The following is a 144179-nucleotide window of genomic DNA, read 5'->3' on the forward strand; positions in this document are numbered from 1 at the left end:
GAGAAAGATAGGGGGGTCTGTGCAAGCCCAGCTAGTGTCCCATGCTTACTTGGGTGTAATGACCCATCAATGGTGACATCTTGTTTCATCAACTTCTGCTTCCCTTCACTTGTCTGTCTGGGCCTGGTCTCTCCCTTTCTCTTGCCCTTCTCCCCTCCTGCCTCCTGAAATCCATCTTCATCTCTCCTGTTCTTCATGTAACTGCCCGAGAGCCTCTGCTCGATGTAAAGGACAATCCTGGAACGTCTCCTAGAGGACATTTAGATTCAGATTTTTGTGTGAGACAGTGTTCTGTTAGGGCTAAGTGTAATGTTCAAAATCAATATCATATGTCAGTAGATATCCTAGAATATTGCAAAAGTATGTACAAAGTTATATCTGAACTAATCAAACTGATGTTTCCACAACAATTTCTATTGCTTACATGGATAAAAAATTTAGAAAAAATGAAGTATTCCTGGAATCATAATTAACAGAATTGTATGTCCTGATAACAATATAATCGTATTGTCTCAATACAATCCCCTTTAAAGTATATGCAAGATCATATATAATGTAATGCTCGAATGTTAGTTGAGTAATCAATTCAAAAATAGGAAATTAGCAACAATAAAACAAAAGATAAGTTCCAACTAAAGTAAAAGTTTAATGGATTGTGAAAAACAATAAATTACCTGGGAAAATTGTTAAAATAAAAATATAATGTTAACAGCAGCCCTATGCCATGCCATCATCAATTGTTTATTCCCTATATTTCACATTTAAATACTATATATGGCTTTGTTTAATGTCCAGCAAGAGGAAAAATTAAAAAAATAATAATTGTATGTTAGGGACCTATTGATAGTATATCAAGTGGTGCTGTCCAAAAACACCATAACAGCATAAATTGCATTCTAACATTCTCTGTCAAAATGGAGTGTATGTATGTGCATGTGTGCGTGCCAGTGTGTGTGTGTATGTATGTGTGTGTGTGTGTGTGTGTGTGTGTGTGTGTGTGTGTGTGTGTGTGTGTGTGTGTGTGTGTGTGTGTGTGTATGTGTGTGTGTGTGTGTGTGTGTGTGTGTGTGTGTGTGTGAAGAGGCAGGGGGCCCAGCTGACGAGGCCTCTCACTGGGACACTGGCAGGCCTAACTCGCCACGGGCCCAGCCCTCGGCTCTACCTCTGACAGGCTTCATACTTATTGTTCAATGACATTCGATGTTTTCCTTCAGTTTGCTGTAAGATTGATTTCCCAGATATGTTTGAAATATCTCCAGAGCCCTAAAGCAGGGTGACTGGCACAGTGGCATCAAGAGAGAGAGATAGAGAGGGAGAAAGAGATAGAGAGAGAGAGAGAGAGAGAGAGAGAGAGAGAGAGAGAGAGAGAGAGAGAGAGAGAGAGAGAGAGAGAGAGAGAGAGAGAGGGGGAAGCAAATATCAAAAGCAAACTTAAAAATCAACAGATGTGTCTGTTATCTGCTGATACTCAGCTCACTGGTTTTATAGTTGATTCTTGATATCTTTTGGTTTAATTCATTCATTTAATCATAATCCCTTAGCCCAAGATAAAGGTGCACTTTTGAGTTTTTTGTAAACAAACAAATATGTAAATGCATTTCCTTTCGCATAAACATTAGCCGATTAAAAAAAAATAAAAAATTTACTTTAATGTTTGCTAGCGTGCAGTTTATTGCCTTTGTTGGTGCATTGTTACTCTGCCTCGGCTGTTACCACCCCGACTGTTAATAAAGTGTGAGGCAGTTGCTTTGAGCGCCAGATAAATTAGTCGTTTCACTATCAGAAGTTGATCAGATAAAATTTGGAAAATCTAGAGCAGGATTGAATTATTTGATCCCAATTCAAGTTTGCATCGGGCTGAACCCAGCTCAGCCGAGCGAAGTCTCTGGTGCACAGGGCCTGTTTAATCTAGAAGTACTACTATAGTATATCAACCCTCACACAGGGTTCAGCAGACACAGCGTTCTAGAGCAGAGAATGCTCTTCAAGATTTTGAAACCCAATTTTATATACTTCCAATTACTCAAACTCAGAAAACATTTTATTTTTTTGACTTTACCTCTACTTTACTTTATATTCATATAAAATATAGTAACAGAGAAAATGATCACACTTAATAAGCCAAAACCTGTTTAAATGTGTATTTGTTGACTTTATTGACTTTTGACTTTAATGAAAAATTGCCACTGATGAATTTTCTCTTTCTCAATAAATCAATTAAATGACTAATAATTTCATGTTATGGTATTTCTGTCTTATGTTGATCACCACTTTGCTCTGATATACAGTTGGGACATCGAGTGCATCTCCCTCTCCTTGTTGTGTATCATGATTGGAGGGGCCTCATGATTAAATTGTCCCGCTTGTGAAAATGCACCCTCGGTGCACATTACACTGTGTCACGCCTCATCGCTGAGCATTTGAGCACATTCACTGCTTTGTTTTCTTGGGAACGTGGAGCGAGGGAGGGGGATGCACATATCTACTGTTTTAAACTCTTTAATGCAATTTAACAATGCCACATATTCTTTTCACGTTTCATTGGGGTCCCTTACGTGTGAAATTGCAGAGGCTTGCCCAGCCTGAGCGACACGGCACAGCAGAGGCAGGGTCACACCGAAGCGCCAGATGTGGGAGGGAGAGCGAAATTAATTGCTACACATTGTTCAGTGGGTGTGTACGCACCTTCAGTGAATTAACCGCTCTCAGGGTGTGACTGTTTGAATAACGGGAATTAGGTATGAGGCCTCTCACTCACAGCTGAAGCCAACTGCAGGCATTGTATCCAATTAGCTTATATGGCCCCAAATTCACATGCTTAACTTGTCATTTGTTATTGCGTGTAGAAGGAAAACACTTGTCGTGAACAACCCATTGCACATAGTTGTTCTCGGGTTATCTGTACAGTTTTCATGCATGCAACCCAACCACCTTTTCACATCTTTCAAGAGAAGTAACTCCTTCTTTTAAAGGTAATTTCAAATTACATATATGATAAGAATAATTAAGGGCCATCCACTTAATACAAGTGACATATTCAGATTGACAGTTTTAATAGAGATGACCTGAAAGCTACGCATTAGGTGAAAATGGCAAACCAATTAGCAGGGCCGTCAGTCTGATTCCACTAATGTGAATCTTAATGTTGTCTGATCAGTCTTGTATTGCTATCAGATTAGACTTCATAACGTGGCTGAGTGCAGAGGTAATGCACATTAATGGCAGTTGGATGGCCGACATCAGGAGCATATGGCGCTCTCCTATGACCATTAACAAGTTCATACTATCGCATCACCCTATTTGAGGGTGACAAGACTGTTCAGACAGAATACCTTCTATAATAATAACTTTTTATTTAGTTTGATTAAATAAACGTGGGTGTCGCTGCATTGTGCGTCATGATTGTGTGACAATCGTTTTCCTTGCGGTCCACACCATTACCTGTTGACTTCCGGTATCTAGAGTACATCATCAGAGGCAGTACATCATCAGTGTCCCTCTGAGGTCTACAATTACCATCTCCGCACTGACCCTCACCCACGCTGCCAGCATCATTCGTATCAGGGGGATTAGCAGTGGCGTGCCCACCTAATCGTGACCCTGGCAGAGTCTCCGGTGTGGAGAGCTTCTTGTAGCCTAGCCCAGCTCAGTAGAGCACCTCTTCCCTCCACCTGCCCCCCTCCTGTCTCTCTATTTTCCCGGGCGTAAGGAGAGTGGAGGGTGGAGGGATGGAGGGTGGGTTTGGGGGATTTGATGGAGAGGTGGTGGTGGGGGGGCACTCTACTTCCCCTGGGGCTGCCTGCTAGAGCGAGGTGACCCAGCTTGTCGCTCGGTGACCTGTGAGAGGGACATTATGAAGTGTGAGTGGCTGTCACCCTAACCGCTTGTGACAGCACGGCTCCCGGCACAGCTGTGCCAGCCTGCCCCAGCCAGAGACCCAGAGCCCATGGAGAAGGGGGCGGGAGAGAGGCCGCTTTGGAAAAGGCGTGGGCCAGGGTGGGGTGTTCGGCGAGTGTCTGTTATAGGGCAGGAGGGTAGAAGTAGAAGGAAAAAGGAGGTTAGGGTGTTCAGGGCCTTTGGTCATAGTGGTGTAGTGACTTCTGCATTGATTCTGGGGCTTACGGGATGGCTTTGCAGCTCTGGAAAGTCAAAGGTATGACAGTTGGGCCTTGAGCTAAAGCATGACATAGGGATGAGACGGTAGAGGTGTAAGCGACCAGCTGTTAACTTTTAAGCCAGCAGGGCTATGTGTATTTGGCATCAATATGTTGTGCCAAAAATAACTTAATAACTATTAATGTTCCTTGTTGTGTTTCCTCCTCATCCAACATGGGTGAAACATGTTTATTCCATATTTAGAAATGTTTTGGTACTTTCCGTTGGTCTGAAAAGAAGGGCATCAGCCTGGTTCTGTCTGTTGGGTGATGCTCAATCTCAGATGGATTTTTTTGCTGTTGTTTGTCACCTTGATAACCTGATTAGTTTGTAGACTGACCAGAGGGACTTGAGTGTTGGTGTCCAGATCAGGATCTTTAACCTGCACCCTCCAGGTCAGTTTCTTTTTACATCGTCCTTTGATAGTTAATTGCAAACTTGACCATGTTTAAGATCAATTTTTAAGTTTAGTTTATGTAGTGACCTTTGAAACATCATGCTTGGATATGAGATGAAGCCTGTGTGCCTGTTGTTGAAGGTAGTTTAGCAGTAAATAAAATATCATAAGTTGGATAATTTATGAGGTGGAACATCAATTATATGAGACTTTACTTGCAAGTAAAGTCTACCGAAGGGACCCATATATGGAGCCAGTACAGTCTCAATAATGGTAAATACGCAGAGAAAAATTCACAAGTGCGCAGAGAAAAATTCACAAATATCACTCCAACCTTAACCAAAGTTCATATCTAAATGTAAAACATGTGAAACGATCAGTTTAAGTTATATTGTCTTTAATCTGATATTCATGTAAATCTGAGTAATTTGCTTTTTCAAAACGTTGGTTGTGGCTATATTGGATACATTTTCAATGTGCACCTCGAGGCAAATATTGGCTGTGAGGAACCACTCATGATTTAAAAAGACATTGAGTTAAGAAGACCATGATGTTTAGGCATGCGTTGCTGAGCTAAGCGGGAAATTACAAAAACATCACAAGATCTGAGAATGAAGTGCACACAATCCTGGAAGTGGTTGATGCTTGGTTACTCTACTCATAACAGGGTTTGTTTTACTTCGTTCACAAACAGATAGAGCTTCACTCGCTTCCTTTTACAAAAGTGCACACGCAAGATGTAAGTATGAAAGTAAGATATAAGTTGGCATTTTAAGATGAGTTTTAAGATAATAATTACAAAGTTAGCTTAAGTAGTTATGTTAATAACTAATGTGAAAAGCCACACTGCCTTAAATTGTAGATTGCAGACACTGTACTTCCTGGTGGATGAGTGCATACTGTGATTTTCTTATGCAGGTCTCTAATTCCTATAATCACTGTACATTGCAAAACATGTTATTCACACATAGATGAGCAACCCGAGAAACACAGAGCCCGACTCCTCTTGAGGTGTTCCCTAGCATCAAATGAGCTCATGTGTCTGACATTACCACCTGTTTTGTCCTTTGAAAATATCAGATTGGAGCAATAAGATGCATATTTTTTTTATATACACAATATAAATAAAACTATTAATCTTTGGCAACCACCATGTGTTCTTTACAAATAATTTAAATCAGCCGCTATAAGGATGAACCCTCATTTGTCCTCCTCTCACCTCACAAGACTGCAAGGAGGCCACAAATATGCAACTGGTAGAGGCGACATGAAATTGGCCTAATTGAATATAATATAACTACAATAAACCTGTTAATTGGAACAGCCTATTTTCCCACAGGACATATTCACCGTAAATGCTCAAATACACAACCTGCCAGGCTAACTACTATATCCAACTGCATTGAGCAATCTATCCATAACACAATAAAGTTTTATATTCTTTCATTCTATTTACAGTATATTTTATGCATCCAGTGTGTACTATCTACAATAGGTTCGCCCCAAACAGCAGCAGGTGCACATTTTATTAAATGAACTAATTTGGAAAACTGGATGGATGACACATGTTAGATGTTTTGTAAAAAGTAATACAAATCATTCTCACACCTCAACTTAAAGCAAACACTATAGATTCAGTGATGTATATATTCCACTATTTGCATATTGGTGAAATAGGAGCTGAAAAGTAGAAATGTTAGACTTGAACCTGAGTTTTTTTCTGTGAAAGATTATCGTCCAAGAAAAGTGTAAAACATGTGACTTATTTTATGGGGATGTCTTGCAACTGCAGCCATTTACGCCCCCAGTATGTTTATATTTATGCTCTGTGTCAAAACCGTACCATTAACACAGTCTCTCTCTTTCTCTCTCTCTCTCTCTCTCTATCTCTCTCTCTCTCTCTCTCTCTCTCTCTCTCTCTCTCTCTCTCTCTCTGTATCCCTCTTAACAGCTGACCTGTGTCCTCTCTCTGCAGGGCCTCTCCTGGTAGCGCCCAGCTGGCGCACTGCGATTCGGCTGGGCAGAGGCAGGAGGTAGTGCCAGCTCTACTGGTGCAGAAAGGCCCACACCAGGCAGACAGGCCCAGTGTCAGCAGCAGCAGCATGCTATCCCCCGGCTGCCACATTCACAACACACACACACACACACACACACACACACACACACACATGCCCACATATATAGGCGATTGCTGCAACCCAAGCACACCAGCATCAGCGGACCAATGCCAAATAGGTTTGGTCCGACTGGGACCAAGTTAACTGGGACAGAATATTTGTTTACCCACTAGACTAGTGCAAACAGGCACACAGACACATTGAGCCACACACACACACACGTTGAAATAGCAGTAGATGTGGGGATATTCACCCGAACAGAAGCTTATCTTTGGTGCTGTTAGCAGAGTCCGAAGTGATTAGTTGGACAATCCTGATGTCAGCCCAAGGCCTGTTATTCCCTGAAGGACTCTGAGCACCACGACACATGTAATAGAGCACATATTGAACGGCACGCATGTTATTGGCTTGCGTTTGTCCTCAGGGTCAACACTTGAGGCTCCTTGTAATTAAGAAGAAGAAGACTGGGCCTTCTGCCTGTACTTAGCCCCATCATGTCTTCAGCCCTGAGTATTGCTATCAGTTATCTGCCTACCAATTTATCTTGACCTTCCTTTAGCAGCAACTTTATGAACCCAAGTAAAGCACTGTTGCCCTGAGATCAGACCTCCAGTGATTAAGATCACTAGGGAGAGGAAAGAGCATGCTGTAAAAACTATCCAACACTATTCAACAATATTGTACAACACAGTTGTATCATTTTAATAGCATTCATTGCTGATTTGCATACTGTTTGATAATCAGAGTATTGAGTATTCAGCCAAACTTCCTATTTATGTGGTTCTGTGTGTGTGTCTGTGTGTGCTTGTGTGTGTGTGTGTGTGTGTGTGTGTGTGTGTGTGTGTGTGTGTGTGTGTGTGTGTGTGTGTGTGTGTGTGTGTGTATGTGTATGTCTGTGTGTCTGTGTGTTTTGTGTTTTGACCTCTTTCACACAGAGAGACCCCTAATTGTGCTCCAGTAGCCAGCAGAGCTCAGTGAAGCAGAGCCTATATGCTCACTGGCATTTCACACACCCAAACGTGTGCATGTAAACACACATGAATCTAATTTATCCAGCTGGGGTCCCATGCGACACATACACACACACACGCACACACACACACACACACACACACATGCACACTCACACACACAGATGCACACGGACATTGGCTTGGATATGGAAATAATGGTTTGGGTCTTATCCCCTAATACACGCCTCCAGAGCACCTCATTGCAGCAGGAACCCCCTCAGCCTTATCTCCACTGTTATCGGTCCAACTCCTGCTTGACTCGGCAGGTCAGCCCACTCTCTGCCATCCCCAGCATTTGAGGCAGACTTCCGCCTTAAAAGTTGTACGCCACTACCTTTGATAATCAAGATAGGACCTAATTGAGCTCACCCAAGCAGAAGATGCTCTCGCCTTTTTACGCACACACTTTTTGAGGAGACGGGGGCCTATACTGTTTCAGCTCATCCAACTGTGAGATTCTCCTCTCCCTCTCTAGTCCTGCCATCATCTCACTAATGGTGTTTCTATCTCTTCTCCATAGGAGGTAAATGAAGCTTTTAAGCAGGGTGGAAGGAGGAGGGGGGGGGGTCCGCTGCAAAGATTAATTGACTTTCTGCAGAGCTTCACTTATCCTCCACTGGCACCTTTGACTTGTGAGTGTATTTGTGTTTGGATTACATGATTATATCACCATTATTGCAGCAATTTGTGGTTTGTTCAAAACTGTGCCAGGAAATGTCCAACTGTGTCCCATCAACCATTTTGTCCACAGTGGCTACTTGGTAACTTTATGCAATTAGTAATGCCAATCTTGGTGGCATTCTTGGTTCGCTATTTTGTGATTATAGATTATTAACATAATAAAGACAATTCTGAACTCACCCATTCTTTGTCTATTTAGAAAATTGCAATTACATGAAAATGGCTAAAAACACAGTAAAAAAGATTATAGTTAGTAAACAACAATGACCATAAACGTGGATAAATATGTTGTGGTTCTCGTACGATGGCTAAGAGAGTTCAGTGCACAGCAACTCAGGAGAAATCACACGCATATAGAAAACAACTTCAATATTTTGACAATATTTATAAACTAAATCACACACACACACAAACAACACATAATTGTGTCATATGCTGCATGTCATACACAAAATGTATTGTGCAATTTGTTGAAGTTGACCCCTGAGCTAAAATGTTTATTTTAATTTCAACATTGTGATTGCTTGAGTCTGATATGGTAACAACACTTTTGCATTTTAGTTTTTGTCGTGTATTTGCAGAGTGTTTCTTAATGCCATGTATATGCTTTCAAATTGATGAATGCATACTTATACTATGTAATGCACTAGTACACTGTTAGTGTTAAAACATTGCAGTATTTGCTCTACAAAGCCTTTCTGACGTGTTGTTGGCAGCAGGAAATGTTACAGAAGAGTTTGCTAATGAGCAGTGCATCATCGTGGGCAGAGCACGGGCAGCTACACTGCCTCATTGTAAAGTGGTCGTTGGATATATTTGGCTGATGATGGTGATGTGTGACATAACTGTGTCTTCCGAGAGGACCTGAGATGCTATTTTTTTAGGGAGGTTTATTTACAAAACTTTCTGTATAAATTGGGCTTGAATGTCTCTTTGCGCAACTTAAATAAATGGCATGACAAGACAAGAAGCACCGCATGTTTTATGTGGATGGTTGAAATACTTTTCACTGACTATTACATTACATTACATTACATGTCATTTAGCTGACGCTTTTATCCAAAGCGACTTACAATAAGCGCATTCAACCATAAGTACGAAGTAGGAACAACAAGAATCAAGACAGAACAATTTCTCAAATAAAGTCAAACTACAAAGTGCTATCAGTAAGAGCCATGCAAGTGCTGCCTAAGTGCTGCTGTCATTGTCTTTATTCAAGGTGTAGTCGAAGAGATGAGTTTTTAGTTTGCGGCGGAAGATGTAGACTCTTTCTGCTGTCCTGCTGTCAATGGGGAGCTCATTCCACCATCGAGGAGCCAGGACTGCAAACAGTCATGATTTAGTCTATAATAGACTGTACTGAGCACCAATACAATAATAAACAAACATTAGACTACTAAATAAAAGTAGTCTTGGACTGACATACAGCAGAAGCTCAAATAAAAGATCTGTCTGATCCAGAAAAAAGCTTTATTGGTATTGGTTTATATGTATCAGTGGGTATGAAAGTGAGCGGCAAAGCTCAAGTAAACTGCTGCATGTTTAAAATGTCGTACTTTGATCTCACAGCATTCGCCAGTTTCCGTCAATCACATTGTTTTAATCTCCATCACTTTACAGTCTTGTCGAGTCCAGTTTTGTAGAGTAAATCATCTTTTGGCCTGACACACAGTTAAATAACGCTATATTGATGTTTGCTTCACGTCTGTGTTTCTTTTTCCACTCTAAGACACATCAGATGGACAATTAGTACGTATCTTATAAACCCTGAAGTAAGTTTGATTTGAATATGAAAACTGGCATAGCGAGACCGATGAGCCGAATGTGTGAAAGCACAAAGAGTTTGCTCCCCACCCCCATCGCTCCTCTGTAAACTCCACCACCCACAGCTGCACACACTTCTCCTGTCACGGTGATAATCTCTTTGTCAGGAGCCGTCTGTTAGAGATTTGTCCGTCTGATTCGGTGAACGTCCGAGTGGCAGGTCTAGCTGTAGTGCCACAGGGTGTCCGTGGGTCTGTGTGTGTGTGTGTGTGTGTGTGTGTGTGTGTGTGTGCACACCCATGTCCATAGGTGGTGGGATCTCCGTCCCTGTCAGAGTGTGTATGTCGCTTGTCTTCAGAACTCTGTTTTCTGTCAGAAGAGGAATGTCGAGCAGAAAAGGGACAGATACAGATACTCAAGGGAGTGTTTGCATTTCTCATTTAAAGAATGATTCAATATCATCTCCTCTTCATGGATCCATCTTTATCTTTACTTATTTTGTAACCTTTTAAACCTGAAGATACATTAGCGCTCTGTGTCATCCACAAATATATGGAATAAGAACCTTTCATGCTCTTCAAGAGAAAATGTTTAATTGGAGATGACGTTCCACTCGCACTGCTTTGTGCATAAAAATACATCTAACCAGTCTGCTTAAAGACTATACTGATGATCGTCCAGTAATATTTTTTTCAACAGTAGTCAAGTGATAGATATTGTTTTATTTCCATTTATCGTCACTTGCAAATCCTGCAAAATATAACGTGACGCAGGCCATCTTTGTAATAAGCTGAAGTGGTGTCTTCGTCTTGAATATTGAGCTACACATGCTCTCCAGAAAGGTCACGGGTCAAGTTACGCTACAAAACAAAACTTCCAGAATGATCCAGTAACTTGCTCAAGGACACTTTGTCACGGTATGACTGGTTGTTTGGGGTGCCAGTTAGGTCCGTGTCTAACAATACTTTACTCAGGGTGTAAGTCAATAGTTGTCATTACTAGATCACTACAACTTTGGGTGATTGCTATTAGAGGACATGAACACAATTGTGGTCAAAAGACAGCCAGTTGCTGGATTTAATTTATTTCAGTTGCATGTGCTTATTTCTAAGAAATACTAAAGACCAAACCTGAAACGGATTGAAGGTCAAAGAAGGATTAAATGATTTGTTGAAGCTACAAGTATGGCAGTCTGAACTTGCAACAGAATATAAATGACCTTATACTGAGTTTGAATAACATGAGGAAATACACTTTGAAATTCTTCCATTATGAAAGCTAATATAAATTCTGACAAAGCTGTAATTGCTGGGTTGAGTTATTGTTTCTCAAAGCTCTTTTTCTTTCTTTTGCCTTTCATCTCTCCCCTCCCGACACCTTCTCCTTCCTCTATCTGTTGTTTGGTCTCCTCTTGTCACTCCACTGCAATCATCTTCACAGGGGGGCTTGTCATCTGTATCTACTCATATCCTCCAATCCCTTTTGCTCCTAGCACTACTGCACTTAAATGTCAGGGCTGATGAGCCTGCCACACCCACCTGACACATCAGCTCAGCGCCTGCTAAAAGCTTTCATGGAACAGAGAGTCAACCTGGTGGTTGATATAAATTAAAGTGTTCCTTGTTTCTTTTTGGGGGGGGGATTAAGGCTCTAAAGGGACAACTTCTGGGAAGAAAAAGAAAGAAAAGAGAGAGAGAGCACAGGTTATGATTGGTTGCCATCTAGTGGCTTGCTGGCACATTTTCATTAATAGAGAAAGTTACAGGAACTGAACTGCATTTATCTATTTTACATTTCACAAAAGCGAAAGACAAAGCAAAAATAATTTGCATTTCTTCCACCTTTCATAATTGTTAGTCACACTCCTATATGCATTTTAATGCAAACAATTTGACAGACTGTTAATGTACTTGCACAGTTAAGAATTGATTGATTTGTTCTACGTAAATGCATTCGACTACTAATTAGTGCCTGGCTGCCTCCCTACTAACTTGAACTTTTCCTGCTTTATATCTGCCCTCATATGAATCTTTCACTCCGCTCAAACAGCCTTTAATACATCTTGTAAGCTCAGTTTTTAGTTTTGAGATGTAATGAAAGTGAAGCAAAAATTGTGCAATAGTGTTTCTCCTTTTGAAGGTCTCGAGATGTAATGTTAAATATTGCACTGTACTAATTTTTCATAGACAACATTTTTGACATGTTAGAGTAGGAAATGTACAGGTAAATAATTAAGATGATAGACAGCTGGATGCATTTACACATGCAGGAACATAAAATATGATTTAAAGAAAACTCTTGACAAATGTCAGTGTCATTTCAATTGTTTTCCTTTATTTGTAAAACTTTGGCATTCTAGCCAATAATTGCAGTGATTGGACAGGTATAGACAGTATGTACACTCTGAGCAATGGATAGCAATGGGCAAAATAATATGTACAATCTCTATCTGCAAACCTAATATACAAAGTCTTGCTGATAGTTGTACACCACTATATGTACAATCTAAATTAGTAAACACTATTTACAGCTTTACCTTGAACAACACAATATATACAACCTTATCTGCATCCTATTTGCATCAGTCCCAGTTCCACCACTCACAGTTGTGCAATGTGTCACAACACATACAGCCTTAGGATCAGCAAACATAATATGTACATCATTTGTTTCTCTGCTACAGTGCTTCTTGGTTACACGTTGCAATATGTTTTCCATTACCAGTAAGGATGTGTATTAATTTTGGAGCATTATAATCTACATTCCTACTGGTAAATTGTACAACACTGCAATTGTACAACAGAAAGTGTGCTACTCAGGTCTGCAAAACGCCCTGTTCAGTCCTACCTCGTATTTGCAATTGTACAACTTATTAGATACAATCGGGGCGGCAGCAATAGACAGTAGACCTATTTACAATCCTCTGACACAGTGGTTCTCAAACATTTTGTCTTTCAGACACAAACAGTGGTGTACTGGCAGATACTTGACACACTCAAGCACACACAGAAAGATGATCTATCACACTGATTGCTGACTTAATATTTCAAAGTAGCCTGCAGAGTTTTGCTATGAGCGTGACATTTACCAAAGAGCGATATGATGCTCTCCCGGTTTTCCTGCCTTTATGACTTCTTTTTTTAGCAAAATACCATTTTGAATATGTTATGAAAAAACACCACAAACTAGGTTCAACATAAATACTTTCATAGCTCACTGTTTCATCTGATCTGGTGCAGTAGTGATACATTTAACAATACATTTTACAATAGTCAAAGGCTGTATTCATGGAAGACAACAATACATACAGTACAATTATTAAACACATTATTAACAATAAGACTTCGATGGCATTGTTAACTTAATGATTCCCTTTGGTAGGATAATTACATTTTTAACATGCATAACTCTGTTGAATTCAGAGGATTGATTGTAGGACACGTTCTAATCAGAGTGAGAGTACCCCACTCCAATACATGTTACTCTAATTTATATCTATTGTTCGATGATGATGATCGAACACATCTATAGTTGGATATATGTTAGAGCAATAACTGTGGAAGACTGTATTATGTATGGCATGAACTCCTGGGACATACATGTGCTAAATATGAAATCTAAAGTAAGTCAGAAACTTGGCATGTTGTTTGTGGCACTGAATATGCTTTTGTCTGAATATGATGAGCAGACTCATTTCTTCCACTTTTAGCTGTCATGAGCTTCTGTAGATATGGATTTGTCTGTGTATATTGCATTAAAATGCTAATTGTATTCTAAAATATATGACCAAAAAGAAGTAAATGTCAATGTCAATGTTTTCGCTTTGATTTATGAGCTGATGATTTTTGTTTGACGTATTAATAACCATCACCAAACTATGAGAAATGTTGTCTGGGAGCTAGGCTTTAAATGTAAATAAGAAAATAAAATCTAGATAAATGTTTTTTCAACCAATTAAAAGAAAGGGCAACTGTCAAACAGAGCCTGAGGGACAACTGAGGGATTGGACAAGGCTTCTGCTTGAATGAACGAAACCCTCTCTGCTCAGGATTTAGATGATTTTAGGTTAATAATAGTCAACTTCTTCAAGGCTTTTTGAGGAGGTTTGATAAAATAAGAGTCACAGGTGTGCATGATCAATTATACATCGCAATTGTGCACTTATTTCAAAGTGTACACTTTAAAATAAGTGAACTGAAGTTGTCATGTGGACTGCTTTGAGTAGTGTCTTCTTTAATTATGTGGGTCTACGTCAAATTTCTGTTGATTTTCATTCAGATTGTTGAGGCTTTTCCTTTTCTTTGGGGTCCGATTTAACTTTGGGACTCTCCAGTTTCTTCATTCCTCGCCGTTGAGCCAGACTGGAGGACTGAACAGGCTCCAGCACTGGAGCAGGAGCACAGCGCTTCAGAGCAGAGTAGGTGGCCGACAGTGCCCCCTGGTTGAAGAAAAGGACACTACGTCATATTATATGAAGACTGGTCAAAACTGTCATGCAACTAAAGAAGTGGCAGACAGCACAACCTGCTGGAAAGACAGACATTGACAGCATTTTGCGTTGAACATGTTGCTGACGTTAACATGAACTCATGTAATAACAACATTTTCTTTAAGAGCTCAGTCATTAAAGGCAAAAGAAATACTGACAAATACACATTTCCAATGTTACACACTCAGTGAAGTATTTGACAGATAAATCTTGAAATGGCACATTTTTGTCTTAACTGCATCACTCCTTACAACGAGGATGTAACATATCTACACACAGAAACATAATATTAAGTATTTGATCTGATATTCTGAAGATATTTACTGTATGCACTGACCTTCACAGTAAGAGCATCTCGTCTGGAGAGAGTTCTGTCAGAGAGCTGGTCTCTGTCTACAATCCAGGTATGACGAAGAACCTAATGGGCATTTAAAATGATTTTCTGATGCATTTTTTAAGAATTGAATTGGCACACAGGATTTGGTAACATAGTTGCAGATTGCATCTAACTGACTACCCCTGTGCACACTACGCCCTTTCAAAGCATGTCTGGGAACAACGGTGGCCTTCAGGGAACCTAAAACCTTCTCTCGAGCCAGGGTTTGTCCATTCTGGGCTACTGTAGAAACATAACAGTGCAACGCGGCAGACTCAGTGAAGAGGACCTGCTGCCTATGTAGAAATAAACAGCTCATTCTAAGCTAATGAAAACACAATGATTCTTACTGTCAAGTGATTATACACTAATAAAAAGATATGACGGTTATATTATATTTCTGCTAATAAACTCCCTTGAGTCCTATATGCTGTTCCTTCAAGGGTTGGTATACAAACAATACATAAAGCAGTATACTGTAACATGTAATGTATTTAATAATGTTTCCTGTCAAGAGATTGTAACTAATCGATACTCGAGTAAAAACTATTCAGTGTCAATCAGATTTAAAGTAGCATCTATCTTAAATTGCCTAATAAAGCACACTAATATGAGGGACTAATAGTACCTGTGGGGCAGTCAGGCGCTGGTGAGGGTCCACATGGAGCATCTTCATCACAATTTCCTTTTAAACATATATACATGATATCAGTTTATTTAGACAGCAACAATACCATTGTATGTGTATATTATTCCCAAAAAATAAAAGAAATAGAACCTTGGCAGCGTCTGATACCAGGTCCCAGTTCCCTCCTTTGATAATGAATTTCCCGCTGCCGATTTGAGCCAGAATTTCCTCTGCTGTGTCCTCAGAGCTGCTGGCAAATGGACTGAAGCTGGGCCAATAAGAATACAAGTTTAAGTTTAATAGCTGGGTGAAGTCAATCCAACGGCATTTCAAAATCTACAAGTGGTGTGAAAAAACATCCTGACATTATTCAACCTAGAGACAGTAAAAGCCCAATGTAGAGATGTTAAAAGACCTGAACTCACTTTCCAGGAGAGTTTATAAAAAAGACGTTCGAATGACGTTAGAAAAGAATGTTATTTACAGCAGCAGGAGGACGTTGCATGTGTTTTAAACTTAAACTGACCCAGCTATTATGGTGTAGAGCAGGATCCCCAGGCTCCAGATGTCACAGGCTGCATCATACCCCTGCTTCTTCAGAACCTGCATAGACGCAAACACATTTATTATTTATCATCAATTTATTATGTCCTGGTGGGATTGTTTTCTGTGAACAATTATTTTTCACTTCATTTCGGATAACCGTTTTGTGATTTGATTTGTTTCATAAGTGTTGGTGAGAAATTAGAGATTTCCTATTATGATTACTGATATACGGTACCTCAGGAGCCATGAACGTAGCAGTGTAACAGGGAGTCATCAACAAGCCATTCTCAGCCCTGAGCTGTTTGGCAAAACCAAAATCACATATCCTGATGCATTCTGGGAGTCCACTGTCATCAGAATAGCGAATGTTACTCGGCTTCAGGTCTCGATGCACGACCTGAAAAAACAAGAAAGACAAAAACGCAAAAAATGATTTGCAACAAAGTTAATAAATGATTCATTGGTTGCTCCAAACCATAAATCATTTTGTAAGTAAGTGAAAAGAGGACAAACAAGTCATATTTTACCCCCTGCGAGTGTAAATATTCCACAGTCTTGGTCAGTGTGCAGAGGATGTCTGATGCATCTCTCTCTGTAAAGTTTGGCACTGTCAGCGCTCGATCCAGCAGCTCGTCTCCTCTCAGTAAATCCTGTACCATGTACACACTTTGGCCGTCGTCATACACCTGATGGTAAAAGCACACACTCGGGGAGTTGGAATCACCTGAAGCCACACAATACAATATAATAGCAATACTTGTGTAACAATGCAATCTTATTGCAAATTATGCAGTTTGTCAACATCAGTTTTATCTAATAAGATATAGTTTTCACTCTGTTCATCTCACAGCAAAATGGGTTTGCCAGTCAAGCAGACAGACGGAAGTAGATTGAAAAAAATCAAAAGCTTTAATTTTTAATTGTAATATTATTAGACTACTTAATGAAAGATCGATACTTGATGTCATCTATCAATACAAAATTGCCATACAAAATATTACTAATCCTATGCTGTATTAACTTTTCCCCCACCTCTATTATATACTGTTGTAAAGATGCTGAATAAGCTCTTCGAACATGGCTGTTAAAGAAAAACACGTGTCAGGAGTGAGTGTGTTCCACTTACATCCTTTAGGGTAATGATATTTGGATGCTGTCCGTATCTTAACAGGATCTCAATCTCCTCTGATGGATCTTTCCTAGTTCTGTCAATGATCTGACACAAAAACATAAACGACACGATATGCTTAGAAAGACATACAATCACAAACGTCTAAATAACCAGGATGCAAAAAGCATTTTGTTTGGATGGTTTGATGTAATAATCACCTTATACAAACTATATATTTTGCTCTTTGGATTCAGATGTGTATTTGAGGTCAAACTGTGCTAAGAAATGCTTTGCTTTTGATGTGTGTTAAAAAATACTTTGAAGATAACATAATGTCGATATTGTAATGTTGTACATCTAAATAAGTTAGAGTAAAGGTTTAGTGTCCATTACCTTCACTGAATATTCCACAGCAGTAACTCTGTGCAGGCAACTTCTACAGACAGAAGTTGCTGTCTGTCCAACTTCCTCCTTGAGCTCATAAACATCACTGAAGGCCTTGTCTCCTTGGAGGTGCTGCAGGGAACACAAACAATCAGACAGATACACACACTTCTATTATATTTCATATATGTGTCAGTCACATGTTAGGTGTGAGAAGAATGGCATCACTGCAGCAGTCAGTTGCTGTAGTAATAGCTGAGCAGGATTTATGAGGGTCAGCATAATTATATAGCCACTTGCTTAATCATCCAGTGTGTCAGTTAACTCATAAAGCAATGAGCAATTTAGTGATTTATTTACATGGCTCATTTATTATCCAATCAATGTGCTAGTGTGTCATTCAATTAGATGTGTGGTTAGGGCGTAACCTGCTTTCTTAAAGACACGTACCTTTGCTATGGGATTGATGTTGTTCACTTCCTGACGAGAAGGTGCTACCGCAGCAACGCTCGGCTCCTGACTTTGATTCGTTGCAACAAAGCTGAAGCCACGAAACAGCTGGTGTGTGTTTGCGCTGGGAGGGAGGCCGGGAGAATCTGGACAGGCAAAGACAGAAAGATACACAATTAGCTCACGGTACTTGAACTAGATGTTGCTATTACAAATGTACATCCAATTAGGAAAAATTTTGAAATACATATATAATGTATTAAAAAACAAATGCACTTTTTTGGTTTATAATAGCCAAATAGACCCACACATTTATTTGATCGATTTATAAACATATAAGTGTATGTTTTGTGTGTGTCTCAGTTACCAGTAGGTGTTCTGGAGGTAAACTCAGGGTCAAAATGGAAAGTGTCTTCAGGTCTTCCAACTGTAGGTTTGAATGGAGGCCTCATTTCCTTCCTGTACAACTTCTACAGACAACAACAATAACATCAGTATCAGCAGTTATCATAAACCACAAGTTTGAATACAAAATAAGACATGATCTCGTGCAAACTCACAATAACAATTCATATAAAAGGGATGTTGCCATTCGTGTGTGTAGTGAAATGTCGTTATATTATATTATTGTGTTTAATAGTCACTGGATCTAGTATGAACAATTAAATCTAGGTTGGGTTCCACAGCAGTTAAGTTAAATATTCTTGTCCCACTCAAGTTTGTCTGACATCTCAAAGGAAAATAATCATTGAGTGATGCAATTGTTCATGTGAATACGTACTGAGAAAGACATGACACAGCCTGATCTGGAGCACAAAGAATAGAACAAATGTTTTAAGAAGACAAAAAATTAAGATTGGATTGGAAAATCTTTGGATCTAATGGCACCAATTAGAAGTTTTCCAGGCACGTCCAACTGGGATTTCCAGGTTGGCCATTTTAAAATTCCAGGTTTTCCAGGCACTACCCGGATGAAGACCCAGGCTGGAGTGAATAAATCTCCCGGTTTGCCTGGAAACGCCTCAATATCCCCCAGAATGAGATGGAAAATGTCGCGGGTGAGAAGGAAGCCTGGGTCAGCAGGCTGGGCCTGCTGCCACCGCAACCCGACACCAGATGAGCGGATGAAAATTAATAGATGGAATAACTTTCCATGATATACGAGTACACAGAGTATGCACATTCAGTATTATTATTTACTCAAGTGCATTACAGAAGATTGGCCTGCAGGTGTCACCATTGCAAGTCAACAACAGTCTCATTGAGTAATAACTTTACATTAAATACCTAACAGAGGACACCAGCATTAGAAAAAGCATCTATGGTGAGACTAATACACACTCATACCTGCTATTTGATTTGTAATTGACATTCTCTGTGTATGTAAGGTTGCAGAATTTAGTTTTTATCAAAGATGGAAACATGTATATAAGACTGGAGGTTCTCAAAGAAAGAGCCAATCAATATTCTGATGCCCGATAGTGCACATGGTTTTAATTAGCGTAGTGTGTACAAAGAAGTAAGGCTCTTACTGGTAGCTTTTTACATTAAGCCAACAACACCATCTGTAAATGGGAAAATGTGGTGTTTGGCAAAGGCCTAGTAGGTATTTATGTAGCAAGGAGTACAGTGAGAGCCAGTGGAGAGGGCAGAGATTAATGGACATCTAAAGCTGATAATAGTGGATTTTGTTAGAAATGAGAGCATCACTATTTGCAACAGCGGAAAAACAAGAGTCACAAGCCTTGTGAACATCTCTTATAAAGAGGAATGTATGCAACAGTGTGCAACATTGTGCAACAAGGCCCACACATTAAACGAATGCCATGTGTGAGCCACTTCTTGTGTGTGTTGACTAAAAGCAGCTGAAAGTAGCCTGCATAGGATGTACAGTAGTTTAATTAGTGCTTTGTTTTTCTTCTGAAGTTGCTTTAGACTGCTCTTGTTAGGGTATGCATCAGCAGACTTCTGCAGCATGAATGTTACTCACATATAACCTCTGTACTGTAAACCAAAGCTTTGGGTAAGACTGTATACAGTTGAATTAATTTTAAGCAGCACACATCCAAGGAGTATATGTCAAGGATAGATTGTGAGAGCACAGGTAATGTCTGCAGCTAGAACATGTGCGCATGAGCAACCTTTCTGTGAGAAAGGCTATTATAGATAAGAGGATTAGTTACAATGAAGTTGGGCAAGACAGGCAGACAGGAAGTTCGAGACTTTGCTATAAAGCCATAAAGTTACTCATGAATCATGACTCATGGTTGTGGGTAAGTTTTGAGGAAGTAGGTGAACAGCTGTATAGTTTCCATGTAAGGATACAACAACTACAATTACCACAATGTGATTTAGATGTGTTGTTCTTATAATACATGTTTTTTAATTTAACACAGGCTGCTAATCTAAGCAGTGCATCTCAGGAGTGGAAGTTTCAAGAAACCAGCACATTTAAAGTTACTCAAATAACTTTTTCCCAACACCCTTACATGAAGCAACTGTACCCATAAAATCAATAGCCAGGAAGAGCAACCAGGTGTAGTTGTTGGTAGTGATAGGGTATTCATTTACAGACCTTTAGCACAGCTGTGGCTGCCATACTTGCATACGATGCAGACCTAGATCTGTTCTCACAGTTTTGTCAACAAACCATCTTTGTTTCACTTCCAGCTAAGTCTGTGATCATGCATTAGGTGTATAATGTGTAATGTGAGTATGTACTGTCCTTGCTTACAAAAACAACAATACTGGACTGCTTATAATCATGAAGACATTAGAACATCCTTCATGAATTGTACTTACAATCCAGTGTATCGATGCAAAGAAGCGATGTCTTTTTATTTCTTCCAATCCATCTGGTCCTGCACCTATCAATCACAAAGATTCAGACAAGTTCATAAATTATGTTATTGTTTACATCTAAACATGCATTCATTAAAAAGTAAAAACTAAATAATTCAAAGAACATGAATACAGTCTAGTCTTTTACGTATGCCGCAAATTTCCAATGAATGGTAATGTTTAACATTATTAGCATAATATAGATTTAGAAAATGTGATAATTCAAATACTGCTTGCTCTGAACAGAATTGATTTTTAGAATATTATATTTGTATTTTGGGTTGCTGCTATTAACAGCAACCTTGTCATCCCTGATATGTTGCCATTATTCTGAAAACATATTTGCTTGTCAGTTTTTAAGTTTTATGTGTACAGTACCGAGTCGATTAGCAGGGTTCCTCTTGAAGAGTGCTCTTAATAAACTCTGCACTTCAGGACTGAGGAACTGTGGCATTCCCAGCTTAGCCCTTGACAGAAAAGACAAGAAACAGGTGTAAAAATACGCAGATGTTTGCTAGTGCTGTTGATTTGTAACAAATTTTGAATAAACCATAACTGAGAATTTCTAGATTCCTATTTGAAAAAGTAGACTACTTTGAACATGGAAATACATTTGAAAAGGCAAAGAGGAAGCTGATAGAAACTTTGAGGAAAGAACAGAAGTATTAACCGAATGCAATAACTTCATCTACATACTGTATATCAACAAAACAACGAGTACATAGAAACTAAGAGACGATATGGTCATGAATAAAAGACGCTTTAACAATAACATTATAACAGTTCAAATTGGTCTTACTTAAGAATAAGTGCCATTGTTTCCTTCCGATCTTTTCCTTGGAATGGTAATGATCCTGTCAACATCTCAAACTGGAAAACAGATGATAAAAATTGTCAAAGCACAAAGCACCTTAATCAGTCTTGTCAAAACTAAAACTAAGGACGAGTTGTCTGCACCTACAAACCCCCCACTCGACCAATGTTTCAACTTATAAACAGTAATATTTTTACAAGTCGATCCAGTAGAGATAATCGTAGATCAAAGTGCATGTAAGAATAATCGAACAACAGCCTGTTTGTACGAACTGTTTACAAATTTGTGAATTCTATAGCGTTTGTTGGAGCCAAAATGGTGTATTATTGTTGGAGGGAAACACTGGGTGAAGTTGATGTAGTTCCCTCATTTGGACACAGGGTGGCACATTACATTTAAAAGGGCATAAAAGGAAGTGGCAGGTGAAGGGAACAGGCGTGTGTGGGTGGGAAATGAAATAGTTTTAGACCGTGCTCGTCAGCTTCTCGTGCGTTTAAGCCCAGATCAAGTGTTGTATCCTGTGATGTGCTGCAACATGTAAGAATAACTTAATTCAAGTGTATTGGACATTGCGGATTTATGCTGGTATCACGGATTAAATGTTACAGTGTTTTGAATGAAATGCAATCATAATTTTCCCACAAATGTTGTTTTAATTTATCAAATAGCCTCCTCCCACTACTGTGTCTGGGTTCCAAAAAGCTGTATCGTCCAAAGGGAGTATTTTGAAATGTTCTATTTGTCAGCTGTCAGTGAATGTTAACCTCCTTTTCAGTATTAGTAAAAAATAAGCCACCAGGCAAACAAAACAAGCAAAATCCAACAGATGCACGATTACTGAAAGTAATGGGACCCAATCTGCCAGAAACGGTAATTAAGCAGCTTTACTGCCAGAAGAAAGGCAGCAAACTGGCACATTATGTAAGAGCTGAGTATTTGGCTCATATGATCGAGTAAATGGATGGTTCACTTCTGCTGTGTTTGATAGCACGATCAGAAAAACCTTGCAAGTCAGTAGAAAAAGTGTCACATTAAAAATGATAAAAACAATAAATAGGCTGCTAAAGTAACAGATTGTTTTAAGATGAAACAATTCTTACCATAAGTACCCCAAATGACCACCAGTCAGCACTTTGTGTGTGTCCTCTCCTGTTTACGACCTCTGGAGCCATGTACTCAATTGTTCCACAGAACGAATATGCTCTTTTATCATGGTCAATGGCCTCCTTACTCAATCCAAAGTCTAAAACACAGAGAGACAAAGATATGGGGGAACAAGTTAAGATTGACATGATTGAAGATGAAAAGAAAGACAGATGAATGTTTTTAGCTAGATGCACTGACCAGTTATCTTAATGTGTCCCTCCTCATCCAAAAGAATACTGTTCAGAAAAAGAAAAAAAACATTGAACACTGCTTTCAAATTATTTTGAAAAAGATAAATAGATTAAAAAAAAGGAAGCCTTTATAAGATAGTACTTTTCAGGTTTCAGGTCCCTGTAGATTATCCCCAGACTGTGTAGATGGTCCAAAGCCAGGGCCAACTCTGCAAGGTAGAACTTCACGTCCTCTTCAGTAAACATTACCTAGAACAAATATAGAAATGTAGATACTAGTAAAAACAAACAAAAATATATTAAAACAGGAAGAATATATATATGTTTTTTTTCAATGTTTCACATGTGTAACATTAAAGAAACATTGTAACAAACAAATATGAAGCAATATTACGGCGGGAACAAATCCATATATATATATATATATATATATATATATATATATATATATATATATATATATATATATATATAATTGTTATTATATTATATTGTTATTGGAAAGACTTTACTGATAATGCATTAGCATAACAGCAATAGAGTCCATGCAGCCATGCATGGCCACATCAACAAAGTGTTCACAAGGAAAATGAAGTCTATTCTGAAGTATAGTCATCACTTCTGGTGATGCTGCACAAGTGTTAACCAGCCGACAATATATCTTAAAAAGTAAAGCCTTCTAATTATTTTAGTGTTGTTGGGGGAAGAGGCAGGGAGCATATCAGGAGGAAACCTACCTCCTTTGACAGTCGAGTGAAAAGGTCTCCTCCTCGGAGGAAGTCTAGGATCAGATAGAGCTTCCCTTCAGTCTGGAAGGCTACACACACACACACACACACACACACACACACACACACAATAAATACAATTAATATGAGGCTATATTGCTGCACTATGGGCGTCTGTTGGGGGGATGTGTCGAGAGGCCTCTCACTCTCTCCGGCCAATCACAGGGAAGCAGCGTGCTTGTTGGCAGGGTTGTGGCCTGTGATTGGTGTAGCCGTGGGGCAGGCGGGTGGTTCGGAGAAAGTGTTGTTGTATTGTGATTGTGGGGGATGCTACGTGAGCTTGTTAGCTGTGTCCGCATGAGCTACTGTTAGCGAAGAGCCCCATTACAAGACTGTAAACATTGGTGCAATAAACCTGCAAGTTAAGGAAACAAACATCTTCGAGTCATTATTGCGGACGTTACAGTATTATCTTACTTTAAGAAAGCATTTGAAGAAGAAAATATTTCTATGAAATTAAATAAAATTAATTGAGGAACTTCCCTCCAAAAAGGTATTTCAATTAGCATATGCGTAAAGGCTGGTTACATGTATCCTGTTATCTCTTGTAAAAGAACAGGATCTTGTTATTTCTGAGAATATGTAGTGATTATGCGGTGATTAATGAATAACATCAGACAGTCAGACTTACCATAGTGCAGTTTAACTATAAATGGATGGTTCACTTCTGCCAGAATATCTCTTTCCATCTTAGACCGCACGCGATCCCGAACTGTGGAAGAGACGTGCTTTACATTAAACCATTAAAAGCATCATAATGCAGAAGAAAACCAGATTTAAAAACAATTAGGAACATTTAGTAAAACATTTTTTAAAACTAATACCATCTGCATGTTTTATTAAACTGCATTAAGTTAATTTAAACATATTAAATTAAACTCTTCAATGGTGCTGCTGATCCCATAATGCTTTAGTCTATAACCACAGTAAAAGTGTTATTGCAGCATCTGCTTCCTTGGATAAGACCATAACTTTTTGAGATTTAGAGGATTAAAGCTTGTACAAAGACACTAAATCATGCAGCACATGGCATTTCAACTTGCTTTACAGTACATCCTAGTTTACAATAATCCCATTCAGTTCATCTTTATCAAAAGTACAAACTAACCTATTTTACCCCAAATCCTCTCAAAAGTAGGGCACTCTGAGAACCATAGAATCATATCTCCCGTATAATTTGTGGGAATAACCCATATTAATCTGAACAAATTACCTCTTTGCTCCCAATAAAGAGCAATGTTGTTATGTTCACATAATGTGTCAAGATTTAGTAATTTATTCCATTATCAAACGCTTCAGACACACAAATAAGTTAACAACACAACAAGTAATAGCAAATACCACTTGAAAATGACAAGATAAGCATGGTTTCAGGACTTTAGTTTTTTTGTTGCTTTCAAATACTTTTTTTCCTTTACCTTTCAGTGTGGCTTTCTTCAGGACCTTCATGGCATAGAGCTGCCCTCTGTCCACTCCTCTGATCTTTCTCACCAGAAACACCTGGAATCATCATCACCACCATCATCAGTATTAGTAAAACACTGGCACGGGGTAAAGTAATTACGTTATTCAAATGTTGCTAACAGAAGAACCTGTTTGTGTAATGCACAAGCACACTACAAGCACATGCATGTACACACGCACCTTTTTTTTGAGTGCCACGCCCATCCACTGTGGCTGCTGCTTATTGAGACGCTAACGTCCATGGATGTAGCTAACATTATCTATCACCCTCACACTAAATGTGCAGGCGACCGAGCGGCAGAAGTAAGGTAGGTGCATGTTAGAGCCCTTTGCAAAAAACATTCACAAACACACAGTTCCAGTGGTACATGTGGTTGACGCCTGTTTATAAGCTAGCTATGCTAACGTGACCTCGTGAGCCTCCGACAGGGAAAGCGCATCGACCCGCCAACACCGGTTTCATGTCTGCAGCATGTGCGGACGTCTGATCTTGTAACGCTCGACGGTCACTTTGCATTTACTAACTTAAATAAACTTAGTGAACTGTGGCACGAGCTGTCAAACTGCGATTCTGGACATAATCTAGCATGGACTTCTCATTTCACGTACTGTAAGAGCCAAAATAGACTGTATTAAGGTGTGTCTTAGTGAGTCATAAAAATGTATTGAAATGCTCCTTTAAGTTACGTTGCTGACTACGTCATTAACTATTTCGCTCAGTTGAGGTTATCAGTCGGTGGAGCAAGACCGTTTTTGGACCGTTGTGCAAAGTTGAGCATTGAATGACTCTTGTAACTTTGTTTTTTGTAAACTTTTTGAAACGGAGTTATTGCTTCTGAAGACTCCCATACACGGGCAGTAGTGGTAATGAGGTTTACCGGAAGGAGACAAGATTGCTGCTACACATACTTTTGTGTAATTTACTTCTGAGACTGTTTTTCAGAGTTTTGGCTGAACCCATTGCTTCCACTTACGGACAACAGCGTACTATTCAGACAATAGTGCCATTTTGATTTTGTGGCTGCAGTTTGGTTAACATTCTTCAGATGATAATGGCTTCATGCACAAAACAAGGCTCATCATTTTTTTTCACAATTTGGGTGTGGTATAAATTAATTGTCCCAAACAAAGCCCTGATAAACCCCATCCAATCCGTTAGAATTGATTACAACTCTGACTGCAAGTCCTTATCATCCAGCATCAGTGTCTTAATTGGAGAAAATCCCTCCATTCTGTTTCCAGACTCTCCTTGAAAGAGTGAAGGCTATGATAGCAGCATGTTGATGCCCAAAGCTTTTGAGTGAGATGTTCAGCAATCACACAATGCAAATACTTAAGCACACACTTTATTCATACACATATGCACATGTGCACAAGCTTTTGGCCATTTAGTTTATGTTTAAAGTCTAGATATTCTAGTGAAACTGTTAGTCTTTGCAGATGATCCAAACTACTATAAACATGTAGTACAGCTGAAGAAGTGCTTCTTCACTGCAGCACCTGACCTAAGTCATGATCTCCTGGGTCAGACAGACAGACGTGTTGTAGGATATCTTTTAGCATGCTGCATCAACACACTGATATCTGTCATTATCTAAGCCTAAACTCTGATCAAATTCAATTGGGGAAAATCTGCTTTCTCTTGAATGTCCTTAACATGAGTAAATTGTTTAAGATATTCAGGTCTCAGTGTGGTGATAGATAAAATGCGTATCTTGTACCTTCCCATAGGAGCCTTGTCCCAGCACTTTGAGTAGCTGGAACTGAGAGGGGTCTGCTTTCTCACAACCCTCCTTAACATGGTGGCTGATGTCAATCTCCTTAAGTATACTATCATCCTGAGAAAAAAAAGACAGGTATTAGCTATTAGTATGTTATTTACACATTTACAAACACAGTGGGAAAAAAAAAAAACTAAAGTTAAAAGAAAAACTGAGATAGAGTAACATCTGTCTCAAAAGTGAAACATGAACAAGATCAGATGAATGATGATGCAACACCCATATTGATAAGACGACCCCTCCAAACATAAACGTAATCACTGGAAAGGTAGGGGCAGAGGTCATCGGCAGTGATGCACAATGTAAGCTGCCTTTTTCAGCCTATTCAGTCTGCTCAGTGAAGCAAATGATGAACTGCCAACCTGAGGCACGACTGAGATTGGTCAGTGTAACGATGTACTGTATCTCCGTTAAGTTATAGTTTAGAAGTTGAGCTTTACCTTCAATCAAGTATGAAATGCTAACAGGAGGTAGATAGTGCAGAAAGGTAATGGTTGTAAATTCACATATATCAAATCTGTATTAATTTGTTGTGATCCTGCCTTTGCTGGGGTTTCCATTTATTTTTAAGACCATCACGTACACATCAGCATTTTCATTTTTGAAATATGGTATAGCTAAAGCTTTATTTATTGTACAACTGTTTTATGAATTACTAGATATTTTATTTCTGTGAATTTAAGTTCATAGAAAACCTTTGTAGAATTGTTCCCTGATAATTAAATTAGCACACACACACACACTATTTTCTATGGAATAGTCAAAGTCTATATACAGTTAAAAACAATCAAACTTATATGTGTTTCTGCAAAGACACATTATTTGAGGCCATCGCTATAGTTAGAGTTGTGTTGTCTGTCAGTAACACAGCACATGTGTATGCTGAAAAGCAAGCGATTAGGTCTCAAATTCAGCAATAATGGAAAATATTTGATCGACAAGACCAAAACAACCAGAGAAAGATAATTCTCTGGTTGTTTTGTTCCAGGCAGTATGGCGATACAGATCATTTCATATCTCAATAACAATTTCATATTACAATGATGCATGTTTTGTGATCATTTAATACCTTCATGTTTTATATGATATATCACATGGTTTTGTATACTCTTGTGTAGATGAAATACTTGACAAAGGAAAAGTACAAAGTATTTTCTTCAGTAATTAGGAACTTTAGTGCAATATAATCAAATATCCTGAGAAATATGAAGTGATATGTGCTTGTTATTATCAATTTAGACAACGTAATTGTATATCACAATATTTCAACATATGATTCAATCACAATATGATTCTATTAAAAGATGATAATAATAATAATCATATTCAATTATCACCCAGCACTAGATTGTGGTTTCCCATCAAGAATGCTGTTAAAATTAAAAGTCAGAATCTCTAGATTAATGTACTTAGAAAATGACATATGGTTCTAGAAATGGCATTAAATATAAAACATATTCATATTGGATACAGGCAAAAAGATGGATGGACTACATTTTCACATAGATTGTGCAAATGCAAAAATGCTATACTTCTAATCTGAGGCCCAAATGTTTGTGAAACTGTATTAAATTATTATTGTAATTGCTTTTTTATCATTTAAACAGACAACAGCAGTGAGGCCACAGGATGTATTGCTGACCCTGAACTCTGACCTTCCCATCAAGGAGAAGGAAAGGAAATACTTCTTCTTCACATGGAGCATCAAAGCTTCATGTTACAGATGTGGATAGTCAGTCAAACAGGTAAACAAACACAAGCAGACAGTCACCAGCCAGAAAGACTAACAATCACACAAACAGGTACATAGACGTCAAGATGATTCGTCAGCGCTCCGTCACAACAACAAAGATCAGAGGAGGGAAGGAGATCTATTTATATCTCAAACAATCAGGTAGATGTGCTACAAACAGCATTCTCTCTCTCTCTCTCTCTCTCTCTCTCTCTCTCTCTCTCTCTCTCTCTCTCTCTCTCTCTCTCTCTCTCTCTCTCTCTCTCTCCTCTCACATTGTGTGCCGGCAGACCTCACTCTCTCTCTCTCTCTCTCTCTCTCTCTCTCTCTCTCTCTCTCTCTCTCTCTCTCTCTCTCTCTCTCTCTCTCTCTCTCTCTCTCTCTCTCTCTCTCTCTCTCTCTCTCTCTCTCTCTCTCTCTCTCTCTCTCTCTCTCTCTCTCTCTCTCTCTCTCTCTCTCTCGGTTTGTTTGGGCTATAAATAGAACTCAACTGCTGTGGCTGGCCACTGAATCAATCTGTCTCTATCCATTAATCTATCAACCTGCCTCCCTGGCTGCTTGTTGGCCTGTTAGCGTTTTTGTCTCTCCGACTGTTTTGTCATGTAGCTTGTCTCTCTCTCTTAGTCAAAACACAATATCTGTCTGTCCTCCTGTTTTCTGAATTCTTGTCAGACAGGCAGAGGAGCAGCTGTAACAATGCTGCAATGGCTCCACAACAAACCAAATAACACGCATTCTTCCCACACCCATTCCCATATGCACACAGACTTTTCACACTCGTCCTCATCGACTGTTGAAATGAGAAGGCTGCTGTTATGGCCTCAATATTCAAACAAAAACACACATAATGCAACTGTGATGCAATGCCCCGTGCAGCATGCGCAGATTCACATACATGTACTGATCCCTATCTGATAGAAGTTTGTGCTGCTCCTGGAGGACCGGCAAAACAGCTTGACTCACCTCTAGTTGACAGAAGCCGGTGTTGTTCTTGTTCCTTGCCGCTTTGTTCTTCAGATAGATAGAAAACCATCTCCGTACTGTAAATTTTCGTGTGCTGGTATCCATGGCAATGGGCAGACCTGTGCATCTATCCCATAATGATTAACATCTCCCTGCAGGGGGGTCCCAAGGTAGAGCTGCAGGAACAGAGTTTTTTGGGGAGGTTATCTATTTGTCCCGCAGTTCATCCATTGGCGCATCCTCAATGCAGTCGTCGCTTTTTAGTTTCCCCATTATTAACATTCGCTGCTCGTCTCTCTGGATGTCGTGTCTCCCCTCCGTCCCTCAAACGCAGTAGACACCAGTAAGCACGCAGCCAGAGTCGTAACAGAGCCGTTAATCGGCGCAGACAGACAGATGGGTTGACGGACGGGGCAGGTGTTGCTGCGTTCGGGATTGTCTGTCTTGTGCTTTGCAGCCGGCTCGCTGCGTGCGGCTGCCGAGAGAGGTGACGAATAAATCTGTTCCGCTGAATCAGGAGAGGTGTGTGTGAGCTCACTCTTCACATCCCTGCCTGTGCATGTGTGTGTTCATCCCCTGCTGCCTCCCTCTCTCCGCAGAAGGGATTGTCACCAGTCACATTGTGTGCCGGCAAGCTCCCGACCCCTCCCTCTCTCCCTCATTCTCCCCCGTTTCTGCCTTTCACCTCCCTCTCGGTTTCTCCTACAAGCATAAAGCAACAGCTGGCGAGGTCACATGGTGCAACCCAGCTACATCTCTCTGTCTCCCTTTTCCTCTGTTCCTTCTCTTTAGCTCCCTCCTGACATCCAATAACACAAAGACTGAATAAAAAATGATGACAAATAGCAGTGTCAATGTAGATTGTAGGCAGCATACCAGAAGACACAGTGCCTCCGATTCAGTGACATTACATCAGAATTTCATTTCAGTACAGCAATCAATGTTACAGTCAATAATTATGACAGAAGCAAGGACAGCAATCTCAGAGTGTACGTTGTGATCTGGTTGCTCACTGGGCATGAGTGTGCGTATATGTAGGTACATGGATCTGTCACATCAGCAGCTTTGCAGAACTGCAGTGTTGCATAACCAGAGAGAGAGAGGGGGATAGAGGGGGAATTAGAGACCAAGGGAAGTGGGGGTGATGGGAGAAGGGCTTTATTAGGTGGAAGCAAGAGGTAAAGTCAGAACTGCTCCTCTAGTTGTGTCAAGTGTCTATAGCTCATGTGGAATTTAATTTATTTCTAAAATAAGATCCTATTTATTCAGTCAAGGTAATTCGCCTCAACCTATGATCCTCAAACTTGTAATGTCACTCAAAACAGAGCTCATAGTGCTGTTGTCATGTGTTTGACAGGGTTTGGACTACATTTAGATTATAGCTGGCACATAGTTTCAAGGCATTTTAGCACTATTGAAAACATAATCAGATGTGTCCAGTCAATCTGCTGTGATGTGTTGTGGGAGGAGATTCAGGATTATGGCCTGGTGTCTTTGTCCCGACAGGATTAAGGCTCTGTAAGGAGATCACAACATTAATATTCATACCCACTCAGTAGATGTGGAGAGCCGGTCATAGGACTATACTATTCTACATTTTACTGAATGCATAGAAAGACAGATATTTTAACAGAGGTTAAGCTGCACCTTAAAACCATCCTTACTCCACCACCTTTCTATATTACTTCACCAAACTCTATTCATAGGTGGCCTTCACTTCCTATTAAATATATAAATTATGCACATAGACACACCTTAAATCTGTTTTGAATGTTACATAATAACTCACCAACGACTTGATGGTAGATTGATTGATATCCAATGTTTTATTGACATTTAAAAAATGACAGTACAAATGCCAATTTCAGTCATTTCAAATTACAGCATTTGCTCACTGCTGTAATTACAATTATAGTTTCACCTTTCAGCTGATAGAAAATGTATTTATCTATGCACAGAAACAGTAATTGACAAACATCGTTAACAGAAAGAAGTAATTGTACAAATCTGCTGCGGATTGAGTAGTGTTTACGAGATCATTTGTTACATCCCTAAAAATAAAATATTTTGCCTGTACGGTGCAGATCCAGAGCCTATGTGACAGAAATGATGTTTAATCAAACTCCTGTGACATATTGTGCACCGTTTCCATGACAAAGTACTTAGGTTTTTGGACTTGTTTACTAAAGCAGAACAAGCATTTAATCACTAAACCATATACTATGATATCATATAGTCTATATACATTGTTTTGATGTTCACAAATGCACTGTCTACAGCACTACATAATAGCCCATGTACATACTCATCAGAAGGTAGCTAACGATAACTCTCACTAGTTCATAATGCCTGAAAGCTGTGAATGTTATTGCGAAGCAGCAGTGTTTGTTTTAAAATCATGGAAATGTGCATATCACCGAATATGATTCATGCAGTGATTTAACAAAGAAGAACACCAACTATTTTTAATTTAATTCATTATATTCAATCATTATGACATAAGAGATGGCACCTAATTGATGGCACATAAGGACACAAATGTTATTTTGTTATTATTAAATACAGATGTTACAAGATATGCACCTTTGACGGTTCTACACAGCCAAAAACATGAAGGAAGAGTCACCAGTACATGTGATGCAAGGCTCCACTCATTGTCCAACAAGGTACAGTACATAAACTGTCCACCTGCCCGACCTGAACTCACGATGCCCCCTTTTTGAGCAATGGTAAAAAAACATGCACTCAATTCATGTAGTAGCAAAGGTCAGGATGGGACATAATTCCCTTAAAGCCCCACGTAGTAGTGCAGTGTGTGTCCTGGTATTTGTATTTAAATGAAAATAGCAATGCACTTGAAGGAGATTTTTTTTTTAATAACTGTAACAGCCAGAATGTTCACACGGTTCAAAATGTTTCTCGACTGCACTGAATGTGTGGTATCTAAGTTATGATTAGTGTTAAGTCTGGGGAAAATATAATTATAGTTACGTCAGTGTGTGTGCACATGCTTAATCACAGTGCAGTTTTAGTTTTTATGTCTTCGGGTTTGTTAATGTCGGGATGTAGGGTGCTGTTGCATTTCAGTTTGCACATATTTATGGAAGAGATGGGTAGTAAACTGGCATGTCTTGGTCACACACACTGAACCCAGATACCTTCTCATCAGCAATGGGATTGCCCAGAGATATCTTTTCCGTCTTAGAATATTTCTCACAGTCCATGAGGGAAAAGTCAGGGTTGAAACAGATTTCAATCTGCCCCAAAATCTGGACATCAGCATTCTGTGTAACATAAAAACACACATTTTAACAATCTAACAGACTGTCGGCTGCATTTGAAACAGAGCTTCAATACACTGAAAACTGACAAAAAAATGTATTTTTCAAAAGAAGCACAGCACCAACTGCAAATCATAATTTCATTAAACGAATGAAATGAGGTGTTCATACCTTTGATGGATGGACACATTGGATCTTAGGTTTGACGTTGTAGAAGTTCTCAATGACTCCTTCAATTTGTGAAAGCTAAACCCAGACACAATAGGAGAAAAGAAATTAGCTAAATTTACGAGGCAATATTATTATTAGACCCTATTATTAAGAGGCACTTTATTCCTCACATTACACAAATATGGAATATTTTAATATACAATACAATTATGTGTATTAATAAACGTTCAAATATAAAAAGACCTACTTTGTAGTACGTTTCAGAAGGCGTGATGTTGAACTTCTTCAGGATGCTGCAATAACAGAAACTCATCTTTATCTGAGGTGTTTATGCTTTCATACAAAGAACTAGAAAATTAAACATTGTTTCAGAAGAAAGAATGTGTGCACGTGTGAGTGTGTGAGTGTGTACACGTGCAGTACCTGTCTAAATCCAACTTGTGGTATAGTTCCAGTGCCTTGCCAAAGTATTTATGTTGAGTATCCAAAGAAGCTGCTTTGGCTGCACATGTGCCATGTTTATGCCACTCATACTTCCTGTTCAAACAAACAAGTAGCAATAGGTTTTACAATAATTGTGTACAAAGTAATGCCAGAAATACAGTACATGATACAGTACACGAGCATAGTTTATGAATGCATGAAGCAACATTTTAAAGTGTATTCCTAGATTTACAGAGGGATTGGATATACTTTATAATAATTCTGCTGTAGAGTATTAAGAAGACAGGTAGGCTGCATATTGATGTCACAGAAACAAAAACAGAAGTAAATGCTTGTAGCCCTTAGGAGGCCAAGGGAAATGTGTGGCTGTGTAGTACACACAATAATTTAGATAACCAACGAGAATATTTGCTTCCTTTTAAATTGTTGGTCTGAAAATAAGGTAATTGTACACATTCAATAGTGTTCACAGCATGGCATGGTGGACTAAAGTACATCATTGCCCATTACTACATGAAGTAGTATTATACAATAATGGCTTTATTATCACTGTCAATTACTTGCATATCCAAATACACAACAGATACAATGCAGCTGCAGTAAGATACATGCAAGATATTAATAATGTGGTCGTAGCACAGTAATAGTGTATAGAACTAGAATGACACGGACTAAAGAAAGTATCAGATGGATTGACAAACAAAATTAAATTAAATGATTCGTTGATATAATACCAGAATGAAGAAGATGAGGGGTTAAGCAAGTCAGGCCAACTCTTCTTCATGTCTGGAAGCAGGTCCTGAGAACACACCCAAAAACAGATTTGTTTTATTTATCTGTATACCACCTATAGAAAAGGAGGGTAACATCATTATTTACCTTCCCAAATTGGCAATGCCTAATTTGACTGTCTCCGTATGGTGTGCTTTAGATTAAAAGCACACCAAACGAAGACTTCATAGTCTTCATGTAACTTTCTGAAGACTATGAAGTATTTCCCCTTTTCTTCCCCTTTCTTCTTTGTCCTGTCATCTGTCACCATTGTAACTGTTGTCTGTTTTTCTTGATGAATTAAAGTTACGACTGTTTACAGAAATACTATATTAATTAAACGTATTATACACTCAATTATAAAGACACACTGAGCCTGAACAGTGTTGTACCTCTATTAGAGAAGAGTTGAAATGCCACGATGAATTGCAGTCAATCCCTTTGTCTGGCCTGGAAAACAGTTATAATTCACAATATTAGATATCTCACGCTCTCTTTGTTACAAATTCATGCTGATAATGAAAACTTGTATCTGATAAAAAAAAGGAGAGAAAGAAACACACTGACCAAAGTCCATGTAGTGTCCAGTAGCTAATGTTGGGATGACAAGCTGGCTGTTCCATCTGTAGTATGTACACATTTGTAGTGTTATTTCATCTGGACGCATGGACCTAACACTTAATTAGTTGGAATGCTGCAAGCATTCCAACTATTGTTCTTCAAATCTTTATTAAACTTATTATTATTATTATTATTATTATTATTCTATTTCTTCCATCCGTATTTTGGACCTCTTCAACTCTTTCATATTTTCAGCTACAGAAAAAAGTTCAATTATTAAAATATTCAGTTACCTAAGGACACGATGGCTGAGACCTTTCATATTTCTGACTTTTCAAATCTTTGAATTATTAAGCTTTTTATGATTTTTTTTATAATGGGACCCAATGGGGAAATTTTCAAATCATCTTCAACTTCAAACGTTTACAGTTTCTTCATACGTTGAGCTTGAGACAATATTTGAAATTTCACATGTTGACAAAACCTTTAGCTATTAATCTACGCTTTTACATTTTTCATATTTTCTCAATTTTCAAAATTATTCAGCTTTCTATAAAAAAAAAATGAATGGTTTCCAATGAAGAACATCTTCAAATCCGCTTTCAACTCTTCAACTTCAAAAGGTAAAGGCTCTGTCATGCCTTCAACTAGAGACACCATTCCACCTTTAAAATGTTGACAAAACGTTTAGCTGTTATTGTATTACTCATCTTTTTTGATATCTCCTATAGTGTTTTAACTGTCGGCGTTTTCGTTTTATAGTTTTTCCGCACCTTTTCTGCCTTTCTCATTATTGTGTGTTGGGCAGCTCAGAGCAGTGACGTAATACTCCAGAGCGAGGGCACTTGGCGATACACATATTTAGTTGGAATGCTGCAAGCATTCCAACTATTGTTCTTCAAATCTTTATTAAACTTTTTATTAGTTGGAATGCTGCAAGCATTCCAACTATTGTTCTTCAAATCTTTATTAAACTTATTATTAGTTGGAATGCTGCAAGCATTCCAACTATTGTTCTTCAAATCTTTATTAAACTTATTATTATTATTCTATTTCTTCCATCCGTATTTTGGACCTCTTCAACTCTTTCATATTTTCAGCTACAGAAAAAAGTTCAATTATAAAAATATTCAGTTACCTAAGGACACGATGGCTAAGACCTTTCATATTTCTGACTTTTCAAATCTTTGAATTATTAAGCTTTTTATGATTTTTTTTATAATGGGACCCAATGGGGAAATCTTCAAATCATCTTCAACTTCAAACGTTTACAGTTTCTTCATACATTGAGCTTGAGACAATATTTAAAATTCCAAATGTTGACAAAACCTTTAGCTATTAATCTACGCTTTTACATTTTTCATATTTTCTCAAATTTTAAAATTATTCAGCTTTTTATCAAAAAAAAATGAATGGTTTCCAATGAAGAGCATCTTCAAATCCGCTTTCAACTCTTCAACTTCAAAAGGGAAAGGCTCTGTCATGCCTCCAGCTAGAGACACCATTCCACCTTTAAAATGTTGACAAAACGTTTTTGCTGTTATTGTATTACTCATCTTTTCGATATATCCTATATTGTTTTAACTGTCGGCGTTTTCGTTTTATAGTTTTTCCGCACCTTTTCTGCCTTTCTCATTATTGTGTGTTGGGCAGCTCAGAGCAGTGACGTAATACTCCAGAGCGAGGGCACTTGGCGATACACATATTTTAAACTTGCTCTCTACTCCAAACCGTATACTCTTTGGACATAATTTATAGCTCAAAACGTTGGAAATCTTGTCTTCTGCCGTAAACTGCGGTCGATAGGAATCCAACAGATAAGACGTGTTGAGGTCCGACTGAATGGGAGAGCCGGTCCGTCCCCAGCAGCAGCCCTTTGGTCTGTGCATCTACAGGCAGCAGGCACGTAAGCGGCCGCACACGCGAACGGGTGGCGCACATGAACGGCCGTGCTCGCGCGTGAACGTGTTATTATGGTCGCGTGCACGTTCGTGTGTGTGTGTGCGCGCGCGTGTGTGCAGGTCACTTTGGTTATAAACGTCAGGATTAACAGCGTCACTGACGTTCACGTTGAGGTTTGACGGATGGTTTTGTAGACACTCAGTAATATCAGGTCTCTCACCAACTGCACCTGTAGATCAGTGGTTAGCAACTCCGCCTTAGGAGCAAAGGGTCAGTGGTTCAAACCCCACCTATGGCAGATTTTAATTTTTCAAAAAAACTTTATTTTTTCTTCTGTTGGACTGGACACTGTGGCGGGCCGGGTCGTATGTTTGACACCCCTGATTTAGATGATGCAGTTTTCCTTTCAACTTTTCCAATTATAAATTTAAACGACAAGAATTTTCAACAGTTCAATTAAATGACTTTGAACTGTAAAATGTTTCAGTAGGTATTTTGCCTTTTCTATATTTTCAATAATGATTTGCTATTTATTTATATATTCATCTATTCCGCTATTTTCAGCTATATTAATAAATTCAGCTATTTTTACATATATTCAGCTATTCTTTCATTTTCAAATATATTTAGCTATATTTAGCTAATTTAAGCTATATTCCACTATGTTCCGCTATATTCAGCTATTTCTTTCAAATATTTCAGCTATAAGCTTCAGCTTTTTGCATTCCAACGCATTTTCAGCAGGAAATGCTCTTTCTAGTTATTATTCTATTTCTTCCATCCGTATTTTGGACCTCTTCAACTCTTTCATATTTTCAGCTACAGAAAAAAGTTCAATTATAAAAATATTCAGTTACCTAAGGACACGATGGCTAAGACTTTTCATATTTCAGACTTTTCAAATCTTTGAATTATTAAGCTTTTTATGATTTTTTTTATAATGGGACCCAATGGGGAAATTTTCAAATCATCTTCAACTTCAAACGTTTACAGTTTCTTCATACGTTGAGCTTGAGACAATATTTAAAATTTCACATGTTGACAAAACCTTTAGCTATTAATCTACGCTTTTACATTTTTCATATTTACTCAAATTTTAAAATTATTCAGCTTTTTATAAAAAAAAAATGAATGGTTTCCAATGAAGAACATCTTCAAATCCGCTTTCAACTCTTCAACTTCAAAAGGTAAAGGCTCTGTCATGCCTCCAGCTAGAGACACCATTCCACCTTTAAAATGTTGACAAAACGTTTAGCTGTTATTGTATTACTCATCTTTTTTGATATATCCTATATTGTTTTAACTGTCGGCGTTTTCGTTTTATAGTTTTTCCGCACCTTTTCTGCCTTTCTCATTATTGTGTGTTGGGCAGCTCACAGCGGTGACGTCAGACTCCAGAGCGAGGGCACTTGGCGATACACATATTTTAAACTTGCTCTCTACTCCAAACCGTATACTCTTTGGACATAATTTATAGCTCAAAACGTTGGAAATCTTGTCTTCTGCCGTAAACTGCGGTCGATAGGAATCCAACAGATAAGACGTGTTGAGGTCCGACTGAATGGGAGAGCCGGTCCGTCCCCAGCAGCAGCCCTTTGGTCTGTGCATCTACAGGCAGCAGGCACGTAAGCGGCCGCACACGCGAACGGGTCGCGCACATGAACGGCCGTGCTCGCGCGTGAACGGCAGCACACGTAAACGCCCACTAACGTGAAACGGCCGCGCGTGTAAACGCTCGCCAACGGGTGCGCCCGCGCCTCAACGGCCGCGCGCGTGCACGGCCGTGTGCGCGCGAACGGCCGCGTTAACGTGTTATTATGGTCGCGTGCACGTTCGTGTGTGTGCGCGCGTGTGTGCAGGTCACTTTGGTTATAGACGTCAGGATTAACAGCGTCACTGACGTTCACGTTCTGAGGTTTGACAGATGGTTTTGTAGACACTCAATAATATCAGGTCTCTCACCAACTGCGCCTGTGGATCAGTGGTTAGCATCTCTGTCTTAGAAGCAAAAGGTCAGTGGTTCAAACCCCACTTATGGCAGACTTCAATATTAAAAAAAACAACTTTTTTTTTTCTTCTGTTGGACTGGACACTGTGGCGGGCCGGGTCGTATGTTTGACACCTCTGATTTAGATGATGCAGTTTTCCTTTCAACTTTTCCAATGATACATTTAAACGACAAGGATTTTCAACAGTTCAATTAAATGATGTTGAACTGTAACATTTTTCAGCAGGTATTTTGCCTTTTCTATATTTTCAGTAATGATTTGCTATTTATTTATATATTCATCTATTCCGCAATTTTCAGCTGCATTAATATATTCAGCTGTTTTTACATATATTCAGCTATTCTTTCATTTTCAAATATATTTAGCTATATTTAGCTAATTTAAGCTATATTCCACTATGTTCAGCTATATTCAGCTATTTCCTTCAAATATTTCAGCTATAAGCTTCAGCCTTTTGCATTCCAACGCATTTTCAGCAGGAAATGCTCTTTCTAGTTTAAACTTGCTCTCTACTCCAAACCGTATACTCTTTGGACATAATTTATAGCTCAAAACGTTGGAAATCTTGTCTTCTGCCGTAAACTGCGGTCGATAGGAATCCAACAGATAAGACGTGTTGAGGTCCGACTGAATGGGAGAGCCGGTCCGTCCCCAGCAGCAGCCCTTTGGTCTGTGCATCTACAGGCAGCAGGCACGTAAGCGGCCGCACACGCGAACGGGTGGCGCACATGAACGGCCGTGCTCGCGCGTGAACGGCAGCACACGTAAACGCCCACTAACGTGAAACGGCCGCGCGTGTAAACGCTCGCCAACGGGTGCGCCCGCGCCTCAACGGCCGCGCGCGTGCACGGCCGTGCGCGCGCGAACGGCCGCGTTAACATGTTATTATGGTCGCGTGCACGTTCGTGTGTGTGTGCGCGCGCGTGTGTGCAGGTCACTTTGGTTATAGACGTCAGGATTAACAGCGTCACTGACGTTCACGTTCTGAGGTTTGACAGATGGTTTTGAAGACACTCAATAATATCAGCTGTCTCACTAACTGCGCCTGTGGATCAGTGGTTTAGAAACTCCGTCTTAGAAGCAAAGGGTCAGTGGTTCAAACCCCACTTATGGCAGACTTCAATATTAAAAAAAACAACTTTTTTTTTCTTCTGTTGGACTGGACACTGTGGCGGGCCGGGTCGTATGTTTGACACCTCTGATTTAGATGATGCAGTTTTCCTTTCAACTTTTCCAATGATACATTTAAACGACAAGGATTTTCAACAGTTCAATTAAATGATGTTGAACTGTAACATTTTTCAGCAGGTATTTTGCCTTTTCTATATTTTCAGTAATGATTTGCTATTTATTTATATATTCATCTATTCTGCAATTTTCAGCTGTATTAATATATTCAGCTGTTTTTACATATATTCAGCTATTCTTTCATTTTCAAATATATTTAGCTATATTTAGCTAATTTAAGCTATATTCCACTATGTTCAGCTATATTCAGCTATTTCCTTCAAATATTTCAGCTCTAAGCTTCAGCCTTTTGCATTCCAACGCATTTTCAGCAGGAAATGCTCTTTCTAGTTATGTTATTAACAATATTTAAATGAGCACAAAGCAAATATTTAAAAGTAGCTACAAGGGCTGCAATTAATGTTTTTTATATCAGTGATTCATTTGTATTATTCTTAGATGAACCGTTTAATTTTAAGAAATGAACAATCACTTTAAACAGAAATAAAATGAAGCTCTACTTTTTCCCACCAAGGAAAGTCGCACTGTTGAGTGGAAGCAGCAACTTTGCAGTTAAGAATCTACTGTACATGTACAAACATCTCCTCAGTTGTAAAATGTCTTGAAATTTCCTTCATAGAATCTCCTATGATCATTTTAATTTGTCAATCATTAAGCAAAATGAGACCCAGATAAAATAAATAGCAAATAAACACAAACTTTTCGGAGCAAAACCACAATCTTGCCAAAATTTCTGACACACAAGGCATATGATACAAAACCACATGTCACTCCAAGGAGTGAACCATCAGAGGTTCTCCAGAAAGCATAAAAAGCAACAAATGTGTGGTCAAAAGCACAAGACAAAGGGTGTGTGTTTTGTATCGAGACGTGTTTAAAACTGCATCTTCCTGTGTTGAGCAAACTCTTGCCTAATCAAACCAGATTGCTGACACACAGTCAGTCTCATGATTCAAACATAGAACTCACATGATATTCAAAGATTAAACGTTTACTCGGTGATACAATGTATATGTCGCATTCTTGGTCAATATAAAAGGGAAACATTGTTTTAAGAAATTGTCTGGGAAACCATGTGTGACCATGTTATCTACTAGTTGAACATAATTGTTGGATAAATATCTGTACATACTTAATTGTTGGATAAATATTATCCATCTATACTATCCTCAATTGTTTACAACAGGGTTCATCTTTCTGTTGCACAAATTAATCTAATTATCCACAGATATAGTACTTTGGCTGGGCCCACAGATAAAGGTATCACTGGACTGTGATTGCTGCATGTTGTTACAATTTGTAGGGGTATCCACGTTAATATCCTAGAGAGGCAAGCTTTACGATTATTTTAATGTCAAATGAATTGGCATTTTATGTTCATTCTCTACACATCTATTGGATTTCTGTTCATCCTGATAGAGCATCCTCCTCTGCTGCTCTCCTGAACTTTTCTTTTTTCTTTCTTTGTGATTTTGTGCTCTAAAAAAAATGTTTAACTGCATAAATTAGCCAAGTGGCTAAACATACTTCTCCTTCCTCATTGCTCTTCTACTCTCTGGTTTAAGTTGCCACATTTCCTGACGAAACATCACTGTTGAATTTCAGGCTGCATGTGTGTTTTTGCAGCCTTGGATAGTTTAAACAGAAAAGCTAATATATTGACAGGCAAAGCAGCAAGTTATCAGAAAACAATGGTATCGGCTATATTGAGCAACAATTTGCAAACACCTCACATCATAAACAACAACAAAACGCAGTAGATTTATGTTAATGACCTAATTTAAGTGCACTTGTTTTGTTTCATATCAGTGTGTTTTAATGTAATTTATGGTACATTTCATGGTGGAGAGCCGACGACAACTACACCCACAAAGCCAATACAAGAGCTGTGAGCAAACACAGCCCAAAAGAGTAATTTATAAACCGTGGAAGAGTTACGTAGTCAACAAAAACCAGCTTCGACGCAAAGTCATGTTCATCCTTGACACAATGTAGAGATGTTAGATTATCAACCACATACATTTTAGTAACTTAACTGTATGTTCCTTGATGTGTGCACTCAACAGATGTATTATCGAGACAAACAGAAACTGTATTGGGACGCTTTTGGCAGATATTCTATGTTAAATGACTAGCATTGGGGGCAAATTAACTTGTTTGGGACATCCCGCGTCAACATGTTAAGCCTAAATAAATAAAGGAATTAGTAACGGCAGAAAAAAACTCACACTACAAAATGTGGTTGGCCAGTGGTGGGTCAGGATTAGTTTCGTCCACATGTGTCTGAAATACATACACACTTTAATTAATTTAAATTATAGCAGTTAATTAGAGGTTCAACCATCATATTTATCTACACGTACAGTTTATTATTTTGTTGTACTTACTGAGGTGAAATCCCAAAGGCAAAGGGCAGAGCCGCCGCCAGGCAGAGCAGAAGAGTGGAGCAGAACTTCATGTCCGATCTAAAAGAAGATAATGGATTTGTCAACAGCTGCTTTTATGGAGGACTCAATATTGAACACGAGGACATCTCCAGGGCCCGGTTCCTCGTACGTGCTTCAACAAAGTTGATCAAATGTCCTATTATCCAGCTTAGCCTAACGAGATGATTGGCTATAGGATATGTCAGTTCCACGAAGGTGGATCCTCCCTGAAATGGTCTCGTTCGTTCTAACCAGACGTCAGTCCTCAGGATAATTGCGCGTGGCCGCTCCTCTTCAGACTGCTTCACATATCTCTGAGTCTACATTTCATCAGACCTCACCTGATCCAAAAACATTTCCCATCAGGTGGGGAAGGCCCAGCAGAGGCTCTACTTCCTCAGGAAGCTGAAGCAGGCTCCCCTTCTTCAACACCTGCTGATAAACTTCTATTAAGCAACCTAGTGCTGCACTGTGTGGTTTGCTAGCTGCACAGTGGAGGACAGGAGGAACCTGCAGCGGGTGGTGAAGATGGCAGAAAGAGTGATTGGGACCACATTACCCCCCTCAGTGACCTATACGCTGGCCAGCTCTGTAAGAAAGCCAGCTGTATCTCCAAAGATCCCACCCACTCTGGGCATGCACTGTTTGCTCCCCTTCCATCTGGAAGGAGATACAGGACAATTAAAACACGCACAAACAGACTATGAAACAGCTTTTACCCACAGGCTGGCAAATGTATAGAACCCTCCCCCCAAAAGGTTGAGGACACTAGCACTAACTGCTGAACAATATTTAATGGCAGATGCACTTTATGATGATCCACTTATTTATCTGTCTACTTGTGATGTGAATGTTTCTATGGTTGTTTTCAATGTTTGTCTTTACTGCAAGAGCTGCTAAACTGTTTTTCGTCGTTTTCGTGACAATGACAATTAAGTATTCTATTAAGGAAGAAAAGTCGAACGGCAAATTCATGATGTTCTCTTTTTAAAATAGCAAATAAACTCAGATAAAGAGCGTCTGTTTTCTCTGCTGACGAGCAGAATATGATATGTATGTTACCATAAAACTAGGAGTTTGAATATGTGTATGGGCGGCTCAGTGTGTATGTATTATTCATATTCAGAAATTCAGTCAAGCAGTGATAAGTATTATCATGAATCCATCGTAGTCATGTTATACAATAATGATATGTATAGTGTATTGTAAAACTGTCATATAATTATGAGTGCCTTAAACACATCCATAAGTTTCTTAAGCGCTAATTAAACGTTATGAACAGCACGCAGCAGCTTTCACAATGTTCAACACATCACGGACACTGTACAAACAGTACCAATAGCGCTCGTACAGAAAGTGATCATGATGTGAGAACAGATCTTGGCGATCTGGAAGAACTCTCTCTCTGTAAAACTAACTATAATATAATTATTATTGCTCCTATGTCAATAAGGAAGGAAGCTGCTTTTTGTCCGGTGGGAGTGGCCAACTTATCACTGCGGTCAAGTGAGCCCACATCCGCCGAGTGAGCCTCAATTGCAATTCTGAATGCACCTCTATTCAAGGTGTTACGGTACGGGGGTGGTAGACAGCACAGAGAAGCCAGAGAAGCCGAGCTCAAAAGCTTAAATAAATGATGATATTCATATTCAAATGGAAGATCCTTAAACTTGTAAATTAAAAGTACAACGCAGTCTTGTTCAAACTGATCCCTGCTATGTCCATGTGTATGGTTGTGCATGAGATTTTACTGTACAGTTTTAAAGAAAAGTGACTTCAAAGTCAGCTTCAATGACATAATGATATTCATAATGTCACAATTTCCAATATTCAAAGGGCTATACAAATAGATTCTTAAACCTTGAAGTCACTTTTCTCCAAAACTGTACAGTAAAATCTCAAGGCCATACACATGACATAGAAGAGCTCAGTCTGAACAAGACTGCGTTGTAATTACTTTACAAATGTAAGGATCTGTTTTTATAGCAGTTTGAATATTGGAAAGTGTGACAAATGTGAATATCATGTCATTGAAGCTGACTGGACCCAGGTTCCTCCAACATCCACATCATAACAACAACAACAACAATGTTCAAATTAGAATTGGTTAAATAAAACATTTGTGACTGGAGAGTTCATGCATTATTCTATAATAATAGATTTTGATGAAACCATGCGTTATAGAACATGTAGATGTTAGACAGGATTACAAAACCAGACAAAGGCTGGCAGTCAGAATGACAGTCAGAGGAAAATTTACCTCATGTGACCACATTAATTAGGCAATAAAGAGACTTTTAACACAGCAACCTCTAACTCAAATACACAAGAGCTTACATTTAAAACCTTATCCACACACATAACCAGCACCCGTGTAGCTAGCAGTACCATCAATCCGGCGACAAATGACGTATCTAAAGATACTAATTCTGAAACTGACAACAGCTATTACCACAACTCAGGCGGAAGTTCCCACGATCGTAATGAAATGGTTAAGTTGTGTCAGTACACCAGGAATGAACAGTCAGAAACGACGCAAAAGCTACTTTCTAGAAACATTGCAGTGCTTCAAAACTGCAATGAAATACAATTGAGACGTTATGGCGATGAGTAACTTTGAAGTAACCTAAACAGACTTCATACTGAAAATACTATTGGAAGTTAGGCAGCGAAATTAATGAATCTTTAAACGTGAACAATAGACATCGTCAAACTAACTTCATGTTTCAACCAAACAACCTTAAATTCAAATAAATATAATATTTACTTATGCCTCACTTTGTGCCGGAAATGTTTGCAGCTGAATACGTGGTGGTTACTAGAGTGCCGCGCGGATCGTCATGTAGAAAAACTACATGGGACAGTGTTGTTGATGTCCCGCAACCGGATCGCTGTGTCTGTCTGCTCAGCCAATCGCGTGCGGCGCTGAAGTCCTTGCGTCGTCACGTGGTAAGAAGGGTTGGCTTCATTTACTGTCTGGCACGCGCCGGCTAATCCTCAACTTTTTTTTAATTTTTTTTTTTAACGAATTAAAGAAAGTATTACAGCGTCAAAATCTATTGAAAGTAGCTCTGAGATATTGATCTACATTGAAGACAAATAATAAATAGTCTGATTTTTTTTTCAATTTAAACTCATATTTGACAGAATTGTCAGTTCTCTAACATGACTACATTCTGATTAAGACGATTTTACAGATTTCTAAGAGAATATACTAGATTAAAAGTCTGAAAAGTCTTTGGTAACAGCATTCGTGAAATTTTAAAGCTGTATTCATGAAGAATGGACAATGGCAGTTTCACAATATAGGCAGTATCAGGGTGTACATATACAGTACACACACACACCAGGGCAGGCCTTCTGATCCTTCTCTGAATATATATATATATATATATATATATATATATATATATATATATATATATATATATATATATATATATATATATATATATGTGTGTGTGTATATTGTATAATGTAATTGTATTTCATAAATACAAAACATATATTATAATTTTTTATTCAATCAAATTTCACTTCTCTTTATCTATGAGCCTGGTTAAAATACATGAAACAGCCTTCTCGAGACCCTGGGCGTGTGATTGGTCACAGGGCCCGTATGACCATTAACATGCGCTACCAATAACCTAGAATCTCAGGACTTAAGGCTGATTTATACTCGGGTTTTACACAGAGACGCAGGCACGCAAGACACGCATGGCCGACCTTGCGTGGACAAATCGGCCATTTTGCGTGCGTCACCCCAAATTTCTGACTACCCGTCAAAGCTACGCGAGCCGTACGCAGCCCGGAAGGCTGTGATTGGTCCGCTAACCACATCCTTTCCGAGTCTCGTATTTCCGGTTTCATAGCATAAAACCGCCATTTTTAAAAGCCGCAGCAGAAACACGAACGATGGATTCCGTCGAAGAACGTTTGGCAGAAGAGGTCCGAAAATATGAGCACAATATCAGCTCCAGCTCCACCAACTCGTTTTGACTCCTGGTCGCTATTGTTTAGTGTGTCTAGTGAAAAAAGACACCAAGCAAAACTATAAAAATGTAATTGCTTCTCTAAATGTTTCAACAACCTTACTCCTTCCTTCCTACTGTGTTCAGCTCGCTTGTTTTCTGGTAGACAAAAGTCACGGTGCCCCACTGACCAATCACAGCGCATGTTAAAGGTCACGCGGGCCCTGTGACCAATCACACGTCCAGGGTTTCGAGAAGGCTCTTCCATGTATTTTAACCAGGCTACTCTTACATAGAGGAAGACAGGTGAAATTTGACTGGATAATAAATGCTGTGACACAGGTCCCAAAAAGCCATACAAGAGGTCTGAAGGAGCAGAGGAACACATGAAGGAAGCTGTATAATGAAAATAAGCTAATAGGGACAAATCATTATCATACATGTAGTGTGTTTGTAAAAAAAACAAGTACATTATAAAAAGCTATAACTTTGATTATAAAACAATTTTAAAAATGTATTCCTTTTTTATTTATTTTTTAATTTAAAAAAAATAAAAAAAATAGTTATAACTTTGTGATTCTGTTAAGGCCTTAAGGCTTTGAAGGCCCTGACAGCCGCCACTACCACTAGTATATCTATCTATCTATCTATCTATCTATCTATCTATCTATCTATCTATCTATCTATCTATCTAGATAGATAGATAGATAGATATAGATATATATGTATATCAATAGATAGATAGATAGATATGTATATCAATATATTTATATATATATATATATATATATATATATATATATATATATATAGAGAGAGAGAGAGAGAGAGAGAGAGAGAGAGAGAGAGAGAGAGAGAGAGAGACATTGTATTAGAGAGAGAGATATTATTATATCTTCCTCGTCCAACTGTGGAAATATATTACCACCTCATTAGTCTGGAGCCATGGCTCACCGGCAGCCAACAACATAATGCTCTAAAATGATCACTAGGCTGTGGTTACAGAGTACATGCACATGACCAACAGAGGGCTCTTTTGACCGCAGACAGACGCCATTCCTGTTTTTAACTCACACACACACACACACACACACACACACACACACACACACACACACACACACACACACACAAATAGAGAGACCAAGTTTACTGTAGTGCACAGAAGTACAACAAATCTTATGTGGACTGACTGAAATATAATGTTTTTGCCAATGTGAATTAAGGCACAACAAACAATTAAAGTGCTTCATGTTTCTGTAAAGTTTTCAATGCAAGATCCCATTGACACACATTGTCCAGTTCAAACTTGATTTGTATGTATTTTTATAAATCCTACATATTTAGCATTCATTGAAATTTAATCTCTCATTAAAAAAAGTAAATTTTTGTCTGTATTCTGGGGAATTTTTATGTATCAATTTAAGGATGACATGTCTTCATTAGGTTGATGGAAAACACAAAATTCAAGGCCCAGATGACACATTCCAATGTGTTCTCTACTTTTGAATATGAATTCTCCTGTAGATCAACTATTTTCATTTAATGTTATTTCTGCTGAGTCAAAACACATGTAAGAATGATATACTCCTCTTTCTTTTTTTGTGTCATGTTCAAAATGTTCTGCACGATCAAAATATGTCTATGTTCTGTCACTGTGAGATGTTGAGAATAAAGTTGTAATATTTTGAGGAAAAATTCCTAAGAAAAAGTCGTAATATTACCAGAATATAATAACATTTCAAGAAAAAGTGCACCTGCTCTATAGTCTGATGTGCATTACGTTTTTCCTCTGCTCACATGATGGTATCCCGTTCAGCCAATCTGACGGACACAAATTCCTATTTGGGCCTCTAGACAAGACTAAGTTTAGAGAAAGTGCCTAGTTGCTGCTCTTTATTGGCGGTGGCAAACCTAAATTAAGTGAAAACATTTCTGATTGGGCATAAAGCCACCATTCTGTGGCTTATTGTCATTTGTATCGGCAATAAGCCACAGAATGGTGATATTGATAACATCACCATATCAGGTGAGGTGCACCTCACAGCCGCTTCCCTCAGCTTTTCCCTGGGAAGCATTTTGGAGTCTGCTCAAAAAAAGCAAAGGCGTCTATGTGCAAGGGGATCCAGAGCTTCGAGGTCTCCTAATTTTATAATATTATTAATGAATTCTCAAAATCTTTAATTATTATTTATTTCTAATAGTGACCCTAAAACTCCACAGTAATTGAGAGACTAGAAGCCGGTCTTTTTGGTTTATCTTATTCCCTCTCTAATTTCATCAGTCATAGGGCAGCCTGTTTGATCAACATTATTTAGTTATTTATATATTGATTAGATCCTATAAAATTCACACCTCACACATGACCCAAGCCGCCATCCTGCCACTCTCTATCTTTCCCTTTCTCTCGTGTAACGCCATGTTCCCATCATTTGATTTTGCCTCAGATGTGAAATGTCTTTTAGAGTTCCTCCACTGTGTCAGGGATAGTCACGCTGTAACTGTAGCTAGTTTTATAAATAGGCCCTGGTTAAAGTTCAGCATGTGACAGAGTCTCAAGATGTTTCAGAGGAGAAAGATCTTACAGAGGGACTAAAACACAGGTTAAAGTTTAGCTAGAATGATTTAAATGTATGTGGGAAGCGGTTATATATTGTGGATATATGTTGCAACATTGAAATATACATTGAATTTCAGACTTTTAAGGTGCATGCTCTATAAGCTCTAAAATGCTGTCAAATGTATGTTTTATAATTCAACAATGAAGCCATTATGGTACGGAAGACATGGGAGTGACCAGCATTGTTGCAATGTGCTACTTCAATAAGCACACTAACTTGCTGCCTATTCTATAAATGCTGCTTGAAAATGTGGCAGTGCCCCCATAACAGATGCTCTGCATTGTCTAGATCAGGTGGTATAACCAGTTGAATAACCAGTTGATGAGCATCAGTTGAGCGCTAGAAACCAGCATTTGAGCTAACTACTAAAATCAAACAGTCGACTGGTTCTGGTGGCCCTAAGTCTTGAAGGATACTGGTTATATATAGGCAAGCTCTCTTTCCTAATAAGGCCTCGGGGAAAGGCAGGTGGGGATCGCTTGGAGACGGGTGGTGGTTTTGTTGGCCTGGTGCTTGGTTTAGGCTGACTCCCGGTGGATTCAGGCTGACAACCGAAGTCACTGCAAAGGAAATCTCAAGGGGTAAGAAAGCTATATTTCATTCTCTTTTTGTTTCTATCACCTTTTGTATCTCTTCTTTCAAGTACTAAGGATGGGCTAAAAATTCAATCTGAATAAAGTGAACCATTGTAGAATTATAATAATTGCCTGTTTGAGGCAAAACAGCAATTATCTTTGTGTTTATAGTAATACTCTTAATTGGTTAAAATGGACTCCAACTGGAAAATACAACCTGGCGGGGACTATTGCTTCAGTGCACAAATTGCTGGTGTGTAAATGTGGAACTCATACCGTGTTGACTTTGGTTTAATTAAAATGAATTAACTTGTATCACAAAGGAGTCATTATTATTCAATTGCATTACAATTGTCGCGAGTAAGCACATGCCAAAGGTTTGTATCTAAATAGCAACTGTTCAGAGGTTTTTACAAGTATGGTTGAAACTCTTAGTGGTTTACAGTTGCAGGCGGTGTGGCTCGGGTGTCATTTGGCAGACATTTGTGCTGTTGCAGTTTGGGCTGGACTGACAGAGACAGAGGACAGCCACTCGGGTGTAGGACAGATGGGACTGGAATATGACATGCCTCCAGTGAAACTTGCCTGAGGGCAGTTGAGTTTAATGTTGATTTTCTTTAGAGGATCTCTGTAGCTTTGATTTAGATTATGTGAAACTTCTCGAGAGGGTGTTACATAAATAAACTGTATTAACTCAAAAGAAAAAATAGAGATGTAAGCTGATTTGTCATTCCTTGAGTGGGGTAAAGAACATTTTCTGTTAGAAATTTGAATTTTGCGGCTTTTCTTACTGCACAAACACATGATTCAACCAGGATTGTAACTTGTTGACTTTAGTTTTTTGGGGGGTTATTTGGACATTTGTGGCATTATGAGACCATATAGCTGATGGTCTGGCTGCTTAATTTGCATTTGTAAGGTATTAGAAGTGAGTAAAACATGCTGAGGTGTGTTTCAGAAATGTGGAGACAGTATTGCTTTTGCCATTGGCGCATGTCTCAATAGCTTTCCGGGTAAGGTGGGCCAGGGACGATTACTTCATGTTTCATCTGTCCTTATTTCTGGTCTCTGAGGACTTGGGTGATGTAAGGGAATCCCGTTTCAATGTCGCAATTACTGCATGATGTAAGACAACGTTATGCCCTCGTTCTGGTGTGTGTATGTACACAACTTCTTATGTCGAACACACAACAACTTAACTGCCAGTGATACATGTGTAGCAGTGGTTCACTGTCTTTCTTTTTTTTGTATCAGTGGCAATATCATCAGTGTTTACTGATGCCATGTAATGTATCAGTCTAGTTGCTAATACAGAATATAATGTGATTAATATATACTTGTTATAAGTGTTTTATTCACTTGACTTTAAAGTTGGAAATAACTATTCACAGGCCACCTATGTGTATAATACTGTAATGAATATACAACTACTCATGCTGAATTTAGAGCAGCTGTACTCAGCCAGTTACTGTTCATATACATCACCGGTCCAACAATAGACTGCATCCAGACTTTTTGTTTGTGTATGTACATGTGTGTCTGTGTTAATGGTGTCTTTAAATCAATATAATGTCACCTTGCCATTCCTGAAGCTGACAGTAAGACTGCTGTGTTTGTGTGTGGCAGTGTTGGCAACTCCATGTGTCCAAATTCCAGGAGGGCCTTTCTTTTAGCAGGGGACGAGGCCCTTAACTAAAATATATTTTTCACTGATCTGACATATTGTAATAATGCACAAAGACAGGACTTTATTTCTCAAAGCTTCCAAATGTCTTGTTTGTCTGCAACTTTGTGTTGTATCGGTGTTGGGTCTTAACCAGGTCACCTGTATAATTATAGGTTATAAAAATACACGCTCCTCAAAATAATCACACACTCTTATATTGTGTTCATTCAGCATCATTGACTGCGTCAACTTACCGTTGACAGTGCATTAGGGTTGGTAGCCCTTGTGTTTGTGTATGTTCGCTTCACTGTGTTGCTGCTCTGACTTGTAGGCGAGGATCTACTGTACTTTGTTACCATGTCAGTCTGTGTGTGTGTTTGTTGCTGGTCCAACAGGTCAATATCTTCAGTGTCACTATGTCAGTGAGGATGAAACGTGGGAATTACAACCATGAATACTACCACAAACAAAGCAAATATGTGGTTAAAGAATACAGCAGGTACATGTTACACTCTAATGCTAAATATAACTAAAACATTAAGCTAACAGTAGTATTATAACATTAGTCATTTGAATATGTTAAATTACAAGGCTAATCTGGTTAACTAACTAACATCAAGACCAAACTAATCCTGAGCTGGCTATGCTAAACTTGATTGTTTTATCACAATGAATGTCCCACTGTCATATTCAAAATCCATATCAGGGCTGATTAATAATTTTTTCTTTTATTATTGATCGTTTTTGGCAATATTAAGGCTAATTTACATATGTTAGTATATCTCATAAAAAAAACCCTTAAGCATAAAGTCTGATCCTGATGCATTTTCCACACTACAAAACACCACAGGAAAAGTTTGTTTCCGAGTGTGTTGTAAGATTTCAAGTATATCTTAAATTTGATTGACTTGAATAATTGTTACTTTACTTTTGTAAGTTGTATTATGTAAAGTAGTCAAACTGGCATGGACAACAACCATGAGAGGTATATATAATGTTGACACATTTTTCTCTCATTCTGTGTTTGGTATGTGTTTGTTTTTGTGTGCTGTGATTCATGTCTATACTTACCACTTTATCTTGTTATTTCTGCACACTTCTAATTGCTTCTTTTTAATTTTTTTTGCTTATAAGCAGCTAACCAGGACGCAAGTCTTCCTTTGTTAAACCGAAAGTTCTCTTTTAACAAAGTGTTCATTGACAAATGTTTATTCTTTTTACTCATGCTTTTATCGAGCCTATTTTCTGACCTGATTTCCTCCTCTTTTATTTCAAACTCAAGTATGCAGCTTTTAAATGTGTAACATGCCCTAAATACTGGTGCCAATGAATTATATGTTATCAAATTCATGTTCAAAATAATTATTCCTGCACAGACCAGACATTTAAACCAGAAAGATCTGTTTTCTGTTCTTCTTCCGTTCTAGTTGTGTAGGGAACAAAGCATATGGAGATTGTTCTTTGTATCGAGGTTATCCACTCTCCCTTACAGAGCTGCCCCCTTAAATGTATCTTATTTTGCCAATTTGGACAAACCTGAATAAATCCACAGGCAGCGTGAATTGTCTTCGTGCTCCAACCTGGCATCCACTTGCAACACAAGACATGACTTTCGGTCATCCTCCTCTCGTAATATGCAACATGGCCCCTCCAGCCTCGGTCTCATCACAGTGAGGCCCAAACCCACTGCTCTGTCTCTTGCTGCCAGCTATCAGGATCCCCCTGATTCTCTGGACTGGAGAGTACTCCCCTGCATTTTGTGGCGGTAGTGGTGAAATGACATCAGGGCGGAAGGCTTTGTGGACACAGTGATGAAAGACTTATAGCTTCCCACTGCTGGCTGGATCTCCCCTGCTGACAATCCCCTGCTCTCAGGCAACAGGCCTGTTGCCAGCTCTGGGGCAGGCATAGTCTGCTGAATATAAGGCTATGCGCAAAAGGATCGTGTATAGCAGCAAAAAACAGGGAGGATGTTGGAATACATCATTGTCCTTCTCTTAAACAGCTGTGTAGACATGAATGGCAATTCAACAGTTATTGTTGTTGTCCAGGAGGCTCTGCTTACAAATGATGACAATAGGCACTTGTCAGTTAAATATTTATTTGAGATTCTGAAGACCCGATCATATTTTATGTGCCCAATGGTGCGAGGGCAGACAAAAATAAGCACATTAAAAACTAATGACTCTCTGAAGCTCAGACTGCCTTGTCTTGAACAAAGATCTAAACTGTCATCCTGTAATGTACCATCTTAAAAAAAGAAGCCTGTCTTTTGGGTGCTCACGGCTCCCTGATGCCAGCCACATGAGCCTTCCTATGACATTTTCGTTAAGTTGGTATCTCTTCCTCCCTCACAGAAGAGTCATACTGAAGGTGAGTGTATGTTGATAGGCGGCTGTGTACATCAGGGAGGCTTTACCTCTCTGTCTCTACCAAGGCCATGGAAGGTGTCCAGTCAGATTGGTGGATCCAAACCATTTGACTTTACTAATCATTTTAAATTCCAGTGCATGTTCAAAATGACATATTTTAACAAATTTTCTAAATTCTCGACAGACAACATTGATTATTAGCTAAACTAGTTCCCTGTTTGTCTTTAGTTCTGAGGCGATGGAGGAAAGATATGAGCACAAAACACAAGCTCGCATCCAGGAAGTGGTAAGAATCTATGAACTTTCCCTGTCCAGTGTTGTGTGTGTAAATATGTACCTGAGACAATAGTATTTAAACCACATTCATTGTTTATACATGGAGGTTATTCTTATGTATTTATTAGAATATAATTTAGTATAGTAATAGGACAATATAGTAATGTGTGAGTAAGAGTTGTGTACCGGTACATTATTTATTTGCTTCATGGTATTGTTGTTTTTCTGTCTAGGTGAGGACAAAGATGATGGACAAATATGTACGTGAGGAGCCGATGATCAGGGGACCAAAGTTCACGACCAGACTTAGATCCCACACTGTGTTTGAAAAAACTCCAATCAAACTCTTCTGTACTGTTGAGGGCTTCCCCATGCCTATTGTAAAATGGTGAGTAAGGACAAAAATGTCTCTTTCTTTGATTAATTAATTATTATCTTTGACAGTTACTTGACCAAAGACTTTCCTGAGGATAGGATGGCTTTGCTATCATCTCTCTTTTTTCTCCTTAATTATTGTATATCTATGACAAAAGTCAAAGGTTTTCTATTATGGTTCCACATGTCTTTATGCTAATGAACAGTAATCATTTCTCTATTTCAGGTATAAAGATGGTGTGATCCTGTGCTTGTCCTCTGGACCGTACCTGGTTGAAGTTAGAGGTGGAATCCATACTCTTGAGATCCCAAGGTGCAAAAAGTGAAAATAGGACCATTTTATTTTTTTTAAAGGTCTCCTCCTGCGTTTTTGACCACTTTATAAGCTGTTTTAATATTAAAAAGGGCACTCGCCAATTTTATTCATGAAGGTCAGTCAACTTTTAGTACTCCTCGGTTTAGGATAACAGTTGTCAGACGTCTTCTGTAGCTCCAGGGAGAGCTTCATAGTGTTAAAATAAAATAAAAAAATTAAGAGAAAACCGCAGAGATGAAGATTGAAAGAGGAGGGCATCAGGTTAAAAAGGTTGAATGAAAAGATGCTATTGAGGTGCATTATATGTAAATCTGGAGGATCTATAATTTTTGACCAGCTTACCACCTATCCCAAGTCAAAATATTGAATGTCAGAAACTTTTCTGGTCGGTCCCATCAGGGTCGGTGCACAGATTCAGACTAAAGTAATGACGTCTGAGTCAGCTGACTGACTGCTCTCCTTCCAGTCTTAGGAAGCTCAGCTGTTGCGATTGCTGACCTCAGTGTTACGTGATCCTCAAAGATCCTTTCAGTCATCACTCTCTCCTTGGATCACCTTTAGCTCAATCTGTCTGTTACTCACACACAGCCCACACTCTTTCATCCCAGCACCCACCTAAGTGGTCTTAAATTCACAGAGTATATTACCATTTACACTGAATACTTCAGTGTTTAGGATGAAAGACATTAAAGGATACATCCTTTTTGAAGGACAATTTACCACCAGCTCATGACAGACAGAAAGAGAAAATGCAGAATCCTTACCCGCAACTTCTCAGTCCTAGATCTTTACAATATGGCATTCCAGTACAGCCCTCCCCCACCCCCAACAACCACACACACACACATACATTTACATGCATTTGAAGGTTTTACTGAATACTGCTTTAAGAACAAGTTTGCTCTCCCTCAGCTCCCGGCCACGACTTAAAGTAGTCCCTGCTGCCAATAATGTCAGTCATCGTCTTATGACCGCACCAGCCTGCGTATTCTGCATGGGTTGAAATTCCCATGTTAACTGATACTGGGGTACTATAAAGTTGTGGAAAAATTGGTGAGGAGAGCCATCAGGAAGAGCAAGGGGTACTAAGAGGGTAAGAAAGAGGAAGAGACTTCAGGATAAAACAGATAATGAAAGAGATTGAACTCAGAGGTTGGTCCTTAAATAATAATTCATGGCATTTAATGACAGTGAGACCAAAAACATGACGTTGACCCTCTTGTGCTTCTTTCTCTCTACAAAAAGCCTGTAAAAGCAGTTTTTAGTGCTTTTGAGAAAAGAACCTCGGAACGATCGGAAGCTTCTGTAATTTGCTTGGAGCTTGCAAAGCTTGTCAAACATCTGTGGCCATATGGCTCTAGAGAGGGAACAAAAGCAGCCACATTTCATTCAAATAGGATTCAGAGGATGTATGCAAATCACAAGAGACATATAACATGAAATGCTACTTCTTGCAAGGATTTGCAGCTTGTAAAATTAGCATTTTTGTGAGAATGTCACAGAAATTTACCCAGTTCTGACTGAAAAGTGCTGTCATCTATTCACAAAGAAGACATGCTTATGTCACAGCTGTGTGGCACTGTCTCCAAGTAGTATGACTAATGCCATGTCTTGTTCAAGCATCTATCCCTCTGCCAATATTGTAGTTCCTACCAGGGCTATACTCAGTTCATACTGTGCTTTCTCAGCTGCTGATCATCCCTGGAAACATAATGCATCGATGTGGGAAATGATTGCTTATTTAATGCATTGTTTCTTCAGTGGTTTACAGTTGGTCCTGCTGAAGCAGATCCTTTTGGATATACAAATCATCCAATACTTAAGCATTTTCCATAATTTGATAGACGGCTGTAAATATTACTAAATGGTCTCTTAAACAGTAGGGCTTGAAATACGGTGACTAAGATCTTGCCACAAGAAAACCCTGATACATAGTGTCATCTGTAGGCTGTTTTAAGCAATCTTTGAATCAGAGTAACACATTGAATCTATGAGAATCTGATCACCTGGAAACTTATGTTTTATGTGTTATTGTTTTTTTTTTATAGATGCTCAACTGATGACACTGCCCAGTACACCGCTGTGGCTAGTAACAGCCATGGACAGGCCTCTAGTCAAGCCTCTGTCATTGTTAAGAGTAAGTCCTGATTACCCAGCGTCTGGTTTGGTAGTGTGATGTTCATCAAACAGTCCCATTAGAACAAGGCTTGAAGAAAGTTTGGTTCTGTCCAATCACATACAGTTATTGGAGGTCACCTTTTTTCCTACACAATGGCAGCTCAACAATACATGTTAGTTAAAGATTAGTCTTTAACTTACATGTATTTATTTACATTTAATGGTTAACACACAGAGCTGAGCGTAAGTATAAAAAGGTGCAGTGTGTAAGATTTGGCAGCATCTAGCAGTGAATTTGCAGATATCAACCAACTGATATTTATCTACCAGAGAACTATTGGCCAACGTAAATGCACAAATGGGCCTATCTAGAGTGTTAGATGTGGTTGGTTCGCTCTGTCCGTTCTGGTCTACTGTTGAAACATGGTGGGCGGCTACGTGAAGAGGATGTCAATATGAAATGCTGAAGGTGACAAAAGCGCAACAATTATTTTAAAGTAATTTTACAATAATGGTGTACTTTTTGTATGTTTCTTTTTTTAATCATCTAGGGTACAAGCAGGAGGATGAGTCCTGTTCATATGCATGGTTGCCTTTCACAGGTAATCATCATAATTACAGCTCCCCCTAAATATGTTCAGAAATGACAACATCAGTACCTCTACTAAGCTATAACATATATTTCTCTTTTTAAAGTAGTATGTGAAGCAACAGGCCATTACCACCAGCCCTATTCCAACTCTTTCTCACTCTCTCTTTCTTCCTTTCTCCAATCTCTTAGCTGCCATGCTTCCCCAGATCCATTACACCAAAATCAACATTACTTTTCTGGATAAGTTCGGACCAGTGTTTGCCACTGAGGGAGAATCTGCCAGGCTGACTGCGAGCATGACCCTGACCCCCAACCTGGCCAACCTGCAGCCTGAGGCACAGTGGTATAGAGACGGTAATTGTTGTAAAGTAGTATTTCATGACAAAGTGGTTACACTGTAAATGATGGTAATACATTCTGCCTGCCACACCGATTACCAGACCCAATCTAGTCGACATGCAGCCAGAGGCAGAGCAGAGGAAAAATGGGAATATGTTACGGACATTATTCCTTGCTAATTAATTATAGTGTAAGAAGTTAAATAGACTCCAGCAATATTGCCTTAATTCATGAGTAGCTTAATTTGCCATGTGTGTCTGTAGACTTTAAATAAAAGAAAAGGTACCTCGTGGGATAAAAGCTCATTTTCGTAGGTTCATCTTTTATGTTGAACATCATGCAGTCAAAATTTCATGTATAATTTATGGGAACATAGTCTTACATCAATAAAGAAGGGTGATTTCTAAGAATTATACCGGAAGAGACACTGAATACATGATGCTGTTTCATTCTCAGACACGCGTCTGTTTGACTCTAAATGGGTGAAGATCGACACTGGCAGAGGAGTCACCACTTTGACTATTCCCAACCTCTTCAAAGATGACGAAGGCCTTTACACAATACGCATGGTCACTAAAGGAGGCACCGCCGAACACAGCGCATTCATCTCTGTCTCAGGTAATCATACTGGCTCTTTATTTCATTGTTATTTATTCGATGTTAACATGATGGAACAGATTTTACAGAATTGTCTTACTATACGTTATAAATGTGGATAACTGACCATATGATTATCAAAATGCCACTGTGTTACTTCCTGTGAAGATGGACCCCCCCCAGTCACCGGTGCGCCTGGTGCTCCGATGGACATCAAGATCCACGATGCCAATAGGGACTATGTCATTGTGTCATGGAAGCCTCCAAACACCACCACAGAGGGACCAATCCTGGGATACTTTGTGGACAAGTAGGAGTTACTGACAGAAACTGCATAACTAGATAGCCTGACCAACATTAAGACTGCAAGTCATTACATAGAGTTTGCTTGACTATCTGTGGAACTGAATGAGTTATTGTCTTTAGGTACAGTTCAGGGACTGCTCCCTTTTTCTCTACACTGATATATCGTACTGCACTTCTCCTTTCATTCTCTGGTCTGATCCTTTTTTTTTGTAGATGTGAGGTTGGAACTGAAAACTGGACTCAGTGCAATGATCACCCCATAAAGATTTGTAAATACCCAGTGTCAGGGCTGTTTGAGGGACACGCCTACTACTTCAGAGTCAGAGCCGTCAACTCACACGGAATCAGCAAAGCCTCTCGCATGTCTGATCCCATCGCCGCACTGGACCCCACTGAGTTTGAGAGGCTCCATGGTGGGTGACTAACTAAAAAAATAATTATGTTTTGGTAATCATTGATCAAAAATAATGGGATGAACACTCATGTTTGCTTTCCAGGGTGCTGATTTAATAAATGTTTAGGTGAAGCACTGTAACTTCAACATGACAGTAAAGCAGACTCTTTTTTCCTACAGCCAAAAAACTCGGTGGAAAACTGGATGTTGTCTCTTACCATGATGAAGTTGAAGGTGAGTTTTGACTGAAATTGATACATAATTACATGTTATGTATTATTACAGTGGGTGATAGTAGGTGCCTCATACTGCTAGTGTGTGTGTGTGTGTGTGTGTGTGTGTGTGTGTGTGTGTGTGTGTGTGTGTGAACTTCATTTTCTTTGTGTCTTTCTCTTTAGCTGAGGGAAAGCCCCCAGGTGCACCATCAGGAATTCATGCCTCAGAAGTAGACAGAACATATGTGGTCCTGAGCTGGAAAGCACCTGCATATTCCAGCAAGGCTCCGATGTGGTACTTCATAGAAAAGGTAACAAAACATGTCACACTGTCACCAATGCTGCTTGTAATAGGCCCACCCTTTTTACTGGAGGTCTAAGGTGGATGAACAGAAAAGGATAACACTATTGCACACAAATATGCACACTTTTGAAGCCGAAAAAAATACTTACACAAACACACAACACCGGAACTGCTAAAATGACGATCAGAAGAATATATTTGTTGTTGCATCACAACCTTTGGAAATGTCCTCCTCCCCTTATTCATTTCTGTTTATTTATCTGTGTTTCATTCCTGTTTCTCTGTTGTTGTAAATACAAAAACACATTTAAAAAGAATAGGACCCAACCAACTTCATCAAAGGAAAATTAGAATAGTTTTATTACGTTCATTCAATGTTGATGACCTACTTTTCTGTACACTGATATATTTGATAGAATAATATTAACTTTAGTATAGTTCAAAAGCTGACTTTACTCTTGAACAACGTGGTGCCAAAGAACCAACCAAATAGCCGATTCTGTACATTAGTATTCTTTTCTGTAGATACATTGTTTTTTTATGCAATGAATATAGCAGCTTGTTGATCAACTGCAACAAATCAGACTGTTTACCAGATTAATCTGAACTTTTACTGAAGATTTGCAATAATCCCGGTCTGAAATGTCACACAGAGTATCAGCATGTGTGAATGTATCATGACAGCCAGCTTGTTTTCGCTGTCTCTCTCTCTCACCACAGTGCATGGTGGACGGTGGCGCGTGGCAGCGTGTCAACACTCAGGTTCCTATTCGATCTCCCCGTTATGCTGTCTTTGACCTGTCAGAGGGCAAAGAATATAAATTCAGAGTTTTATCTGCTAATATCCATGGAGCCAGTGAGCCATCAGAGCCGACCAGAGCTATTGAAACCCTCCAACTCAAAGGTCTGTTCTGTCCATGTGTTTTCTTTATTACACAGATTTGCACAGAAATTAAATTAATCCAAACTTAAGCTGCTGTTTGGTTTCTTATTATCAATTGTAGTTTTTATTTTTTCTTGATACATTTTTGGATTTCTTGTACACTTTTTTGCATTCTTCAGGTGTGCCATCTGCTCCCGGTCAGGTGATTTCTACCAGAGAAACAAACACCTCTGTTCTCATCCAGTGGGCTCCTCCGAAGGAACCCAACAATTTGATTGGCTACTACATCGACCAGTGTGTGAAGGGCTCCAAGGACTGGACCTCGGCCAATCACAAGCCTCACAAGAACACCAAGTATGTTTTCAACCTGTTTGTTTGAAAACTACTGTTGTTGGTTGTAGGTACGAAAGTGACACTCACGTGTGGGATTACGTTTCTGCAGGTTTGTGGTTAGTGGTCTCACCGCCGGAGAAACCTACGTGTTCCGTGTACAGGCGATCAATGAGCTGGGTCTCAGTGATGAATCCCAGGAGTCTGCGCCTCTGACTGTTAAGGCCGCCCTCAGTCAGTATTGGCATATTGTTGATCATTATTATTCATAATGATGGTTGTAAAAGTGTTATTTTTGTAATTATTAGTATTCAAATTCAGTGCTGCTTTTTCAGCCACACCCTCCGCTCCTTACGACATTGCATTGCTGAACTGTGATGGCCACTCAATGGTTCTGAACTGGAAGAAGCCTCTTCAATCTGGAGGAGCGAACATCAAGGAGTACTACGTGGACAAAAGACGCAGTGGAACAACCATGTGGAGGGAGGTTCACATCCCATCAGTCTCAGAAAGACTTTATAAGGTACAATAATGGCAGTTGGTTGTTCCTGACACGACAACAAAGTTTAAGTCACATATGTGCCTTCTATTTAAACTATGGTTTGGTTTTCCACATGGTAAGAAACATCTCTGGGTTTGTTTGGATAACATAATCAAGCACTCAATCACTATGACTATCCACTATTTCACACTGCATCGACCTGTGAGAGTTTTGAGAAAGTTTTGTTTAAGAATCTGATGATTGGTATGTTAGTAACCATGATAACATCGTATTGCCAGGTGGAGGGCTTGACAGAGGGTGCAGTCTATCAATTCCAGGTGTATGCAGCCAACATGGCTGGTCTCGGACCAGCTGCCAAACCTTCAGCCGATTTCAACTGTGAGGCCTGGACTATGCCGGAGCCTGGTTAGTAAATGTCATCTCTTGACTGACTTGGTCACCTTTACATTCAAACTTGAAAAGTTTATGCCATCAGGCTCATGTCTACCAAATAGCCTCTAGAACCAGGAGGCTGAGAGTATTTGTTTTCATTGAAACGTCCTCATAAATACAAATGTAAATGTGGTTTTGTGTATCCTCTCATCCGATGTGTCCTTTAGGCCCAGCCTATGACCTGACCTTCGCTGAAGTTAGAGATAATTCATTGCTGGTCGAGTGGCAAAAGCCTGTCTATGCTGGTTCTGGACCAATCACAGGTTATCATGTTGAGTACGCTAAGAAGGGCACTTCTGACTGGGCCACTGCCAATGAGAGCGCTGTTAGTCACCGCTTCCTCAAGGTGAGAGCATCTTTAATATGCTTTATGGTACATTTATGAAGATTATCCGATTACCATGATTATTTCTCTGAAATCCTGCAGTATAATAAAATCTTAATACACTGCAATCTGACATAACAATTAGGTACAGCTGAAATTATGAAATCATTAGTTGATGATTAGATGACAAATGTTTAACTGTTGATACATTGTTTTTCTTTTCTTTTGAAAGGTTTAAAAAACAGTGGAAAAAAATACATATATATATATATATATATATATATATATATATATATATATATATATATATATTACACAAACAAACATTATATATATATATATATATATATATATATATATATATATATATATATATATATATATATATATATATATATATATATATTACACAAACAATATACTATTATTGTTAAGAAAGTGGATAGTGGTATTAATAATGTCAGCACTGTTGACATCATTGCATATTGCTTATTTTAATAAGCACTCCTCTATACTCTAATATGACCCTGCAAAGTTTTCTATTTGCTCTCTGTACTAGCATATAGTGTGTAAAACGCCCTTTTGTGTGACGCAGTGATGCGATGCAGTTTTATAAAACTGTGTGACAATGACATCTAGTGGATGAAGTAAACAGTTACTGACTTAGCTAAAATAAGAAAATAGATGAAAATGTTCGTTTTAGAATAAAAGGTTCTGACTTAGATCATATGTGACATGGGGAAGTCATTCAACTTATCAACTCTATATGTGTTTAAATACAATGTAAGGCAAAAAAAAAAGTCTTGCAAAATAAAGGGTTGCAAAACAGGATGGATTCATTATTAGGGCCCGAGCACTGACGTAGTTCAAGCGGAGGGCCTGTTATTATTCTATTGTTTGTTTTTATTCTTCTTATTTGAATCCTTTGCGTGGGGAAAATAGGTGCTTGGGCTAAACCTTGATTATTAAAAATGTCCACACCAATCTGACTCGTTATATATATATATTATTAACAACAATGATGTTGATTAATTTCTTTACCAAAAAACAATTGGCTTGTTGCTAATATATTATATTAAGTTACTAAAATATCTGCGGCAGTATCTGCCGGATCTCATAATTTAGTAATTCTGTCTGCCAAATAAATTACCTCAACAACACTATTTTTTTTTCCTTGTCTGTTTGTTGCTACAGGTAACCGGCCTGGAGGCTGGCGCGAGCTACACGTTCAGAGTGCGTGCGGTCAACGCTGCAGGAGTGGGTATGGCCTCTATGGCCTCTGACCCTGTGACTGCCAAGGCTTTGGAAGGTAACTTTTATTCACAAACAGTAAAAGATGATCAAATTTGTCATAGTCAACACATGGAATGATGCCGTCTTTGTCGAAGTACTGGAGGCTGTGTGGAAGTAAGCAGTGGAGCTGGCAGTTAGAATAAAAGCCCACTGAAATATAAAATTTGCAGACAACTTCGCCTTTCTTGGAGACTGAAATGTTCGTAATGTTCAAAATTCCATTTTTTGTCATTTTCTTTTTGCTTTCAAGGCTCTCAGGAGGTATCCTGTGTTGTCGATGAGAAATCAGGTGACATCGTTCTGTCATTTGAGTCCTGCCAAATAACCGAGGGCTCTCAGTTCCTCTGGAAGAAAGATTACAAAGAAATTACGGATTTCTCCAAAGGAGTGGTGATTAAGACTGAAGGCAGCAAGTAAGACCACACACACACACAGAAATAGTTGTGTGTCACGTGAACAGTTGGACACACGCTAGATAAAATGTGCATCACTTGTCTGTGTCTCTCTTATCGTGCATTTTAGTTCTAAGCTGATCTTTAAGAATGCGGATAAAGAGGACTTTGGGACATACTCTGTTTCAGTCACCAACACAGAAGGAGTGTCATCCAGCTATACAATCTCTGCTGAAGGTAGGATTCACCAATCACTGCAGGAGTGTTGCTCTGATGCTAAACGACCAAGCCCAACTCTGGCTTTCAAAATATACAGAAAACCAATACTAAACTATTACTACTTCTCTCCCTCGGTTGCTTTGTCTCAGCCTGCAGAGAAGTTTAGAAACGCTCCGTGCCAGTGCACATGCACGTATGTGTGTGTGTGTGTTTGTGTCCATGTGTGTGTAGTTGGAGGAAAATAGCCCAACAGAGAGGGGAGATCTAATGTGCACTGCAGCGTGATAACACATTATATCAAATCATTAAAAAAGCGTCACTAACGTCAGGGCTTATGAATACTACGATATTTAGTTATTTAACACCAGGTCCTACTTATTATCGGGTTTCAGAAAGCATTCCTATCTTCAGATAACCGAAAATGAGAAAGCTCTTTAGAGTGTTCGTTCTGGGTTATAGAAACACGGCAGTTTCTCTCGAGGAAGAGTTGAATGGCTTTTTCTAAGCTAATGAAAACATCATAATTCTTAGTTTCATGTGAATAGACACTGATTAAAACATAGTTATGAATATCATATTCAATATCTGCCAATAAACGCCCCCAAATATGACACACTGTGGAGTAATGTCTACCTGAAAAGAGAATGAAGTCACTCACTTGGTCTTGACGGAGGAGTTGCTGGTGCGATTCAAATGAAGCTCTCATGGGCCGATGCTTCAAAATGAATAGAATATGAAGAAATGTGAGGCTTTGCAGAACAAAGATAGGATTTAACTACATACTAAATGAACAGTGCAGTATATATATCGTGCGTGCAAGAGCACACACAATATACACACTTAGTGTTACAGAGATATCCTTATCCAACAGATGGCAGTGTGGCCACATTGTGCAGAATGTATTACTTCTGAATTTTAGTAATACGTCCATTTTATATCATACGATTGTCAACGTGAAGTCAATTTAAAAATGTACTCTCAGATTTATAACTTGCAGCTATCTTAGATCCTGTTTTGGAGCTAAGTAGGAAAAGAAAGAAGGGGGTTGCATGCGTTTGTGACAGAGATGGAGAAGAAGAGTGTTCGGTCTCTTCTCATGACTTGATCTCCAGCTATACTATTGCAAGAGATATCTCATCAGAGTGGAGCGTTTTGGTGCCTTCTCTGGCGAGTGTTGGATTGGTACTGTTTACACACTGTTTTTTCAGAAGAAAAAAAAAAAACTAACCATAGTGGAAGAAATTAAACATTAGTTTTGGGATTTGGAACGTCTAAGGCACTCACCCCAATGTCTGCTGGTTGTCCAGTAGAATTCAAAATGAAAACACGGTTGTTATCACAATACCTTCATTATTTTGTAGGAATAACATCAAATGATATTGAATATTTGTTTGCCCTCTCTGTTAAAGTAGCGCGTGCAAATATCTTTCAGCTGCACTGCAAAATTGACATCAAAAAGTACACTATTTTCAGGAGAACGGAAGCGAAGTGTAGGATGAAACTAAAATGAAAGCAATGAGACTATAAAAACATCCACACTGGCATGTAGGCAACCAACAATTTTATTACACATCTGATGAATACTAGCAGAGCACATTTCTCCAAGCTTGGGGCAGTGGGTATTTTAGACTCACGTCTTAATAGCAAAGGGCTTTCTGTCAGGAAATTTCACAAAATCTTCCTGCTATTGCACCACTACGCTACAAGGCTTTAGTATTATTATTCAGGGCGCCTTACACTGATTGCTTCCCATTTTTCAGACTAACTCACAATAATTTACAAACACCTAATATACAAGATTTGATTTATTTCATTTATATCAGAGGTGCTTAAGAAGGCTCCAACAAACAAGTCATAATAATAACCATTAATAATACCCATATTGTCTTTTCTATGGCTGTATTTGCTTCAGTTTTTCAGTGTTTGTTCCTTAATCTGTCTCTTCCTATTATACACAATTACAGCAATGACTTCTCTAACTCCGAACTTGGTACTTGAAGCACTCACATGATACAATGGCATCTATGTAGGAAGTGTAAGATGCATTTTAATTGCTTGTTTGTGCTCATGCTTGCATGAAATGACTAAACTGTCGCTTTATGTTTCAGAGTTGACAAAGATGCTGGCACTCAGCTACGATATCAGACACCCAAGTAAGTACCTCTGGCTGACTCTTTCGATCCCTCTTAATCTCTCTCTCTTTGTCCATTTTAATCTCTCCTCTCTTGCATTTTTTCTCTGCTGTGTCTAATCTGTTTTACCCACTATTTCTATTTATCAGTTTTTCCCTTTTACACCTTTATTTTTGCTTTGTTCTGACTCGCTTTGAACCTTTCCGATTTCTTTCTTCTTTTCGGAGCACATTTATCTTCTTTTTTTTATCCAAAAGGTCTTACCTGTTTTTACATCACTTGCTTAACCACTATTCACCTCACCTGCTCTTTTGCCTCCTGTTCTCTTCACTCACTAATAAAGTAACAACTGTTTGTTTAAAATATTGGTACATAAGTGCAGTAATGTTTTTTAACTTATAAAGTTTGTTCATCTTCTTCTCTTCTCTAGTCATCCCACTGAAATCAGAGTTGGCCTATAAGATTTTGGAAAGAGGCAGAATGAGGTTCTGGCTGCAGGCTGAGGAGATTTCTCCCAATGTCACCTACAAATTCTTTGCCAACAACAAGGAACTGTCTGGAGCTGATGTAAGATGTGACAGGGTAGTTTAAGGCATTGACATTACATTACATTACATGTAATTTAGCTGACGCTTTTATCCAAAGCGACTTACAATAAGTGCATTCAACCGTAAGCACGAACTAGGACCAACAAGAATCAAGACGGAACAATTTCTCAAATAAAGTCAAACCACAAAGTGCTATCAGTACATTGACAAACACTGGGGGGATATACTTCAAACTGAAAGAATTGTCTTTCTTCCCTCGATGAACGCAAAACTAAAATCAATCAGCTGCATGTGGCAACCAGTAGTCACTGTAAAAATGTTTTATCCAAGTCTATTCTCGAGTGTGCTATGGCCTTAACAGCCAACTTACATTTCTTTCCACAGCCCAACAAGATGGGTCATGACGTTTCTGCAGGTACCATTGAGTTCATCATGGACCATTTCACTGAAGAAAATGAGGGGACATTTACCTGCCAGATCACAGATGGGGGAGGCAAAGGACAGAGCTCACTGGTACTGATTGGAGATGGTAAGAGAGGCCCGGTCGTTCTAAACATTACAACCCTGCTAGAACTGACTCCGATCCAGTGTTTCTCACGTATTACTACCTAATAATGGGTTCATAATACAATTGTTTACTACAAGAGCACACAGTTCTTGATAGGTGTAGCCTCTTTATTTTGCTCTGTAAGTGCCCCCTCAGAGGGTCTGAGGATCGATCTCTCAGTCCAACAAAATAATCAACACTGTGATCTAAAACTAAGGTTTTACAGTGGTATTAAACCACAATTGTAACTGTGGCAAAACATGTAGTATATATGTGTTTGATTTAGTCCATCTCTACCACAAGAGTTTACAATATGCAAATGTATTAAGTTGATGTATGTAAAGGTGGTTTGAAGCTGTTCTGTATGAAGGACACTCAGAGATTGAAATAATGAAGCTTGATTTCAGAAATTATGATTCTGCTCTGATACAGTGCAATCCACTGACAGAATATATAGCAACTACTGGCAACACTTTGATCTTTTAATTATCCTGTATTTATGTGTATCTGTGTGTGCATACAGCTTTCAAAGCAGCACTGGCCGAGGCTGACTACCAGAGGAGAGAGTACATCAGAGTCAAGGAGGGTAAGAAATACAAAATATCATCCACTCTTAAGCATGTACTGAGACCAGCTCACCACTATGTTGCCTGGGAGACAACTAATCTATTGATGAGTGTACAGGGAAGAAACAGCCCTAAAGTGTGATTTGGAACATTAAGACATAAAATGGACCCATTTGAAATGGCTCGCTTCATACAAAATACGTCCCGAATGTAGAAATGTATGGAACAGCTAACATCGGTGCAAATGTTGATTCTTCAGTGTTATTTTACATTCCAAATCAACCCACATGACTCGCATATGCACAATGCAGGTAATATGCCTCATACAATCGTGGTCCACATTTCATGTTTTCCCTGAGCTTTTTGCTCCTGCCGTCATCCACCACAGGTCCCCACTTCAGTGAGTTCCTGTCCCTTCAGGTTGGAGATGACTGCTCTGTCACTTTGATCTGCAAGGTAAACACAGCCTCAATAATTATTGAATATTTACACTCCAAACACATTTTAGTCTGTCTTACCGATAGCTGATTAACCAATCTAGGAGGCTGAGTACGGGATGGAAAAATGCTGTGTTATTTAAAAATAATGAATTGGTTTGGGCTTTGTTAGCATGAAGCTCATTATAAGGACCATTTTGAAATTAAAGTATTGCTCATTTCCTTTGAGGAAATCTGACGCCAACATCTGTTTCATCTGTTTGTCTCTTAAACTCAAACAAAGACATTTTTAATAATGTAGAAACAGTAGACACGGACAGTAAATTAAGTTGAGTGATTGTCGTGACTATACATAACAGCTATTGTCTTTTGAAGCATCAACCTGCAGGAATATACTTCATTTGTGGGTTATAAGTTAGGGTACAATATATTGGTTAAATATTCCTACAGGTGAAAGTTATTTTAGGAGATTTTATATCCGTGATATTTGGTGAGAGTAATTGCCCAAAGTGCACATGTTGAGATATCTCAATACATCAAATGAACTTTCCACACATCACTGACTTGTTGGATTTGCATCTGGTAATGAGTTATAAATCTGAGGTATGCTGCATTATTGCCATTGCTAACAGGTTTCTTGAAGGTAGAACTATATACACAGAACATTTCTAATGGCCTTATAGTTACACTTCAAGTGTTGAACAGCCCAGCTGCCATTAACAGATGAGGTGCAACACATCTAAATTATATAAAGTGACTTTTAACGGGAGAGGCCAATCTAAGACTTCATTTGTGGAATTGGATGATCTGCTATATAAAAAGCAAAACCCTCTTTAATTTGTAACCTAGGTATGTATTGGTAATATGTGTGATTCTGTCTTTCTTTGCAGGTTGCTAACTTGAAAAAGGAATCAGAGTTCCACTGGTTTAAAGAAGACACTGAGATCATCCCCGATGTGAAGCCTGACCTGGGATCAGGACTGTGCAAACTGCCAATTAAACTGGTATTATTACTTTGCTACTGTTCATCTTCTGAATGCTATGAAACCATCTACAATAATAATATATGCATGGTTATATATGCATATACCAGGATGTAGTGTCATCCAAAAATAGACACACAGACCTCACAATGTGTTCAGATTTTCAATTCAACACAGTCTGTGTTTCTTATCCTCTACACACGATGTGATGCATTTTTTTGTGTGTCATCTCCAGTTTTCACTGAAGACAGCGGGAGTTTATAAAGCCACCATCAGTGATGACAGAGGAAAAGACATGAGTCAAATTGACATCTCCGGAAAAGGTAAACATATCTGTCCTACTTCATTTATCTTGCTGATTAATTAGGGAATTAATTCACCTGCTTGCCGGCTGCATGGTTTTCTAACTGAGCATCAACTGAAAACAAGCTTGATGCTCATTAAAAAGTGGGAGACAGGGAAAATAAATATGATCCAGATGTATTCACTATATCTGTGGTAAACTAATGAATTTTTAAAACCCCAACTTTATTTTTCCAACTACCTTCTTTATACAAATAGTTCTTGCCGTGCGACGTTTCCCTGCTGGCTGTGTTTATTCCTGAGAAAATCTATTTGAATGTTCCAGTAAAAGTTTGTTGAAAATAAACTAAAGCTAGTATTCTGTAGTACTTCGAGCTTGTACGTCTGTATGCATTTTGATGGAAGAACTAAATATTAGTCCTTTTTCAGAATCTCTTCTATCCTTTCAATATTAGAAGTTAGTAAATTTGTTATGATTAGCTGACAGATGAAGCTCTTCACACCCTTTTGCCATTTTAAATAAGTAGTGACACCACGAAAAAACAGAATTATTCAGTTAATTGGTAAATAATGGCAACCGCACCACAGGATATGGAGTCAAAGAAACGCACATTTTATTTGATTCTTTCTTTGCTGAATTTTAAATGCAGCCACCAGAGGGCAGCATTGTAACTTTCCTTGTCCTACATTAGCTCTTTTCCTGACCCCATGTATTTCTGCCTCTCTTCTAGTCTTTGACGATGCCATAAACAAGATCAGCCAACTGGCTGGTGGGTATATATGCCTTTTACACACTCACACGCCCACACAAATGCACAGGGGTGAATACACAGACATCAATTATCTCACTAACACACATCCATATTAGAAACAGTACTAAATATCACCATCCTCCTCCTCTTCCCACTGAAGGGATCAAGTGCACATTCTGTACACACAGCAGATTGAGTAGATCCATCACCAGGCTGATACATTTCTGTTTTTAAAATCCCACTGCAACACACATACACACTTATCAGCATGTGGCAGAAGTTGTCGTGCTGGAAGCATTTGGCCATCATGTCATCATGTGGTGAAATCACTTTAAAATTCCACTGCGCTGTCACAGTGACATGTGGAGGAGCATCTTACTCCCATTTTAAGAGACAGTCAGTTGACTGCTCTGCAGAAACTGTTACAGCAGTGGTTGCAGAGGAGAAGAGGGTTTCATTACTGTGATAATGGGAAACCATGGTGACGTGACCAGGTGGATGACACACTTGTACACTTGTTATGTGCAGTGAGCAAAGTCCCACACAGATATACTGTAGTACACAACTCCCTTCATAAAAAAACAAGTTATCAAAGCCTCTGATGTTTGAATTTTGAATGCAGCACACAAACAGTCTTCACTCTGCACTCGGCTTCCTTAGTACAATTCTGCTCTCCAAGCTTGATAAAGGTAACATAAAAGGGAAGTCTTATGGCTGCAGATGAAAGTTAGATTTGATTTGATTAATTCTGAGCAATGAAGTGCATCGTGTAGCAGCTGTAGAGATGCCAGGTTACCCAGAAGCAGACAGGAAATATGTATCTGATTCTCATGTCAAATGTGCCACTCCACAACCTCTATCACCTTTATCACCTCCTCTAGGAGCCAGTGCAGCCGAGCTGGTGATTAACTGCACAGCAACAGGCATTCAGCTGCAGTGTCACATGAAGTATTACACCTCGGAGATGAACATCAGCTGGTGTCATCGGTAAGAATTTATATTTATCAAACTAAAAACATCACTGCCAATGCCACGACAACACCAGCAACAAGTAGGCTTAAGAAGAGTAAGAGAATAGTGGCAATAACTACATGTTTTTGTAGGACTTGTTATCTGTGTTTTTCAAAGGTAAAAGAGTGATCTGTCTACCTAGACAGGAAAAACGGGGTAGTAATTTTTCTAGTTACTATTACTTTCCTCTAAAAGAGTAATATTTCATTATTTTAGAGCATAATTACTAGCCGTAGCTGGTAGAGTAGGAGCAAACATTCAGGATAAAATCTATTGCGGTAAAACAGCGTGACCACGCCCAACACGGTCCCTTAAGATCTGTTGCTGCTACAAATGAAACTTCTCGCTACACTGCAACGAGCTGACTATTGTTTATGGGATGGAAGACAGCTGAAGGGAGTTGAATCCAATTATTTATATATATATATATATATATATATATATATATATATATATATATATATATATATATATATATATATATATTGTTCTATATAGAGTTTAATCCAGTTCTAGTAAATATATCATCATGTAGCGTTTAATATGAACAAAAAGTAAAAAATACTCTTGGGCAGGAGTAACTTTTACTCCATTTATAGACTGGGACAAAATGTTATATATGTTTTTCATTTGAGTAAAATTTACTTTTACAAATTTACTGTGTATAAACATGCTGACCTCACACATTATTTTGCTTTTCTCTCATGTGAAACTGCTGGGAGTGGCAAAAACAATAACCAACATAATAAAACTTGTGATGGCTGTTGGCAAGTATTTTCGTTATCCTGGTTCTTGCAGTAGAATCCCCCTGTTATGTGACAAAAAGGTTACCACGCAGCTTATTATGTGGTGTGAGGGGAAATATAGTAAGAGGGAGTCCGGAAAAAAAAAAAGATGCAACAAAAAGAAAAAGGGACCATGGGGCAGTGAAAGCATTTATGTTAATCTATTATTTAAAGAACAAACATTATGGAGATTAGAATTTTAACCTCTCCCGACTCCTTATGTGAATGTGTGGAGAGAGAAAGAGAGAGCGAGAGAGCGAGAGATAGCAAGAGAGGGAGACAAATTGGTATCCCTCTGTGTAACATCAGGCAGGCATGTAAAGATGATTTTCCATTACCTCCACAACAGGCTTCACCTTCACACAAACAAACAGTACATGTACACCCGCTAACCTCTCCTCTCTTCTCCTCAGTGATGCTAAACTCTCCCACAGTGACAAGATTGTGATTGGAGGAACCCCTGCTATGGCAACCATTGAGGTATTATCGAATCCTGTATGACGCTGACATAAATAATATAAACCTCTACGTCAAATCATACATGGATCATTTTATGACAGAGACCCTGAGGTGGTGGAGCAGTTGCTTAAAAGTCCTCAGAGTGCCTTTGTGGAGTTGACACCAGGGAAACAAATTAGATAATCTCACTGTTAGAAGAAGTAGTTAATGAATAAAAACCTCATACATTTCAAAATTCATGAACTTAATTAATTGAACAGTATTAATTCCTTTTGCTTTTTGTGTTGAAGCTTTAAATTTTTAATGACCTGGTTTTCAACCATGAATTAAAGTAAAAATAAACAGCCAGACAATAATTATTTGATGGGTTTGTTGATTAATTGATTCACAGGTGATTGAGCCAACGGAGAAGGATAAAGGAACGTACTCCATTGTGATCACCGACTCTGAAAACTCAAATAAACGCACACTGGATCTCAGTGGTGATGGTCAGTACCGTCTCTCTCTCATTTGCTTTGTCACCCACTCTTTTTATTGATAATACTGTAAAAATGGGTCTGGAAACTACGCAGCCACTTGAGTTTATGAACCTCTTGGCTTCAGTCTCTTGTTTAAGACTTTTAAGTGAAACTCCAACCGAAGTCTATCTTTCGTGAATCAAACACTTGTCCCTGTAGGCTTGAGAACTGGTTGTTAAAGGTTTCCTCACATTATGCTCAGTAGAGTTAAAAATATTAGATTGGGTGTGGCATAATTCCTCAACTCAAATTCTAAAGCTTATTTAAAATTAGTGTATGTTTATTTTTACCGAAATTTGTTTGTGTAACCAGCATTTATACAAGACGATCACTGCTACTACTCTAAAATACAGTTAGGAGACAAGTCCAGGTTGTGATCAGTAAAACTCTGTGTTTGTCTTTTACAGTGTATGAGAAGGCCTTCGCTGAGTTCCAGAAACTTAAGTATGACGACACTTTCAGATCTGTTTCGTTACTTTCTGTGTATGTTTTGGTCGGACTAACTCTGTTGAAGATGAATCACTGGTTCCTTCACATTTGAACTTACACTGATTCATCACTGCAAGTTTGACATGTGGTAATGACAAGTAATGTATAATGATCAGCCAGGATGCTGAGAGCAGTTCTGCTATTGATAGAAATATTCTGTTGAATCACTGTCTCTCTCAGCTATTAGATTTGTTTGTTTTTTGTCTACTTTTATATGCAGGATAGCATACACTGTTGTATTGATATTTTTGTGAACACTGTATAGCTCTATGCAAACAGAGCTGTATTTCAATTTCTGAATTTCTAAAAAGAAAAAAAAAGAATAAAGCCCATAATATTGTAATTTGAGCAAAAGAAAATCAATGTTTAATAATAAGATGAAGTCAGGTAGCAGAGATCCTCTTGGGTCATTTGGCCAATTGAGCCCAAACAAAAACCCTACGTCCTGAATTTTGCAAATCCATTTGAAAAAAAATCAATTGAAACTCTAAACACTAAACACTGCATGCCGAGAGGAAACTGTCCAACTCCCTTTTCTAATTTACATTCAAAGAGAGACATTTAAGCAAACTATTTTACAAACACATTGAAACAAGTGCCATCCTGTTGCCCTTCTGATTGAGCATCAATATGCCGAGAGGAGAGCAGAGTTCCCCCCAGCCATCTGGTCCTGTGGCTGACCTCTGGTCCTCCCATGCTGCTCCGACAGCCCTCACCCACTGGTTACAAAGCAGTTTCATCTTTTGTCACAGACAAGATTCTGTTAAGTCTCTGGATAAACTGCAGTATAATATGGTTTGGCTCTGAACCCAGAATGCCTTGTAACAAACCATCTGACCACTGCTACTAACCCAATAGTGGAAAAGATACTAAGTGTGTAGTTATGGTCTGTTTCCACTATCTGGCTCTGATCACTTACCAAACTTGGTTGTACAATATGCTATGTGTACTGCTGGTTTTCTAAATGAGAGAGCAAGATACAGATCTCTAACTTTATCTTCTGTGTGTTTCAGGGCTGAGGCCTACGCTGAGAAGAGTGAGTTAATTAATCCATTCTTCTTGTTTCTACGTGTATTACAGTTACTTTATACAGTTATTGTTTCTGATTCTTTAGCTAGCTTATTAAGTTAATCATCAATGTAATAGCCAATATGAATGATTATTAATATTATCAATGGGTTCTTTCAGACCGTGGTCAAGTGGTGGGAGGACTGCCTGATGTGGTCACCATTATGGAAAAGAAGGCAAGTGTATATGTGATTTAAGTCTCTTTAAATTTGTGCATGTTTTTCTAAAAAGTCCTCTTTGTTTTTATAGACCCTGAGTTTAACATGTACAGTGCGTGGCGACCCCAAGCCTCAAGTCTCATGGTTGAAGAATGGATCAGATGTGGAAGCTGATGATCAGGTAAATGCTTCAACCACACCTAACAGGCCTGCCTCCTTTCCTTGCTTCCTGCCTGCTACACACTACATGCTATTGCTGGATCTTGATGCTGTCTTCTCCCTGTCTTACACATTATTCATTAACACAATGGAAATGTCCTATTTAAATAAGAGACTCTGAAGAATGTACAAGGTAATACACAAAGTACATTCTTAATAGTGTTTCAAGTTTGAATTAATAAACTAAAATTGATAAAGTAGACAAGATTCCCAATGATACACTTTAGCTCCTGTGACTGATTACATTGCTGGAAGTCTCTATACAGCTTCGATATGGACAGCTGAAGTGATTAAAGAATTAAAATAACTTTTGCACATTTGTAAAGTGTAAGTATATTTTAAAAAACAATATACTTGAATGAATGACACATTTTTGAGAGACCTTAACTTATTGTATAAAAAATAAAACAATCTCCTTCAAGAATTAGGCAAAAAGAAATGAGAAAAAGTTTAAGAGAAACAAAGAGCCTCTAACTGCTTTTAGGGTGGACTTCAGCACCATTTATGGAGGGATCTGCATATTTCAGCTGAGGTCAGCATTATCAGCACACATCTGCATAGATAATGAAACAAATCTACCTTTCATAACTCATTGACCTACTTGCCTTCCATCGTCAGTCTACAGCCTATAACCAGTCAGTGGAGGCTCTTTCAACAACATCAGCATCCTGCGGCTCCTAATGGATTTGGAGATTTAAGTTTGAAAAGTTAATTCCCTCACCTGCTAATAATCTAAAACGAGAACTGACGACCTCGGTGATGTTTTTGCCAAACCTCAGGAGTGCATTTCCCCTACTTTGTTACCACGGAGTATACTAGTAACAGAAAAACAAACAGACATATATACAGATTCAGACACTAAAGCACTGAACCTCAGTGAGTGAATATGAGAAATACAAAAAAAAAAGGTTTTACAAAACTACCATCATTATGTAATTAACATTTTGTATACAGCTGTTACCTTAAATAAGTCAAACATAACTAAATTAGCAACCCACAGATTAACCTACATGGGTCTAATACATTAATGAACTTATACAAGACCATATAACAGGTTAATTAGAAAAAGACCATCAATTGCACACAAAACAGTAAGGTATATTTAATTTTTTGGCCAACGAGCTGTTGATTTCCCAAAATTATGTTTCAAAAAAGTGTTTGTCTTATGTTCACATGGTATAAATTTGAATACAATACCTCTTCATCGTCTTAGGTGAACGAGAACATCTACACAAGTGTTCTTCTTCTCTGAAGGATTTGAACATTTATGACTTTGTTTGTGTGGGCTCAAGAAGTACGCATATGTGTTTATTGCCAATCAATTCCATAATAAGATTGAGCCAACAGAGCTCAGCACATAAGACTAATGTAAAGATGAGAGGAAATGATTCGTCCTCGTGTCCACAAAGCCCATCTTGCACTGCTCAGGGTTTGCTTCAGCAATATAGTAATCAAACTTCATGCTGCTGTTTTGACTAAAATATTAATCTGTTTTTAAATTAAATTCAAAGTGACAGGCGTTTTAAATGTTAAATCATGCCAAACTCCCTGTGTTGTTCTCACTTCTCTAACTTTTGATTTTGTATTTCAGTACACGGTCTCTCTGGATCAGGGCTTTGCCAGTCTGACGATCAAAGGTGTTTCCATGGAGAATTCTGGCAGATATACCATGATTGTCCAGAATAAATACGGAGGGGAGTCTGTGGATATAGTGGTGAGTGTCGCTGCTGTGTTCCACAAATGACTGGATTTACTGAAAGCCGTAGAATGTTTCTGACCATCTGTGGCACAAATCTTGTTTTGTTCATTGGGGCCAAGCACGAATATACTTTTATGATCGCACTCAGAGCGGTTACAGAGCTGATATTTGACCTTGTGATTTTTGTATGACCCTGATTTGATAGTTATGTCAGGAAAAAAGCAATGCAAAATCGTGACCTATAATATTCTTTACCTAAGTTTAAATGTTGTACGATGTTTGCATGCAAGCCCTTCAAACTCTCTACGACAGTGCACGAAAGAATGTTTGCATCATACTATCATTATTCTGTTGTCTCTCCCACTCCAGGTCAGTGTGTATCGTCACGGAGAGAAAATCCCAGAGGCTAAACCAACTATGACCCCTAAAACAATGATCCCTCCTAAACTCCCCATTGAAATCCCACAGCCCAAGACCCAGTCTGCTCCAAGCCCCGCCCCATCTTCTCCTAGTCCCGCCCCTCCTAAAGCAGCTGCAGGAAGAGGAATGAAGAGCCCCACTCCTACAAGGAGGAAGTAGAAAGCATGGCAATAATAAGTGAGGAAGAAACATATTCACACACGGGTCATGTTAACCACACAAGCTTTCATTGAGTTTCTCAGTATCTGGACAATTATTAAAAACATCCAATTAAATGGAGCTAACACACTTGGCATTAAATTAGAGCGTCAAGAGAACCGTGATAGCGAAATTAATAACTGTTGTAGTAAGTCAACTAAATTGGGAAGATGTACCGCTGTGATGTCCCTGTATAAAAACAGAAAAACCTGAAATGAATAATATAAAACTAGTTTATCTGAACATGACTTAATTAGAAACAACTTGTTGAATTGAAACAAACTGAAATAAAACTTGAATAAAGTTGAAATTCATTAAAACTGTTGCAGGAAAGAGACTGAAATGTGTTTTCAAATTGACGCTGGAATGTAAGTACAAGAAATGAATGCATTATTTTCACTCAACAAATGAAACAAAAAAAATCAATGTAGTGCTGGCTATAATAAAGGAGAGATTAGATTATAATCAAACAGAAGCATTATAACGGACATTGTTGGTCGCCGCCATAGATACATCAGCTCAGAATGCTTCAGCCCCTCAGAGCTATGCTCACTGTCTCAAAACATGTTCCAACAACATAAAACACAACATCACCACTTGATACTTTAGGAACAATAGCTTTAATCGCCAGTAGGGAAACTCTTCAGTATCCTGCTGAATAGACATCTTTCATTGATGTCTGCAATGTCAATGGTGTGCAACTGTTGGAAGAAAAAAATTATTCACGCCTAATATTTACTATTTCACTGTTATATTCAGACTGCTCATCTTACTGTCTCTGTTTAATCTCACACACAAACTCAACATGTGTCCTGATAGCAGTAAGAATGGGGAATCTGTATGTTTCTGTCTGAAAGAACATGCGGTTCCTTTGTTATCATATGACCATTTCTCACAAGCCGCTCTATGGGACGAGGGGAAAGGTTCCCGATTAGGCCGAAGACGTCATGAGGGTTTCTGTTAGTGGGTCATGATGTGTATTTAAGAGGTGGTTCTCTGAGAGATCTTTGAGCAGTCTTGGATTTGCAATTTGTCTATCACCTTGTACTTCTGACTCTGCTCCTTCCTTGCAACGAATAAATGTTCCTGTTTTAATGATTTTACTCCGAGGGGTCGAGTGAATTTTTCTAACAGCAACATATTGGGCTTTATAAAGCCATTGGCAGAATGTCCTAATTCGCCCTCAAACAGCAACACTTCCACATCTCTTTGAAGACGGGGCCAAGCCAAGTCGTGGCCCTGTGGAGAGAGGTAGGCCCACTCGGCCTATCGGGAGGGGCGGCTCTACGTATGATCAATGGTTTGGCTCGGCCTCCTGTTCATGAGATGTGTTGTATACATGAAAGATTTCATTTACATTTCAGAAAATGTCTTTCCTCGAAGGCTTTCTGCAGGATGTTGATCCAGGAAACAACACAGGCTTAGTATCGCAGCTCCGGGGTACTGCAACATCCAGCAGGATGAATGTTGAACAGATTAGGTTTTTACCTTCTGGAAGACATAATGCTAACTTTCACAAATAACATATTAACACAGGTACAGAAATAAATAGGCCACGATATACAAAGCCATTGTTATGCTCCCACCTCTGTCAACTGATGGCTGCAAATATATAAGCCTGTGCTCCTTGAACATGCTGCAGATCAGCTGGCAGTGAATCACTACTGAGGAAAGCAGAGCCATGGAGCAGGACTGTCACACCAACACTGAAAACTGTCATAACAGATCTTAATACTGACTCAGTTGATGACTCACTGATCAATTATGTACAGTCCTCCTGGTCATCCGCCAACAGCCATGCAATAAGTAGTCAGTCAGGTTTAAAGTGCAGGAAGTGGTGATGTCAAAGCTGATGAAAAGATGGCTGATGAGATTTGCGGTTCATTAAAGCTGATGAGAGGAGAAGAGCAGATGAGGGGAGTGAGGCAGGAGATGAGGGTTACCTCATTGTTTGTGTGTTTGCTGTTGCTAATAAAAGAAAGCTATTACACTTTGCTGAGCCTGTTTATTCACTCTGTCAGAGAGAAAACATCAGAGAATAAAAGAAGGATAGTGAGAGAACCGGAGTAATGGAGAGACTGAAAGAAAGTGAAACTGTAAGATTGCTGTGTTTTTTTGTGTTACTTTTGCTGTTGACGCGTCTGCTCTGGCGGTGTGAGATGAGACTTGTCAAGCTTGTTAACACGTTGAGAATGGGTTATGGGATTGAATGAAGCGCTCAGAGAAATGGTGTTATTTGTTTGTGCTGTAGTTGTGTGTAAGTTATTTTTGCTGTTGCTGCTGTTGTGTGTGTGGTTTTTGTTGTTGTTTGGACATGAAGACAAATCTCATCATGTAATGCATGTTGGGTTAAAGGAAGGAAGGAAGAAACCGACTGAGACAAGCACATGTGCAAGATGAATGTAGATAATTCAGGGTTGCGTGGCATTAAAAGACTTTTGAAGTGTGACAGAGAGACAGGAAGAGGACGTGGCTGTATTAGAGCGAGCGGGAGGGAGAGAAAGAGAGACAGAGATCTGAATCATTTTGATGTTTCGCTGATCATCTGCTGTGAGATCATTTTCCTGACTTTTTAATTAATTTTCACATTTTTAATCAACATAATTACTGAGAACTCAAATGTTACCATGGCAACCAACTTTTAATTTCAATAAACTTGAAATTAGGACTCAGCTCTGTGAAACACTCAGCCAGCCTGTGCACTCAGACACACAAATAGATGCAAACATACAGACACATCAACCGTGCACACAAGCATAAGAGCACACACACACACACACACACACACACACACACACACACACACACACACACACACATACACATAGATGGCTGCTATCTAAATGGAATAGCTAGCCAGTACTGATAGCATGAAATTGTGTTTCCAAATATAACACCGTGTCATTGGAGTGAGTGAGTGAGTGAGTGCGTGCGTATGTGTGTGCGAGTAAGCGTGTGTGTGTGTGTGTGTGTGTGTGTGTGTGTGTGTGTGTGGTGAAACAAGACTAGAGTTTATGCCCTTCTACAGTCCTCCACATGGGGGCACTGTGGTAACATGCACACATACTCAAACACTGTTACTCACTTTTTAGCCACACGAGCGCACACACAAACACACACACACACACACACACACACACACACACACACACACAAATAGACAGGCCTGTACTAATTAAAGCAGTACTGTTCAAACAATGAGATAAACTAGGAGCAGAGATATTTTGTGGGTGTGCACTGACACAGCCACATTGTATAATAATGCTATGATGCACACATGTCAGCTACATTCACATATCTTCATTTGCGTTGTGGTAAAATGATCCAATAAAGGACAGAACGAGAAAGGAGAAAAAGCAGCATGTTATATTGCGAGCTTGTCTCGCTGTTTCAGCACAGATTCTTGATTGTGAGTAGAAAGAGAGCTCTCGGATAACGGGAAGGAAGGTGAGGGTAGTGCAGGACGGAGGAGGAACAGGGAAAACGAGAGGAGGTTTTCATCTTTTTGTCACATGCTCACATTACAATCAGACAACAATGGGGTGTCACACACTCTTCTATAACAATGTAAAGTGTTTGTGTGCGACCAAAACTGTTGTCGGCATTGGACCAAAAGAAGACAACAATGAACATTTGAATAAAAAGGCTGCACACTGAAGCTCCCTTAAGCACAATTTATTACCAAGTCCGCAAGTGACGTTTCCAGCTAATGATCTTCTTGAGACTTTGCGATATCTACAGCCACGCCATCTTTTAATGTATGTTCTAGTCACGTGAAAGCATAATAACACCTTGGCTCAATGCCACCTACACAAAACACCCACATATGTTACATATACATACATGTATTTAAAGATGGCTTCTCCGTTTGTATTACTAACTTTGATGAACAGCATTGTCTCGAAATATCATTTCTGGGTGTGCTAATAAATTGCATTTTTGGGAGCTACAGTCAGTGTGCAGTCTTTTATTTCTACATTCAATTCTTTAACTGACAAATTCGGGCCCTCCAATCTCACAGGAGCTATCAAATAAAAAAGACTTAATCTGCAAATGCTGCATCCTAAATATAAAGTTTGACATAATAGCTAGAACCCAAATGGCATAGGATAGCGAGAACATTCCTGCGTTGATCAGAGCAGTTGAGATTGAATTTGTAAACCCCTCACACTACCACATAATCCTGGTTGACCATTGGTCCTGTCTATCCTCAGGTTGGGATTTCCCCTCAGATTGGTGGCAGGTCAAGACTAAATCAGCCAAGTAATCCTCAGCTGTGCCTCCAGCTTTACTACTGCAACATTTGTTCTGTGCAATACAAATGAAGAGTCAAACTGATCACAAAAGAGCAAAGGACAAGGAAATAGGTGAGAAGGACAAGAAACAAGGAGGGATTGAAAAACTCAAGAGAGGAGAGATCAAAACAAAGAGGTTAAGTTGCTTTTACGTGTAGTGCAGCTCCACTTCTACTTGTCTTTGGCTAGTTGGACTCTTGAGATATTTTGAGAGGACACGAGAGGAGATTAGCTCTATGTTGTGATTATTAATCTACTCTTTGGACATCTTTTCTTCAGGCGTGCACATTTTTCAGAAACCTCTTGTGTGTGCTCTATTCCTGACACATGCTCAACACACGTTCTGTGATCTGAAATGCTGCGTTTGCGTCAAGTGAAAAATGACTCATCTTAAAAAGGAGGCAAGTTTATAGTCCATAACTGGTATATTTCTAGTGATCTTAAGTGATGCCTTACAGGGGAACATGCTTCTCCCTCTGCAGGGAAGTCAGGTACACAGCACAGCAGCTGCCCTCGAGCTCGTAGTGACTCAATGTCTGGCTGTTGGAGGCTTGACAACATTGGGACTTAAAAACTGGATCTCTGGTCCAAGGACAGCACACCTACTTGCCATTCAACTCTGCACCCCTAATGGCACTCTGCTTGGACACTGTGGGCCTTTACATGCATTACATCTCAAGGAAATGTTTGTGACCACAACATGCAATCATCTTCTGAAATAACCATAAGGATCTCCGTAAGGCTGTGTTGGAAGGGCTACTACAGCTCATTGTTTTAAAAATCATCAAAGGACATGCAAGCTCTCATCTTCACATCACATTACAGACACGATCTGTAATGATCATCATCTGACTAAGCCTGTGTCACCCTGCCCTAAATGGAGATGGGGTAGAAAGAGTGGACAGAGAAAATGACAAGTGAAACTAAAAAAGGGTAGTTTGAATCGGTTGGGTGAGAGTGGGTGACAGTGAGAATGGTGAGTGATGTCAACATCAGTGGCTTATTCCTGGAAAGCTGCATTATTTTAAGATAGAAGACTCATGTGACAGCACTGTTCTTCCCCCTCCGCACAGCTAAATTACTTAACAAACATGCAGTCAATATTACCATATTCTCCTTAGTATAGCTGTCTCCCTGCCTCTATTTTCTTATAACTTGTATCTACTTCCCTTTCTTCCTTTTCAGTCTCTCCTCCCTTCCTTTTTTTTATTCCTCATCCAATCACTGTGAAATTGCAAGGAGGCTGGTTGGGGACTTTTCTGACAGAGAAATTTGGCTTCGATCAGAATCACTAGCGAGGATTCCTGCATTCCTTTCCCAATTTAAATGATTTTGCAGCTTCACAGGCACACCCACCCAGACAGCCAGACATAGTCACATTGACACTTTGCAAGTCTCCCGCCCTCTCTTTATCTTTTGCACACGCTCACTCTTTAATTTCTCACTCTCTCTCTGTCACACACACACACACAAACATAGGCATAAAAAAAGACAATCAAACACGTTGAGGTGGCAACAAGCAGGAGGCCACACATCTGCTTCACTGACTCTAAGAAAACAGATGTGAGACTGAAGAAGAGGCAGCGAAAGAGAAGCAGTTAGATTGAGTGACAGTTTAGCAGAGGGTATCATTAAACATGAATAACGTGTTCATCCTGGTGTATATCTGTGTGGCAGAATATACGGTGCACACGCTCACAATAATCTTGCTTATTTATTTGCAAACTGCATGAACTTTGACCGCATTGGAAACAGAGCCGTGCCCGATGCGTGTCAACATTTCGAAGTCACACAGACAAAAGAAGCTGTCAAGTCTGCTGGCAATTTTCATTTTTCACTTGATGTTTTGCTGGCCAGATGTCTCCCGGAGATTATTATGTGAAGGCAGCACATGAGTTTTGCCTCACCTGTCTGTTTCATGTATCAGATGATCTTTTTTACTTTTTGCATCGAGCAGCCGAGGCACGGGGAACAGGTGTCTGCAGCTCATGAGACTAAGGGGGCAGATTCTGAGGAAGCTACATTGTAATCAGCCACTTCAAATTCAACGTTTCACTCTGGCTCAGGAGCCATGGAGGTCAGCTGCAAGCAGCACAGCTTATTTATTTTTGCAACAAATATTCATTGGTTGAAGTTAAATTAATGGTGGCCTTCTTATTTAGTAAGGACAGTTCGTGAAGTATTTTCAGATCAAATCCAACTTTTGGTAATATGAATGAGCCATTGAGCTATTACTGCTGCGTGAAAGTATGCTTTAATAAATATGCATGGACATGAGAATACAGTGGTTGGGACCTTACAATTAGAGGAGAGGACTCCTAAGGTCCTGAGGATCCAATTCCCCTGTGGTAGTCGAATGAAACCTGCGACACACATGCTGTCATTACAGGTACGTATATGTCTGCTGCTAATATGTGCTGTGATTCCTGGTGAAGCTGCAGGTTGAGGTGCACTTCATGTATCAAAAAAAGCTTTTGTTTTCCGGCTGCTTCATGGTCAATGTCATTCATTCTCTGTCCTCTCCTTAGCCAGACACCTCTCTGAATCAATCCAATAAAAAACAAGAAACTACTTAAATGTTACAGCGTTGAAAAAAGCCTCTTGGTTTTCTCCTCTAACGCTCTAATTTGCTTTTTTTTTTTACGTACAATATTAAATCAATTTATTTACTTTTAACCAGTTGCAGTCTAGATGTTCCTTATGTTTTTTGAATCATCTAAAAATGATTTTAGCTTTACTTGCATTCGCCGAACAAACCATTTCTGGATTAAATATGGATTGTCTGCTTTTGTTTAACAGTTCGAACAACAATCCAGTATTGTCCTGAAACAGTTTTGCACAATGACTTGCAACATACCCCACGCCAGATATATTAAACTGAATAATGTTGTTTGCTTCAAGTCAGAATTAAAAATCACAAAATATCTTGTATACCACGTTGGCCACCTCGTCCGAAACAAAGACTGCCTCCACTAACATGTTTTAAGAAATACAACGTTAACTTTCAGCGAAAAAGAGCAAAGACACAATTTGACACATCGGATGCTGTATATTTAATGAGTGTGACTCTGTCATCCTGGAGGAGGAGCAGCGTTCACCAACAGATATTCTCTCTGTTTTGGTTAATTCCAAAATGATGAATTAAACATCTGTGGATGTGGAGGTTACAGCATGTCATTCACAGCGTCATCATCAAACCATTCCGTGAGTGACCCTTCTTGCTCTTTATTGAATAATTTTCATCTTTGTATTTCCACAATAATTTATTCCAGCTTTTTCTTTTTTTTGCCACTTGTCTACACAGTATATTGTGGCGTTAGGGAACATGACTACATTTTAATAAAAACAGTAACAGTGAAAAAAATAAAACAAGTTGAGGAAGATGAAATGGAGAATAAGACAAAAACACAGCAGCAGAAAGCATAGTAATGATGGGAATAAGAGGACACTCAAGAACATGGAAGGTAAATGTAAACATAATAATCCAAGAAATATTAGAAGTGAAAGTGAAGATATGATGGAACTCTGTTTGTATATTTATGTGTGTGGCACAGCAGTGGGTCTCTTCTTTCAGTGATGTACCCCATGTGAAATATTTTTCCAGTAGTTTTTTGGTTGAAAAAAAGGTAATACACAACGCTGTGCCATCAGTGTCTGATTTATTATAGAACATATACAATTCAGTTTGTAAACATATACTTGTATTTCATTACATATTTATGAAATAACATTTTTTCATTGGATGCTCATTTTTAATAGATATATTTTTTTAATCTCACGTACCCCCTGGAGTGCCTTCACGTACCCAAAGGGCTACACATACCTCCATTTGAGAACCACTGAGGTACAGGAGGCTGTTGCTCCTGGCAGCAGGCCCGTACACTTTCCCCTGTCGTGGCCAATAACTGTCAAGAAGACCACAGCCAGCCACACACACACACACACACACACACACACACACACACACACACACACACACACACACACACACACACAAACAAACACACACACACGCACTTTTTCTTGCTCTCTCTAGTAATAACAGGGTCAGCTATTCAGTCACCCGTATCATATTCTCTTTGTTTTCACATACACAGAGTAGCAGACATCAACAAGATAAATCAAATTGTACATAGTAAGTCTTTGACTTTGTTCGGACATTTCAACCTCAAGACTAAACTACATTCTCAGTGGGCCAGAACATGATTGAAACATGTATGCAAGTGCGCTCTCTCAAACACGTTTAAGTACAACCTCAGTAATAAACATAATGTTGAGTTACTACCTGAACACAAACTCAACATCATAAATATGAGCTTAGTATGCCTATTTGTCAAAAGACATTTGTGAAATGACCAAAACATCTACATTACAGGTATGCTTTTACACCCACACACCATCCTATACAGCAGAGAGGGATTACATATGTGGGTTGTTGTAGCATTTGGTTTATGTGTGTTTGTTCGTATATTTTTGTCTGTATTTCTTATGTCCTAGTTCCCAATTAAAGACATAAGCCAGCAAGCGGAGCGCTTACATAATGCTGTGGAGGTAGCTACGGTAAGTAAAGAGATGGTGAGTTTATTTATGTGTTGTGTGTGTGTGTGTGTGTGTGTGTGCGTGTGTGTGTGTGTGTGTGTGTGTGTGTGTATGTGTGTGTGTGTGTGTGTGTATGTGGACATCAGATAATGACAGCTGCTTGAGATACTACAGCACCAAGGGCCAACATGCTTCATCCCCTTTTGTTTCTGTTCATGCACCCTCCTTCTACACTCTCTCTCTCTCTCTCTCTCTCTCTCTCACTCTCACTCTCTCTCTCTCTCTCTCTCTCTCTCTCTCTCTCTCTCTCTCTCGGCATATTTTCATGCTGAATTGGCATACTGAATTGATAATATTTGATGTGCTTAAAGTGGGATTTTGGTAGCTGTTCATGAGTCTTGGTGTCTGCTGTGCTACACTGCATACTCCAGTGGAGCAGGTATAAAATGGGTGTCATGGTTGCTACAGCCTGTTTCAGCTAAAATATCTGTTGTATATATTTTTTGTAAAAGAGCCAGTGTTGCAGGTTTTATGTTTGGCATCTAGCTACTAGCACTGATGCAGTACAACAATACCAGTATACAGTACCTCTTCAATTCCGGGTGTAACATGTATTATTTTCAATTGTTCTTACAATTATGTACATTTGGAGACACGTATGCTGAGCTGCCTTAGCAATCAATTGCTCAATCAATTGCTCAATTGGGGGGGAAGGAGGATGAGGTGGAAATGGGGGTTAAGTCAGCTGATTCTTGACTGATTCTTGACAAACCAACCACAGATTTGATGCTTAAACAACTAACTTCTGGCCTGCAAACATCCTAAAATTACATTTTATGACTCACCAACAGTAGTATTCAGAGAATGTTAACTTTCAGCTGTGAGTGTTTAATCAAGTACAGAGAAGATCGCATAGAGAAACAGCCGCTGTCGCCATCTTAACGCTGATTGGCCAAGACTCGACACATCACAAAGATGTTCTATTGGGAAGATCACAACATCAGCTTTTCTCCGTGACTCAGAGTCCAATCTCAGAAACGCTGGCGCGGTTGCGCGGCTCCAAAAAGGAGGACAAATACGCGTCCGGACGCCAGACAGGGCATTGAAAATCCGGACTGTCCGGTCTAAAGCCAGACGTCTGGTCACCCTAAGCTGCACTGATCCCAACATGATATGTTTAGATTGAAGTTAGCTGCACGGCAGATCACTGACTGTGATTGTTGGCAGTGGTGGTGGTGAGCACAGGGTGTGCAGTGGATGTATCTTTGCTAGGTCTGTGAAAACTAAAACAATCTTTCTTTGATTTACTTAATGTTCTATTCACTATCAGCAAGCACCACAACTTGTGGGAGAAATCACAACTAGCCTCGACAATCACAGTTTTTGCAGTCTCAACATGGTATCTCTGTAGCCATTGTTCAGGATATATTAGAGTATGGCATTGGTTAATCCTTTTATTCACATTTGAACACCCAGTTGCATACCAGTGCGGCCAGAAGTCCAGCCCTGCATACATACACTGGACAAAATGCATGCAAACTCCATGAAAGGCTACCGGTCCAGGACAGGATGAACACAGACACAGTTTAGAAACACATCCACTCACAATACTAACCATTATGTTTCACACTGAGCTAAACAGTTTGTGTTTGGAGGAGAAAAAGAAGAAAGAGGAATGAGGGGAGGATGGGGGGAACCATACAAGCATTAAAAGAAAATGCAAAGTCTACACCAGCTTTCAACTGGATGCCCTAGATCTGTGTTCTTTACACAGATAACTAACTCAAACTAAATAGTCCACAACAGAGTCCAAAATTGACTTTTTGGTATCTGCCAATAGCTGGCAAACTGAAAAACAATAATTAACGTTGATACGTCGCATAGTAAATGCAGAACAAAAGGTGGTCAAGCAATGTATATGCGTTCTACTGATGAGTTAGTGGTGAGAGAAGGCTTACTTTAGTGACCAGCCAATGGCGACTGACCTCATTCATTTTATTTGCCAACATTGATTTTTACTTGTCTTTGGCGAGTGCTAATTTGGGATCCTGATCCAGATATAACAACTGTTTTCACCAACATACACATCTTGGCAGCATAAAAGCCGCACACACAGAAGATTGAAGACAATGACACAATGAGCTAGAGAGAGGTAGGTTTTGATCAGCAATTAGTCACGCAACCTCCAAAATGTGGAGAGGATATGTGTATTCTCCCATTTCCTGTGCCAGAAGAGAAACCCACATTTCACACATTGTGTGTTGCAAGTTTGCCATTTTCTTTGCATTTTCAGTTGTTTTTAAAATATTACTTATCATATTAACTGATTCAACTTGGTTGTAATAATCGAAATTTATCTCAAGTCATTATTTGTGTTCCAAATTTTTATTTGGAGATTTTAGATTCTCATTTGACAATCAAGTTTCCTGAAGGATATTGGTAGATATATTTTTCCCAAAGTAGAAAAAAGAGCAAATAAGGGCAGACTGGGTGCTGAGGCTGCCACCATTGTTCAAATGGATGTTAGATGCGGGACTGAAGACTTTATCAGTCCTTAAGGAGCTAAAATCAAGGAATGGGGGAAAAAATTGGATCAGACTCTATAGGAGATAAGAATAAAAAAAGGCCCATCTTTGTTCAAAATCTAATTCCAGGGATAGAATTGTTTGATAAAGGGCCAGAAAATGAAACTGTTGGGGGCGGCAAAGGGAAAGGACATGCACTTATAAATCTCTGTATGTCTCTGTCTCTTCAGATTCAATTACGGTGGACTGCCACACTATCACAAAACCCACGATCAGACGAGTGTGTGTGTGTGTGTGTGTGTGTGTGTGGGTCATAATAACATCTGCAGATTCAAGGGTATAAACACCTGACACCCACATGCATGCACACAGAGTGCACACATGTACACAAATACACTTATACTTCTTTGAAAGGTGGTGGAATTGATTTTCACAGGAAGCTACTGTCCAAAATGACTTATTGGACCTGCCAACCACTTATGCCCTGTCCACATGGCTGAGGTATTTGTGGCTCGGTTGACCTAGATGTCACTTTTCTTCCTTTGTCTTTATATGGACCGATTTATCCTTTCTTATGCCGATTAACACGTCTTTTACCTGACTTCCGTCTGCTGCCTCATTTTTAGTCATAGTCATGTCTTGTCAATTGGTCCACCATTTTTGTCCAGGCTGACATCAACAATCCCCGCGATGTCCTCTCGTACTTCACCAAGGTTTATTGTGAAATATTTCAAAAACATTTGGATAGACTGCCATGGAATGTAGTACATTCATTATTCCCGCATGATACATTGTGACCAGAGGCAGCTGGTGACATTTTTTGGGGGGTGGGCGCAGTTGGGCGGCGCGGTTTAAATAGCACGCCACAATGAGAAGTTTTTAAGCCAAATATTTGCAGAAAAAAAAACTCAACACTGTCTAATAACTATCGACAAACTGTAACTTTGGGCATGAGAGGTTCAGAGCAGAATGGTTTAAGAAACATTGGGTTGGGTTTCAGAGGTTTACAGAATAAAAGAGGTGCTCAGACGCTCATATAAAAGAGGTTTAGAGCAGAATAGATTCAGGAAGAGATACATAACATTTTAAATTGGGTGTTTGACAGAGTCGGCCACTACTTGTAGCTTTCAAACTGGGGGCCCTGCAGTAAGGTGGCACTGATGAGGTCTTTGAAGGCAACGCGTTCTCTGGTGTGTCCAAGTATGGTGTCACAAACCTACAGATAAATATATAGAGAGAGACAGAGACAGATAAGTTGTGGGGAAATATCTACTACAAACAGGCTTTATATTACAGACAAAAGCCAATAATCAGAGTTGACAAAAACATATGTTTTGTGTGTTTTGATGGCTCATCAACAGACAAAAGGCCAGTAGCCACCTTGATGGCTGTAGCCTGGTGCTACGGCCATATAGATGCTAATAACCTTTGACTTCAACCATTGTTGTGGCTGCAGACAAAAAATAACCTATGTTTTGGGTGTCTTGATGGCTCATCAACATATACAAAAGGCCACAAGCCACCTTGATGCTCTAGCCTGGAGCTTCAACACAAACACACACACTAACTTGTTGGAGGTTGATTTGGTATTTTAGATAAAGTTATAGTCTGATCTGATATCCACCCAAATCTAACAACGTCCAACATGCGTTCAGCTATGGGAAAGATAAAACTTAAGATTAAACTCTAACACAGGCATCTGCTGATTTTGACACTCACTTCTGCAGCAATCCTTCTAAGCTTATTAGCATCCAGCTAACCAGCACTGGTTAGCATATAGGCTTTAAGAGAAGTTCGGGTGGACGTCCTCCCGCGGTCAGTGCTTTGCTGCTGGGTTTTACATCCGGACGTTCTAGTCCAACTCTTTCGGCCTCTTCTTGTCAACATCTGATTGTTGATTGGAAGATGTTTCGCGTAGAGACACCACAGAGTATTCAGTCGCCATGTCTCTGCTAGCTATGTTGCTCGCGTAGCTATACAGGAAGTTAGGGAATGATACAGGTCTCTGATTTGACGAATAGTCCAGTCACGTTGAAATAAGAAGAGATATCATTGGCCAGGGCGCAAACTTTTGCGCCCGGAGATTCCAGTTTCATCCGCCAATGAGAAGCTCTCCTTGCCGTAACGCCCGTGAAACGTTTGCTCGCTGCCATAGACTCCCATTTGGCCGGCGCCTGAGAAAAGGGGAGAGGCTTTCTCAGTGATGATGAATATTTATATTTGGTCACGTTTAATTTAAGTGGTTCGTTAACAGGGGCTTACGGTCTCCCACACACTTATAGCGCGTCAACACGGTATGTTTCTTATTTAAATTATTTGGTATATAATGTTTTTGACAATATATATATATATATATATATATATATATATATATATATATATATATATATATATATATATATTATTATTATTTCTTCTTTTTGTTTTGAATCTCAAAATGTTAAGAGGGGCGGCGCCCTAGCGCCCTCTATTGACGCATATTACGATGAAAAGTAATGGGGTCACAATTTGTGACAGCATTACTTTTCATCTTGCGCCACCATCAGATCAACATTATTTGTTTCTGACCAAATAAATTCCAAACGAATGACAATCCCAAAAGCCTCAGCTGTGTGTTTAGTGCTTATTAGCAGATTTTAGTATTCTAACAAAGCTAAACTGATATGGGGGTACATGGTAGACATATGACCTGCTAAACATCAGCATGTTAGCATGGTCATTGTGAACATGTTAGCAAGCTAACCACATAGCTCAAAGTCCCGCTGTGCCTAAGCAGACTCTTATCCTTGTTTCACTTCGTCATTGTTTTATCTTCAAGCTCCAGCTCCTGCAACCACTGCACTCTGAAAGGACAAACACACACAAAGTGGTCACATCATTTTAGTTTCTGTTGTATGGTTAGGTATTCTATCCCTGGGACGAAGCTGTGTATGTGTGTGTTTCAAAAGTGTTCTCCTAACTTGCTGCCATGTTGAATATCCACCATCAACACTGGCTGTGTTCAGACAACCAGAGAGAGAGAAAACAAGCAGAGGGAAGCAAAGACACAAACAGAAAAAGACAGAGCAAGAAGACAGAGGGGACGAAGAGAGTGTAAGATGAGAGGCAATTCGGTAGGTATTTGCCTGACAGGAATCCTGAAATTTCCATTCTTGTTGCAGACACACAAACATGCATAAACACAAAGAAAGAGGGAGAGAACGAAGGAGAGAAAATGATTCACTGGTGCTGCCAACCGTGGATGATGCCAACATGATAATCATGCCCGAATCCCTGCAATGATGCCAAAATCCATTGCCATTCCCCATTTCGGGCGATTGGCCAATACAATAAGTACATAATAGCATTTCAGTGTTTCCCCAAGATATGTCTTTTGGCAGTATAAAAAATGCCCCTGCAACAGTATTCAGATGTGTTACTAAAACTCTCCATTGAAACCAATAATAATGAAATTCTGTGACAGCAAACCATGTGACAATAAAGTTCTCACGTTAAATCAACAACTGTCTGCCAAAGATTAAACCCGGAGTGGAGAAGGTTCTAATCTGTGATGTTATCGAGAGACAGATGCTCGAGCTCCCTCCCTGATAATTAGTTACACAGCCTCACTTTTGTTTACAGTTTTTCACAGTCACTTAAAGCCTCCCTAGAATACATGATATCAGTCTGATAATTGCCCGATCAGATTAACATGAGGGAACATGAACTTCATGGATGAAGATTCATCATTTGTCCCATGTTGTGTAACACATAAGACAAGCAAAGCAACCTATGGGATATTTACAGTTAAACATACCAACTAGGACTATCCATCTTTTGCAATTTCTTTAGGATTTTGAGACAACTCTGGGCCCTGATTTGATTGGGGCACATCAGGAGTTTAATGATATTGTTGAATTCCAGCAAAGTGTCAAACATTGTCAGTTCTGCTTGAGTTTGTCTATTCTTTGGACATTTTACCCTTCGTTTGGTCTTCCCCATCAATACCCATGTTTAAATTTCAGGACTGCATGATTGCTTTTAGTTTGTCTGATCCACTTATTTGTCTATTTTATTTTGTGTCTTAATGTACTCACATTGGTTTTCAAAGTATTATTTTATTTTTTAAAAATTGCATGAAAATTAAATTCTTAAGATTGGTAGCTGCTGTTTGGAAATTACATTGGCACATATTGGCTTCAGTCCCACAAAACTGATCACTCACCAAATTCTTTCTCCTGTTTAGCTTTGTGGTTCCCATACTGCTAATAAAACATATTTTCTTTTTCCTATGTGGAGACCAAGAGTGTATGATCTGTATTATGATGATAACTGAGTCCAATGTAATTAAAGGAGATCAGCAATTGGAAAACTGAGGGAAAAAAACACTGCATGCCAGAGAATACACAACCATTACAGGTGTCTACCGCTGTAGAAGGACCAGGTATGACAAGCACAAGTAAACTCTGTAACAGAGGGTGTTAACTTTGTGCCATAGCATAAGGGTGGATGAGACATAACAATGAAACCATGAAACTTTATATCCCTTCTTCAAAGATTATGAACAAACATGCCATAAATATTTATAGTAGGATCATCCACATTGTTGGCGACTACGGAAACACACACACACACACACACACACACACACACACACACACACACACACACACACACAGGGAGAGCCTACTCCAGATGTGGTAATCCATTTTGTCCTCTCACTGTCTTCACTTGCTCTGTCACTGATAACAGTGTTTGTTTTGTTCAAGTGTGGGGCAGCATTGTGGAAGTAAATGCGCTCTGTCCTGCACTGCTACTGCATATCAGGCAGATAACAGGCTAAATAAAGGCACCCAATCTGAGCATTTCCTAATTACAAAAACATGTTACTGATTATTAATCCAGACGTTCAACATGACTTTTTTTGATTTTACATTAAAATATTAGAAAAAAGGAGAGGAAATTAGAGAGCTTGGGGAAGATTGGGGAGTGGAGAGTAAATAGAGATGGGTACAGAGGAGAAGAGACAATGATGACGGAGACAGAAAAGAGAAATAGCTTTTGTGCCATTTCTTTTCAGCAGGTCACCATGACAGTGTGAGAGTTTTCCTTTGCCGGCCCCTTCCCTATTTTAACACGTCACTTCTTTGTCTTTATTTGTTGGTGATGTCTATTTTTAGTTAAGACGTAACACACACAAACAGTTATAACAATAAATAATCTCAAGCAACAGTAATAATGAACAATTTGTGATCCAGGCAATCATGGACATGGAAATGTTATGTTACAAACTGTCTTTCTCGCTTTTACTCCGTTTCAACTGACATGTTTTTACGTATTATCAGATCCGTTTAATAAAGCATCCGAGAAGAGCATCGATCTCACAAAGTCAATGCACGCTCACCGAAATCACTGAAAGAGACAAAACAAGTAAGATACCTTAAAGCACAATTAAGTTACAGAAAGACAGATAGCGTTCAAATCCAAATCCATAAGTAAGATACCAACTGTGTGACCAGGTAATGATGCTGGTAAAATGACATCGTAATGAGCTGTACCCCAGTGAGTTTCCCCTCAGCATAATGACGCCAGCACACAGAGTTTCAATGTTCGTAACCGCTTACATTCGTTCCAGATATAACGTGTCTCGCGTCGGTCACCTCCATCTCTCTTGATCGTCTTGCCTGCTCCTGCTTGTGTTGGGGACAAACACAATCAGTAACAGCGGAGGCCAATCAGGCCTCTTCCAGGCGGTGTACCCTGATCCACCCACAACCACACCCCTCTGCAGCTGAGCCCAACCACGCTCCCGCCCCCACAGACATGGCAGACAGACTTGATTTATGATATAGTTGCATGCCACTTTCTTTCTCTCTGAAAGGGTGTAAGAGTCATCTGAACAACTGTTGTTGAAATGTGTGGAGTAGCCATCAAAACTGTTCCATTTCAAACTGTACTGATAGCAGCTTCTTATTGATCTATCAATCAAAAAGGTTGTTTCTTAGTTAGTAGATTGTAACATATTTCAAATCTGATATTGCAGTATTACATACTAGCAGACTGTCATCAGGGTTGGACTTTGAATTCCCACAGTCTTTCTTAGCCTAAGGCGGTGGCATCAGAAAGTAATTGACAAAATGTCATCACTTTGTATTTTGGCCTGTGGATAAAAGCCCTGTTTCGTGATAATTAGTTCCCCTGTGTTATGTTGATGGAGTGTAATCTCATGCAGGTAACTTCCTGAAAACAATCTGTTGTAAAACTGGCGAGGGATCTGTGCACAGGCTAGCGGGTTAAATCATCACTACCTCTCTGCATATTTCCCTTAGAGTTGAGATGGTGCAATCTGCATAACACTGGGCTTCCTGCCTCAAATGAGAAAAGCTTCTGAAGCATTTGAGAGAAAAGTGAATTGTGCTGTTGTTATAAACCAGTGGTTCTCAACTGGTCTGGCTCCGGGACCCACCATCTCCCCTTAATGACAAGCCAGGACCCAAATCAAATTTATAAAATGAAAAGATGGTCCAGTTGGAACCTGAGATGAGAACACAAAAAACAAGTTTAACAATAAACCAAAATGACCAGCTGGTGGCGATGCTAGAATAACACACTCACTGGATCTATGACAAACCCTGTGGAAAAAGTCACTGTCTTGAGGAGCTTTGTCAAGAATTCTCCTCATGACCCCCTGCAGGCAGCGCCATCAGTTGGGAATTTTATATTCAGTCGACTGTTACATTTAATTATCCTCAACATCCAGAGTTTCCCCTTTATCAGGATGGTTTGACCCAACCTGGCACACGCTGCTGAAAACATGGGACAAATGTAAAACAAGATGAAGCTGGCAGAAAAAAAAGATAATCTGCCGCTGAAAAAAGTCCCTTCAAAATAAAGTGACTGTGGCTCGGTGGTTAACGTGCCCATCTTTCAATCAGAGGATTTGTGGTTCAAGCAAACTCCTCGTTGTTGCGTCCATGAGCAACACACTTAACCCTGAATTGCTCCCTGTTGCTGTGTCTATGGTCTATAGAGCAAAAAATGTAAGTCACTATGGATAAAAGTGTCGGCTAAATGAAATGTAAAAAAACCACAGGATGGAAAAAATAAATAAAAAAATAATAATTTTCTAGGAAAAGGTTGCAACCCAGTTGAGAATCACTGGGCTTGATCACAGGTCAGTTAATGCGAGGGGGCATCATGTGTCAATTTGTACCATGTTTTTTTATGATCTGTACCTTGTGGGGATCCTTTTATAACTGGCTTCTTTTCATTGGTTAAATCCTTTTATCAACGTCAGTTTTTATTTGCATTGCTCCAGCCTGTCTTTTCATTTTTCTTCAATTGTATTTCTGTCCTTCAAATTGATGAAATTAGTTGCTTTGATTACTTCTGTTTTATTTCTTGTTCCATGCATCATATTTATTGTTTAATCCCGTATTCTTCTGTGAATCTGTTTGTAGTCCTGTTTTTGAAATGCTGTATAAAAGAAGATCCAGCCATCGACATTCATTCTCTTCTTTCAGACCAGTCACATGTTGCGGATGACTGGTTGTGCTGCTTTTCTCGTTTCACCGCTCCAGCTTTCGCCTTCTCTAGTTTCATCTGAGTCATTGATGGAATCTTTTTACCTGTGAATCTTGTGTATTAAATTTCTCACTGATATGATTGGCTGGTCCTAAAGTTTCTGACTAACTTGCGTAACATTCTGGTAAAGTAACAAGTCAAGAAAAGTAATGTAGTAAAGTAGCAAGTCAAGAAAAGATACAAACTTTTCTTTCAAATGTCTGACCATGGTGTGCATAGGTGTGGAAATGCCATGTCCATGAAGAACAGGTTACTTGCACTTGTTAGTGTACCACTGGGAACACTGGTTTTATGGGTGACAATTACATTCAAAGAGCGTCAACACAAATTATTAGCGTGGACTATTTCATACACACCATGCAGAGGCAAAGATAAGGTTATTTAGCACACACTTGTGTTATCCCTTATTGATGTCAGGATCAAGGTGATCTCCATTGAAATTAGTCCAAAGTGACTACGGTATGTTCAATGAGCCTGTATTCCTTTACTCCTGTCCATTCATCCATCCATCAGCCAATCCCAACATGCATTTCATGGAGAAAGTATTTTAGAGGGCTAATAAACCTCGACAAACAATAATATGAACTCACCTGACAGGTACATATTTAGACTGCGCAGGAGAATTAGAGCAAACCCAAGCAAACATGCCCACAGAGAGGCTTCAACCAGGCCGGTCGGATTCAAACCCCGGACTAAAGGCTCCAGGCTTTGTAATTGTTTAAAGTCAACCAAACAAAATCATACGCAAGACTAGTTTACAAATCAGGATAGCGGTTTACAAAAACATTGGAACAAAGGAGAGAGTATTGTATCAAAAACTTTATTCTCAAATAATGTTTTCAAAATAGCTGATAGATAAACTGTGAGTCTCTTGAACAGCAGGTTGTGAAGCTGCATATAGTATCTGTTGTTTAACCATTTATAACACTCCATGTTGTTTCTCTCTCATGATCTCATGGGAGGGCAGAAAAAGGCAATTTTCCATCCTCAAATTCAAAACTTCGGGCAAACAATTCTGGCTTTACCTGTCAAAATAGGAGCATCAAAAGTGTCCGATATGCTAATGCTGCTGTTAGAGCCTAAATTCACCACAATTTCATATTCCACTCTAAACCCATCATTTCTGAGCAAAGATAACCAGATTCTTCCTTGTTTATTCAGGTTTAGGGCCATTAAGGGTCAAGTTATCCAAAATGTTTTGTGTCTGTGGATGTCATCCCTCGGTTATAGACATTAGGATCAACCACTTACGGCTGCTTTTACACAAGAACACTGCATTTTTTTTTAAAAATAATGTTTATCGCATTGTGACATTTAACAGTACATTTTTTGTTCAATGTAAATTATGTGTGTATATCTAAAATCATTTAAAAAACATGATTTAATGGGAGAAATCACCAAATGCTCAGGCAACTCGCAGTTACAGCTGCCACATTCAAAGTCTTATAATAAATTCATATTTTGCAATAAATGGAGACTTAAAAATGCAGATGTTCAAAAGTAATTCTACTGGCACCAAGCTGTAGAGCTGGAGCTGAAGCATCTTGTATTCCACTTAGTTGTTTTGGATTGTAAATACAATTTCTTTTACAGGTGTGACCCAGAGATAAGTGTCTCTCCAGCACCGAGATAATTTATTCTGGGTTCCACAAGGTTTTTTATTTGTGTAAAAGCAGCCATAATGGACAAAAGAGATCAAACAACATGTTGATATTTGCTCTTCAGTTTGAACCATAGATTTTTACATGGTGTGTAACAGTAAAAATATTGACATTAATGAACAAGATTTTGTTGTACCTACATCATTAATCATAAAAAGTACAGCATGTTTAATAATTTGTTTTGTTTTTTTACAAATTCTCCATAAAAAATAGATTTCTGTACAAAACTTTTTTTTCTTTTGCACCTACTTCAAGTTCAGCAGCACATGATGATTGTGAGATAATGACGTAATTGTGATGTTCAACACAAAAACAGTAATGATGGTGGCTTTCGGGTGAGGACTTGCCACTTTTCAACATATCTCTGTGCGACTTTTGGAAGAACACAAATTCAACAATATTTTTTGTACACATTCATAAGCATCACACAATGTGTGGTGCTTATGAATGCATCGAGACACCATAACGCGTGGATATAACACTTGTGTGTGGTTGTTCCAATCTACAAGCTGCCATGTGTAGAAATGACAATTATTCATCCAATGCACTGATGAGTGAAACTGGGCTGCAGTCAACTCACGTACGACTCAGACACACAAAGTTGTAGATTTTCTTCAAAGCTCTAATGCTGAATGTATGGCATGAGAAGTTTGTCCAATCCTAACTATTGAGAATAAGGTGACACAAAGGCCTGTCAAGGGTAATCCTGGACATTTTATGTATGAATACACTACAAACTGAATCTGAAAGCAAATCCACCCCAGACACACACACACAGACACACACACACAGACACAGACACAGACACACACACACACACACACACACACACACACACACACACACGGAAAGCCCCGATTTCCATCTGGCAACAGAAATTGACAGATCAGGTCCATAAAGCTGCTAAGCTATGTATGAACACATGTATGACACAGTTGCTCTCCAAGCAGGGCTGCGACTGGAATAAAGACTCCTTAAGGAAAAGGTAATCTTGATGTAAATCACATTGATCTTATTTCTGCATTGAATCTATCCTGGATTTTAAATACACAATTGAAAACAAGCTCTTCTCATGTGACACTGTGTGAAAAGTGAATATACATTCACAATTTTGGCTGGTATTTATAAAGTTTGTAGCAGTCTAGGCCCCTATGTTTCAATGAGAGCTGCTGACTATACCACCTAAAAAAAAAAGTATGGGACGATGTCTTTCACAAACTGGGAAAAGACTCAGCCAAAGAATCTGAGACAACCTTGGCCGAGCTCGCTGCCGCTCTTTTGAATGTTGAGGACTGCTGACAAGTAGAAGGACAAATGTGGAAACCTCTTCACAATTCATGATTGATATCCACATTTTAAAGTTATCTCAGACACGGTATGTGTCGTGTTATGGAGGATACTGCTCTGTAAACAGATGAAGTCACTGTATTCTCATTTTTCTTGACTCCACAGGAAATCTCAATTAAATTACAAATCAATTTAAATTGAAGCTTGGGGTGCACGCAGCAATGAAAAGAGAGGAGGTGCACTATCTTGTGAGCAGACGTGCTACTGTTGTTTACAGTTGTCTTGTTTATTTAGAGGCGATTTTGAACGTGTGTCTTCTGTCTTGTCACCCTCTCTAACTATAACTTGTATGATAGCTAGTACAGACATATCTATATCACGTTGGTGTATGTGTTTCTGGCTTTCTGCCCATGACCTTGACACTGAGGCTAACAAATTATATTATATTACTAACAATATCCCATAGTCATGCTTCCAAAGATAATCATCATTGTTTCAGGACATTTCATTTGCAACATTCAGGTCAGCCGTTGATTCATTTTCGAGCTAAATATGAAAGGAAAAACAACAATTTGCGCCTTAATTCCTTCTCATATATTTCTAAATAGGTAAATGTGATCAACTTCTCATGCCAAATGTATTTATTTTCAGTATTTTAGTTCTGGGGAAAATCCACTCACTGATGTTAGTGAATTGAGCCATGGTCAAAATCATGTTTTTATCTGTTGTCGGTCAGAGGTTTTCATTATCTGACATCACATTCGTTCCACTCACCATTTGACACCCGGCCCTGTTGCCTACAAATTACATTCCTATACAATGAAACGGCTTTTTTGAACTTTGTTGAGGATTACATATGCTTTTGACGGATCACAAATATATTTCAAATGGTAATCTGTGTAGGTATGAAGGCTTTCAATTGATTCAAGTTTTAAGAGCAGTTGTATGGGAACGTCATTTTGTAGGAGACAGGGTTGTTGTTATCATATGAGTGAATGAATGGATTTGTGTTTGTACGATCCGTTGAATGACATGGGGAACATAAACGGAAAATCTTTTGGACAATAAAAATCATGCGAGTTAAAGGAAATGAATGAAGTCTAATGGCAGAATGGTGTGCATGAAAAGTGAAACAAACAGAAAACTGGCCTGAGGACACTGAAAGACACTCACTGAAAGCAGTTACATCTGTGATCTAAACCAAGTGCAGCATCTTTCGAAAAATAAAATTATTTTGAGAGTACACTGCGAAAAATAACAAGCTTGGCAAGTGATTTGAAGGTAGTGGATTTTCTTGAATTGAATCCAGCAGAATCATGGGTGTTGGTATGACTTTTTACCAAGAAATATGCGAAATGCAAGGCTGCACTCGCTAAGCTTGTGTATTTGTTGCAGTGGGATTCAAGCATTGATAAGCAGGATGTAACGTACTCTCTGCACACGAGGTATTTCTCAAACAATGGCAGGGCTCCCGGGGCGATAACTCTCGACAACAATAATTGTGCATGTTGTCTTTGTACCGTTTCTGTTTGTAATCCAACATGACCAATTCTCAATCAGAAACAAGTTGTGGGCTCTTCAAAAAAGTGTGTTGAAATAAGATCATGTGCATCAGATCTGTAAAACGTGTTCAAATGTATGATAACGTGAGTAGTTAGGGACACTTGCAACACATCTTTTTAAAGAGAGATAGAGACACATGTTGTTTCTGAAAGCTTACCCTGTCTGCTAAACTGAAACAATCAGCCCATTTTGAGATGATATTAAATATACCTTAAGAGTACTGTCCAGTATCTCACAGAATGATGGCGTTTAAAGCCTTTAAGTAAAACTAGCAATGCGGTACGAGTGTTTCAGTACTGCGTATTATGGATGTGAGCCTTTATTTCTTCCACATATTAAAACATTAACAGTATACAGAATGAGCTTTCAGAAAAATGTGTGTTGTTCTAAAAAGGGCAAAGAAAGTGGTGTCGTATGTGACACTAGAAGCTCAGAGGTCCAAGGGTAAACTGATCCCAACTTTCTGGTTGGCTAGCATGTTGGCATGTTAACAAAATTAACAACGATATAGCATGTGGTCACACCTTCTGCTAACAGGGAAGGTGAAATATAGATGTGTATATACAAACACACTGTAACCCTGTATTTTTTCATTTTGTCCCCTTTTTAAAGATAGAAGTTTTTGAATGAAATTCTCTTTTTTAATGACTCATTTTCAAACCCATTTCAGACCCAAAAATGATTATTTTTTTCATAACCCAGTCAGAAAAACACACTAGTGCAAAATTTGTGCGGTTTAAGAGTTCATATAAAGTTTATATTTTGGGGTCCCAGCAGCAGTGGTTTGGGAAGTACCATGGGGCCACTGGGTATTTGAACATAGAGTCTGTTCATCAATATCTTCACTGAAGAAAAATGCCAGAAGAGACAAATAGAAACAACTATTTGCCTCAAGTTTATGGAGTAACCTGTCCTTGTCTCTCTTTTCCAGCAGGATTCACAGAGTTGTCTATCTGTCCATTTGTCTGTGTTCATCTGTCGAATGTCAACCAGTCCGTCTGTTAAAATGTTCATCTATTTTTGAATTTGTGGCTGGAGAGTATGCTGGAGGAAAAACAAATCAGTCATCACTTGACTGATAATCCCAACAAAGTTATAAGAAGACAAATCATTTCCTGGATTTGGCCACAGCTGACTGTAGCAGTTGATGATCTTGACAGCTTATTGCCACCAGGCTTTCACTTGTTCGGCCACCAAGCACAGGATCCTGGCTAGTCCAAGATTAGAAATCAGTTGGATGACTCTTTGATTGTGTTAGACAGGCATCTGGACACCAGTCCATTCTGTACACCAACCCGGCAACTCAAACGTCTGGTTTTCTGGTTCAGCACAGTCTGCCTAGTGCTAGAATGGAATAGTGTACATTGGATTGATATTAAGAGTGTAATACCTTCATATAAAGATTATTGTCCTAAATCTGGGAAAAAATAGCACTTGCAAATGCCTGATTTGGTATGTTTTAGCCTACACAAGTTGCCAAATACTGTCGGTAGAAATTGTCATCATAGGCAATACAGTAAAAGACAGAAAGTAAAGAAAATCACAGGAACCTATTTGAAAATGAATTATTGACTGACAACTCAACTTACCTAACTCTGTGATTGTCCTGTTTTACTAAACCTAACCAATTCAGGTGTCCAAGTAGGCTAAAACAAAAATGTTAACATATCTGCAACTGCTATTCAACTCTAGTACTCCAAGTACTAATCTCATACTAGTGTCCAGTATTGGATGACAGTATAATATTCTTTAAAGGAATTGGTGTGGTTGAGCTTGTCACTTCATTGACTGCATTTGGTTGTCAACTTTACAGCAGTCTGTACAAACAATATCAGATTCCACCAAAACAGACTCTGTAAACTGCAAATACGTCAGAGAGTCCCGTCCTGTCAGGTCCAGCGTGATGGAAATCCAGCGAGAGGTTTTTGGTCCTGCATAATTGATCATTTTTGTGTTGACATACAGTAACAATCCAATTACTCTTCAGTGTCTGGAGGGTATTGAAGGGTGGAATAGTCTATGTGCTTCCCCTGAGGGTAGAACCTTGCACCGGTCACACCCATGTCTGGCCTGCAGCAGGGGACTTAAGTTAAGGGTAGGCACATGAAGAGAAGAAACGTGTACCACTGTGCAAATTTGGCACAAAGTTAGATTGGGGAAGCAATTATTCAGGTTACAGGAAGGGTATTCAAAAACCATCTGACTGGCCATACAGAGCCCTTTTCACAAGAAGGTTGAGTCAAATTTTGCAGAAGTCAACTGTTGTTGGATGAGCACTGGGTGGTCGCACTTGGAAGAAGTTCAATTAGTTGTACCATCTTTCTGTGTTTTTCATTGGTGCCTGAACGGCAACAGTGCTTAAGAAGACTTGTGGTCCCAGCCTTAATCTCCAGAACAACACATTTGATGTCGTCACTGTCTACTCCCTTGTGTATCGGTTCCAATTTATTTTTGCTCTAAAAGACTATACGTGGATGAGATTGTTGTTCAGGTAGCGGGTGGAGCAGAGTGGCATTACTGTGCAGATTGTGCTGACAGAGGACCAGCATGCTACAACACAGACTGCTCACGGTGCTGAGTCTAAATCATTTGTTTTTTCTTTCTTCTCTATTTGGTACAACCCCCGCAGACCAACAGGGAGGTTGGACTGAACCACTGTATAAGTAGTGGCAGGTTCGTTGGACTACACCACAGTGCAGACTGTATTGAGTGTGGTATCAAATCGAACTGCCTTTGCCTCAGTGGGCTTCATGTTGGTGTCATACATTGGGTTTTCAAATGACGCCTGACCATTGGAGCTCTCATGGCCGACATAGCCATTGAACTGGACCTTAGGACGTGTCCTGCAAAACAAAAAAGAAGGGAAAAAAATGTGTTTATGGCAGATATTTGGATTCAGAAGGATATCTTTGCAAAGGTATATTTATGGTCAGGAAAAAGAAAACAATGAAACGACAAGGGTGCAGGTCTCAAAAACACAAAATGACAATAAATAAATAAACTCAAGGTCCTTATAGGACAGGGCGATAAGTTGCTGATGTTTTTGGATGCCTTTGTTTTATTATACAATATATATATTAGCTCTTACCAATTCTCCCATTTGGAACCTTTTTGAACCACAGCTGTTCTAAAGTTCCCTTATGAAGCTCGTCGTGAACAAATTTCAGCTGATTGGAAGAATGTGGCATGCATTGAAGTTCTTAAGTTATTAATTTGAGTGAAAATCCCACACAGTACTTCAAAATAAGACTACTGACACCACGTTATAACCATGTCCTATTTAACATCTGTGCTTTAAAAAACGCAGACGTGAAGGATGTATGAGTTCAAGAACTACTGAACAACAGAATGTTCTAGTTCTACTGAACTCATGCAGAGAAACATTTACCTAATGGCAGGGGTATGGATTTATAATTAACAAAGTATTGATTACATTTCTATGTTAGTTTTACACCAACTAAAGCGTATTCAATCAAAAACATTCCTCTTATAATATTTAAATACATTATCTGTCCTTTTCGCTGTCTTGTTAGACATTTTGGAAAAATAAGTTTACACTTTAAGATTAAAGCTTAAACCTCAGAAAGAGCCACTTTCTGGTGAAATTCTACAAATTGCAGGGGAAATGATGGCAGGGCAAAGAACATGAACCATTTCAACTGCCTGCTTCGGTGGTTTTTCTGCCCATCTGCTGCTCTCATGTGAGTGTGTCTGTGTGCGTGTAACCTGCCATCATCCTGAAAAAGGAACCCAATGGTTTTAGTCCAAAAGAATATTTTATAAATCAACCTGCCTGAATGAGGATTTTGGTAAAGGGGTTCAAACAGCTATGCTGTGAAATATGACTATATGACTACCCCCTCCTAATTTGTCTGTTTGTCACAGATTACATTTTTGGATAATCAGGTTCTATAATCCAGTTAGATATAATCACTTACTCCCAAACCCTGTGGAACTATTAGCAGGGAGGAGTGCTGCAGCTGAAACACAGTTTGACTCTGACCTCATTAAGTGTGTGTGTGTGTGTGTGTGTGTGTGTGTGTGTGTGTGTGTGTGCGTGCGTCCGTGCATGCATATCCAACCCTGGGGAGCCACTAAGCCTACCCTACATGCTCAACCCATTACTTTACAAAACTGCCCCCCGCCCCTTCCTTCCTCCCCACGTGGCAGTAGTTCAAATCGCTGCACTAGTTTCTGGTTGTGGCTGTAGGTGCAATAGTTTAGTTTTATTGGTCGAATGAAAAACAGCTCACATAATTGCTTTGACAGTATTATAGATACAGTACAGACTCATCGGCCAAAGCAGGAAGAAACTGCAGTGTGCACACTCCTTGCTTTTAGTTTCTCATTTAATATATTATATTGTTATACAGAGAAATTGTTTGTCGACATGCCATTATGTTGGGCTCAGGAATATTGTTAGCAAGTTAACTTTACTGTACAGTATATATTACTTGTTTCAATTTGACCACTTTATTAAATATTGTATTTGTTCTTGATGACATCATGCTGACAGAGAGATGACAATGAGATCAAAGACAAAATAAATACATCTTTCTAAATTTAAATGATTGCTGTTTCGACACAGTACAGCTGCACTGCTTTTAAAAAATTAAAATTAAATGCCAAAAAAATATCTTGCGTATATATCACCTAAATTACTTTCAGCTGACATAAGGAGTCAATTTATTCCAGTTCTGACAAAATACACAACTTGGCTCAATTCAGAAAAATGTGGATGTAAAATGTTGGTCAGTTATGCAGCCTTACTAAACGGCATGAAGCAAAATCTCAAAGCTAAAAACAACGGATGGCAAGATTGACGGAGGATGTGGCAGCGGGCGGAGGTCTGGTTGCAGTTTGTAACCAGGTGAATGACAGGTGCCAGTCTTACCTGCCGCCAGGCCCCCAGGTGTCTTTTGGTCTCTCATTATCATCTGTGTCAGCAGACAATGTCCTGCGTACAACCATCAGCTTTAATATACATCAACTATCATTGCACACTGCTAACTGGTGAGCAGGTTGTGTAACACAGTGTAAAGTAATGCAATGGTGGCGTTGGTAGCTATTGCTAAACTGTGCTAACTTTACTGTAAATATCTGAGCAAGTCTGCTCGGCCTACACAGCAGTCACCCTAAGCATTTACAGAATATACAGCAAAGCTCATCACTAAGAACACAGTATATCACTGTCTGTTTCCTCAATAACATCAATAGGTCAGAACATGTCTCACTGCAGAAAGAGTACCGCAGCATACAGCTACCATAAGCTTCAAACCAACGCAACATGTAATACTGATTATAGTTGGATGAGTAAGATGACTTTGTAAAACTTTGAGTGATGAAGATCAAAAGTCAGAACATCCCTTAGATGTAGAATCTAAATAGGAAACATTAATGATGACACTTTACCCTCAATATAGCTGTGTATTATCTGCCATCTTAGGGCATTGTAAGTCTTTGGTGCCCTTTTTAGGAACAATTATTAATATCTAAGGTCATTTAGAGTTAATCTTCATGGTAAGCTCTGAGTTTTAGAGCTTTAATTATGTTTGAATAACTCAGTAAAAATAATTATATTTTCAAAGAAAAAACATACATCATTACTTTTTATACTACACAGGCTCTTTTTTGATTTGGTATAAACCTGGCAATGGCACACATGCTGATGGACTTTCACTTTGAAAGGTCGCCAGTAAATTATTAAATTAGTCTGCATTTTTTTCATTTCAAACACATCTAAACTGATAACAGTACGCAATCTTCAAAGCCATTAAGGAAGATTCAGACTAGGTTAGATTAGTAGGTGACAATATGTCCTCCACAATTGCTTGTAGAATATATAAAGGCCTTTCATTCAAACGTTTGTGTCATGTAAATGTTTCCTTTATGCAAGGTGTATCCAGAAAAGTAATGGAATAATCACACTATATTTATGGTATGGAAACGGCCAAGGTGTCATGGCGAGGAGGTGCAATGCAACTCTAACCCCCGACAATGTATGCTGCTTACTCGTCTGTCCTGCAGCAGGGCTGCGCTTGCTTAAGTCTATAACCATATGCTCCTGCATTTGCATCTTCATTAAATTAGAGCCCTGTGTCTGATATAAAAAGCATGATTTATTTTCGGGCAGGGAAGGTAAAAAGGGTAACATTATGGTGTAACACCATAATATTGTTTAAATCCTTTGTGTAACAAAACCACCTTGCCACTCTCTTTAAAAATCATTCAAGTGGTGCTGCAACTGACAGCAGAAAAATATCTAGTGCTTAAAACATTGAGAATAAATTGTGCATCAGTGCTTCTATTTATGCATATTTATGCATCTCAGAATTGCTCTTTGGAATTGTGCTGTAAGTTTTCCTTTGGAGTAGGATTTAGGGGTTATCGGTTAGCTAGCTTTGAGGTTTGAATAAATGGCATCACATTTGTAAAGGACGAATGGTTTGAATGCATTTCATTGCTGAATTAAATTGCATAAAATATAGTTTTGCCAATAGAACATCACACACCAGACAAAATAATTTAAAAGTTATTTAAATCCTTATCTTGGAGGACATTTATTGTTTTTCCATTCAACTGCCGCCCCCTGTGAACTAATCTTACTGCATCTCTTCTTTTATCCTGAAACTATAGAAGGAATTTCTAAAATAATAGGAAAAAAAAGGCATTATAATATAAAAAAATAATGTCTTACTCTAAAGATTAAAATAAAGTTATAAACAACATAAGTGCAACAGAATATTTGTTCGGACCGATTTCTAGATGTGAGAAGCTTGATAAATACAGGCGAGAGCAGGGGTGTCAAACATACGGCCCGCAGGCCGGATCCGGCCCGCAAGGGTGTTCACTCCAAAAAAAAATAATATTATTATTTTTTTTTTTTTTGAAGTACAAAATTAGCAGAGCTGGGATTCAAACCTCTGATCCTCTGCTTATAAGACAGACATGCAAACCATTGATCCACAGTCACAATTCATGTGAGCATTGATATTATTGTGTTAGAAGTCATTAAACATGGATCACGTCACGGAAGTGGCGTCACAAACGTGTCACAAAGCGAGGGAATCTGCAGAGGAGAGCCCAGGCAGATAAACAGAGGACTGATGTCTGAATTTTTGGTCTTTATGTTTCTAGTTAATTGTTGAAATACCTTAAATTAGAGTTTATCATCTAAAAACCTTCACCAATGATTTAAACATAGAGAAACATTGTCGTTAATTATGCGTTATTATGCTGTGATTTTACTGGTCCGGCCCACTTGAGATCAAAATGGGCAGCATGTGTTCCCTTCAGTAAAACGAGTTTGACACCCCTGGGCTAGAGTTTTAGTGCCCGTCTCTCAGGATGAGAGGAACATATCCAAAAGGCAGACAAAGTCAGGAGACCTTCATCAAGAGCTTCCAGAGCAACCCAAAGGCAGATTTAGAATAAGATAGAGAGGATTTTTCAAGGAAACGTATTAAATAAATGACTAAATTAGGGAATAGCACTGCGCTGAAAGAATTTAACATTCAAATAATCCATTGAAATGCACTGAGAACCATGACATTGTATCTGCATGAGAAACTATTTCAACAGGGCAAACACCTTTGCATTCGCTCGTGGTCGGTTTATACACAATGGCTTTACATTGAAAATAGAGCTTACCTGTGCTTGTAGAGGTAGAACGCAAATCCAGACAGGATGAGGGCAAAGAAAGGGACCAGGATCGCTGCGGCCACAGAGCTGCTGTTTGTGTAGGGGTTGGATGGGTCCATCGCCATGGTTACAGGGCCTGGTGATACAAACACGAATGAACGCACACATGCATGGACACAAAAACACCCTTTTGTGCATGTGTAATAGAGGCTTTTTGTATTATTTAGTCTGTATACTTGAACTCTGCAACTCTTGTTTATTTATCTCTGAAAATACGCTAACAAAAACATTTCAATAAGATTCCTTCAATTTGACTGAATATTTTATTCCCACTCTCAATGTGACATTGTTTAATAGGAAGATCAAGGCTGTGTTGTTTGTCGTGGTTGTTATTCGGGCTGACGCTCGACAGACGTACCTTGCCTCGTCAGATGGAACTTGCCAAAGTCTTTACTGTGAATATGCCCCTGGTAGACAAAAGTCTTCTGATCTGATTCTGCAGTCACCTGAAAAACAACACATTTCCTGTTCAGAGCAGTTTGATCATCTTTAATACGTTGTATACTTTGCATTCAGATGGAGGGGGGCTTCTGTCACGCTGGTTTCCTAAATTAGCGTTACAGTTATCTACAATTTGATAAGAGCTCTTTGACCAGGCAGGGGGAGACACTGTAAAGGTTCTTTCAGCATTAAAGAAGTATGTGATGATGGAGCAAAGTAATGCAGAATAATGTGCAACACAGAAGTAGAGAAGGATGGATGGTCTTCAACTCTGTGAACCAAAACCACAGCACAACGTTGTTGGGGGGGAAATGTAGTACAAATGCTTACTCATCACACATAGAATGTACTGTATGAGACAGGTGTGGTTGTAGCGTGACACTGTTTCAAACCTTATGAGCTTGAGCCTCTTTCTCCTGATTTTGCAGAGATGAGGAAGTGTGTTTTTTAAAAACTAAAACTCTTCTATCTCATCATTCACAGTTCAGATTGTGATTATTATCGCATATTTGGATGCTAGGTTTTAATCTTTCTAAAGAGTACAACAATACAATTAAAAAAACTCGAGGAGTATTTTTTTGTTCAGACGCTTAACTTTTTTTAAATCATATTTATGCAGAAAATAAGTAAAATCATAATTTATCATAATTAATTTTTTTAAAGGCAAGAAGTTGTGGATTTTGTAGCGATCAAGGTCAATAGAGACTGGTATTTATCTCATAGTCATATGAGCTGTAGAAGACCTAGGCTTCCGTTAAGCATCTTTTAATTACCTTCCTGCATTGTTGTGCAGGTTCATACTTCACATGAGCGAGCTCAAAGTTCAGACTGAACTTCTCATTATGCATGTACATTACTACATTCCTGTTACCACTATTTTTATCCACTTAAAATTCTGCCATCTAAACATTTGCATTACTTCATTTCAAACATGTTTCGACTACTTCATTGTACTCGTAGTGCATATGAAAATAAAGAACTTGAAACTAGTCTCAAAACCCGCGTACATGAAAAACAGGCGCGTGCACATGGCATGAGCACAGCGAACAGCATCTGCAGGAAGAAAATCATCATCACAGCAGAGGATTTCTGTGCCGCGTACACAGATGGAGTCCCATGAGCACAGGGCTCAACCCTCACTACGCACCCGCTCGTCAAGTTGACTTTGAGACTTTAAAGGTGGAGTAGCCCGTGCCTGATGTCTCCACTTGCTCAAGCCATGCCAGCGGCCTGCCACATAGTCCGTGAGTGTCGCTAACTGTTCCGAGCATCAACGATGCTCTCGTTATTTGCAAAAGGACATTTTCAGTTCACCGAAAAAAGGAGCAAGTTCAATGACTGCGCTCTTGTAAAAAGTAATGTGACTTGTGTTTAATAGTTCAAAGTATAGTTCGAACTCAATAAACTTTTTTTTTGTATGTGTAAATGTTTTAGCCATAAATCTACAGTTGAAACTGTATCTTCTAACTGTAAAATTACAGTTTATTCAGTTTGACTCTTTCCCTCCCCTTTTCTGTTATTCACAACACGATACATGTCTGTGTGCCTCCTTTCTCTTCTGTACTTCTGTCTTCCATCCCCAGTTGGAGAGTTGAGCTTCAAATACCACATCGAAATGTTACATGGAACATGAAAGCTGATTTGTCTTTCCTTTCAAACACTTAGCAATCAATGTTTTCACAGTCTTAAAAAACACACCATTGATTTTTCGAGAGAAATTATGAATTAAAAAATCACAAAATCTGAGCCCGGAATTTTGGGGTTTAATAGGAAGTTTTATGCTGGAACTATTTATCGACAAGGTCAGTAACGTCCTGGAGTCTCACGCAGAAACACAACCTCTACACAAAAGCAAAGCCGTCAATGAACATTCACCATCATTTATAATTTTTTATTTATAAGACATTTGAGAATATGTTAATCAATGTTTATTGTATTTCAACATCTGTTTTGCATAATATGACTGAGTATTTGTCAGGAATTTAAATACCCCGTCCAGTGTAGAGGGTGTGAGCTGAGTAATGTGGTGTGGACGATACTACATTAATGCAATGGGGAGGGATATTGATATTATGATATTGATTTTTGTTGTTCATAAAACAATGTGTAAACACAATATTAATTTTCAAATGTTTGATATAGAAAATGACAGGAAGTTTGCCTTACATATCCATCCATCGCCCAGTTGTCGTTTTTAAACTTGCTGTAGTAATGCTCTGTTGGCCCCTTCACCTGGTAGACCTTCAACAGCAGCTGGTTCTCCTCTGACTTGTAGGTACCTGGATGAACAGATATATAGAAAAACATTGTTTTGGAGTTACGAATAATGGTATTGAATCCAGTGCCATTCAAATGGCAGCAACTTAACGTCTAATTTGTGTTGCCACTTGGCAGGAAAAAGAGAAAGACATTGAGGCAAAGGTCCCATTGGAGGTAAACAGACAACAGACAGACAGACAGACAAAAGGAGACACTTTGACATTTCAAATTATGATCCTCTATTTCCTCTACCAAGCACTTGACACATTACTGGGGAGAAAGTGACATTTACCCTTCAGCTACATGTCTACTTGGTTAACTATAGTACCAACACAGGAACTGTGGCTGTTCAACATAACAAGTCCATATCAGATTCAAAATGAAATAGTTTCATACATTGAAAACCCTTTCCTCCTACCTGCAGAAAATCTTTTATGACCACGGCATCAAGCTGAACTATTGACTGTGAAATATTGTTGTGAAATGTCAAAACATACATGCGTGTCAGCGGGAGTCAGACAGTTTGATAAAGCATACTATTTTGGGGGTTCTACCTGTTTTGTTAACCTTCCAGCTATTTCCATACAATATATTCTGTATATCTGCAGTGCATTTGAATACAAATACATCATGTGCTCAAGAGTACTGCTGTGGGAGGTTATGTTGCTAAGGTACAGTAATAATGTGGCGCGTGTGTGGGGATTCTTCAGATGCGTCAGTGTAGCGGGGCACAAGTACCCAGTGCCCCTGCATGTTTTATTATTAACAGATTAGGGCTCAAACTCAAAGCACAAACCATTTTTTTCTTCCCTGTAGACTTTATAAAAAATGTGAATGTACTTGGGTGCGAAATAGGGAATAACACCAATTTCCATATAGATACCATGCTTTACTAAAAAAAGTGTGAATGAAATCCAGATCTTTATCAGCCTGCCGGGTATTTACACCTACAGTAGTGCATCTGCTAGTGTTATTTACACTGAATTCAAAGTGTTTTACATCTGTAATGTGATTGCTCTTTTTTTGATGTCCCTCATAATGGTGTTACAATGCTTCTTTATAGTTAGACAGGTCCATTGTACATTTACTTTGAATGTCATATAAATGTTATTACTTTCCATGCATTCTCTATATCCACATATATAGTTCATGGTCATCGGGGAGAGTATTTTCTATTTCGTGTTTATTTTATGATTCCATTTATGAAAATGATACTGGTGGATCAGTTCTAATTATTTTTGAAATCTAACAAATTATGAAATTTTTTTTGAGGCGTTACACAATGAAAATAATTTGTGAATCTGAATAATATTAGAGTTTGGTTTTTTTTACCTGACAGTCTGATTGACACTCCGCTGGTTTCCAGTAATGTGACGTTGACTCTGCCACTAGTAGCGTTGAACCCAGTAACTGTAAATGTGGTGGCCTGTCTTTTCCCGAGATACTCATAAAATCCACTCCACTCTGAGTTTGGGGAGAACACATCCACTGGAACTGTAACAGAGAAACAGAAACAAAAAGAAGATCACATTTAAAAGCATGTTTCAGCTATGTTTTTTAATTAAAAGAGAAAGAGCTGAAACTATCACCCGGCTCACATTGTGACAAATAACACCATTTATTAGGAAAAGGATCAACTTCAGCATTCTGGTTTTACCACCATTGCAACTTTTCTGCCACACATGATGCCACCGAAATGATTAAGATACGGGTAATTGTTAGGATTCATCCCATAGTGTTTGCCAACAAACAAGCAAAACACATCTACCTCTGGTTCCTTCATAACCGACTGCTACAATGTGTTAGTTTCTGGCAATCTCAACTAAGAAATATGACTGATTCAAAACTCAGCAGCTTAAGTATTCCTGCAAAACACTTTGGTCTTTTTCTTTGCTGTTCACTGGCTCCCTCTAAATGCATATATTGATTATAAAATCCTGCTTCAAACATACAAGGTATTACATGGTATTGTGCCTGAATGTTTTCACTGATTTATTTACTGCGTCTGAGGCTTTATCCTATAAATCTAAAATAAGACTTGCTGAGACAGAAGATCTGTGTAGTCAACAATCACTACATCCTTCCACCACAATTCTTTTTTAGAAAAGACTTTGTGGCTACCCATTTAGTTAAAACACTTTTAACTAAATATTCCAGTGTGTGCTGTCGTTGCTTATTCTGCATATGTACCTCGAATCTTGTTCTTCTGGACATCTGACTCTCCTCTGCCTTTGGGATTGACTTTCACTCCAACTGAAACATAACACAGCATTACATTTAGTTTAGCTCAATAGATGGTTAAGTTTATTGACAATATAATCGGTACAGATAGGCTTGGAAATAAGATAACAGGACTGACAAAATATGATACTTACAAATCATTGGAGAAGATTATAATCCCAATATATTGCAATTTGTCAATTCTGGGGTTACGAAGACTGGACTACTTTTTTTTTGTTTTCATTCACCACTATATACTCAGCCATCTTTGAGACGAGATCAAAGATGAGTTTGTGATACCTCAGCATTCATAGAACGCCTTAGGCTGACTTTCGAGAGCACAGCTATAATATCAGGATGAAACGCTGTATTTATCTTAAACCATTTGGGATTATGACATATAGTTAATATTCAAGGCTCAACATCAGCGCATTTTATACAAGCAGTGCATTTTTAAGATTGGATCTGAATACCTTTACATAGCGGGGGTTTGCCCGACCATCTCCCATCACTTTTGCAGGTTCTGTGCTCTGATCCTCCAGCCAGATAGAAACCGTCTTGACAGGTGTAGATCAGCGTATATCCCAGGGTAGGCAGGTCCATAGATCGAACATCAACATTACTGGGGGTCTCTGGCTGTCTGCATGAATGGGCTGAGTGAAAGGTAAGAGGGGAAAAAAGAGTTGTCACTTATTCCTCTCCCCAAAGCCAAAAATAGGTTTTGCATACAATACAACATACAGATCAACAAAAGAACTCATCAGTTAAAACAAAAATGCATTAATGAACACAAAAAAAGATTAATGCAACATACTGATTAAGGAAAATTAATATTAGTACACTAACAATTAATTCATTAAAAACAGACAACTATTCCTTACCTATGCATTCAGGTTGTGTCCCACTCCAGGTTAGGTTTTCTAGGCATGTTCTTGAGGTGGAGCCAAGGATGTGATAGTTCTTGCGACACTTGAAGGAAATCTTACTGCCAACCTACATGATTTAAAAGCACATTCATTTTAAAATAGTATAACACCTTTTATTGACCACTTACCTCATTGGTAACTGTTTTAATCTAAGAAAACAACAAATACCTCCTTTTATCAGCTTGTCTCTTTCAGTTAATTTAATATGCTTAGTCCTGCATAATATGGGTGGTGACCCACTGCTATCTTTGATGAGACGTCAAGGGAAATATGATATATGGATAATATCCAATTATACCTCCACAAACTGAAGGTTTTGCATGTTTGTTTGAATTCCATTACAAACAATATAATCCATTAACAGGTTCTTATCTGTGCCCCAGACAGTCTGGTCTGCAAGATCTGGTCTTTGTCATCTTCAAATAATTGTGGTTATAATTGTGGTTGCCACTTTTACCAGGCCTTTACTTTTTACTTTTGACTTGGCATTAAAGAATTAAAATTATGTCTGTCTTCTTCCAACTGTTTAAACTATTGTACAAGTATTGTGCACCATCAAGTCTGTCCTTGACGTCACACTTCAGCTGTTAAACTCAGTGTGTCATATACGCTGTGTATCATACATATGCCCTGTGTAACATACATAGGCTGTGTATCATAGACCTTGTGTATCATTGACCCGGTGTATCATCAAACATGTGTATCGTAGACCTTGTGTATCAAAGGCCCTGTGTATCATTGAACATGTGCATCATAGACCCTGTCTGAATACATTACACTGCATTGTAAAGGACACATTTCAGACGTGTTTTTGTTGGATGGACCTCCTGACAGAAGGACTAGAGAAGAAATAGCCATGTTAATAATTTATAAAGTTCTACTATTGAAGCTTCCAAACTACCACACATCTAAAAAAAAACAAATGATTGGCTCTTGTTTTTACAACTAAGGAGCATTGCAAACCTTTGGGACTCTCCATCTCAGATTGAGTTTATTATTCCTGAATTTTGTCATGTTGGAACAGAAGACTTTTGTTTCAACTGGTCTTTTCTGACAAGTTTATTTTTAATGTAAATTGAAAGACTATATAGTAGTTTTGCCAAGGAAACATCGACTGATGTATTTCTTACCTGAACGCCCTGACCCATGACTGGTATACCGTAGGCTGGAGTTCCTGGGTCACGACAGTTGTTGAAGGCTGGGTCTTCACACACACACACACACACACACACACACACACACACACACACACACACACATATTAATTATACTTATATACTTATTTATATTACGACATCCATTCAAGTATTTATAATAATTCTCAAAGCCAAAAGAAGCATTCTGACAATGCATACATGTACATTCAGTGAGCTTAACAATGTTCTCAGAACAGACATTTTAATCTTCAGTGCAAGGTTACATTAACTTTCACACTCATTTCACTAAGATTAGCGTAGTGTGTCTGTTGTGCTCAGTCATTGCAAAAGTAAATTGAGCAATATCTGTAATATGCAATATATTCTACGAATTTACCACACAGTTTATTTTGAGAGTAAAATCGTCTTCTGCAGAGCAACCTGTAGCTGAGTAAAAAAAGAACAATATTCTGCACTGAAAAAGTTCAGTAAGGTATACGTTCTAACACAATTCTAAAGTAAAGCAGTGGTACTTGAAAATGCACTACAGTTACTTTCAACCTCAGGAAGAACTTCTTCTGCATAAATAAATCTGTAGTAAAAAAGATTGTCATCATACAACAGCTTATAATGAAAGAAAGAAAAAAAGTTACAAAAAATAGTGAATACTGGTGTATATGGGTACCACCGTGGATACTTTTCTAAAGCAATGTACCGAATGAGAGATCATACAGTTATTTACAGAGGAAGAATGTGACCAAACCTCTATGACGGGTGTAGTGTTGATAAGAGGCTGCTTTCCATGTTAGCTATTACACAGTAAATCAGCTTTTTCTTTCTGATTTCATAACTTGTGACAAAATATATTCTCTTTAAAAAACACAAAAAGCTGAATTTCATCCAATAAATAATCAAGGGCTGATTTCAAATAATCCAATTCGGACATCAAAACTACACACTTCATCTATTGATTAGATAATATATTCAGCTGTTTCTGCACATGTACAAGAGTAAGCCCCCAAATCTTGTTTACCAATGATCTGTTTCACAAAATTTTCCTTTGCAGTAAACAAAATGTAGATATCCAACACAATACAACACCACAAGCTAATGTATTAAGTGATCAAATTATATGCAGCTAAAGTCTAAAGCTAACCATCATCATGGATGTATACTGTCACTCAGTGTGTTTAAAGGCAAAATGCTATTTGGGTTACTTGTGGTGGGATTACCTATACAGGCTGGTTGGTGGCCACTCCACATGCCATCGGCTTGACAGACTCTGGAGGCAGAGCCCACCAGCAAGTAGGGGGTGTGGCAGTAGAACCTGACCTCTGACCTGGATGGAAAAACAAATAGTCAATCACAGATACAAATAGTGACGAGGAAACTAAATTGAAGTAACTACCTGAGTGTATCATGACATGTATCAATGCTTTGTAACCAGAGATAGTCCTCACTTTAGATTAGGTCACAGAACATGCTTAATTAACACTTAACTAACAAGTGGTAACAACCTGCATTAATCATGAATTGCAGTATTTAAACACGTTTGTAAAGTGCATATCTTTACAAACATGTTTGAATACTGAATAAATAAATGCACAAATAAATTACATTTAAATAAAAAACATTATAATTTACTAATATTTTATAAATGATCTTATTAATCATCTATAAGTCCTTAATACTTAATTAAATCCATCATTTATAAAGTATAAAACCCAATCATGAAACACATATGAAACATTTATAACTGTTTATTATTGCATGCTTTATAAATGATGAATTAATGAGGTATTCATACTTTATGAATGGAAGTCCTATTTTAAGTCATCATCAACAGTATCTTTAGTTTATCACAGCAAAGGCAATACATCTTGACAAAATGTCAGTTGGCACATGGTATAGTTATTAAAAAATCCTTGCCAACCACCAGAAATTAAAGCAGCGACAAACATTCAGCAACAGCAGGTCTAAACAAAATGTGTACGGTAATTTGAATGAAGCACAGGTTTTTTGAAAAACTTGAAAGGCAATTTTCTTTGTGTTATTAATAGAAACCGATAATAAATGAACATGAAAAACTGATTTTGCTAACAACTGACCTGTAAGAAAAGATGTTCCCCTCTCTGAATCCACCTCCAGGGGAGCCAGAATCACCACACAGGACAGCTGCAGTGAGACAACAGATACAGTCAGGACGTCCACTGCGTTTGAGTTGCTAACATTACTAAAGGGGAAAAAGTGATGTGCATCAGTTAAAGCTACTGAGCAGAAGTTTAAAGGTAGCAAAGGCCACCTAACTTACGCAAACACTGCGGTACATCCCCAGTCCACGTCCCGTTCCCCTCACAGGACAAGACAGCAGGCGTGGACAACTGGTAACCATGAAAACAACTGTAGCCAACACTCGAGCCCCATGAATGGTCAGTTCCTTCTACTTTACCATGGTGTACTTGAGGAGGAGGTCCACACTGGATAACTGAAACACACACACACACAAACACACAAACACACAGATGAGAAAGATCACCCATTGAGGATATAATATAATGTAAATTAACACAGCTCAAGTTACCAAATGCTGGATGACTTTACACTGCTGCCTCACGACCATAAAGGTGCTGTGCTGTAATCTTCCCGAGTTCTTCCTGTGTGTGTGTGTGTGTGTGTGTGTGTGTGTGTGTGTGTGTGTGTGTGTGTGTGTGTGTGTGTGTGTGTGTTTGTGTGTGTGTGTGTGTATAACATTTGCATGTTCTCTCAACCAGGTGCTCGGTATCCAAATACAGCTGCTAGCTGTGACTTTAGGTGCATTTCTGTTGGATTTCCTCCCATCTGTCTTGCCTTAGCGTCTACGGTATACAATATACTGTCGACTGGAATTACATTTACATTTCTCTTACAATGCAGCTAGCAGTATACAACAGATACCGATAGTTTAACGATTGGTTTGCCAATAATATACTGTTATAGAATATTTATACTTCATTTGATCAGTTAATATCTGCAATTCTATCTTCAGTCGAGACAAATAAATCAGACTAAGATAAGCTCTCAGAGATGTAAAAGTCACAAAGACAAAACAGCAGGTCAGACTTGTCTCTGTGTCAACCCCAGCCTGCATAAAGCCAAATGCAGAAACACACCACATAGTGCTGACCAAAGAGCGACACCCTGTGCTTTCCTTCTCTCATCCTTGATATATAGTTTCAAAAGAAGTGCTTCTTATGAGGGATTCCCAATAGTATATGACAAGATGGCTGCGGATGGGCGACATGGCATCAAGTGAAAACCAAAGAACAGCAAAAGCAGCCGTGTTCACCATATGGACATTTACTGTCTTAAAGCAGTAGATGACCTAGGTGACCACATTTAAGTTGCTTAAGCAAAAGACAAACCACGGTCACCACAGACGGATAGTTTCTGAAAAGGTATTTGGGGTTTAACACAGTCTGTGATGGCTTTCTGCTTCCACTGTGGTAATTGGGAGTGAACTGTGATATTGTTTTTCTCGAGTCTGCTAAATTGAATGCTGATAACATTATTTACAATACTATTCAATCAACCTTCTTAATTTGAAACACGGTTCTTTGGGGATTTTTGCACAATTTTTAGCCTATGATTGCATGCACCTGAGGTGCACATTCATACATGCAAGCGAGTTGTATGAGCACAGACATCTGGAAATGTAACGTAATAATACCTTGATCAACATCTGTGTGAGTGCATGCCTGAGTGTGCGTGTGTCTAACACCCTAAGATGATGATAACCATCTGTATGGTTTCAAACATCTAATAAAGTCAGTGTAATTTGCATCTAACCAGGAGACAGATGGTCTCACACTCCATTCATTCTGCTATGATGACATACAGAGAGGAGTGTACGTAAGTATTGACACAGAGAGAGAGGCAGACACACAGACAGCACATACATGCTGTATATGCAGCAATGACAGAATGCAGTAATAGAACAAGCATTGTTTCGACAATAATGCTAAATATACACACCATATGGACATCTCCATCTCATCGTCATTCGCTCAGTGGTACTCCTTATGTCTGTATTCTGTTTTGTTCTCTTTTTTTTCGGTCAATTTTTTATCATTTTCTTTTTCTCGGTCTCTTGCATTATGACAGTCTTTTGGAAAATGCACCAAAACAATTTTTAACCTCAATGAATAACTGTAATATTGGGGTTTCTAGGCAACTGCTAGGCGCTAGCAGCAAACCAAACAGTTGACTAATTCTGGCTTTGTATGTCAGTCGTGTCCCAAAGAAGCCTTGCATCTCCCCAAAGTCATACTCCCAGAATTGTAAAATTGTAGTTTTTAGTTTAATTTCCTCATGTCATTCTACTCCACTCTACAAACGTGTTCTGCTTGTTGTTCGTCCAGTTCATACCTGCACACAATACTATGCCAAACCCAGTTAAAGTAAAGTTTGTTCCTTTCAATTCAATTCAGTTTATTTTGTCCAGCCCAGAATCACAAATTACACATTTGCCTCAAGAGGGCTTTACAATCTGTGCATATACATCTTTTCTGTAGTGCGACTTCATAAACAAATGCTAGTGACTAGCCAACAGCTAATGTGAATTAAAATTAATAATTAAGTCATGATTGTTGACTTAATTAAGTTTACAAAATTATTAACTTGTGTGGTTAATATTCTAAAACAATATTTCTGCAGGTCTTTGGTGCCAAAAGAACTACAATTTAAAGTTTCTGAACTCTCTTATTTTCTCTTTGTGACTCTCCCTTGTTGTGAAAAGACAAGGCTGCCTTCACATGAGTCTGGAAGAGCAACTCCCACAGCTGCCTGTCTGCTTGCGCACCTTTGCATTTCACTCCATTACTGCGATCATTGATTCCTTTCCCTCTCCCCATCTTTTCTTCTTTCCTCCCACGTCTCCATACTGTTCTTCTTACACTTTGGTCCCCTGCTTTCTTCCTGCTTTCTTCCAATGTCTCAATCCAGCACTTCTTCTCCCTTTCTGAATATACCTTTCTTCCTCGTCCTTCCGTTTCCAGCTCTAGTCCTTTGTTTTACCCTCTTCCATTGCTCTGTTGGTCTCCTTCTCAAACCATTACTGCCTCTTCCACTCTCCCTTTATCTTTTGGGTATATCTCTCTTGGCGCAGTTCAGCCAGCCAACACATTTTATGGGCTTAATCCCTTTTCTCACTGTGTGTTTACAGGTTTGGGGCGGGTATTGATTTGTCCCTCTTTGTTTCTCCCATCAGTCGCTTCCTCTCTCTCAGTTTGCTGTAGCTTTCTCCTTGTAACCCTACTGATGGCTCATCACAATCTCTCCGTCTCCTTTTCATTCACCCACTTGACAATCTCTTCTTCCACTCCACCCCCCATTTGCTTCCACTTCTCATTCTCCGCATTTCTCTCTGTGTCATTTTTACATCTCCTCTCTTGGTTATCTAATGTGTTTTACCACTACACTTCTTTGTCCCGCCCCTTTACTCATTTTTTTCTTTCTTTCATTCATTCTCTCATTTCCATGTGCCTCCTCCTCATTACTTCCCTTGCTCACACCTTCCTTCTAAATTACTTGATTCTTTCTGCCTGTCAAGCTACACTGTTATGGCTTAAAACTCCTTCATTCAATATATTTCTGTCTGTGCATGTGTCTCTATGTGGGAGGAAGCTGTTGTTCCAAAAAAGGATCAAATGAAGACTCGTGGATGCTTTGAGGTGGGGGGAAGGAGGAGAAAAGTGAAGAGCAAAGGATTGGCAAAAAAGAAAACACAGAAAGGGAGGGGAAGGAGGGGAGGAGGGGTTTAACAGAAAGAGGAGCTTGCAGCATTTTCCTATACTGCTATCTCTCCACTGTTTCCCATTCTTCATCTTTCATTCTCATTTTCTCTTTTAAACTTTCTGCGCCAGTCTTATTCTATAACACCTACTACAGTATCTTTTACTTCTCTGGTTTCCCTCTCTGTGCATCACTCTCTGGTTCCCCCTCAGTAGCCTCTCTGCCGACTTTCTCCGTTTTTTCATCTCAATTCAAAGCCTCTGCAACTGCAGGAGCCAGCTTTTCTGTTTGTGGGAAGACACGACAGGGATGATCTCAGGAAACATTCCTTTTTACTGTTGTAAAGTATCATAGTCGAAACTCAAAATATGGGCTTTTGCAAAAGTCAAATACATTTATATTCCAATGCGTTCTTTTTTCCCCCTTTGTCTTGTGAAAGAAATGAGGCTTCAGGAAACAGATGCTGATTTAACACTTTGTAAATGTGAAGAGCAATGTGACTCTTCTCTTGGTCTCACTAATGTACAGCTGTCATTTTAGTATGCCCGCCTGCATTGGAATATGACTGTTCTTATGTAAAGATGATACATGTGATATTCATAGTCTTAATTTAGCAGCAAACATCTATTTTACAGTTATTTTTAGTGATTACAGTTTTCCAAACAGTAAGTATATTACAGGTATTAATCCACGTAACGCTGTGTTAAAGAAAGCACTTTTTATTTGTGCTAGGTAAGCTTGCGCTATGATGAAGAGAATGCACAGCAGGTCGGTATGCATCTATGCATTGTGTCAGGTTGAACTTGGTGGACTTTTAGGTGTATATTACCTTCGGCGCATGTGTGACCACACCCGGAGGGAGAGGAAGAGACAGGCCTGGTTGTAATTGAAAGTGAAAAGTGATTGTGTGTTGTCTTCATGTATGTCTTCTGTTTTGGTGCAGCAGCAAAACAGTTCGGGAAATATTCATCAGCAGGTGTGGCGATTATTAAATACTCTCTCAGCCAGTCACAGTACTGGTCTCATATTTGGAAAAAAGGGCTATGATGCGCTCTGGAAACCGGACATCTTGTCCATAATAAAACAGCAGAATATCGAGTTATAACCGACCAGTCTGATGGCTGTAACCTTGTTTTGTTGTAATTGTGAAAACATTTTTTAAACACAATTTAAATCAAATATAAATAAAATAACTTAACTTAATAGAAATGTATGAATGTTTATTTTTAAAGAATTATGGCTTGTATAAATTAGATCTATTTGCAAGATGCAGTTTTTTCTGTGGATGCATCATCCGATGAACTCAAAAGCTGCTGTTCTTGTCCATCATCTCTTAGAAAGTAGTTATTTAGAGCGTTAGGTTTCTTGCCTTTACAGCTGGGTTTGGTTTGGTTCCAGGTTCCATCTTTAGTGCAGAGCAGAGTGCTGCGTCCAGGTGGCTCCATCAGGTGACCAGGGTTACAGCGGTAGGTCACCGTGTGGTTGAAGGCAAACTCCCTCCCCAGAAAGATCCCATTTGCTACTGGGCCAGGATCTCCACAAATGATCACTGAAGAAGGTGAGATAAATGTGACAGGGGTAAAATTTTTTTACTACAACTATAACTCACTGTGTTTTTCAACATAGCCTGAAAAAAACCCAATGTTTTTACTTGCCTGCCCCTTAACTTCATCCTCCTAATCATCTCTCACAGACTTTCCTGAAGGACAACCCTGCTTCTTTTCCTCCTGAACCCCAAACTTCTGTCTGACTCTGTTTAACTATACAAGCTGAAATCTCAGAAACAACAACTTTACCAATGCACAGGCCTGTACCTGGACAGCAGCATGTTGACGATTCCTTGCACAATTTTGACTACTCTTGGATCCTGTACGAAAAAAAACACTACTATGCATGCACCCACCCTGATAATACTTTCAGTAGTACCTAAGTGCTTATGAAACTGGTTCAACCATTTCTTTTTTCCACGCAATAATGACTATACCTCCTGCTGCTACCACTAATAATTTCAGAAATGATAGTAATAGGAGAGGCAATGCTATGAAACATATCCTACCAGTACAATCTGGGGGTTGTCCTGTCCATGTCCCATTTGTTGTGCAGTGCCTGGTTGTCAGGCCTGATGTTTTGAAGCCGTCCCAGCATGCATAAGCCACCGAGCTTCCGAAGGTGATGCCATCACTGAAGACAATTCTGCCGTGTGCCGGGGTGCCAGGGTTACCACAGGATACAGCTGAGAATTGAGGAAATATAAAAACCGCAGTGATTAATCATTAATCATAGTGAAATTATCAGTGTGTTGTCTTGCTGTTTCTCAAGGCTGATCAGCTGTAAGCTCCAATGATGAGCATATCACTGGAGTCAGCTAGAAATAATGCAAAATAGCTCCTCAAGGTAGTGAGGCTGATTAATAACTAAAGATTGTTGGATTGATTCCCAGCCTTGAATGATAGCTTTACAGTATTCCAGTGGTGTTCCACAAGGTAGTAGTACATCTACAGCAACCAATATAACTGCCACTGAGCAAAAGCTATGAGCCTTAAACTGGTATAAGGACAGTATCAGGTCTCACTTACTCTCAAATACTCAAATACAATGCTTAAGCACTGTCGTCTCACATCAGGAGGGACCCGATCCCCGGGCTCCACGCCCTTCTGTGTGGAGTTTGCATGTTCTCCCGTCGCAGCGTGGGTACACTGCAGGTTCTCCGGCTCCCACAGCCCAAAGACGTGCAACTATGCATGTAAGAAGTTGAAACTAACATGCCATCCCTGACGCGTCCAAAACTGATGCTAGAGGCGTAACTCTCGCGTCGTTATTTGAAGCTTCTTCTGCTTTTGCAACACAGCAACATTCTACAAGCAGGCAACATCATTTTTTTAGCTCTCCAATGATACGGCAAAGCGTCTTCCAATAATGTCTTTGTTTCACACTTTTCGGTTTCTTCGAGAAGAACATTTCTTGGCCAGTTCTCAGTGCTTGTTAACGACATAACTACGCCAGCGAGCAGTTGAGCAGCACTTCAAAAGTGGCTGAAAATGTGGCTGACCATAGATGGCTGAGCAACTAAACTGCCAAGCATGGAGAAACGCTCTGCTCGTCCTGCTACATTGATTTAAGTAGGAATGTCTGCTCTATTCTGTGTCTAGATTACTGAGGCATGTCAATCCCAAATTTTCTTTGTTTTTTAACCACTGCCGGTCTGTTAGATTGTAAGAAAAAACTATCTTGGAGGGCAAAATAATTTAGATGACAAGGTGCTACCTCTCTGGTCAAAAATAGGAATCCATTGATCTTCAGTTTGATGGCACAGAAAATGAACGGAAGATAAATTAATTAGCAACCAACCACAGTACATTTCAGCAAAGATCATGACAACTGACAGCCTTTTACAATCAAACCCCATAATGATGGGATTCATTAGTTAGAGCCCTTAAGAGCTCTGTCCATGAGTGTGTGTGTGTGTGTGTGTGTGTGTGTGTGTGTGTGTGTTTGTGTGTGTGACAGAGTGTGTAGGTGGAGCATGTCATGCGTGTGTATGTGTACAGCAGCTTAGTGCCTGTGAGTGTTATCCGTATACGTGATGTGAGCAAAAGTCTATATAAGTGTATGTGTGTATGGATTTTGTTTGTGTCTCCGTGATAGATTCCCATCAGCTTTTAACCACTATTAGCTTAATGAAAAAACACTGTAGACAGACATAAATAATTAGGGTTGCAAAAACACAACACTGATGGGGACACAAGAGACACACACCTCAAAGGTAAGACTAGAGCGTTGTCTCTCGAGGTAGACGTAATGTTAGTGATTCAGTGCGTGTCGGCAAACCGAGACTCAAAATAGGGAAATACAGTAGCTCTTTGTCAAACAGTCTCAACCACAAGCTGTGAAAAAGTTGAAAAACTGTTTAATATGAGTTTAATACAGTCCAGTCCTGTATTTGGCAGCTCTAAAGTAGTTTTGAAGGGGGTTTGCTTGTGTTTTTCCCCCTCTATAATGTCTGAAAATATGTATTCCTGGCATGGAGGAAAATCCCATTATGGGATTCTATTAACATTCTAAGAGATTTAAAAATATATTTATATATATATTTTTTACTATGCAATCCCATGCATTACCTTTAAAATGTAAATCAGCAGATGAAAATAACTTGACAAATGACAAAATATACAACATTTTGGCAGTTCGATTTAGCAGCCACAAATATATAAATAGATCTACTGATGATTTTTCCTATTTAAGTCAGTGTGTCTTTTATGCAGTATACTGGTGTTGTTTTGGGTCACAACCACACAAAAATATACAATAGTACTGACACATATGACTCACTCTTCTTACCCCTATCCACTTAAATTAGTCATAGGACAACTTATCTCTCCAACCAAATATAAAATCTGTGTCATAGTACAAGTTATGGTTGGGAATAGGGAAGGAAATAAAGGCAGCAGATTAGGATTCCAGTGTCTCTACAGCACTATGAGAACCTAGTTTAATTTCCCCTAAACTCCCATGAGGTTTAAAGAGAGTGTCTTTAAAAACTGCTGTTGTATAGGACACATTTTATTACCACAGCGCTGTGGAAGATCTAGCTCAGTTCTTTATATCTGGGCCACACAGAACTCACATGCACACACACATATAGTTTAAGTCTTCATCATTTGCCACTGCTAGTTCACTAAACCTCTCTTGTTAGCTGAAACTAGATTACCAAAGGTACTTTTTGGCTTGTGTAGGGCAGTTGTGTGAATTACAGACTGTAGCAATTAAATAAAAATCAACTGATGTATGTAAATGTATCATATAAAAATACATACATTCATAATATACGTCTACAGCCATACGTATTTGGACTTTGCCTATTTACACTCATGCAACAGATTTTTAAAGAAAAAGCTTCAATATGTGGTTGAAGTGTAGACTTTCATCTTTGTTTCAATGGATATGATACATATATGGCATGTTTAGGAATTACAGACATGTTTACACAGTCACCCACATTTTCAGAAGTTCAGAAGTAATTGGCCAAACTAACATAATAGTGAATATAATGATACTGTTTAATACTTGGAGAAAAATCCTTTGCAGTAAATGATTGCCTAAAGTCTTCCTCCGATAGTCAGCACCAAACGCAGAGTTTCCTCCTTTGAGATGCTTTTTGTGGGTCGGTCTGCCTTCAGTTCTATCTGAAGTAAATTAAAAGCATTTATTTACCTTGAGAAGCCCTAGGGATGTTTTCACAGTATGTTTTGGGTGAATATCAATCTGTAGTGAGAAGCACCGTCCAATAAGTTTTGCAGCGTTTGGCTGAATCTGAGCAGATACTAAAGCCTCAAAACTCATCCTGCTACTTCTATCAGCTGTGACATCATCAATGTACCAGACATACCAGCCCAAGCCATAGCACTGCCTCCCCTTGTTAACCAGATGATGTAGTTTGCTTCAAATCATATATTATGTATAATATATAATGTTACCAGAACATTATAACAGGCACTCTGGAGCAACAACAAGTTAACATATATACATATATAGTATATAAATATGTGTCCTTTTTTTCTGAACAGGTACTGTTCATTAGTAAGGGTCCCTGTGAGGGTCCCTGTACATATATATATATATATATATATATATATATATATATATATATATATATATATATATTAGGGCTGGGCAAAGTTGAAAAAAATTAATCGCATGATTTTTTAGCGATTATTCGCATTATGTGCCGAATTCAACAATGAAGTGAAAAACTATGTGTATTGCATGCTTTTACTTTAAAGTAATGTTACTAGAACAATATAACAGCACTCTGGAGCAACAACAAGTTAACATATATACATATATAGTTTATAAATATAATATATATATATATTTTCTGAACAGGTACTGTTAAGTAGTAAGGGTCCCTGTGGGGGACAAGCCACTTCTCCTTTGGTCCATGTTCAGTCTGTTGCTTACCTTAAAGATGTTGAAGACCAGCCATTGATTCACTTTATACAAAAGCAATAAGTGCTTTTCATGTTTTCAGTTCAGTTTTTCTTCCTCAATGAGAAAAGTCCAGTCTGTGTTAACTTGAACAAGCGCACTGAAGTCTGATTGAATGAGGTGGAGATGTGAAGGACAGCTGACAGGTCTCAACGGCGGCTTTGCGCATGCGCGATTAATGTTCAATCCAGGGACGCGGAGCTTGCAGCGCTGCCGGTGACGCTTGTGAAGATTTGTGAGGTGACTCGCTCGCGCGGTGCTCGTTAAGTACAGAAACTACAGAAAAATATGTGCTTTCACATCTGGCTCAAGTCGGCAAATAGTCCGGTAATGCTACGGAAGCCCGAGGGCGGAAGTAAATTATCGCCTTCAAAGTAAAAGCCCCCCAATTTTTTTTTTTTTTGCAGTTAACGCATGATCAAATAATTAACGTCGTTAATTGATTGAAAAGTTAACGCGATATTAACGCGTTAACTTGCCCAGCCCTAATATATAATTATTAGGGCCAGATATAAATATATCTTGGTTGGGACCCAAAGGTAATCTCAAATGAGACAGAGGTAACTTGATTTCAAATTGCACGATGTTTTCTAATTATGTTCAGCATATGTGTATTTGTCAAATCTATGTCTTTTTTTCTTGTTTACTGGTAAACAGGATCAATAAGCACATGAAAAGAATATTGTGCAAAACAGATTATGAACATCCATTTGACTCCAGGCAAAATTAATGATATTCAATACTATATAGAACCAAGCACTATGATGGAGTGAGCTGCATTATAGATGTCTTGTGACATTCATTCCATCTTTCGGTATAGTCACATTTTTATGTAGCCACATAAATCACACAAAGTCATTGCCACACTTCCCCACCTTGACAGACTGGCTGTGTGCCGCTCCAGGTGCCGTTGTGAAGACAGGTCCTCTCGGCTGAGCCAATCAGACTGTATCCCGCCTCGCAGCTGAAACGCAGCAGGCTCTTGGTTTTAAATTCTTCCCCTCCCAGACGGGCACCGTGGGGAGGCATCCCTGGGTCTCCACAGATTCCTGGACTTACCCCTATAGCGAGACAAGAGACATTAAGTGAATGTACTAAACACACACCAACAGCCAGATACTTCAACACCACTGAATTAACCAAGAAAAGTCCTGCGCAGATGAGATCCACACACACATGTAACCACATGCACAGAAAATCTAAGACACTAAATAAAGTCAATGTGAAACCACAGCTGCATTGAACGATGTCCATTAGTCTCCTAATAGGTTTTTAGTGATTTTATTTAAGTAAATAGTAACACACTGAACAGAGAGGCTAAAGATATAGGTGAACATTCATGCTACAGGTCAAAAACAATACCTAATAAGTCTTTGTGATGTTTGTCATCTCATAACCTCTGTTGCAGAAGATGCACAAATATTTCACCGACTCAACCTTTTATATATAGTGACACATAAACTTTACAGTACATGCACATACTCGTATATTCAAGATTGGTAGAACTGAACTTTGCATTTGTTCTAGCAGTAAAAGCACTGAGCATGTCACAACTTCAGCAGCTTAAATTCCATCGGTAGGGATTTGAGAGTCTAAGAGGGTACAGCTCCAAATGCAGCGCCTTGCATCTCAATGAGGTCTTCAGCTGCAGGATGGATTCTGTCCTGCTGAGCGTTCTGTTTTGAGGCCAGCAGAGTAAGCTTATTGCATTTCAGCCATTGAGACAGTTGATGCTGAGTTTGGAAACGATCATTTGTAGTGTTGTATTCTGCTTAAGCCTACTGTAAAGCAGCGCTCACAACCTGAGAAATAAACCCAAACTCTTCAACCTCATTTTCCCTGCCTGTTCCTTGCGCATCTAGCTCAAGCCAGGTAACACATCTCATGATACACATGTCTCTGTTCGAAGTCTTAATGTAGAGAAGCTGTTAAATTTCAATGAGTGTGATTGCCCTATTATTGCTCTGGATTTAAAACACAGCAAAAAGGCCAGTATGGAAATGCATGCCAAGTAAACAGATTTATCTAGGCTCTGAAATTCTACCAGCTGAACACCACTAGGCATGTCTCTTTATCGATCAGTGTGCTTTTACCAGTGCAGTATGGTGGCGCTCCACTCCATGAGCCGTCCTCCTGACAGTGGCGAGTATTATTCCCCACCAGCAGCCCTCCAGGCAGACAGGAGTACTGTAGCACTGCACTGTATGTCCAACTGTGGGTTCCAGTCACTACTGCATTAGGAGGCACACCCGGGTCACCACAGGAAATGGCTACGGAGACAGTGAGAGATTGAAAGGGATGGTGTTAGTGTGTGTGTGTGGAGGGGGGGAGACTGAGTCCAACTTTATACATTATCTTAGATATTACTGCATTAGGTTGTACAGCTGGGTCACTGCAGGAGACAGCGAGAGGGAGAGGGTGACATCAAGGGAGGGGGTTGAAAAACCAAGTGTCTTTTGTTTTTAATGTGTGTTTGTGTTAAAGTACACACAGGGAAAAAAAAGGGGGTTCTGTGAACTATAGCAAAGACAAAAGTTGAATTTCTAATTTACTGTCCAAAATACACACAGATAGCAGATGAAACATTCATTAAGTTTGTGGAGGGGAGCAAAAAAATAAACATTTTCTTATCTTATCTTTTTATATCTGAGTTTGAAAAACTTGTGGTATTGCGCAATAATAACTTAGGAAACAAGATTTATTTATGTGTTCCAAACTTTAATATTACAAAGTAGGTTTCCTTTGCTAATGTTTACCTTTATATATATATTTCATAATATTTTTATGTCAAGAAGGAACATGAAGGGGGAAGAGAGACAGGACTATATGAGATGCAACATCCAACATTGGCTGAGATGCATCACTACTTATTTACTGCACATTTACTGCATTTACTTATTTACTTGTTTTTTTATCCAAATTTTATACTTTCACTTGTACAGTTAAATGTTCCTTGTTGTTGTTGTTGTTGTTGTTGTTGTTGTTGTTGTTGTTGTTGTTGTTGTGTTTTATGATCCACCCTCCGGGAAGACAAATTCCTCCTTTGTAATAACTTACGCGGCAATAAAACGTTTCTGATTCTGATTCTGATTCTGACAACAAACTGGGAATATTGCAGTTATGTGTACACCTTAATTAACCATTAACTGCATGCTTTTTATCCCTTTTGTTATTTTGCTATATTAACTTGTACACACATTAACAGAACTTCTACTGCTTTGCATATGGCTAGAATTTGTATTAAGTTTAAATGAACTGCTTGTGAGAGAACCAATAACTCATCTTAAATTAAATTAGAAAAGAGCTTTGTGAAAAAAAAAACCTAGTAGAAATCGTTTTACAGTGTCAAAGCAATGGACATTAGCAAAAAATTGCCTTTTTTTCCCCTTCAATTTAAGAAAAAATTGACGTTTTACAGTCCACACATTTCTGGAGGACACAGATATGAAACTGTTCTTGATTTTCTATTTCTGCCAAATGTCCTCCGAAATCTCCCCTCAACCTCAAATTGTATTCCCTCCATCCTCAGTCATCACCCATCTCCCCCCAATTTTTCCGATAAGACCTTACTTCTCGAATGCAATGCTCGATGCACAGACACCAGCGCCTCACCGGTGTCTGCTTCTCTTTGTCTCTCTCTCTGTCTAGTTCCTCATTTGTTCTGTTACTGTGTGCTCGTTATGTGGTCCTGTTCGCCTCTCTGTGCTTCTCTCTTCACCTCTGAATCAGCCTTCTTGAATCTCTATGTTTTTATCGGCCATTGTGGGTCTCTGAACACGAATACGCATTGCTCTAAGAAACACACGCTCACCTTTTTTTCTGAGCACACACACGCTCAAACCTTTAAGCCTCTCTCTTTCATATTCGTGTCCTCTTTTCCCGTTTACTTCCCTCCCATTTTTCGCCCTAGAACCCTCTCTAATTCTCTCAGTTTCTCATTTGCACCTCATCTTCCTTCCAGTGGCTCTCCAAGCCATTTCACTCCTCAAATGGCTTTTCTTGACAAATATAAAGACAAAATGAATAGAAAACCACCTGTCTATGACTACCTGTGTTCAACATGATAAACCTTTGTATACATTGTTTTTGGAAGAATTCCAAAAGGAACTTCTTCGCAGTAGGGCAAACCTTTTTCTTTATGGTCCTATGCATGTCAATCTATTGCTCGTTCTGTCTCAGCTTCTGTCTCATTTATCTTCTGAACTTGTTTCGACAGTGTTCCTTTAAATTCAAATAATTCTTGAACTTTGTGTATTTGTCCATCCATACCCAGGCATCGAGGGATTGGTCGGTCCCACCGTCCATCATGCTGGCATGTAAGGAGTGCAGAGCCTAGCAGGTAGAAGCCACGTTTACAGTGGATTGCCACAGTTACACCATAGCTGAAGACTTCTGGGTAACGTAGGCCAGACTGGCGCACACCATTCTCCACATGGCCGGGATCAGAACAGTTTACCACTGCAAACAAGAGCAGAAGACACTGTTGGAACCTTTTCAAACAGGTCTTATTGACGGGCATGTTTCTTCACTTTGTTTGGGTCCAAACGGTTCACATGGATACAGATGGATATACAGTAGATTGTACTGAGACACCAAGTATTCAAAGAAAGAAAAGTGGAGAACAGAAGATGAGATGAGAGAAAGCAAGACAAGAGAAGACAAAACCAGGCAAGAGAAGAGATGCAAGAGCAGAGAAGCAAAAGAGAAGACAAGACAAGAGGTGAGAACAGAAGATGAGATGAGAAGAGATACAAGGCAAGACAAGAGAAGGCAAGCGAAGAGAAGGTAAGAGAAGAAATACAAGATAAGAGAAGACAAGACAAGAGGAGCGAGACAAGATGAGACAAGAGAAGACAAGAGAAAGCTAGAGGAGGCAAGAGAAGAGAAAACAATAGACACTTGTTTGTCTTCCTAAATTTGAAATAACTATTATTTTGTTGACAATAACATCTTCACTTTGGCTGTTTCTAAATCCCTCAATAACAGCTTGCTTTCAAGAGAGCAATACGTTGATGTATTGGACACACTTTATTCATCATAATTTTTCCTCATCTATGCATTTTGGGATTGTCAGTGGAATGTAGTGGAAATGTAATGGATGCTAGTGTTCTGATCTATTGTGTGAATATTTTAGAATACTATATTGTGCATACATTTCACACAGGAGGGAACACTTGGGGCACTAAAATAAAACAGTTTACAGTGCATATGCCCTATTAAGTAAATAGGGAGTAATTCCGGACAGAACTAACTCAACTAACTTTGAATGTGATGGAGCTGAAACTTCACAGAAAACAGGACACAGTTGGGTTCTTTTAGTCAACTAAATCTTGGATCACTGTGTTACAAATTCATATTTTTGTTGCTCTGCTCTAGTCATCTCTTTTGTCATACCCTGCTCTGTTTTCTGGAGTTCTTTGTTCTCTTCTCTCTCCTCTGGTCCCTTTTACTCTGCTCTGCTCTCTGGGTGGATGCCAGTCCAATAAAAGTGGAGTTTTATTTTCCACATGTCACAGGGGAGACTGACATTCACTCAAATTCAAGTCCATGGGGGACATGTACTGTGTGTGTGAGTGTGTGGGTGTGTGTGCGTCTGGCACCCTATGGGAACAAAGAAAGTTTCAGTTTCATAATTGACCGCTGCTGCTGGGAGAGTGGGAAAGAGGGATAAAATAGAAAAAGAGATGGAGATGGAGAAAGCAAGAAAGCAAGGATGAATCCCCTCAATGGAAAAGCCATGTGAGCAACTAAATTGAATTGATCTGCTCTCAAGGCGGTAAACAATGCCTGTGTCTGCGTGTCTTAGTATATTCTAACTGTTACACGACCAGAGATCTGGAGAGGTTTGTAGTGGAATGACCATGCATGGTTAGCAGAGTAGAAGAACGTGTGTCTGGACATGTCCCCAGCTGTGTGTGGGCACTTATGAATTTGTTAGTCTATTTAGAGAGACCACACTGATTGTGACTGAACACAGCTCAATGTTAAGAGTGTGATTACGCTACAATTACTCAGCTCTCAATTTTACAGTCTGCTGGCAGCAGATATGGCCAAAATGTTCCAGTTGACATCTTGTATAGCTAGAAGCAAATCGTGCCAACAAATACTGAATACATGCTGACCATCTAAAATGCATGGCCTTATGCTGACTTTTTACTTGTTGCCTGAATGAGTTGGCAACGTGAGTAAAACAATGTTATCTCAATCAAATCCTTTGAGATTGAGAACAAAAGGAAAGGCAACGGAAACGTTCACTACATTCATCAACCACAATGACAAAGCATGTGTGCACAACTAATATTTTTTGTTTTTAGCATTTGCCAGGAGAAAAACAGAAGAAGAATCAACTGCCTTGTATGTACGAACTAAATCTGAAGATCTGATTTAACTAAAGCATTTACAGGGATGTGCATGGATCAATCTGTGACCATATACGTGTTTGTCACCTTTGCAGACAGGTAGGGAGCTGCTCCACTGTCCGTTGAGTCGGCACTGACCACGAGCATTCCCACTGAGGATGTAACCTTTGTTACAGGTGAAGTTGACAACATCATTGAGGTTGAACTCGCTGCCATTAGTCCGTCCGTTGCCTGGATTGCCGGGGTGACCACAAGTAATAGCTGAGGGAGTAGAGAGAAGTATGATGAGAAATTTGAGGAGTGGAAGAAGTAATATGTGCAGCATTGTTTTATTTTTCGACTTGATATTTTGTGTTATTCTTTGGAACATATGCTGCAGAGATGAACTGAGAGAACAATTTCAACCCCAAAAGGATTCTGAACATTGATTTTCAGACATTTGTGTGTAATTGATTTACTTCGGATAGAAAAATGACTTTAGCTCGTCACATTAACTGAAAGAGCAATGAATCCTCATACAATAAAGATAAGCTACAATGGTTTTGGTCTCATAAAGCACTTACGGACGCAAACGGGTGTTGTTCCAGACCACCGATGGTCTTGCTGACAAATCCTGACCGATGTGCCGATGAGACGATATCCTAACATGCACTGGTACACCACTGTGTCACGGTAACTAGAGCCATCTCCACTGATGTGCCCATTGACTATGGGATCTGGAGAGTCACAGTGACCAGCTGTGGAGAAAAAAATGATAGAGAAGGATGCAGTACAATGAAAAACAACTTTGACTTTCACTATCTTTGGCTTCAGAGTCATCAGCGCTGGTCACATGTTCCCACACTGGTCATTGTCTCAACAGTGAGACTACTAAACAAAGTAAGACAGCTGTCTCAAAGTGCAATGTTCAAACGTTACTGCACTAAAGGTCTGTTGAAATGGCCTTGGAGTTATGATTAATGCTGTGAAAACATATCCAGAACATTGATATTGTTTTTCCAAAACTCATTGGAGAGCGAGGGAGCTGTTGATGTAATGCAGATGCTTTAATCACTTTTCTAAACAACAATTACTCAAAATCCTTATCTCAGATTTTATAAAACTGCTAAGATATAAAAGTGGTCTCATCTTGAATACGAAAACTGTTTAAAAAAACCTGTCTTTGACGGTTCTTCTGAAGCAAATTGTGATTATGTCATCAATATTTGCACCTTCTGAATACACAAAGGAATGGGTTATAGCCTTTCCAAATTGTATGCAACAGATATTTGACTTACTTTTAAGACAATTCAATGAATTCATTAAAAACTGAATTCCAAATAAGGTTTGAAAAAAACTCATAACCGACCATATGATCTATTCATTACAAAACATTAGTAATTTTCTATGTCAGCATGAGACTAATAGGACTAATAGGTGATTTAGTCTAATTTAAACACCACTTTCAATAACTTTTAGGTACGTTTTGCCACATCTTGTTGGCATGATAATATACCATTAATAAGGTGATAGTAAACTTGATTAATAAATGCATCACATAAAAAGTGCATCTTATTCAGGCATGTAACTTCAAGGCTGAATCATTGGAGTGTGCACAGTATGCAAAACCTGAATTATTCATCTCTGGTCAGTGCTTACTGAAGGGCTAAATTAAGTCCTTAATGTATTCAGAAATAAGGTATCTCAGTAGTAGATCATTTGAGTTACTGAGGCATGTGCATAGTTTATCTTACTTTTTGCTGGTCTAATTCCCAAAGACCTTACACAGATACCTGTAGCAAGCCTATGTCTTATTAAGGCTCGGGTGTCAAATTTAAATGTTCAAACATTTTCATTAGAAATTAAGTCTTTACAAGGAGTCCTTGACACAAGTCCTACAGACAGCTTAGCCCTCCTACCAAAGTTGTGCATAAGATATAGTGAGACCACTACTTACAGCATATATTTCATTATATGCATTTAGTATTTTGTAAATATTGGCCTCTACACTTTCTTTGTCTTGAATGCTATATTGCGTATGATTAAAAATAGAGCCTGTATATCTTACAGTATGTAAAATAAAAAAGAAATTGTACAGAAAACAACAGAAGAGATAATTATTGATTTTATTCTATGACAACTTGCTACATTTCATTCCCAAAAATGGGCCCTCTTGTCTGTTGTTGATGATGATTTACACCATTTATCCTGTTGAATTAATTTTTAGGCCAAAGTGGCATTGGACGCTCACATTTAAATAACCTTACCTAGACACCTGGTCTCTGCACCACTCCACAGCCCGTTAGCGCCGCACTCTCTGACATGTGACCCGACCAGAGTGTAACCATGGTTGCACATAAAGATTGCGGTTGCTCCAAACGTGGTCAATGTGCCCAGTTTGGTCCCAAAGGGTGGAGAAGGAAGCTCACCACAGGAGATGACTAAATATAAAAACAAATATGATGAGATCATGTTGTGACAGAAGAACAGTTGGAATTTTACATAACATTGTGAGGGTTACTGGTATTGTTACATTTTCTGTGTTTTCAAAAATCTAAATATGAAAGTGGTCAATTTTGCCAAATCTGTACAGTGTTACGGTTGGTAAGATAACATTATAAGTCATCCTGAATTTAAACACTGTAAATGTAGTTGTCCAATGCAATACCTGGATGAATAGATTTAGGTCACAGGATTTAAGATCGCATTTTCCCCTAATATCCTCAAAGACATGTTTTCAAACCAGTGGCCAACTAAAGAATAGTCACATCTGTTGCATTGCCAAATCCCCCTGAGCTGCTGCCATGTTAGGTAGGTCAACTCAAATACCGGATAAAGAAAGAAAAGAAGAATCCATTGAAATTGTAGCAAAATAAAGTTTGAAAACCACTGGTCTGATGCAAGATGTATTTAATTGTAATATTTATTTATTTTACTCATTTTAACATAGCTAAGGCAACGTTTTAAATGCAAAAACGTCCCTTTATAAAAGGAACAGCAAAGACACATTGCATTGCAACACTCTTTTTGAAAAAAAAAATCCCATTATTGCTCAAATATACCAAGAAGCAAAGGCAGCATTTTGTTTAAAATAGCTATCATAGTCCCAATGTGCAGTGGCACAGATACCCCTGGTAACTGATTAAAAAAAGAAGTAGTGGTGGAAAAACACACAGAGAGAAAGTAACTCCCTCGCAAGCTGTCCTTTAAGTAGGTTTGCAAATGGATCTCAAGCAAATGTCCCTATATATATTTTGGAAGGACAGAAAAGTCCCTTGTAATATTTGAGCAAATTCTTGTATTATACTTGGAGTGAACTGATAAACAGCAAAAGATAGAGAAAAGCACCTCTGGTGTGAGGTGCATGGCCGTGGCCAGGTATGAGGTCACTGTGGTCTGAACTGCGTTGACTATTTCCTAAAAAGCCGACTGTATCTCTGCCTCTAAATGACATGAAGTTGCTTGAAACCGACAGCTATCAATAAGAGCGAATGAGAGGGCCCTCTGTTGTTTTCCCTGCAGCAATTTTACATACAGAAACTACTACTAATATATTATTGAAATATATTGATGCTCTGCTATGCCATTCTTGAATGCTATTTTATGTTTTATCTTGGATTTCAACAGGCAATCATTATCATTTTTAACAGCTGTGGTGAGCTACACTGCTGACCTTCTGTAGAAGCAACATTTGCAACGGAGTTGGACTCAGTAAGTTACTACCGTTTTTTAGATGACTTTGTATGCAGTATTTTTCCACTTGTCTTGTTTTGCAGATGATTGTGTAAAGAGCCTGTTTTGGGAAAGGGAACTGTTGTGGCTAGTGAGTCTGATAAGCCTCTAACTTCATGAGACTTGCCCACCCACTCCCTTCCCACACTAACAGTCTAAAACTTCTTTATACTGCAGGGTCGCTCTGCTTCGACAGATGATTTCCACCACATCCTCGTCACCAAGTTTGAGTTGAAGATTGTCTGTAGAAGTTCAGAAACAAAACTTGCTGTGTGACTTTTCTTGTTTTTATCCCTGGGTTTATATGGTTTATGTGCTGTGTTTTACCCGTCACTAATCATGTGTTTATTTCATGAACTAACTTCTCATCAGACGTTAAAATGATCTGTGCAGTGTAGATTACAAAGGACTGTTTCTATTGACTATTTAATATGCATGTATGCATTATGTGAGAATTTGTATACCAAGTATAAAAGGAATCTCTTGTAATAAAGTTGTAGGCTTTGAGTTAGCGTCGACTCATAAATAGCTATGTCCTTTAGAGTGCCGGGGGAGATTAACAAGCGCACAGAGCACAACATCATAGTGGAGTTTTATTATCTTGTTTAGAGGGCTAGAGGTCAGATTACAGACAGTAGTTGAAATATATTTTGCATAACAGTATATGTATTATACTCACTCTTGCATGTAGCAAGGTCATCTGACCCTTCCCAGCTCCCATTGGCAAGGCAGCGAAGAGTTCGATGCCCCACGCCCAAATAGTAACCTGTTGAGCATTCCAGCATCACCATAGAACCAAACTCTCCCAAATTACCGGAGAGCAGGCGGGAGGCCATGTGATCTGACAAGATGCTTTCTGTGCTGGAGCAGTGGACCGCTGGAAGACAAAATATAATCAAATTGCGATTAAATAAAACATTTAATTAAGGTTTTCAAGCTTTATTTGTGTCATTAATCATAATACAATTGCTACCATATGGTCTATTTACATGGCAACACTAAATAACACGTGACCCTGTATAATCTATCATTTATATATAATAAATCACAAAAATACATCATTATATCACCAGAATGGATTTGGCCATATACCTATGTAAATAATTTCTGCCACAAGGTTGATTGCTTGTGCAGGAACGAGTTCTGCGCATAGGCCAGTGTTTTGAACTCTCCGTTCCCTGTAGAGGCATGTATGTGTGCACACGTTTTCATCAATAAGGGAACACACCATGAGAAATTGATTTACAAACGATAATATTATAATATGATGGTATTATTATAATTATAAGGGTGAAGCATTCCATTCAGATGTTTTTTCTTTTTGTCAACTGTTTTCATAAACTTACGTAGGCATCTGGGTGCTACGGCAGCATTGCTCCAGCTGCCTTCCTCCAGACACACTGCCGTCATTTGAACATCAGGGTTAAGGTGGAAACCATGGTTACAATGATAGGTGATTTGGCTACCCACGGTGTACTGATTAGCATGGAAGCTGCCGTTGCCCGGCGACTGAGGGATTCCACATGAGACAGCTGCCGCATCACAAACAGAAAAGTTCAAGGGGAATCCTTCTCACACATAAAAGGATGTCATACTTGTCAACTCTTTTGAAGAATGCATTTCATATTTTACCTTGACAAAAATGTGGTGGTACATCCCACTGGAAAAGCCCGTTGGGGTGGAGCCTGCAGGTGGCATTGCTTGGGCCTATCATACGGTAGCCACGGTTACAATAGAACTGAAGTTTGCTACCTGGCCGGAGTTTGGTTCGGTTGACCACGCCCCCGTTCACAGGAGGATCATTGATGCTACAGTAGGCAGCTGGAGAGACAGAGAAAGAACAACTCAATACGCAGTATTTCTCTGTGTCCTCTCTTCGCTAGAAACTCTACCATTTTTTTTTTCTAAGCAAAAAATAATTAGCACGAGAGACTAAGTTTTTAGGTTTTTTTGTGTGAAAAAAGGCCTGGAAACAATATTGTACTAATGCTCCCATTACCAGACCAAATATTATCTATGTTCCTCCGGGCATTACAGCTAGCAACATCACAGTGAGTTAATCAACATAAACTGATTTGAAGCCTTGAAACAAGCAACTAATACAAACAGATTACTAAATACAAATAAAGTACTTGCAATGAATTGCAATATTTTTGCCTTCCTGAAACAGAGTATAAAAGCATAACTGCTTGAGCGAGAAGAAAACGCCACAATGGGCTCCCTTCTCTGTCCGATTTGGTCATTATTCCACCTGGCTTTGGCTTTTCTCCCTTTTGGCGTCACACTGGTAGATTTACTGTCCCATCTAGTCCGAACAACAACGTAGTCACTGAAATTGTACTTTTAATCTAAAAATTGTTTTATTTTATAATAAAACAACTTGAGAAGTATCTTAGTTCTTATTCTCAATAACTCATATGTCCTTTCTTTTGCTCACTCTATCTACACTAAAATCAATCTGTTTTATTTGCACCGCTAATTTGATATATTATCACTCCACTTCTGAATGATTGTCTGCCCTGTGTGTGCATTTGTTAAGGTAAATGCTGGTTGTGATGCTGTTTTTTTACATCTGAAGTCGTATTTAATCATATCCAAGCCACACTGGTATTGTTGCTCTCCCCTCGCCTAGGGGCACAGCTGTGCCGGTGAGGTCTTGTGTATGTGCAGTGTTTCAGTGCCATGGTTTTGTTGGATTGTTTTGTTATAACTAAATGTAACTGGTTGTTGATTTGGACTTAATGACGCAGCAACGACAAGGTTGAAGGCTTGCTCCACGGAGTGTCCCCCACCACCTCATTATTTGACCAAAAAAATGTGTGGATTACACGGCACTGAAGGCTTAGGTCAAAATGGAAAATGAAAAGAGAGAGTTAGACCAGTCCTTGTCAATCAGCTGCAGGAAAATGGCCAATCCAGAAGCAAAGAATGACAAAGAATGACATGCACATAGTTTTCTTATTCCTTGGTCACATACTAAATAAATCAAGAAATTAGTATGTAGTGTTGGTTTTGTTGACCCGCTCGTTAAAACATAGCACAAAGCACCAGTACTGTTGCTATGGTTAGGCAGCTTCATCTGCAGACCGTGGTCCGGCTGAATTGTCCAATCAACATCCCTGTATCTCTAGTATCTCCGTCTCTAGTTCTATTCATCTTATAAATAACCATAGTCTTGATATAATTTACTTCATGCATACGAGATTGTGTCAACACAATTTATATCTTTATAATTCTACTAAATGCTTTCAGTGATATTGTTCCCATGAGATACTGACCTGTTTGTTTATTTGGGCTTTAGTTCCATCTGAAGTAGCCTTAGCTGACTTATGCAAAACCTCTAAATATTTATGTGAGAACAATGATCGCTTTTCTCTCAAATAGTAAAGTGTGTTGAGATACAAGTACTACAGATAACTACTTAAAAATGTAATAACTCCTACAATAGTTTACAGCCTGATCCAGGTCAGACGCTACAGACCCATTGAAGCAGCAAAAAAAAAGGGAGCAAAAATAAACACAGTAGAAAGACTGAGATAGAAAGAGAGTGGATTCTCAAAGTGAATCACCATGAAGCATGTGCAATGAGGCTATTGCTGCTTTTAGAAAGGTCAGTGGATACCAGTGGCAGGCTATGGGTTATGTCACTACGCCTCCTGTGCTCTTTAATAGCTGATCGCGGGGCTAACATCAAGTTAGCAGCAGCAGTTTCAATTGCGCATGTCTCACAAAGCAGGCTGAGATGCACCACCAGAGTCCACAGGGAATAGTATCCAGCTGCAGATTCTTCTTCTTCTCTACAAGTTAAAGCAGCGCAACAAACTTGACGAGATGCATACAGCGCCACCTAAAGTACCGGAGTGTGTGTGCACTGTGCAAAGTGTACGAGGGATCACACAGCGACAGGCCGCAGGCCATCACTGTTTAACCGGCGAAGAGAGTGAGAAGAGAGAAAGAAGAGAGAGAGACAGAGGTGGGATCTGATTGGATAAAGAGCGTTAAAGCAGCGAGCAGCTCACTGGAAAAGGGAAAAATAGTATTTATATTTATATATATATATAATACATGCAGTGTACTTGTGAAAAACAATTACATTATAAAATAGATATACCTTTTATATACTATTTAAACTTTTTTATTTTTTTTTATTAGAAAATAGCTATAACTTTGTGATTCTGTTTAGGCTGGCAGAGAAGGCCTAGCGGGCCCTGACAGCCTGCCACTGGTGGATATATAAACATGATACCATGAACAACAATGCCTCCAAGGTCATTTCACAGCTCAACAATTAAAAGAATGAAAAGAATAAAGAAAATATCAGCAGTGGTTGTTACATATTTTTCAGAGAGCCAGGAGACGGACCGTGATACACTCCTCTCAAGTCCAAACAGGATCAGTCTCTCTATAAATTATATTTTATATGACTGAAACAAACTTCACAAATTCTTCAAAAGTGAAAAACCCGGATTGCGAAGCAGCCGAAAAACCTCACAAACCCAATCAAACAAAGCTAATGATCAGAGCACAACAGTGTTGACAAGAACTTTCAGATAAAAATACAGATAATAGACTCTGAAACACAGTGATTCAAATAAACAAAGTGGATTTTCAAATTCTTAATTATTAGCCTGATGCAACACAAAAAACGTTTTCCATTAGGAGTGTATTCTAAATGATCACAACTCAGGTACCAGCATCCTTGATGCATCAATTCATTTTCATGAGGAGAAAGGTGTTGGGGTTGATTATTCATGTTAATCACAAAGACAAATCACTTCAGCTTACAGCTTTAGTGTGAAAGCAGAGATAAAGTAGAGGAGACAGCTGACAGTTGTCTTGACATGGTAGAAGACTCATCTTCTAGTTTGTGTGAATCATGACATGCAAGTACATTTACATTTAATTTAATAATTGATCATTGTGCTTTTAAAGTTATAATAAGCAACAATTTTCTTAAAAAAACAACAAAGTATAGACAAATACAGAATAATCCCTTCAATCATTCCTTATGACCCACTTGTGTGCCAGAGTATCTGCAGACACCCTGCCTTCTGTCTTTTTCTCTTTTGCTATTAATTTGCTGTGTTCGGGACTGTCATGGGAGTCATACGAGCATTTGAACCCCACATGGGGGTGTAACCCTAAGCAAACAAGCTGGGTATGCAGCCTGTTCTCATTTCCTCGTCCAACACCTCTGCTTTGATTTGCCCCTTGGTGTACCAACACTCACAGACCTCACAGGCCTGGCACAGGCAGGCAGAGATGAAGCATGCCTTGGACTGCATTCATAACAAATGTGGCTCTCCTCACGTTTGCAAGGAAGTATGGATGTGTTTATTTGTGCTTTAGAATGTTACTGCAGTGAATAAAGTTCCACTAATGCTGGTCCTCTCTTCAGTGCCTCTCGCTCGACCACCACTGATTGACCACTCTCTGTTTCTCTCTCCCGCTCCCTCGTCGAGCCAAAGAGAAGGGGTGAGTATAAATTATACCGTTAATAGATAAGAAGATAACTGATGTTTGACTTTGCATATATTATTCTAACAATAAAATAACCAGCTGATAAACAGAGCAATGAAGAAAAAGGATGATAGAAAATGAAAGATATTGTATATACCCGAGTATCGTATCTTGAAGCCTCTCTTGTTCGTTGCATGGTCGGTGGACCATCGTAGGTAGAGCTGGTTTGTTTTGGATGTAAAGTTTAGCTGAGATGAGTGATTACCACTTAGAGCGACAAGCAAAGGGCTCTGCCCTGAGGATCCTAGAGAAAAAAAAGTATGAATGACACTTCAGATGTGGGTATAGCACACCGGATATTTGCTTGTTTTTGTGTATAAGCATGCATGTACAATATTATGTTTAGTGGATGGTATGTGTTGGGCAAAATTTCTTCTTTCATAAGTGTGTATCAGGAAATTAACGAATTTCAATAATGCAGAGAGAGATGAACAATATGCTGCAGAAGGTGTTTTATTGTTTCTGTGACATGCAGTGCATAAAGGTGACAGCATCATTAAGTTGCCAAGTACCTCCAAATGACATGTTGTACATGATTCTGATTGAAGCTTTAGCTTCATCTCAGGGTTATTGAGCACAACCGACCACCTGTGCTAATGGCTGTTGTGTGAACCAAGCAGAGAATGAAGCCTGAAGTAAGTTCAGAAATAACTCCAGTCACAGACATCTACTCCACAATGATGCCATTACAACATCGAAGACAGCTGTTTAGGACCAGGCATGATAGACACAAAGAGACACAACTGAGCGGGATACATAAAGGGTATTAGTACTATGTGTGCTCATCCCTGTTTTAGAAGTTCAATACAAATCACATCTTTCAAAAGCAGGTAAAATATTGTTGTGTTTTAAAGGGTTGTTATAATGTTTGCTGTGTTACAAACTAAGCTGTGGGCAGTGTCAGTAAGTATTGTGATTTGAAGAACTGATATTCTGATCCTGTTGAAAATCCTGCCAAACAATGTTAGTTGTCACTAGTTTTATATATATATACTATGGAAATACAAATGAATACAAAAAGTAGACAAAAGTTAAACAACACACATACACTTACACACACTCAATCTCATCTGCACACTTTTAAATGTACTGTTACACAAGCTAGTTGGAACTCCTGCGGGGAAAATTCCCAACACCGCAAATGAGAATTAAGTGTTGTGCATCTTATTAACTGTTGTGCTACTTTTCATAAACAAACATGAATTAAAGCTGTATGTGAGGATTTGTGTGTGTGTGTGTGTGTGTGTGTGTGTGTGTGTGTGTGTGTGTGTGTGTGTGAGAGAGACGATTTGGGTGAAGTGTAGGAGGAGGAAAAAAAGAAAGGTAAAGCTTTGTATACCGTCAAAAATCTCCAGTTCATCAAACTGCTT

At 39.0% G+C, this 144179-nt stretch overlaps 4 protein-coding genes across 6 annotated transcripts in view; 1 reads left to right on the plus strand and 3 right to left on the minus strand.

The window, feature by feature from the left end:
- Positions 1-14337: 14337 nt before the first annotated feature.
- Positions 14338-30429, minus strand: rps6ka2 (ribosomal protein S6 kinase, polypeptide 2). The gene is made up of 22 exons (XM_068586081.1): positions 29832-30429; positions 27077-27193; positions 25310-25391; positions 24523-24603; positions 23841-23920; positions 23246-23352; positions 23111-23148; positions 22867-23009; positions 21752-21822; positions 21331-21419; positions 20914-20978; positions 18479-18581; positions 18112-18257; positions 17671-17793; positions 17293-17382; positions 16694-16852; positions 16402-16563; positions 16147-16223; positions 15771-15888; positions 15621-15677; positions 14954-15034; positions 14338-14565 (listed from the first exon to the last, which is right to left on the minus strand). The coding sequence occupies exons 1-22, from the start codon at positions 29934-29936 to the stop codon at positions 14398-14400; spliced, it is 2262 nt and encodes a 753-aa protein (XP_068442182.1). The 5' UTR covers positions 29937-30429; the 3' UTR covers positions 14338-14397.
- A 1209-nt stretch (positions 30430-31638) lies between these two features.
- Positions 31639-45553, minus strand: rnaset2 (ribonuclease T2). The gene is made up of 10 exons (XM_068585779.1): positions 45423-45553; positions 42606-42683; positions 42447-42501; positions 35066-35121; positions 34891-34948; positions 34462-34526; positions 33707-33820; positions 33531-33576; positions 33284-33358; positions 31639-33115 (listed from the first exon to the last, which is right to left on the minus strand). The coding sequence occupies exons 2-10, from the start codon at positions 42674-42676 to the stop codon at positions 32930-32932; spliced, it is 726 nt and encodes a 241-aa protein (XP_068441880.1). The 5' UTR covers positions 42677-42683; positions 45423-45553; the 3' UTR covers positions 31639-32929.
- A 4160-nt stretch (positions 45554-49713) lies between these two features.
- Positions 49714-78452, plus strand: myom2b (myomesin 2b). Of its 2 annotated transcripts, XM_068585902.1 has the most exons (39): positions 49714-49817; positions 51873-51976; positions 54078-54135; positions 54359-54513; positions 54727-54813; positions 56865-56953; positions 57486-57536; positions 57716-57880; positions 58322-58483; positions 58631-58772; positions 58982-59181; positions 59343-59396; positions 59561-59688; positions 60402-60585; positions 60744-60918; positions 61007-61128; positions 61230-61417; positions 61675-61801; positions 61996-62174; positions 63348-63462; positions 63697-63859; positions 63969-64075; positions 66166-66210; positions 66620-66756; positions 67122-67266; positions 67808-67870; positions 68239-68306; positions 69178-69291; positions 69506-69593; positions 70305-70343; positions 71207-71312; positions 72535-72601; positions 72972-73068; positions 73506-73542; positions 74601-74623; positions 74776-74831; positions 74905-74994; positions 76624-76746; positions 77101-78452. In XM_068585902.1, exons 2-39 carry the CDS (start codon positions 51894-51896, stop codon positions 77308-77310), a joined length of 4242 nt encoding a protein of 1413 aa, XP_068442003.1. In that variant the 5' UTR covers positions 49714-49817; positions 51873-51893; the 3' UTR covers positions 77311-78452. The 2 variants fall into 2 exon arrangements, with proteins under 2 accessions (XP_068442003.1, XP_068442050.1); XM_068585949.1 differs by lacking the exon at positions 51873-51976 and having other exon boundaries at positions 49758-49817.
- Positions 78453-97075: 18623 nt separating this feature from the next.
- Positions 97076-144179, minus strand: part of csmd1a (CUB and Sushi multiple domains 1a) — a 363484-nt gene continuing 316380 nt past the window's right edge. The window contains exons 50-75 of one of the 2 annotated variants that reach the window (XM_068586216.1): positions 144149-144179; positions 142907-143053; positions 138922-139110; positions 138636-138821; positions 137969-138166; positions 135825-135998; positions 134142-134315; positions 133666-133839; positions 131489-131677; positions 129313-129489; positions 128095-128280; positions 123291-123467; positions 122604-122783; positions 117777-117950; positions 117574-117640; positions 116698-116804; positions 115460-115533; positions 114285-114396; positions 113877-114056; positions 113374-113436; positions 112516-112677; positions 111091-111203; positions 108842-108929; positions 108433-108559; positions 105677-105739; positions 97076-103625 (exon numbers count right to left, since the gene is read on the minus strand). The exon at positions 144149-144179 is cut by the window's right edge and continues 41 nt beyond it. In XM_068586216.1, the coding sequence (XP_068442317.1) occupies positions 103466-103625; positions 105677-105739; positions 108433-108559; positions 108842-108929; positions 111091-111203; positions 112516-112677; positions 113374-113436; positions 113877-114056; positions 114285-114396; positions 115460-115533; positions 116698-116804; positions 117574-117640; positions 117777-117950; positions 122604-122783; positions 123291-123467; positions 128095-128280; positions 129313-129489; positions 131489-131677; positions 133666-133839; positions 134142-134315; positions 135825-135998; positions 137969-138166; positions 138636-138821; positions 138922-139110; positions 142907-143053; positions 144149-144179 (3672 nt within the window). In that variant the 3' untranslated portion in view covers positions 97076-103465. The remainder of the gene's footprint in view (positions 103626-105676; positions 105740-108432; positions 108560-108841; positions 108930-111090; positions 111204-112515; positions 112678-113373; positions 113437-113876; positions 114057-114284; positions 114397-115459; positions 115534-116697; positions 116805-117573; positions 117641-117776; positions 117951-122603; positions 122784-123290; positions 123468-128094; positions 128281-129312; positions 129490-131488; positions 131678-133665; positions 133840-134141; positions 134316-135824; positions 135999-137968; positions 138167-138635; positions 138822-138921; positions 139111-142906; positions 143054-144148) is intronic. The other variant, XM_068586302.1, reaches the window with a different exon arrangement.

This window comes from Clinocottus analis, unplaced genomic scaffold (genome assembly GCF_023055335.1).
Source record: "Clinocottus analis isolate CAN_PGR_092001 unplaced genomic scaffold, fCliAna1.0.p SCAF_1, whole genome shotgun sequence".
In the NCBI taxonomy this organism is placed as follows: domain Eukaryota; kingdom Metazoa; phylum Chordata; class Actinopteri; order Perciformes; family Cottidae; genus Clinocottus; species Clinocottus analis.

Bases quoted from the DNA above. Each gene is read 5' to 3' on its own strand.
- myom2b (XM_068585902.1), top strand. From the start codon at position 51,894: ATGTCAGTGAGGATGAAACGTGGGAATTACAACCATGAATACTACCAC. The intron at 54,136-54,358 runs GTAAGAATCTAT...TTTTCTGTCTAG, and splicing joins AAGCTCGCATCCAGGAAGTG to GTGAGGACAAAGATGATGGA. The intron at 54,514-54,726 runs GTGAGTAAGGAC...TCTCTATTTCAG, and splicing joins CCCATGCCTATTGTAAAATG to GTATAAAGATGGTGTGATCC.
- rnaset2 (XM_068585779.1), bottom strand. From the start codon at position 42,676: ATGAAGTTCTGCTCCACTCTTCTGCTCTGCCTGGCGGCGGCTCTGCCC. The intron at 34,949-35,065 runs GTCAGTGTGTTT...ACTGTTTTCCAG, and splicing joins TGGACACTACATGGACTTTG to GCCAGACAAAGGGATTGACT. The intron at 33,577-33,706 runs GTACTGCACGTG...CTGTTATTGCAG, and splicing joins CACAAGTTGGATTTAGACAG to CATCCTGAAGAAGTTCAACA.
- rps6ka2 (XM_068586081.1), bottom strand. From the start codon at position 29,936: ATGGATACCAGCACACGAAAATTTACAGTACGGAGATGGTTTTCTATC. The intron at 23,353-23,840 runs GTAGGTTTCCTC...TATTTGTTCTAG, and splicing joins TCACTCGACTGTCAAAGGAG to GTAATGTTTACTGAAGAGGA. The intron at 18,582-20,913 runs GTAAGTACAATT...TGTTGTCTGTAG, and splicing joins TTGCATCGATACACTGGATT to AAGTTGTACAGGAAGGAAAT.